Source organism: Lepus europaeus, chromosome 5, assembly GCF_033115175.1.
Source record: "Lepus europaeus isolate LE1 chromosome 5, mLepTim1.pri, whole genome shotgun sequence".
Lineage (NCBI taxonomy): Eukaryota > Metazoa > Chordata > Mammalia > Lagomorpha > Leporidae > Lepus > Lepus europaeus.
In genome coordinates this window covers 110388529-110530001 of record NC_084831.1, presented here as the reverse complement: position 1 = coordinate 110530001, position 141473 = coordinate 110388529, and the positions used below count along the sequence as shown (strand labels likewise).

Genomic DNA, 141473 nt, shown 5'->3' with positions numbered 1-141473 from the left:
GATATAATTAAAATGACAATACATCAGGACTGAATGGGGTGTCTTCCGGGTGTGGTTGTTTTAACATTTGAAAACTAATCAGTACAATTTAACAATTAATACACTAAAATGATTATTTGTTGAAATTTGACACCTAGTCACGAATTTTTTACTTTAGTTTTTTAAAGTATTTATTTATTTGAAAGTCAGAGTTGATGGGGGGACAGAGAGTGTGATCTTCCGTCTGCTGGTTCACTCCCCAAATGACTGCAATGGCCAGGGCTAGGTCAGGCTGAAGCCTAGAAGTGGCTGTCAGCAGTCAGCTGGGAGGGAAGGCAACGCACCTTGAAACACATGAAGCTGACGTCAGAGCTGGCGTCGGATGGGCCTCTGCCAAGTGTCTGGGCCCCCACATGGTTGCAGGGGCCCAACATTTGAGCCTTCTTCTGCTGCTTTTCCCAAGCCATTAGCAAGGAGCTGGAGCAGAAGTGGAGCGATCAGGACTTGAACCGGTGTTTATATGGGATGCTGGCATTGCAGGCAGCTTTACCCACTATGCTACAACATTAGCCCCAGTCATGAATTTTTTAACAACACAGTAAACTAGGAATTAAAAAATGCTATCTGTAACCTAACAAGATAATATATGAAAAACCTGGACAAGCACTTTATTCATGTATTTGTTTTAGTTTCATAGAGATGGTCAAAATTAGAATTTGTCGAATTTTCTATTTTGGGGGTCCAACTATAGCATTATTACAACAAGCGGGTATGTTTGTGTAAGGGATCACGTGATAAGAATCCCAGTATCAACAATACCAAAGGGGCCAGCGCTGTGGCTCAGTAGGTTAACCCTCTGCCTGCGGTGCCAGCATCCCGTATGGGTGCCGGTTTTAGTCCTGGCTGCTCCTCTTCCAGTCCAGCTCTCTGCTGTGGCCTGGGAAAGCAGTAGAAGATGGCCCAAATCCTTGGGCCCCTGCATCCACATGGGAGACCCAGAAGAAGCTCCTGGCTCCTGGCTTCAGAGTGTCCCATCTCTGCTGTGACAGCCATTTAGGGAGTGAATCAGAGAATGGAAGACCTTTCTCTCTGTTTCTCCCTCTTACTGTCCGTAACTCTCTTGAATAAAATAAAATAAAATTTAAAAAAAATAATAATTTTTTCAATACACCGGAGGAAAGATTGGATTATCTTTTTATGATTGCTTAGAAAATATTTTAAGAGCCAGAGTCGTGGCTCACTTGGCTAATCCTCTGCCTGTAGCCCCGACATCTCACATGGGTGCCAGGTTCTAGTCCCGGCTGCTCCTCTTCCAGCCCAGCTCTCTGCTGTGGCCCGGGAGGGCAGTGGAGGATGGCCCAAGTGCTTGGGCCCTGCACCCGCATGGGAGACTAGGAAGAAGCACCTGGCTCCTGGCTTCAGATGGGCACAGCATCGGCCATAATGGCCATTTGGGTGGTGAACCAACAGAAGGAAGACCTTTCTCTCTGTCTCTCACTCTACCTGTCAAATAAGTAAAAAAAAAAATAAATAAATAAATAAATAAAATTAAAATCATTGTTTTAGGAAGGAGCAACCAATGAGAAAGCAGTCAAAATATGAAAGTATTTTAGAGGAATGCTGATTAGATAAAACTTTTTTCTTTATTTTGTGATTTCAGACTTGTATTTTTGTGACCTTTTAGCAGGTTTATTTATTTGACAAGCAAAGTGGCAGAAAGAGAGAAAGAAAAAGAGACAAAGAGCCATCTTCCATCTATTGGTTCATTTCCCAAATGGCCACAACAGCTGAAGCTGGGCCAGGCTGAAGCCAGAAGCCCAGAACTCCATCACACATGGGTGACAGGAGCCCAAGCACTTGGGCCATCATCTGCTGCTTTCCCAGGTGCATTAGCAGGAAGCTGAACAGCCAGGACTCGAGCCAGTGCTCTGATATGGGATGTTGGTCTTGCAAGAGGCAGTTTAACCCACTGTGCCACACCTGCCCTCGTAATTTTTTTTAAGTGTAAATTTCTTTTTCTTAAGATTTTTTTTTTTTAATTTTATCTGAAAGACAGAGTTACAGTGAGCGAGAGAGACAAAGAAACAGAGAGATCTTTCATTCACTGGTTCACTTTCCAAATGGCCCCAACGGCCAGCTCCAGGCCTGGCCAAAGCCAGGCCTCCCAAATGGGTAGCAGGGGCCCAGGAACTTGGGCCGTCCTCCACTGCTTTTCCCAGGCCATCAGCAGGGAACTGGATTAGAGGTGGAGCAGCTGAGACTTGAACTGACGCCCACATGGGATACTGGTGTCACAGGCAGTGGCTTTACCCACTAAGCCACAAGGCCAGCTCCACCTCCATAATCTCTACTTGTAAATTAACACTCATACTACACTAATTTGTGCATTTGAAATATTGTGGCAAAATTGGCAAAACTCTGTAAGCTGCACACACCACAAAACCTAAATCTATACTGGGAACTGAAACAAAACAAGGAGCACGAGAGTAAACATGAAGTTATCAGAACATGTTTAATGAAAGAATAAATATTTTAGTCCCAACATTCAGAAAATCTAAACTTCTGATAATGCATAGCAAATAAATCATTTTATCTATTCATTTGATAAGAACAAATTTTTCTAAAAAAACAAATCTCTGTAGTTCAAGTTATATCTGCATTGTGAATATATTTGTAGTGGTGAACAATTTATGAAAAACTTTTCTACTGACAGTGAGATTAAGACAAAAATGTTTATCCTTATCCCAGCTATTCAACATTGTATTGATGTTCCTGCCAATGAAATAACATATGAAAAAATAAACAAATATGATGTGAAAAATTAAGACAAAAAAAGTAAATAAATAAAGCCTTCCAGATTGGGAAAACAGAAGCTAAACATTTTTTATTCATGATTCATGTAAAACAGAATTATATACCTAGAAAATGGTAACAAATCTACAAATGAAGCCTACTACATTAATAAGTAAATTTAATAAGGTTGCAGAGTACTCAATAATTAAATCAACTGTATTTCTGTATCCAGTAACAAAGAAGTGGTAAAAAAAATTCCAGAAGAGGGTCAAGATGGTGGATTAGGTTAAAGATAAAAGCCATGGGGGGAATTTAATCACAAATGCCTGAAATATATGCAGCAATTCAAGAAACAAGAATAAAGAAAACAACATGACATCACCAAAAGAATATAACACTTCACTACTAGACTGTGAAGATGATGAGATTCATGAAATGCCAGGAATGGAATTCAAAAAATTGATCATAAGATTACATAGAAGTAATTAGAAGCAATTGATTTAATTACTGAATATTCTGTAATGCTATTTTTTTAAAAGATTTATTTTATTTATTTGAAAGACAGTTACAGAGAGAGGCAAAGGTCTTCCATCTGCTGGATCACTCCCCAGATGGCTGCAACAGCTGGAGCTGCGCCAATCCGAAGCCAGGAGCCAGGTGCTTCTTCCAGGTCTCCCATGTGGGTGTAGGGGTCCAAGCACTTAGGTCATCTTCTACTGCTTTCCCAGGCCACAGCAGAGAGATGAACTGGAAGAAGAGCAGCCGGGACTAGAACCGGCGCCCATATGGGATGCCAGCACCACAGGCAGAGGATTAACTACTGTGCCACAGCGCCAGCCCCTCTGTAACCCTTTAAATTTACTTTTTGTTTGTTTGTTTTGTTTTGTTTTTGTTTTTTTGTTTTTTGACAGGCAGAGTGGACAGTGAGAGACAGAGAGAGGCAGAGAGAAAGGTCTTCCATGACCGTTGGTTCACCCTCCAATGGCCGCTACAGCCAGCACACTGCAGCCGGCGCATCATGCTGATCCGAAGACAGGAGCCAGGTGCTTCTCCTGGTCTCCTATGGGGTGCAGGGCCCAAGTGCCTGGGCCATCCTCCACTGCACTCCTAAATTTACTTATTAACATAGTAGCCTTCATTTGTAGATTTGTTACTATTTCCTAGGTACACAATTATGTCTTACATGAATACAAAGAACTAAAGAAATCTGTACATGACATGAATGAAAATTTTCCCACAAAATTGAGATTTTTAAAGAGAAATCAAAACAAAATATTGGAAATGAAGAATTCAATAGAACAAATTTAAAAAGCTATTGAAAGCCTTAAGAACAGATTCAGTGAGGCAGAAGAAAGAATATCTGAGTTAGAAGACAAATCTCTGGAAATTTTACTATCAGACCAGAAAAACAAAGACAAAGAAATAAGAAAACTGAAAAGCCATGTAGGAGGTTCATGGGATACTAACAAACAACCCAACATACGGGTCTTAGGAGTTCCTGAAAGTGTGGAAGGAGGAGAGAATGGATTATAAGGCCTTTTTAGTGAAATAATTTCAGAAAACTTCCCTAATTTGGAGAAAGAAAGAGACATACTACAGTGCAGCTATAATCAAAACAGCCTGGTACTGGTACAAAAACAAATAGACCAATGGAACAGAACAGAAATGCCAGAAATCAACCCACACTTCTACAACCAACTTATCTTTGCCAAAGGAGCTAAAAATCAACCTCTGGAGCAAGGACAGTCTATTCCACAAATGGTGCTGGATAAACTGGATCTCCACATGCAGAAATATGAAGCAAGACCCCTACGTTACACAAAAATCCACTCAACATGGATTAAAGACCTAAATCTATCATCTGATACCATTAAATTGTTAGAGAACATTGGGGAGATTGGCATAGGCAAAGATTTCTTGGAAAAGACCCCAGAGGCACAGGCAATCAAAGCCAAAATTGACAAATGAGATTACATCAAATTGAGACGTTTCTGTGCTGCCAAAGAAACATTCAGCAAAGTGAAGAGGGAACCGACAGAATGGGAGAAATTATTTGCAAACTATGCAACTGATAAAGAAGTAATAACTAGGATATACAAAGAGATCAAGAAACTCAACAACAACAAAACAAACAACCCAGTTAAGAAATGGGTAAAGGACTTAAACGGGCATTTTTCAAGAGAAAATCCAAATGGCCAACAGACACATGAAAAAATGCTCAGGATCACTAGCCTAGGGAAATGCAAATCAAAACCACAATGAAGGTTCATCTCACCCCAGTTAGAAAGGCTTTCATACAGAAATCAACAAACAACAAATGCTGGAGAGGATGTGGGGAAAAAGTTACCCTAATACATTGTTGGTGGGAATGTAAACTGGTACAGCCACTGTGGAAGACAGTATGGAGATACCTCAGAAATCTGAATATAGACCTACCATATAACCCAGCCATCCCACTCCAAGGGAAATGAAATCAGCATGTGAAAGAGTTATCTTTTCCCCCATGTTTATTGCAGTTCAATTCACAATAGCTAAAATATGGAATCAACCCAAATGCCTGTCAACTGAAGACTGGATAAAGAAATTATGGGATATGTACACCATGGAATACTACATAGCAGTAAAAAAAAAAATCCAGTCATTTGCAACAAAATGGATGAAACTGGAAAACATCATACTTAGTAAAATAAGCCAGTCCCAGAAGGACAAATACCATATGTTCTCCCTGACCTGTGATAATTAATAGAGAACCTAAAAGGCAATCTGTAGAAGTGAAATTACACTTTGAGAAGCAGTGACTTTGAACAGCCCTTGTCTCAAATGTTGAGGAACAGTTTTTTTTCCATACAATTTGTTGAACCCTTTACTTAGTATAGAGTTAATCGCGTGTGTATAAGTCAATTGAAAATAGATATTAGTAAAAAATAAGAATGGGAATAGGAGACAGAGGAGGAAAAGGGATGGGAGTGTGTGTGGGAGAGCTTGTATGGTGGGAACAATCACTATATTCCTAAAGCTGTATTTATGAAAAGCATAAAGTTTGTATACCTTAAATAAAAGGTTTCTGGGAAAAATTTTAAATCCCATTTATAATAGAATCAAAAATATAAAATACTGAAGAATGACTTAACTAAGCATGAGCAGTACAAGAAAAACTACAAAGGAACTGCTGAGAGAATCTAAAGAAGACCTAAAAAAATCGAACATGTTTGTGAATAGGAAAACTCAATTTTTAAAAAAAAAAAGTATTTATTTGAAATGCAGAGTGACAGAGGAGGAGGTCTGCGCCAGGGCTGTGCCAGCCCAAAGTCAGGAGCCAGGAACTTCTTCTGGGCCTCCTTGTGGGTGCGGGGCCCATCCTCTGCTGCTGACAGAGGTGCATGAGCAAGGAGCTGGGTCAGAGGTGGAGCAGAGGGCCAGCACTGGGGCGTAGCGGGTAAAGCTGCTGCCTGCAGTGCCGGCATCCCGTATGGGTGCTGATTTCAAGTCTAGGCTGGCTCCAATTCCTACCCAGCCCCCTGTTATGGCCTGGGAAAGCAAGTAGAAGATGGCCCATGTCCTTGGGCCTCTGCACCGTCTTGGGAGACCCAGAAGAAGTTCTTGGCTCCTGGCTTTGGATCGGTGTGGCTGTGGCCGTTGCTGCCATCTGAGGGGTGAACCAGCTGATGCAAGACCTCTCGCTTTGTCTCTCTCTCTCTCTCTGCCTCTGCCTCTGCCTCTCAAAAAAAAAATTAATTAATAAAAAAAAAAAAAAGGAAGAAGTCGAGCAACCAGGTCTGGGACAGGGGACCATATGGGATGCCAGCATCATAGGCAGAGGCTTAACCTGCTAGGCCACAATACTGACCATGAAAATTCAATAGTTAAAATATCAGTTCTCCCATTGATCTATCAATCAATGCAATCCCAATCAAAATCCCAGGAGAGAGTTTTAGAAGCAATTATTATGCTGAACCTATAATTTACAGGAAAGGCAAAGAACATATGCTAACCAAAACAATTTAGAAAAGAGATTCAAAATTGGAATGCTTAAACTAACCAATTTCAAGACTTCCTTTAAAGCTACAGTAATCAAGATGTATTATTTGTGGCTGTTTTCTCACTATAATGACTGAGCTGAGTATTTGTGTCTGGGACCATGCAGCCCACAAGGCCTAAAATATTTATTGTGTGTTCTTTTATGCTAAGAGTTTGTTGAACTCTGTGATAGGTAAGGCTCACATGTAAGACACACTCCGGTGTGCAAATCCTGGCCCAGTAGATTTTATTCTTCCACTTTCTCTGCTACTCATGAGAGCCAATTAGGATGTAGGTGAGTGAAAGTAAATTTAGAAATAATCTTTAATCTCTTCTAAATTATTTAAAAATATAAATTGCTCAAAAATTATGGTTCTTCCTAATTAATAATATTTTACTTTCCCTTATAACTGTTCACAAAACCATAGTTGAAAATTGGTCCTACTAGGATGAAGATAATTTACATATGAAACTTGCATAAATATGTAAATGAGGCTTTATAAATATTATGTGACCCATTTTGTAAATGAGGAGTCTGACTGGCAAATGCATCTGTTAGAACCTGCTCAAGGTAAGGACAGCAAGATTAGGAAAAGCAGACTGGAGGCCAATGAGATGAACAGGTCCAGGTTGGTGGTGGATTGGATGTAGGGAATGAATTCAAGAACATACTGAAAACAATCCATCTGAGGAGTGTGGAGTCTGGGTTCTTTGACATGGTTGCCTTGAGCTGGTACGAAAATGGTGAAGAAATATTAATTTAGGTGTTGAGAGCAAAAAAAGTTTCCAAGTTCAACTTGTGATTGTGTAAACAGTGTTGTTCAAGTTAGTGAGCACACAGATTGCCCAGTCATCTTGTTAGAATGACTGGTTCTGATTCAGTCGTTTGGGAGACAAGACTCAAGATCCTGTACTCCCAACAAATCCTCAGGTGATTCTTTTTTTTTTTTTTTTTTTTTTTTGACAGGCAGAGTGGATAGTGAGAGAGAGAGAGAGACAGAGAGAAAGGTCTTCCTTTTGCCGTTGGTTCACCCTCCAATGGCCACTGCGGCCGTGCATCGCGCCGATCCGAAGCCAGGAGCCAGGTGCTTCTCCTGGTCTCCCATGCGGGTGCAGGGCCCAAGCACTTGGGCCATCCTCCACTGCCTTCCCGGGCCATAGCAGAGAGCTGGCCTGGAAGAAGGGCAACCGGGACAGAATCCGGCACCCCAACCGGGACTAGAACCCGGTGTGCCGGCGCTGCAAGGCGGAGGATTAGCCTGTTAAGCCACGGCGCCCGGCTATCCTCAGGTGATTCTAACACGGCTGGTTCAGAGACCACACCTTGAATAGAAAAACATGCAGAATGACTAATGGAAACCCAAGTGTAGGCTTCTTCCAAAAGCAAGGGGAGGGACCTGATGGGGTGGGGCGCTTTTATGCGATTGGAAGGAAGTTGGCCATTGATCTTCTCCAGAGGTAAGTTAGCATGGGGCCCACAGCACCAGGTAAGGGAGGATCCAGGACAACCAAGGAGACAAAAGCAGAGCTGTCAGGGAAAAAAGGAGAAACAAGAATTTCGTGTGACCAAAGAACCCAATGGAATACTGAGTTTCACAACAGAGGTCAGTGGATTTCAGCGTGAAACTCATTCATCACACCATTTTCCCTGGCTCCCTTTCTTTGCTCTTGTTTTCCAGCTCCCTCTAAGCTGTAGTAGACGGTTACTCTATTTTCTGTCCAAAAAAACAGGCCCTCATCTTTTGGCTAGGAGGGACTCTCACCCCTGACCTGACTACCACAAGAACTACTTGTTATATGATCTGTTATATGATCCTATGTCCTCTCCCTACAGTTGATTGGCCCAGGCAGAAGTACCTGATTGTAGCTCAGCCAATCATGTATTTCTTCTCTAGGATTATTCAAAAATAGGACTCTATGGTGGCAAAAATCACCAGGCACAAAATCTGTGAGCTGTTGGCAGTCATGTTAGAGATTAGCGCAGAGAAAAATTCGAGACAGGTGATGGAACAGAGCCCTGGCAAGACTCGGTCTTTGTTCCAGCTGTTTCCAAGCCCAGCTCCATCCCTTCCTTTCCCATGATTTGGTTACTCAATGCCCCCATCTGTGACCCAAAAAATTCCCCTGGTTGCCCAACTGTATTTGAGTCACTTGCAACAGAATCCTGAGGAATAGCTGGCAAACCTTCACCCAGCACATTGTCTCTTTTACACCACCTTGAGGTTCTGCATCCTGCGGACTGTTGTCCCCTCCCCACATGCTTCTGTAGGATGACAATGGGCCAAAACCAGCTGCTGGGCCGGGACCATAAACCTCAGCGTTGGTCTTGGTGGATGGTAATGTGTCACTGAACACCAATGTACCAAATCAGTGTGTTCATGGCAACAGCCGAAAAGAGCCCACAACAGTCTAATCTTTGGCACGCTGGGGCCTCCGCTGGCAGATTGTTAAGACCCTGAGGGTAAGACTTAATTTGCATGACTATTTGCAATGCACAATTTCCTTTTTATTCACTTAGACTAAATTGAATTCATTTTGGAATTCTCAAACTTATTGATTGTTGACTTCTCCCCCTTGACTTCACCTTCTAGGTACATTTCCCCCAGACTGAAAGCCATTTGCATTGTTAGGTCCCTGGATACCTCAGATCCCAGGTGAGGTTTTATCTCTCCATAGTTCTTCAAGATTGGTAAAAATAAATTAACTCCTTAACTACTGGGAAATTAAAAAAAAAATACAAAATCTGCTGTCTGCAGAAATGCAAACACTGTTACAATTTCCCACTCCCTCCCCCTCCTCCAACACACACACACATGCACACACATGCACAAGCCCACCTCTCACCACCCCTTCTGCAGACAGAAATGCTGGCATTCGTAAGCTGTCACTCTGAGGAAGACAGCAGCTGTGTTATTCTATGATTTATAGAACAGATTTGCATTTCCTTGCCTTTGAAGCTTGCCTATAATCTGCCACATAAATATTTGAAAGACAGGATGGTAGAAGCAGCTTAATCGAACACTTGGCAGGTAGAGGACTTGGGCCGGTGTTCATTTCAAACTCCCCCATTGCCCCAGGCCTCTCGGTGTGTGTGTACAAAATTGAAATTCAATGTTTAAACTCAATCCTACAGTCAAAATCCCCCCTTGAAGGAGAAGTCAGAATGCCTGTCAGAAGACAGGTTTTGTTTCATGTCTGGTCTCCTGGGCCGAAAGCCTGGCCCGTTTCCTTCAGCTCTGCTCCAGGAAGCAGGAAGCAGGGAGCATAAGCTCTGCCATTCTAGAAGCTCCCATGTGCTGCCCTGCAGCAGCCTGTCCCAGGGACCAATCAGAGCCCTGGCTGCCCCAGAAGACTGGGAGGCCATGGTAGGGCAGCCGGGGGGACCCCGGTTTTCTAAGCATCCACGCTTCACCCAATGCAGCTCTTCCCAAGATGTGGGACAGCAGATGCTATACAAGGTGGGGGCTGGGTGGGTGAAGCAGAAGGAATCTTCTAGAAAGCCCAGAGAGGGCAAAGGTAGAAGGACAGTGAGCAGACACCCCGAGTGAGAGTCAGGAGACAGGGTTAGTCCAGCCCTGCCGTGCACGCTGAGGCCCATGTCCTTGGATCGACCACTTCACCTCCCTGGGCCTCTGTTTTCTCGTCTGCGAAATGGCACGATCTAGCTACTGCCTTCCAAACTCCCTTCCATGCTAATTCTCCATGGCAGTCTGTGGCTAGAATCAAGATTGCAATTTATCTGGCTGGCAGGGCAATATTTCCCATCTCTCTCCAGATGTCTCTACCTAGCTTTCTGGAATTCTAGGGGAAAAAACTCCGTTGTGTCCACAACTGGGATCCCAGGGGCCTGCACAACTTGGGACAAGGAGAAGGAGGGAGCCAGGAGGTTGATGACAAAAGCCAAACCGGGGGCCCCTAAGAGAGTCCAACCTCAGGGGAAAAGGCAGCTGTCAGAGCAGTGTAGTTACGCGTCAGGAGCCAGGGGCTCTCCCTCTAACGTGGTGGCCTCCCCTGTAACCAGCCACCCTGGGGGCCACCAGACCAACCACCCAGCCCCTCACATTCCAAATGTCTCTGCTCAGGGGCCCTGCAATATTGTCATACTGGGGAGGGGGAGCTGTTCTCCTTCCTAAGCCTGCTAAGCAGACTGCCAAGAGCAAGAGGTCCTGAAAAGCCAGACAGTGTGCAGATCTGAGGGTGCCGTCTCTGGAGACTTCCAGAGGAGCTAGGGTATGAGATACGGACTGAGCAACTTGGTGCTGTGCTGACCCAGGGAGAGGATATCACCCTTGATCCAGCCTCGTCTGGCTGCTCCATGGACCTACACCGGTTCTACAAAAGCTTCAGGGGAAAACAGGACTTCCCCTGTGGAGGGGAAGGAAAAGAGCCGTTTCTGGGGGAAGCCCAGTGAGGGTGCCTGATGCCGGAGGAGGAAGGGGGGAAGAGCTCAGAGCCCTGCAGCCTGGCCAGGCTGGGAGGGCAAGTTCATGGAGGTGGGGGAGCTCCCAGTGCCTAGAATGGAATGAGATCGGAGACCCAGGAGGCTCGGCGAGAGGTGGCAGCACAGGTAACGGAGGCACTTTCATTAGTACCTTAATGTCTTTTTATACCTCCAGGTAGATTCGACCCCAGAAATTGCTTCACAAATTAGCCAGTGCACCAAGAAGGCTTTGAACCTGTTCCCGGGTTCCTTGTCGAAACCCTGGGGCCTTCTCTCCTCCCAGGGCCGCACCCACGCCTCTGCGGTCTCTGCAGCTGTGTCTCTGACCTGGGTGGAGCAGCAAGTCTGGGCAGGAGAGGCTCCTGGGAGCCAGAGTTGTTGCTGGTGATGTGTTCGTAGCCTGGGGCAGGAGCTGGCCGGGGGCCAGGAGCAGCTTGTGATCAGTCACTGGGCACAGACTTTGTTCCGGCCACACAGCCACCTCAGTCCTGGCCCAGGGCCTTTGCACTCGCTGTTCGCTCTGCTGGAACACTCCTCCTCCTAAGGTTCACCTGGCTAGCCGCTCCGCACTCAGTCAAATGTTCCCTCCTCAGAGGCCTTCCCTGGCCACCTCTGTTTGCCACTGCTGGGCCACTCTGCGCATTTCCTGTAGATACTCTCAGCCGTCTGATCACCTGTCGATTTGTTTCCATGTTTACTGTCCCTTTCCCCTCGGGAATTCTAGCTCCTTACAGGGAGGGAGTCTTGTGTCCCTCGTTCACCACCATCCACAACTTCTTACACCAAGCCTGGGATGCGACATGTCTCTGTGGAATGAATGAATGAATGAATGCACGCGGTGGCTGCTCCCTGTCCCCAGGCTTCTCCCTCCCTACAGGATTCCAGTTTCCATCAGCAACATGTCCCGCTCATGACCACGCGCTGCCCCAAGTTGTTCAAGAAATGCCCTTCTCTATGCTGACGGCTGGTTTCAGACAGGACCTGTGACATAACTCAGCCAGGACCACAAGGAGTAGGACACCAGGAAAGGCAGGGGTTTCTGAAAGAGACTCCTCCCTTCATGGAAAGAGGTGCCTTGGAACTGCACACTCTGCCTGGGGCGCCTGTGCCCACCTTCCCGCCCAAGCAGTTACCAGGAAGTAAACTCGACCCGAGGAGAAACTGGTTCCTCCACGCCTCCCCTGCAAGAGCTGAGTTAATCATCGCTGGAGCGTCCACACCTCTGGCCTTCCTAAGACAGAGCCTCTGTGAGTCGCATCTTCTGTTCCACACAGCTACTGGCACCTGAGCCCTGGAGGCTCTGCCACACTTGGTGCTTAGTCCTGGCGCCACCACTGGCCTGTTGGCTGGAGCGCTGGCTCTTATTCCCCAGGTCCCCCAGGCACACGTGAACGAATGAACCAGTTCTTTCCTTACTTTACTCATGCATACTGCAAACTTCACTGGAAACTTGCATGTAGGTGGCACCGTGCTGGAAAGAGACATTATGAGGCCGGTGCCGTGGCTTAACAGGCTAATCCTCCGCCTTGCGGAGCCGGCACACCGGGTTCTAGTCCCGGTTGGGGCGCCGGATTCTATCCCGGTTGCCCCTCTTCCAGGCCAGCTCTCTGCTATGGCCCGGGAAGGCAGTGGAGGATGGCCCAAGTGCTTGGGCCCTGCACCCGCGTGGGAGACCAGGAGAAGCACCTGGCTCCTGGCTTCAGATCAGCGAGATGTGCCGGCCGCAGCGGCCATTTGAGGGTGAACCAGCGGCAAAAAGGAAGACCTTTCTTTCTGTCTCTCTCTCACTGTCCACTCTGCCTGTCAAATAAAAAAAAAAAAAGAGAGAGAGAGAGAGAGAGACAGAATGAGACTCGTGCCCTGCAGAGCCTGGAGCCCAGGAGGAGGAGGGCATGTAGGCAGAGATGGGAGGGCCAGAGTGGACACGCTACGCAGAGCGGCACTGAAGGTGTCCCGGCAGCCGCTGGCAGCAGGAGGAACAGGTGCTGAAGATGGGCAGGTGGCAGTGTGGTTGAGCCACTCACGAAGCAGGCTGTGTCTGAGAGAAAGCAAGATTCACCCATAGGGACAGGATGGCCAAGAGTCTCTCGGGCAGAGGGAATGACAACATCCTAAATCCCAGAGGAAGGAGGACTGTTTTTAAGGTCCTACACAGAGCCGGGTGCTGTGCTATGGGATTTCATGTACATTTCCCCCCTTCTAATCATTACAAGATAAATGCTATTATCCTGCTACATAATGTGGAGATGGGGACTCCAATGGGTAAGTAACTTAACCAAGGTCACAGAGCCAGTAAGTGGCAGAGCCAGGCTTTGACCTCAGACTACTGACTAGGGCCCATATTCTTCTCTAAAAATGTTTGAGAGAAACAGAGAGAGAGAAAGCGAGCTCCCATCTGCCGGTTCACTCCACAAATGCCCCGAACAGCAGGCAGGAGTTGGGAACGTAATCCAGGTCTCCCATGTGGGTGACAGGGTCCCAATTTCTTGAGCCGAGATCTACAGCTTCCCTCCATCCCCCACCCCCTATGCCCCGCCCACCAGAGTCTGTATTAGTAGGAAGCTGGAGGCAAGAGATGAAACCGAGCATGGAACCCAGGCACTCTGATGTTTGACGCAGGCAACTTAATCAGTGTCTTAACTGCTAGGCCAAATGCCTACCCTGGAACCCATATCTGTCACCCCAGCACTCTTCCCACACAAGTGGCCCCTTTAAGGGAAGCACCTGCCTGTAGATTGACCCCGTGGCATACACATAAGAGAGCACACCTTGTGATCAGGAGAGAGAGTGAGCAGACAGGTAGGCGAGCGTGCTCTGGAAAGAGCAGAGATGATGGGCAGAGGAGAGCAGCGACAGGAGCAGAACGCACTTGACCTAAAGGCACCAGGCTCCCTTTGGCCGCATGCATTTGCAATTGAATGCTGTACTCAGGGTTGCTGTAGCCTCACCACCTTTCCCTTTTAAGCCACCCACACAGTTAAATATCATCTTAAAAATAGACCGGCCCACAAATTTTCATTAACCTCCCTGACACAAATATTGTCCAGATGGCAAAATAAATAAAAATCGATCTGCAGTTATGATGAGCCTCCCCAAAACGGTAACTGGCCTCAGGCCCCTGGGGACTGGGGTTTGGGTAGCCTGCCTTTCGGATGAAGACGGGCGGTCCCTGCGTCCAGCACAGCAGAGGTCGGCCCTCCCAGACGCTGAGACACCTGGGTCTGTCAGCTCTTTTTTGTGAAACAAGGGGGTATGGCAGACGCTCGTCATCATAATAAAATAACAGCACCAGCTAATTTCCCGTGGCTTCACTCGCAGCAGGGAAGGGTATAATATTGCAAGCGGCAGAAGCCAAGCAAGTGGTGATACAGTAGTTCTGTTTTACATTACATTAAATGTTACTATTTCTGAAGGGAATATCTGTGGAGCACTGGTGTAACCCATGGCAACCAGCTAATAAATTGTAACTTACACTGCCTCAGCTTATTGTAGGGGTGGAGAATAGTGAGGGAAAAAAAGATCAAGAATTTTTTTTTTAAAAAAAAAAAGGCAAATGCTGGCAAAAATGTCACATTTTCCCCGCTCTGACTACCTCCCCTCATCCCCTCCCCCAACACACACACACACACACACACAAACACCGGCTGCATCGGCAGAAATATTTAAGATAAAGCGGGACAATTAGCGGTCAAGGTTTTGGAATTCTTGACCTATGCGTTCATCTATGCCTCTCCTATGCTTGCACACTTTAAATGTTCCCCTGTTTGGGCCTTGTCCTCTCCAACGCTGACCCTGGGCATCGTTTCACAGCCACCCTGGAGGGTGACAGCGCTCAGCATCCAGCCCGCACACCGTGCGGAGCCACTTAGCGCACCTTCTTCCCTTCTATCTGCAAATAGCTCCTGCCTAATTGCCCCTGTACTTCAAATCCACAGTAGGTCCATGAGCCTTGCTCTTTGCTACACTGAGCCAACTCTCTGGCCTCAACCCCAATAGATTCCTTCCATCCATTAACTCCTGTTCCCGGAGCCATTCAGTCTTTTACACATTCAATCAGTGCCTCAAAACGTGGGTGTGGGGTCTGTATGTACAGGGAATTATTCATAGGGCAGTGTGTGGCCTGCAGCCAGTGAGCTCATTTGTTTGGGTTGATTAACTCCGCACACCCACTATCTTCTGTTCATCTTGATGCTGGAGTGCCCTGCCCCTCCCTCAGCCACCTGGGGAGAAGTGACAGGCACTCACTGCACAGGGCTGGGTGGTGCTGGGTCTCTGCCTCCCGTCTGCCCATTTCTGCTCTGCAGATAGGAGAGGAGAGTCAGGGAGAGCCCCCCAGCGAGTCTCAGACTGTAAGGGCGCTCCTGTTCTCTTCCCCTAGGTAACCAGCATAGTGAGGACTTGAAACCAAACATCCAGGTTGGGATCAAAAACCAGTTCAGGCACCTCACAAGTGGAGCGTCATTTGGCAAAATCGGTTCCCTTCTGGGAACTTAATTTCCTCATCCACGATGTGATGCCATTGACAGCATCCATTAACAGCAAATCCAACTCACAGTGCTTTTAAAAGAGGTGGCAGGGGCCTGTGCTGTGGCGCAGCGGGTTAATGGCCTGGCCTGAAGCACAGGCATCCCATATGGGCACCGGTTCAAGACCCGGCTGCTCCACTTCCGATCCAGCTCTCTGCTAAGGCCTGAGAAAGCAGTAGAGGACAGCCCAAGTCCTTGGGCCCCTGGACCCGCATGGGAGACCTGGAAGAAGCTCCTTGCTCCTGGCTTTGGATCGGCACAACTCCGGCCAGTGCGGCCAATTGAGGAGTGAACCAGCAGATGAAAGACCTCTCTCTCTCTTTGCCTCTCCTTCTCTCACTGTGTAACTCTGACTTTCAAATAATAACTCTTAAAAAAAAAAAAAAAGAGGTGGTAGTGAATGGGGTGGTCTCACCCTCTACTCCTCTTGGTTGTCTTGTGGGTTGAAACCTTTCCTTACCAGCTCTCTACAGCACAGCCTGCTTCTCCCCAGCATTGCTTGTTACATGGTTTCAGAAGAGCTGGCTCACTGGGCTCCTCCTCTACATCCAGCTCCTATCCCACTCACCCAGGCCCTCCATGCTTCTAGCCTGGTGGCTGCCATGTATTCAGGATGAATGGGCTGGTGAGTGAGTCCGTGAGTGATCCTAAGCAGTCTCACTTCTCAGACAATGAAAAGGAAATTGAGGGGAAACCAAAAGCTGCTATATGTGTGAAAATGCTCCATAAACTGTAAATGCAAGGGAAGCATTAGTAAATGTTATGATTACTAATTATTGCAACCATGAATCTCCAAGCTATAGGAGCAGCGTCTTGGATGCTGCTGTGAGCTCCACAGACACCACACGGGGAGAGGGGCGAGACGATACAAGAAGGATGGTTTTCCTGGGAAAAGTAGATGACTTTTGCTTCCCACACCCACCAAAAGATTTGAAAACCCACAGTGTTGCAATGACTGGTGAAAGTCACAGGGCTCTTTACAACCCAGAGACCTGACGGATAATCCCCCAACCAAATAGTTTAACTCAGCCTCACCAGCTCAGGGAAAACCGAGGGTGCAGGCCTCCTTCCACAAGTGCGGTGGGGAGCACACTGTATCACTTGTGTGGTATATCTGCCTCAAATGTTCGGCTTGAATATAATACAGAGGAAGCAACCAGTAAACCCCAGGTCACAGGACATCCAACAAGACAACTAGTGATCTCTGTAAGAACGCCTGGTGAGGGGAGGGGAGAGGGGGAAAAAGGGGGGAGAGGAGTCAGAGAAGAAGGGAGAGAGGAAAGGAGGAAAGAAAGGTAGGGGTGAGCAGAGGGACTCTTCTAGGTTAAAAAAAGACTAAGAAATTTAATAGCCAATTGCATAAAGTGAAGTTGATTGGATTCTGGATTATAAAAATGCTACAAAATACATTTTTTAAGATAGTGGGCAATATGTTGAAGGACACTATTGCATTAGTGTTAAATTTCTTAGGTGGGATGACATTTTAGGAAGAGTGTCCTCATTCTAAGTAGATACATAGTAAAATGTCTTGACTCCATAACTTTCTTTGAAGTGGTTTAGCAAAATATAATACACATATATACAAATACATACATACACACACATATAAATGCATGTATACAGACACACATGTACACACAGAGAGAAAAAACAAACATTAAACTAAGGAGTCCCAGGACTGTACTGTATCTTCAGATTTTCTGTAGCTGTGAATTTTTCACTATGACAAGATTGCGGGGAAAGACTTCAGCAGAGAGACAAAAGCCCATACTCGCACATTTGGACACAGTCCTGGTTAGATGTCTGTGTTTGGTCCATTTTTATTTGTCCATTCACTTCTACCTAGGCTGATCTGGGCCACCTAGGGCAGCAGTCAGAGCATCCTTCTTTCAGAAAGATTAACTGGACTCCTGCTAAGAGTTCCTCCTGTGCCTCCCTCCTCCCCACTTCCCTCCCTCCTCCCCCTCCTCTCCCTCTCTCCTTCTCCAACTCCCCCCCCCCCTTTTGTCTTCCCATCACTGATCTCAAAGGCCGAAGCACTTAGATGACCATGGTCCCTGCCCTCCAGCCCTGCATATCCTACATAAGATATCTTTGGAGCAGAAGCAAGAAGAGAAGGCGCTGTCCCCATCACTTATACACCGTCCATACACTCCTGGAGCATGGACAGGAAACAACACTCAGATCAGCAGGCCCACCTTCGAAAGGCAGGATCTGGGGCAGGGTCCTGTCGGGGAGGGGCTCTGATTCATGGAAGGCTTGGTCTGGTGCTGGCTGACAAACTTCTGATCCAGCCAAGCCCAGGATGTTAGGCCATCTGGCCGTCTCAAGACAGGGCAGGCCCTCGCTGCGTCCAGTCCCTGAGTCCGGAAGTGGCCAGCACACCCCACCAGCCTTTGGCAAGTGGCCCGCTGCCCCCTGCGGCGTCTGGTCCTGGCTGAGCTCCTCTCCAGGTTCACGGCCCTCTCTGAGATTGGCTGTTCTAGTAATTCAATCCTCTGCTACACCCCCTGCTCCCACATGGAGCCAGACTGCTCCAAAGCAGAACGGGGGTGGGCAGAGGTCCGCAAAAATGCTTCAACTTCTTTTCATGTCAGAAGAAAAACAATGACCATTTGGAGTGGGAGATTATATTCTTTAAACTGACAGAGCCACAAAATAACAATTTTTCCTAACTCTTATGGGAGAAGGCTTGCCTAGTCCCCGTCCCTCCAGGACATCATGCTGAGGGCTGCAGAAGGTCAGAGGTTCTGTCCCCCCCAAGCCTGGTGTACCCCAGAGTCTTAGCCCAGAAGTGAATGAAATCCTGGTGGCCCCAGGACTCCTGTCCGAAGTCCTCTGCTCTGCTGTGGCACCTGCCCCAGCTTCTCTCTCCACAGAGGCCCTGGGGTTCATAGCCTCACGAGTCTGCAGCACGAGGAGACAAGCAAGGACAATGTGATTTCTGCACACAGCTACATTACCTATTTAATATCATTTTAAGTTACTTGAGAGGCAGAGAGAGACAGAGACGGACAGAGATCTTCCATTCTCTGATTCACTCCCCAGAACATACTGGGCTGGGCTAGGCCAAAGCGAGGAGACAGGAACCCAGCTCAGTTCTCCCACATGGGTGACAGGGACCCAACCACCGTACCATCACCTGCTGCCTCCCAGGGTATCTAATAGCAGGAAACTGGAGCTGGGAGTGGATCCAGGCCATGAATCCAGGCACTCGGAGAAGACATGGTCACGCCAACCAGGCTCTTAATCACGAGGCTCAACACCCACTCCCACAAAGCTAAATTCATGCCAATTAAAGGATGGTTCTTCTTTTTTTCCGAAATGAGGTCCTTCTTATTTCTTTCTCTTTTTCTTTTTTTGGTACTGCTGAATAAAATGTATAGGCAGCTACTGTTTTGGACTAAACTCCTGCACTGGGCCCCAGCAGACCAGGCTAAAAATAAAGATGGAGTCACTCATGCTAAAGTTCCACGTCACCAAAGCTAAGTTGCTGTCTGATCTTCCCAAAAGCAAGGAGAGAGAGAGAGAGAGAGGGAGGGAGAGAGAGGGAGAGAGAGAGAGAATAGAATAGCCAAATTCCTCGCACAGGCTGGTTTCTGTTGGCATGATAAGTTCCCTCCGGGCCTTACAGGGAAGTGATATTGCAAGGACCACTCTACCCTTGGTCCTTGAGGTCTCCTTTCTTCAACCCTTCTCTCTATAAAGCCAACCTCCTCTCTTCAGCACATCAGAGCACTTGTTCTATTTTTTGGAAGGAAGTGTTTCTGGACTCTAGGCTCAAAAATAAAACCAATTAAGATCTTTGGACTAAATCCGTGGTAGCTCTGTCTTCTGACAGTACCAGAATGTCCTTTCTTCTGTCACATTGTGATGACAACAGATGATCTTTATTGCAAAAATGTAAAGTTGATAACCTTGCGCTGGTCCTGGCCACCCCACCCCCAGTTCCATGAACAATTGGCTGGGCTATGAACCCCCACAGCACTTCCGCTCTAACACTTCCTGCTGACTTGGTGGCTTCCCCTCTGCCTCTCTTGGACACCTTGTGGCAGGCAGGACTGCACCTCACTTCTTCACCTCTTCCCCTCCGGCACAGTGGCTGGCACATGGTAACTGCTCAATCAGTCTTTGAATAAAGAAATCTACTAATTCCCAGAAAAATCAAGTCAATGGATAGAATTCCTTCAGCTTTTTGGTTTCTTTCTCGCTGTATTTTTACTAAATCTTTGGCACCTGCTATTGCTTGTCCACTGGCCAGTGCTAGCAAATGACAGAAAGAGTCAACAGGCAGCAAATGAATATTAATAGACCCAGGCATAGCCCACGGTGCTTAGTGTGACAGATTGGTTTTTTCCTATGGACAGGTGTTGGGGCTTATGGTTGTGATTTTCTATTGCATGTCAGTGTCTGTAAATTTAATTAAGTGTAACATTTTTAAGCAATTTAAACATAAAAGAGCTAAATATGTGATTCTGTGCTAATTCATAGGCTGGATTCTGGACTCACATCTACCAATACGTCATGGTGTTCCGAGACTGACAGCGGGAACTTCACTGGATAAAAACATTTGAGACTACAGGGTGGCAAAACACTGTCCCAGTGCGAATTTGAGCTCTGGGGCAGATTTTAGTTAGAATGAGAGCTCTCTGTGGTTACAAGAAGCAGAGCAAAGCGTAGGAGAGGTCTGGACAGAGCCAAGGCAAATTCTCTGTCCTGTGGCTCCCCGTTGCCTGGACTGAGAAGGCAATTCTTTCTTGTGTATTCTACTGAGGCTTCAGGTGTGTCTGTGCAGACTGAGGCCATGGTGAATGACCAGAACAGTCGGTTATTATTGGGTAAGAAAGAAATGCCTCAGGATCCTCGCTTCAGATAAGACTTCCTGGGCTTAGTTCTGATCATGCCACTTTCCTATTAAGAAAAAGAAAAAAAAAATTCCAGAGGCCACCATTTCCAGCCTACAATAAACCCTGGTTTCTTGGCCTAGTATCTGGGGCCTTTGCACTCCTGGCCCACTGGAACTCTGCAGCATTGTGTCCACTATTCCCTTGCCCAGGGTGCACAGCCAGTCGAGCACTGGTCCGGCTTCTCCAGACCAGTCCATCTTCTTGCCTCCACGACACTGCTCTTTCCTATCTTCTGCACCCTACTTCCCTGATTGAGACTCTCCCCATTTGCCCAAATGTTTGTTATTGCGATTTTTTTTGCCTCCTAGATCTCCTTGAAGGCACATAACACATTTTGCTTTCTAGAGTAGTAATTTCTATATTTTATTATCCCCAGTCCACAATACACACACACATACACACAAGTATTTGTTACAGGATATTCATGGCAAGAGAGCTGCATTTATCTGTGTCTAAACATTGTGCCTGGCATGTGGTTCTCATTTTAATCTATGTTGCACTGAATTGGATTTGTGTCCTCAATAACGCTAAGCTGAATTCAGCATCTATTTGGCTAATATTCTGTGTATTGTAATTCTTCCAATTGCAAATCACAGATGAACCAACACAAAAGGGCAGAATCAACAGGGAAAATATATAACAATATTTCAAGCACTAAGAAGCCTGGAGGAAGGAAGGTACCACCCTGGCTCAGTGAAACCATGAAAGGTCTTCCTTCTCCAGCCTGTGACCAACCTACGTCCTGGCCACACTGGGGCTGCTGCAGATCCGGCTTCTGCCTGCAGGTACAACAATGGGGAGCAAAGAAAGGCAACAATTCCATGATTCCCCTGTAATCATAAAGGAAAATCTTTTCTGAGAAAATATCTCTCTCACGTATTATTAGTCAGAATTGCAACACATGTTGTGTCTAAAACAATCACTGGCAAAGCAAAGTGAACTAACTTGACTGGCTCACACGAATCAAGATCAACAATCAAGATCTTGATCAGAGAAAAGACTCAGATGCCCCAAAGCACATGGCCACCGGACAACTGAACAAAACTGGGTTCTATGTTAAGAGGAAGTAAGACATGACTTGTTGAGCCATGACAGTGTCACCCCAAATCAATCCATATTCCAGGCTATCATCAAGCCACGCCCATCCCAACATAAGTCTTCAGCTCAGAGCTCGGTACACGTGAAGCCTTGCCTCCTGCAGGTAGATGAAAACAATGGATATTGTTCGTGTCTAGATAAGAATTTCTATCTCCTTTCTCCTCCACCTCCTGGCACACCTTCACCCACCCTCCAGGGCAGCCTGTGACCTTGCTGACAAAACATATTCTTTTAACCACACCTACCACTGACTTACCCGCAGATTCTGCCTTTTCTCCTTGCTCTCAGCTAAGGACCACGCCTCCATGTGAACCAGAGGTTCCATTCTCACTCACTTACTCAAGGACTTCGTCCAGCAAATCTCCTTTCAGCCTCTGAATCTCTTGATTTCCCTCCGTACCAGATCATTTGCATCCATAAACAACACCCTCCAACCCTTAAAAACTCTCAGCTGCACGTCCTTCCACTTCTATGGACCCGTTTCTCTGTTTTCCCCTACCTCAGAATTCCTCAAAAGGCTATGGCTCCAACTATTCTCCTCCCATTCTCTCTAATTCTTCATAAGTAGTTTCTACTCTTAGCATTTTTATTTATTCTTTATTTATTTGAGGGAAAAAGAGACAGTGAGAGAGACCAAAAGGGAGTCAGAGAGGGCACTCCCGTCTACTACTTCAGTCCCCAAATGCCTGTAATGGCTGGGGCTGGGCTAAGGTTGGAGCCCAGGAACCTGGAACTTATCCATGACTCTCAGGGATCCAAGCACTTGAGCTATCACCAGTGCCTCCCAGGGTATGCATTAGCAAGAAGCTGGGGTCAGGAGCCAGAGCCAGAAAGCAAAACTAAATACTCTGATGTGGGACACAAGCATTGGAACCTCCAAGGGAAATACCCACTCTTGGCTTTCATTCTCATCACTGCACTAAAACTGTTTCTCTCAAGGTAACTAAACGCATTGATTGGCTAAATCCAATAGTCAATTCTCAGTCCCTACTTGATTAGCCGGCAGTATTCAACACAATCGATTCCCCCTTTGTCCCAGAAACACATTCTGAATGTGGTTTCTAGATCATCACACATGTCTGACTCTTCTAAGGCACTGGCTGGTCCTTCTTCATCACATTTGTGAGTTCTTCTTCCTTTCTAAATTATGGGTTCCATGGCTCATTCCTTGGACTTCTCTACCTATACTCACTTCCTGGGTGATGTTTCAGTCTCATGGTTTTAACCATGCTGAATGGCTCCTAGTGTGTGTTTTCAGCCTGGACATCTTCCCTGGATTCTATACTCAGCCATCCAACCACCTACTTGACACCATCATTGGAATGTGCACATGGCATTTCAATGTTTATGCAATGGAACCACAATTGTGCATTGCTACATAACAACCTCTGAAGCTTAGTGGCAATTTGGGCTGGGCTCAGCTGGGTGGTTCTCCTAGTCCTACCTGGGTCACTTAGGCAACTGAGTCCTCTGAGATTTTGCTGGGCCTGGATGTTGAAGGTGTCCTCACTTACATAGCTGACCTTAAGCTGAGGCAGTTTACCAGGACACCTTGGTTGCCTTCTGTATGGCTCTCTAGGAGCATAACTTGGGTTTCTTCTAAGGTCAAGGCAGCATTGTAGGGGGGCAAGCCTCAGGGCATTCATATAAGCCCCAGTGTATGACTCATTGGAGGCCAATTAAAGTAATGATCTCTTAAAATTTCCAAATAGAACTTCTCATAACATCTACCACCACTCCACCCCACTCCCAGGCCCAACATCGCTCCACCTATGGTCTTTTTTTTTTTTTTTTTTTGACAGATAGAGTTATAGATAGTGAGAGAGAGAGAGAGAGAGAAAGGTCTTCCTTCCATTGGTTCACCCCCCAGATGGCCACCACGGCCAGAGCTGCTCCGATCCAAAGCCAGCAGCCAGGTGCTTCCTCCTGGTCTCCCATGTGGATGCAGGGGACCAAGCTCTTGGGCCATCCTCCACTGCCTTCCCGGGCCACAGCAGAGCTGGACTGGAAGAGGAGTAACCGGGACTAGAACCCGGCACCCATATGGGATGCCGGCGCCGCAGACTGCCTCCTCCACCTATGGTCTTGATATCTCTGTAAGCGATCATTCCAGCCTTTCAGTTGCTCAGGTCAAAAACCTCAGACATCCTTGAACTGCTCTCCTGTTTTTACACTTCCCATTAAATCCATCAGCTCTTCCTTAACAGACAAACTCTGCATCCCACCCTTCTCACCGCGGTCCTTTCTACCACCTTGTTAAGCCATCACCTTCTCTTGCCTGGACTGTTGCATTGACATTTAACTGGCTTCCCTACTCCCTTTTTTTTTTTTTTGACAGGCAGAGTGGATAGTGAGAGAGAGAGAGAGACAGAGAGAAAGGTCTTCCTTTTTGCCTTTGGTTCACCCTCCAATGGCCGCTGCGGCCAGCACATCTCGCTGATCCAAAGCCAGGAGCCAGGTGCTTCCTCCTGGTCTCCCATGCGGGTGCAGGGCCCAAGCACTTGGGCCATCCTCCACTGCCTTCCCGGGCCATAGCAGAGAGCTGGCCTGGAAGAGGGGCAACCGGGACAGAATCCGGCGCCCCAACCGGGACTAGAACCCGGTGTGCCAGCGCCGCAAGGCGGAGCCTACTCCCATTCTTGCCCTCACAGGCTATTCTCAACACAGCAGCCCGAGCAGTCCTGATGAAACAGCCATCAGCTCCTACCACTCCCCTCCTTAGAACTCCTCAAAGTTTTCCTGCAGGATTGCACTCCCTGCTGCCACCCTCCCCTCCAGCACACACGCACCATTCCCTCTCGGACCTCACTTCCCACTGTTCTGCTTACTGAGCTCCAGCCGCACCAGCCTCCTGAATGCTCCTCAGTTACACCTGGCACCCCCAGCTCAGGGCATTTGCAAATGCAGTCCCCTCTACTTAGAATACACTTCCTTCAGGACCCCCATGCTTCACTGCTTCACCTCCTTGAGATCGTCATTTAAACATCACACTTGCAAGGAGCCCACGACTGTTCTGTTTAAAATTGTAATCCGACTTCCCTCAGCACACGTTCATCTCGTTCCTGGCTTTATTTTTCTCGCAGCCCTTTTCATCGTCTGATCTGCTCTGCGTTTATTTATTTACTTGCCTATTGTGTGTCTCTCCTTCCTAGGATGTTAACTTCATGAAGATGGGATTTGCTCTTTGTCTCTTTTGTTCACTCAATCCCTGGAAGAGAGTGTGGCATGTAGTAGCTGTTTAATCAAATTTGTTAAATGACTGAATTCACCACGCACTTACTATGGGCTACATTTCACCCAGTGTATTATCTCTGTGTTCCCCAGGCTAACCCTATGGGGAAAAGCACTACAGACAAAGCGTATTCAGGTGAGGTTGGCTGATTAAAAATAAGTGATCTGGGAACAGCACTGTGGCGTAGGGGGTTAAGTCATGGTCTGCAGCACTGGCATCCCATATGGGTGCCAGTTCAAGTCCTGGCTGCTCCACTTCTGATTTGGCTCTTTGCTAATGCACCTGGGAAAGCAGCAGAGAATGAACCAAGTGCTTGGGCCCCTGCACCCACAAGGGAGACTGGAAGAAGCTCCTGGCTCCTGGCTTCAGATCTGCCCAGCCTCGGCTGTTGTGGCCATTTGGGGAATGAACTATTGAATGGAAGATCTCCCTCCTTCTCCCTCCCCCTCCCCCTCCCCCTTCAACTCCCCCTTCCCTCCCCCTCCCTCTCCCTCTCCCTCTGTGAGTTTGTGTGTGTGTAATTCTGCCTTCCATATAAATAAATACATTACAAAAATGATCTGAAGTCACACAACCCTTGAAAGAAGCACAGAACTGAAGCTCTTAGCTACCGAACTAAAGAGTCATTGGCTTTGCTGGTGTTCTCTTGTGCCCCAGAAGTGGTTCTGGGGGCTCTGTGGCCCTCTGGTCAGAAAGTTTGTTTGGTGTGACCTTTGACCACTTTGCTGTGTCTCCTTTGCTCATCTAATCACCAGGTATGAGAGGGGAAAAGGAGAAAGGGATGGAAAAGGAAGAGGAGAAGCAGTTGGAAGACAAAGAGATGGAGGAGGTGGTAGAAGCCATGGGGTCAGGACCCATCCAGGACCAGCTGCCTCCAGTCTACAGTAGAGGAGAGGACCACACAGGGAGCATGTGGGGGAGGAGCACCCGGTGTGCTCCCTGAGGGCTCCCAGCTCATGGTGCTCCTTTCAAACCCTAGTGCTCTGTCTGTCCTGTCCCCCCCCCCCCCGTAAAGACTGCACCCCCCAGGCTGAAGACGAGCCCCTCAATAGGCAGCTGCTGCTGAACTTTGGAACACTAACTCCACCCCAGCTCCACTCCCAGGTGGCTTTGCTCTTTCTCCTCCCCCACAGCTGGCCTCACTCAGATCTGGGGCTGACTCAGACACAGCTGTGAGCCACCCCACCACCCAGGCAGAAATGGCCCCGTGGGGCCTGAGGATGGAAGGGAGCCAAGGACCGCCTGACACCTGGTGGCCGGGACAGAGCTGGGAGAGTCTCTGCTGAGTTCCAGAAATCCGCCACCATGGCAGGGGAGGCCACTTCTGTCCTGGGACTGATAAACATGTATTTAAGGGAAACACGGTTTTTAAACAGTCCAGGGCCAAGACTGACGGCTGGGGTTGATTGTGGAGAAAAGTAGCCACTCATGCATTTGGGTTATCATGTGATTGGTCACAAAGAGGGCTTTGTTCTGGAATTGGTCTCCCTGGGATCTGCCATGAGGTCCCTAACGTTGAAGTAGGAAAGCTTCAGTTAACATTTCACAGACACACGTACTTGGTTTTAACTTTTCTCTTTATCCCTTTTCTTACCCTCTCCCCCCACCTCCTTTTTCTCTTTTTCCTTTTTCTCTCCTTCTCACCCTCCCACCCCACTTTCTCCTTTCTTTTCGCTCTTTTCTGTTCTCTCTAGCCCCCTTTTCCCTAAACAGAAAATCATAAGTGAGGGTCATGGAGTGCCATAGAAATTATAAGTGACCAAGAAGTCGCATTCAACACCCATCCATAGCAATTTGTGCTGTGAACTTAAGGCACCTGTGTGGGCTCCCAGCTGCTACCAGCACCCTCAAAGGCCTGCAGGAGCTGCTGCCCTGGGTAAGTCAGTCCATGCATTGGGCATGGGACCTGGGGGGTACCAGGCAGATGGCCTTGCCTGGGGACTTTGTGGATAGAACAAAGGAAGGGGATCAGGTAGAAGCAAAAACTTTGATCTCCTACTTTTGTGTTCAAATTATCCACCCAAAGCAGGTAGGGAGAGAGGCAGATATGGGGATAAATTCACCCCAAAGAAAGTTGATGAAATGCCTCCATCCCTGGCTGTTGCAGCCTCCCAGAGCCCACAGGAGGGAGGTCTGTTCATTCATAACCTCTCCTTCATTCATTCCACAAGGCTTTAGTTGACTGCCTACTCTGTGCCAGGCACAGTGTGGGCAACACAAGGCACAATTATATTAGGCAGCCTTGACCTCAAGAAACTCGCTAGGTGATACACACACACATTAGACGATAGCCTTGACTAGTGGGAGAGCAGCAAGCGAGAGGTCTACACTCAACACAGAGCTTTCACAGAGGACTCACTCAGTACTGGAGAGGGGTGGAAGGATGCTTCCTGGAGAGGCTTATGCCTGCTGTTCCTGCAAGGAGGCTGGGGCTGTGCCAAGGCAGAGGCAGGAGGAGGAAGTGCATCCAGCAGAATACCTAGCATACACATGCAAAGAATAGCCAGGACACTGTAACTGCCTAAGACCAGACCCCAGAGGAATGGGAAATCCGAACAGGGTTGGGGGTCAGGAGTGGATATGGAGGTTAGGATATCCTTGTAACTCATTCTAAGGAGTGTGCCTGTTCTGTAAGCCATTGGCAGCTCCAATTTAGAATGGTGTACACTTTAGAAGGACAAATGGACAGGGAGTGATTAGATCACCTGGGAGACCAGGTGGGAAACCACGATGAAAGTCTAGAGACAAGTGAAGAAGGCCCGAGCCAGGGCAGAATCCATGAAAACAGCGTGGAACAGACAGCTTGGAAAGAAGCAAAGGAGGCAGCCCCAGCAGTCCCCAGGCACGCACTGGATGTGGAAAGTGAGGAGTCCCGTGTTAATCCAAAGGCTCTGGCTCCTGTGGTTGTACAGAAAGGGGCTCCATTCCCAGGATAGGAAATTGAGGAGGGAAAATAGCTTAGAGGAAAGAACAAGCTGAGTTTGGGGCAGGTGCCGTGCAAGGCTTGGCGACTACCTGGTGGAACATTCAGAAGACAGGTGGCTCCACAGGCATGAAGCACGGGAAAAGGTCCTGGACTGAAAATGCCAACCAAGGAGCTGTCAGCTGACAGAGCGAAGCAGAGATTATGTTGGGTTAGGGGAGACTGGAGACACACAGCCAAGTACCCGGAGGTGGGGAGCTTTCCACCTTCTCTCACCCTTGTCTTCGACCCAGCTCACAGTTAGAGCTTCAGTTCATCCTTGTCACCTGCTTAGCCTAAGCCTTCATCAGCTCGCATCTAGACCGCGCACCTGTCCACTAATCAGTCTGTTTGGTTCCAGTCTTGCTTCCTTACAGTCTCTTTGCTACACAAAGGCTAGACTGACTTTTTTTTTTTTTTTTTTTTGACAGGCAGAGTGGACAGTGAGAGAGAGAGACAGAGAGAAAGGTCTTCCTTTTTGCCGTTGGTTCACCCTCCAATGGCTGCAGCGGTTGGCGCACTGCGGCCGGCGCACCGCGCTGATCCGATGGCAGGAGCCAGGTGCCTATCCTGGTCTCCCATGGGGTGCAGGGCCCAAGAACTTGGGCCATCCTCCACTGCACTCCCTGGCCACAGCAGAGAGCTGGCCTGGAAGAGGGGCAGCCGGGACAGAACCGGCGCCCCGACCGGGACTAGAACCCGGTGTGCCGGCGCCGCAAGGCGGAGGATTAGCCTAGTGAGCCGCGGCGCCGGCCAGACTGACTTTTTAAAAATAGAAAGTAAGTCATGCCACTTTACCTCCCCAAGGCATCCAAGGGTTTCTCTTGACACAGAGAATAAGACCTGAATTCCCATAAGACCCCCACGACCTGGCCTTTGCCACCCTTTCTAAACTCCCTTCCCCCTCTCCCTGGCACCCACTCTGCTCCAACAAGCCCACCTCATTCCTGCCTCAGGGCCTTGGCATTTGCTGTCCTCTTAGCCTGGGATGTTCTTCCCCCAAATACTGTTCTGGGTTTCTGCTAACATGTTGCAGTTTGAATTTTTATTTCTTTGAAGACAGTAAACCCAGTTGTTCTATTGGCTGTGTCAGATAATCCTAATATCTCAAAGTTTGGTGGGCCTGTTTCAGTTTTCTGGTGATCTCACTAACGGTGTCTAATTTCCGGGTCCAATTTAACTGTATGTTGGAAATCTTATTTTGGAATCATTTGAGGATCAGCGTGATAGAAGATCGTCCTCCTGAAAACACCGCTGTTTGCTTCTGCCTGGTGCGTGGTGCTGCTCCTAGGCGGGAACCACTGTGACCCAAGTTCCAGGCTCAAGGTCTGCTTTGCTATCCAGGTGACTTGAAGTCAAGCTGGCAAGTCTGAGTAGCGGCTGACTTATTTCTGCATCCCATTTATTTGAAGATGTAGCTCTCTGGGCATCCCAGCTTCGAGTTCAGAGCCCCGCAATTTTTCCTGGGCTTTTCTTGTGAGGCCACAAAGCTCAGCCCCATTTTGCAGTTATTTCTTCCACATCCACACATGGCCTAGGGGCAGCAGTAGCCTTGAGTGATGGTCTTCATCTTCTCTTGTTTTGCCCAGTACTTTCTGACCCCTTTAGTAACCATTCTTAGCATTATTTAAATGTTGTCCAAGTGTATAGGTTGACGTCACCGTGAACATTGGCTCAATGTCTTGGTCTGATTTACCCACAGCAGTCCTTCTTCCCCCAGATCTCCCGTGGCTCTGCTCTTCATTCAGATCTCTGTGCAAATGTCATTCCTTCCGACAAGACTTTCCCAAGCACCTCCCCCTAAACAGCCACCTCCCCCGTGGGCTCTCTGCGCTGTTTCTCCCCATAGCTTCGTCACCAGCTGACATTTGATTGCATGTTTATTTCCTTACTTGTTTATTGTCGCCTCCCCAACTAGAACCGATTTACTCATTCATCCCACAAATATCTATGGAGCGCATGCTTTGCACTCGGCATTATTCTACACATTGGACACCCTCTAGGGAAGCACACAGACCAGGCTGCAGCCCATGGGGAGCTTAGACACTCCTGCGGAAGAAGACAATAAACAGAGAAAAACACACAGAATGCGCTCCCTTGAGGACAGGGATCTTCCCTGCTTTCTTTACCACCGCACAGCATAAAATGGTACTTTATGTTCACTGGATATTTCTTCCCTTTCTTTTTAAGGGAGAAAATTCTTGTCCTACTGTGATTTTTCACTATTGTTGAATGGCTGGCATTTGGACTGTATGATTGGTTTACTGATTCTTAGCCTCTGACATATGTAGGATTTTGAGCATGTTAAGGGTTAAACACTCTTGCATGCCAGCCTGGAAATATAATCACCGTTTATTACATCACTGTTATGGGAAAATATGTTCTGAGTTCCAAATCATTAACTTCCAAGTGAACTTTTAGAAACTGCCAGCCAGACTCATATATACTTGGGTGAGAACTGCCAATGCCTGCGCTCTTTTATAAGGGAGGGGCAACAGGGCAGCCAGATCGGCGCGGCAGCTTTGGCCGTCGGTGGGGTAACAGATGTCTCCGAGAGAGCACCCCACCCAGAAGGCTCTGTTCTGCTAGAAGCTCACGGTTGTCTGCATCCTAGAATCTCAAGTCTATGGTGACACACTTTTCTCTGTGCAAGGACAGACGCTGTGTGACCAAAGTAACATTTTTTTCACCAGAGGGACCAAGCCAAGTTCTTAAGAGTCCTCCACTTGGGCTCCAGCATGGTTGAAAGTGGCAGTCAGCCCGGGCAGATGGCCCAGCTGCCCTGGGACATTGAGACAGAGAGAGAGAGAGAGGGAGAGAGAGAGAGAGAGAGAGAGAGAGAGAGAGAGAGACATTGGGGGGTCAGCCAATGTAACCCAGAGAAGTCACTCCAACTTGACATGTGCTGTGGCACTGAGCCCACCCACAGGCTTTGTTATTTCAATTCTTTAGCAAACAGAAGGATCCCATAGAGGGAAGAACACAGGCCATAAGCCAGAGCTGGCATAATAATTGGTCCAAAGTTGTTGGCTTTAAAAAAAATAGAATTTACTGAGATTTTGGAAAAGAGCAACAAAGAACAATGAAATAATCATGGTTTGGGGCTGGGAAGGACCATAGACAGGACGACGTTTGGAATGGAATATTGGTGGAAAAGATGAGCTCTTCTGGGGACAAGCTATGTGGCTGATTTGAGTTCTCGACTTCAGAAGTGGACTTGGAGCAAGGATAGGCTAGTGAATTTGTGAAGATCCTGTTTTAGCCCATGGTCTGTTTTCTGTTGCTATGACAGAAAACCTGAGGTTTATTTAGCTCACAGTTCTGGAGGTCTAACAGCATGGTGCCAACATCTGCTTGGATTCTGGTGAGGGCCTCACACAGTGCCAACCCCCCCGGCAGAAAAGTGGGAGAACAGCAGGTGTGTGTGGAAGAGCCTTCGTGCGAGAGACAGCAAGAGAATGAAGTGAGGATGCTAGACTGGCCTGATGACGGCCCACTGCTGGGAACAACGTTAATTCTCACGAGAGGCCAGGGCCCCCTCATCTAGTTACCTCTTAAATTTCTCATCACCTCTCAACACCATTACCATTGGCCACCAAATTGCAACACAGGGTTGGGAGGGACAAGGCACATCCAAACCCCAACAGGTCCACGATCAACTTTTTTTTTTATTAAACAATTTTATTTATTTATTTGAGAGGTAGAGTTACAGAGAGATGGAGAGAAAGGTCTTCCTTCCATTGTTTCATTCCCCAAATGGCTGCAATGGCTGGAGCTGTGCTAATGCAAAGCTAGGAGCCAGGTGCTTCTTCCTGGTCTCCCATGCGGGTGCAGGGGCTCAAGGACTTGGACCATCTTGTACTGTTTTCCCAGGCTGTAGCAGAGAGCTGGACTGGAAGAGGAGCAGCCAGGACTAGAATGGGCACCCACATGGGATGCCGGTGTTGCAGGTGGAAGATCAACCTACTGCGCCATGGTGCCAGCCCCCATGATAAACTCTTGACCTAAGCAGCCTTTTTTTTTTTTTTTTTCATGTATTTTATTTATTTGAAAGAGTTACAGAGAGAAGCAGAGACAGAGAGAGGGGTCTTCCACCCCTGGTTTACTCCCCAAATGGCCAAAACAGTAGGAGCTGCATCGATCCAAAGCCAGGAGCCAGGAGCTTCTTCCTGGTCTCCCATGCAGGTGCAGGGGCCCAAGGACTTGGGCCATCTTCTACTGCTTTCCCAGGCCATAGCAGAGAGCTGGATCAGAAGTGGAGCAGCCGGGTCTCAAACCAGCGCCCATATGAGATGCCAGCACTGCAGGTGCGGTTTTACCTGCTATATCACAGTGCTGGTTCCATAATTTATTTTTAAATGGTAATTCCCAATAAACAAAATGAGCAAGCATTTCAAGAAAAATCAGGATTTCCAGGTTCTGTGGAGAAGTGGGAAACAGGGCAATGTTGGACCTTGGCTGTGGGTGGCATTGCCTTCCTGAGGGTGTGGGCGGCCCAGCACTCTTGTTGCTGCGCGGCAGCCTGGCTTCTGGGAGCTCTGAGAAACCCCCGGTGAAGAAGAGTGAGGGGTCCCCCCAGAATGTCCCAGACATCCACCTGACTCCAGGCCTATCCGGGAGAGGCTTCCAATGCAAATGTGAGCCGTGTGGGAGCTGGCTGCCAACGTTCTGCCCGGGGCCCCAGGCAAGTTTGCTGGGAAGCAGGTGGCTGCCCTCTTCTCCTCCCATGCCTCTCCTTCTCTTTCCGGTTCAGTTCTCTGCCTGCCAAGGAGCTCCTGGAGGGGCCCCACGGAGCCACTGTGTCATGGCTACTTCACCTGGTGGCATCGTCTCTCTCCCCACCCAAGGGTTAGCACCGTTCTCGGCTATCACAGATGTTCCATACAAGTGGACATCTGCGCCAGAATCTGCTGAAACACCACTGGGTGGTGATGGAAGGCCAGGGATGGAAAATGTTCTCGAGGATGCCCGGGGCCTGGGGCGGGTAGAGGGGTAGGCTGAGAGAGAGAGCGAGCTGAGAAGCCAGAGCTGAGAGCAGGGGTTCAGGGACGGAGGCCCAGGCAGAGGCCACAAGAAGCGTGGTGGACTTGGAGGAGGGGTTGGGCATTGTGATGGGGTCAGAGAGCTCCCATGCTGGCTGAAGTGATCCTTCTGGAAGGCTCCTTTAATCTCCCATTCCACATTCAGTTCTTTGGAGAGCTTCACTGAGTCTACTTTGTTTCAAAAATTTTTAAATTAATATATTTGAGAGGCACACACACACACACACACTTGCATACAGAGCAAGCTCCTATCCACCAGTTCACTTCTCCAAGGCCCATACAACATCCAGGGTTGGGCCAGGACCCAAGCCAGGAAATCCAGGCCTCCAACCAGGCGGGGAGCCATTACTTGAGACATCCCCGCCATTGCCCGGAGTGTGCATGGGCAGGAAACTGGAGTCGGGAGCCGCAGCAGGGCATCAACACAGGCACGCTGAGGTTCAATCTTAACCACTAGACTAAATGCGTACGAGTCTAGCCTATGAAGACCCCACAGGACAGGACCCCCGCAGTGTCTCCCATTGCATTCCTCCCTCTTTCTCTTCTATAATGTTTCACACATGAACTTGTTTTTTTATCTTCAGAACACGGCTGGGAGCGGTACACATGCTGGCCTCTAATCGTGGAATGCTTTTCTTCTAGAACTCTCCAGGCCCCCTGTCTCCCTCTAATCAGGCTGAAATGCCACCCCTGATAAGACGCCTTCCGTGACTAAGCTTCAGGGAGCAGGATCTCCCCTCCACTGCCTCACACAGGCAAACATTTCCTCACCCCACACATCTCTACTTGTTTTATTGACTGTGTTTCCCACTGGAAAATAAGTGCTCAATATACAAATGCAGGAGTTTGGCAGGCAAGAGCTGAGAGAGAGGGCGGGTGCAGCGGGTTGTTGGTTATGCTTCTGCGAAGCTCCTGGCTCCTGGGTTCAGATCAGCCCAGCTCTGGCCATTGTGGCCATCTGGGGAGTGACCCAGAGGATGGAAGACCTGCTTCTCTGTCTCTACCTCTCTGTCTGTAACTCTGCCTCTCAAATAAATACATAAATCTTAAAAAAAAAAAAAAAAAAAAGCTGAGAGATGCCAGAGTGCTGGTTATCTTGGGAGAAAGAGGTAATACAACACACAGAGGAGTTTTCCAACACAATAAGCACGTGATAAATATTCAGCTCGATTCCCTTGATGTATTTATAGTACAATTACTGTATGCAGATCAAATGCCAAGCATAGTTTGAGATAAATGACAATTAAAGGGCAGACCCTGCCCCTTAGAAATTCATAGCCACAGGGAAAGGGAGAGGCCAAACCCAGAGCTACTTTGTGTGGGTCCTAGCATGATCTTCATTGCTCTGCACAAGGTGGGTTTTAAATATAAGCAATATGTATGCAAAATCAGTGAATTACAGGCATATTCCATACTAAATCCACTTGCCCGTCAGCCCAATAAGGTGAAAATCACACACACCCATGGCTCCCTGCGGAGTTCTGAGCCCCCCTGAGCCTCCCCCCCTCCATGGCTTCTTGGGCACTGCGGCCCATCCACGCGTCCAGTCTCTGCATCCGGCCCCGAGTCCGTGGGGCTGGAACATTCTGCAGGGCAGCCTCCTGACACGGAGACCACCCACTCATTCCTCTCCCTCCCTGTTGCCACCTTGGTGGTCCTGGTCACCGCCCTCTCCTGTCTGGCTTTTCGGCAGCGCCTTCCCCGCCCCCCCCCCCTTTACTCCCACTCCCCCCCCGCTGCCCATAGAGGTCTTTCTTCACATACCAGACAGACCACTCCAGGGCCCTGGGGTCGATTTATCTCCAGCTCACGGTTCCGCTTCTCTCTTGGGTTTGGGTCCCACAGAGATTTCCGGGTCGTCTAACTAACCGTCTCCCCACTCCGGGCCTGCCAGGGGGCTGTCTCCAGGGCCCGTGACCTCTCACCTCCCCCGCCCCGCTCTTCCACTGGTACCTCCCTCTGCGCCTTCAGGTCTACCTGCGTCTCCCTTTGAGCCCCCTCAGCAGAACCCGGCCCGACCAAGTCCGCCCCTCCCCCACGACACAAGGCTGGGGCCGGGACAGTCTGCAACTCTGCACTCTGCACGTCCCCTAGTCTCACGTGTCCACCCCCCCCCCCCCAGCCGCGTAGACTGCGGGCGCCTCGAGGGCAGGCCTGCCCTGTGGTGCCCTGGCCGCCTGGTGGCTGTGTTGGCCCTCTGTTCCACACGTTCAGTGAATACTGAATGAATGAAAAAGCACTTGCTTGCATAGGGCTGTCAGCTATTTCCTGAGTGCGGATGAGTAAGTGCCTTACGACGCTGTCACGCACGCCTCATACAACCCCATTAAGGAAGGCTGACTTTCCCCATATAACAGACGGGGAAACCGAGGCACGGGGCTGTTAAGGAGCTCGGCCCAGCGGCCACAGCCAAGAAACGCAGGAACCGGGGTTAGAACCCAGGCTGTTTCCGAACTCCAGACCCCATCCCAGAGCGCAGGGCCAAGCTGGGGCTCCACTCCGCGAGCAGACCCTAGTCTCCAGCAAAGGGCTTTGTTTTGGCTTCCCGGAGAGGGCACGCGCTCCCGCGCCGCCCGCCCGCCCTCTCCTCGGCTCGCGGCTCCAGGAAGGGCTCGGCAAGGGCCTGCGCATCGCGCCGGCAGCCAGGAGTCTGCGCGCGAGCCCCTGCTTAACTTCGCGCGCCGCCGCCGCCGCCGCCGCCGGGTCTCCCGAGCCGGCCCAGCCCGGGTCCTCGGCGCCCCAGGCCGCCCGCGCGCCCCCGCTCGGCCCCGGGCCCCGGCCGCGCGGCTCGGGGGGCGGGGAGCGGGGGCCGGGGCGGGCCCGGGGGCGGGGCCGCTCGCCGAGGCCGCCGCCCTCGGCCCGCGCTCCGTCGCCCGGTGCTGCGGGCCTGGCTGGAGCCAGAGGGGCGGGGACTCGGGAGGGGCTGGAGCGCGGCTGCTGGTGCGGTTGCGGGCGGAGAGGAGGAAGCGGCGCGTCTCCCGAGGCGTGCACCGCACCGGCAGACCGACGGGCGCGCGGACTGAGCGGGCCGGGGGCGAGGTCAGGCGTCGGCCGGGGGGCGCGGGCGGCGCTGGGGCGGGGGCGGCCGCGAGGGGGGCCCGGGGAGGGAGGCGTGGGGGGACCGGCCGCGGCTGCTCGGGGTCGGGCCCCAGACCCCCTTCCCAGGCCGGTCGGGCGCGAGGCGACCGCGCTCCGGCAGCGGAAAGCGGAGCCCTGGGCTCCCTTCTTCCCCGGCTCTTTTGCTTCCAATCAGCGTGAAATAAACACTCGGGAAGGTAAAACAATAGCGGGCCACCTGGGACGCGGCGCGCTCGGAGCTCCCACGGGCGGGGCGGGGGCCGGGGGTGGGACCGACAGCCGCGGCCGCCCCTCGGAGCGCCGTCCCGCGGTGCCCCCGCCGGGGGTGGGGCTGCTCGCGGCGCCGGGGCTCGGTAGGAGGCCACGGGTAATCCCTGGAGGGAAGCGTTTGGTGAAAGTATTTCAGGAACGCTCGGGTTCCCCACGATGGCTCTGCCCTGGATAGGCAAACTAAGGCGGAGGGCCAGGTAGCGATCTGCCCAAGGTCAGAACGCGGAGGCTACCTGTCCCGGCCCGGGAACGGGACCCAGGGGTCCGGCGCAGCTCGGTGGCGTCTGCCTTTGACAAATCTCTGCCGTGTTTGTTTCAGCAGTCTGCAGGCGTCGTGGGACCGCTGCCGGGCTGCCCCACGCCCGCCGGCCGGCTTCGTGCGTCCCGGGCAGGTGTCAGCTCCGTGGCCCACCACCATGGATGGAGACGGGCTGTTTGATGAAGAATCACCAGCAGTGGACGCCAGCCAGGGTGCGTCGGCTGCCAGAGGTTTTGATCAAGCCTGCCCTTCTCCTTCTGGGGAATCCGAATGAGGAAGATCGCAGGCACTGTCGCCCGCAAGCCAAGGACATTTCTGTATAATCAGCGGATGAAAGGATTTTCTCAGATTCTTTTATTTCCCCCTTTCCTTGAGGATTCATCCAGAGCAATCTACAATTCCAGTGGAAACCGCAAGGCACACGATGTGGCAGAAGCCTGGAGCACCCTCAGAATTGTTCCGGACCCTTCTCTTGGCATAGGGGAGTTTTCTCACGTGCCACCACTGCTGCTCCCCGCCCCCACCCCTCCTTCTGATCTGTTCCCTTTAATCCACTTGCGTGTTCCGAGTTAAGTTCAGTTTCTAAAAACTGCCCTCCGGAGCTGTGAGTGGAGTGCAAGAAATGAGAGATTAGGTGCCGGGGGAAGAGGAAACGCCTGGGTCTGGGCTCCTGGCGGCTGCCGACATGAAGTGCTTCATCCCAGTGCTGAGCTGTCTGGCTGTGCTGGGTAAGTGGCTCTGCTTATCTGGGCGATCGATGTGAAAGTTTAACCTGCTCTGGCTTCCTGTAATTCCTTGTGGTTCTTTCCCATCAGTGGGAGGCCTTGGGGACACCAGGAGGCGGCCGGTGGGTGTCACAGGTTGGAATACAGTGCCAGGAGGATGTGAGGGAATACTGCTGTCTTTAGAAGGGAACATTTGCCATCCTTGGAGTGCCTGCCCTGGGCCTTGGGGTGAGGTACCCCATCTGTGCTCACACGCATCCACGGTTTAGGGACTCGGTGTGGCTTGTGGGCTGCTCCTTCCGGTATTAGAAACTGGACACCAAATGTGTTTGCTCTTGCATTAATTCCGGTTTGGGAAGTGGCACCCTCGATCTCCCTCTGTCTTGAGTTGGTCCAATGATCCTGATGGCACTTTCACCGTGATGAGAAGTGGTAGTGGGTGGGGTGTGGCTGGAGGGATGCTTTGCCCTACCTTCTGTGGACTCTGGGCTGGTAATAGCATTTGAGGATGCCAGTCACATGTCTTCTCACCACGGAAGCGCCACTCATACTTCTGCAAGGAGGAATTGAAGCTGACTGGTAAGGCATGCATTAGGATTGGCTTTTGGGATCAGCTGAGTGTTTACAGAGGGGAGAAAAAGCTGTGGCCCTAGAGGAGCTATGGCATGATTCACCCCTCCCCCTTCCCAACATGGTCTGTTCCTCTCCAGCCCCTGAGCATGGCCTTAGGTGTGATTTCCTAAGAGGTGGCCAGCCTCTCTGATAAACTCTAGCCAGACCTCCCACAGGAGCACACGCCCCGCCCCCTGTGCTGCCCCTGCCTCAGGTCTTTGCATTTCCAAATCTTGGAGTCTTGCAGGTAGGGAGCTTATCTGTGATCTGTTGGCAGTGGAGAGGGCACCCAGGCATCGCCCGCACGCTGGAGGGAGGTCACAGGTGTGTGCAAAGAGAATAGTGGACTTTGGAGTTAGAGGACCTGCATTCCGATCGTCCGAATCACAATAAAACATCGAAGGGCTATTGTACCATTAGAGGATGAAAGGTATAAGGATATAAGTGACTGCCTTGAGTCACCGCTGGAACTCAAGCTGGTTCTCAAACTTGGGTGCCTGCTGGTATCGCTGGGGATGTGCAGAAATTCTGATGTTCAGGCCACAGCCCCAGACCCTTGACACCAGGCTCCCTGGGGAGGGGGTCTTTTAGCTCTCCCAGGTCATTGCACGTGTGAGTCTGAGGACTGGTGTGTGAGTTCCTGTGTGCCAGCCTCCACTGCCAACCCACGTGGAACCCCAGTCTACAGAGTGTCTCTGTGTCTCCTGGATGTTCAGGCAGTCAGGAAGGCAGGTAGCCCTCCATCTGCTAGTCCCTAGCACTGGATCTGTGTGCCTGTTGTACTGTGTGTGTGTCATTCGCTTGGTGTCTGGGTTTAAATCAGCAATTAGTGATTCATGTGGATTGAATGGGACACAAACAAGGAAAGCCCTCCGGGAGGTTTGGGTGTTGGGCGGGGGTGTGTAGCGAAGACTGGAAAGAGGCTTGAGTGCAAGGGTGGGGCCCAGAGGAGGCCCAGGAAGCACCAATGGGAAAGCAAGGCAATGTGACATTTGTGCCTTTTGTTTCTTTTGGCTGCTTAAGAAATGTAAGGCTGCCTGCTGGTCCCCCTGCTGTTTGCTCTCTCTGGGCTGCTCAGTGCCAGCACTGGACGGGCGCTGTCATCCTCATCTTCCCTCCCCACTCTGCTTCCCGTGTAAACAGATGCCAGGAGGAAAATGAGCAAGGTGGCCTTCAAGGGGGAATGGTGGTGGCAGGAGGCCAGGCGTGGGGCAGAGGGACATGGTTTAGAACTGTGGGGATGCATGCTTTGGAGTCCCTCCCTCTAGTGGAACCTCACTCCGATGGCTGTTAGCATGGCCGGGGAGGGGGCTTTGCTGCCGTGTTCTTGCCCCCAGAGAAGCAGAAGGTGTTTGTGGAAGGAAGAAAACTCGCGCTGGGGTCTTGTTTCCTGCTTGCCGGCTGTCTGGTGTGGTCCGATGCACGCGTCAGCATTCTTACTGGGGCATGAGTTACTGTGGTGTGCAAATGTAAAACAGCAAAGAATCCCAAGGTTGTAAGCCTGTGTGGGTCACACACCTGGAAAATAAATTGGCTTGCCAAAAGTTGGACAAGACTCTGCACAGGAGGCAGCCTCTGGAGGTGGCGATTTGAGGGAGAAGATCTGGGATGGGGTCCATGGGAGGAAGTTCTGGGATACTTGGGAACTCCTTGACATCATTAGACTTGGGTTTTTCTTGGCCAGTGTCTGGGATTTGGGTCAGGTCCCTCTCGTTCTGGCTGTTGGGATACTAATTTTGTGCTTGTCTTTATCCTACGGAAGCTACTGGGCTTGTCCTCTGGACCACTGTGTCTTGTTTCCTTCTGTAGCAGCCCTGGTGCCACACCCACTCAGCTGCCACCACAGCCCTTGTTCCAATGCCAGAGCCTCTGTAAGCCCGCGTCTGGTTGAGCCATGAGAATAGAGAAGTCTCTGCTACTGAGAATGGGTGGCACCAGAGGGTCGGAAGAGGAGACGGGCAGGAGGGACTGATGTGACTGTGGCATGAGTGTGCAACAGAGGGAATGGGGAGGGAGGGTGGGAAAGAGGTTGGGGCTGTGCCTGTGCCTAGGAGCAGCCTGGGTGAGTGGCAGTGACAGTGTGGGGGAGAGAATGGGGTTAAGTCTGCAAGAACAGGAAAGGAATCATTGGGAGAGCTGATTGGAAGTCTTAGACACAGAAAGCACATTTCCATTTTGCGTGGCCATGAAGAGTTTATACCCTCTGGACCAGTGCTGAAGTTGCACACAAGGTGGACTGGATTTTAAAAGTGAGCAGTGAGAAGTGTAGGTGATTGGGACCTCTCCGGGTGATCACAGCAGAGTCTGTAGAGGTCATGTTCATTGATGTTCTCCAAGTTCATTTGCGGAGTTTGGGGAGCCTCCGGTTCAAGGGGGACAGGGCTAGGGAAGGGATCACTTACTTCCCGGTTAGGTAGGGACAGCTTCTCAGGGGAGAGGCCAGAGGAAGCTTTTGAAAGAGATTGACAGGAACTTTGATGTAGTGATGGGCATGAGCTCAGAGGCGGGACTGGGGTGATCAAAGGCAGAAGAGCAGGAGGAGGTGGAGGAGAGGAGGGAGTGGTGTGGGGCAGGCGGGCAAAGGGATTTCGAGGGAAGGGATGAGGATGGTGGTTTATGAACGAGGCAACACTGCTGTTCTGACACTTGTCCCAGAGGTAATGCCCTCTCCTTTCCTAGGGACCCTGGCCAAGGGCTCTGAGGAAGCACTAGGCAGGCTAGGGAGCCAGGGAACTGTGAGGATCACTGAGCTAGCTGCCTGTAGGCACCGAGTGCTCCTGTTGTGGCACTACGGCAAGACTCTTGCTATTATCCTAACAGTCGTCATACCAGCTCTGCTGGCTGCGGCCCTCACTAAGCCTAAGCAAGCCCTAGCTCATCCAGTCCTCAAAGCAGCCCCGCCAAATAGACTTCTCATGTGGTCACTGTGGAATAGACGGGGATGTTAAGGTCCCAGGAGTTGCCCTGTGGTAAATTACTGCCTAGGATGATACAGTGCTCCACAGGGCCTGGGACCCAGGCTCCTCCTGTCTCATTCCATGTCCAGGCCCTCCATTCTCAAGGTCATCTCAGGGTCCGAGACTGCTACTCCAGTCCCAGCCATCGGGAGGAAGAAGATCTGCAAAAGGCAGGCCTCATAGCACTCACAGCCACTTCCTGGAAGTTTCACCCACACCTGTGCTTTCAGCTCCATTGGCTAGGACTAGGTCACATGACCCTATGTAGCTGTAAGAGAGGCGGGGAAATATTCGCCTTATTCTGAGGATCTGTGTGCCCTGCTGGAAACCTGGGGTTCTGTTACTGCGAGGAAAGGAGAGAGCAAGTTGGTGGGAGACAGCTGCTGGCTTGCCATAGTCCCAGAGCTAATAAGTGGCAGAGCAGGGTTTCAAAGCCAGAGCCGCTTGGTCCCTTCACTGCCCACTTTGGGAGTCTGAAGCCCAGGCCCTGGCCTCTGGGAAGCCTTGCTGGGGAGACCTGGGCTACGTGAGCCAAGAGTTGTTGCCTAGGAAGCGTAAGTGAGCCTATAATTAAACACTACATGGTGTGGTTTTAGCAGTGAGTACTATCGTGTTTATAGGGTGCTTGGGGCCTGTCACTGTATAAACACTTTCCCGAGCGTGCCCTTCTGAAGAAAGTGCGGAAGGACATCTCTGCTGTGGTCTGTGCTGCAGCCCCAGCACTCAGCCCTGTGCCAGGCGCGACGTAAGTAGCTGTTCAGTTAACTGCCGGATGAGTGAATGGTTTCATGAGGTAGCGGGTGCTGTGTCCTGGCCTCCTTGATCAGGGTGGGGAATTCAAGGCTCAGGGAGGTTGAATCATTTTGCTCAAGGAAAAGAACCGGAAGCTGGCAGAGCCTGAATTTGAATCTGAGTCTGTGTGATTGTAGAGCTGGCACCTTTACTTCACCAAACAGGGCTGCTTAACCTTTGTGTGTGTGTGTGCTATGGCTCCTTTTGCTGGCTGGAGAAGCCTTCTGGGCATAAGATTGAAAAATGCAGAGATAAAAATACATAGGCTAACAAAGAAAACCAATTCTATTGAAACATCGCCATCATCAAAATATTAAAACACAGATCTGTGATCGAGCAATTTGCCTCTTTAACAACCTGTTAAATCAAATCACAGCCTCTGACTGCGGGCCTAGCAATTGTGCTACTTTTGGGGTAGTGACGAGGGTAAATGATCTTTGGAGGTCCCTGCATCGACTGTGCTGTGATGGGAAGGTGTGTGTGATGTCCATCATGGACAGATCCTAGGCACTAGGGAGTTGCTGTGTGGTCGTCTGCTTTGATAAGCGAAGGAATGATTATACTTCACTTAGAGGCCAGTGGAAATTAAGATGTAATTTTTTTCTCTATTCCAGCTCACATACCTCCTGAATGCTGTGGAGTCCTGCAGAGTTCAAAGTAACGTTCGATGCAGGTGGTGGTTGTTGGGGAAAGACACTGTGGAGAGGACCTGGGCTCGGCTTTCAGAATGGGCAGGATTTGCACAGGGAAGGGCATTCTGATAAGGCAGAGGCAGAGGAGTTAGCGGTCTCAATGGTGAGGGAGAGGCCTTAGAGACTGGCGAGGTGACTGGCAGTTTTAAGGACCAGTTCAGGTGGGAGGATGCAGGTTCACAGAGAACTAGCCTCGATGACCAAGAGTTTAGGATGCGGGCTTAGCCTGGATCCCAAGGACCCAGACTGCTTCCACTGGGCCCAGGACCAGAACCTAGAAGAAGTGGCTCCAACCACCTCCTGGCCTCGGTGCCTTGTGCACCATGAATTATGACTGCTTGATGAACGTGTTCAGGTTCATGTGAGAGTCCCTCATTGCCATGAGCAGACACCTGTTTGCTCGCTGCTTCAAAGTGAGCGTGGCTCTTCCTTGTAAAGGGTGGGTTTGTTAAGTGAAGGAAATGTAAGACACCTGTGTGTGAATGCCCCCTGGTTTTCAAAGAAATGAGTAGTTGCATCAAAATCAAGCTTGTATTTGTGGAAGATCACATGGTGCCGAGTCCCCTCATCTAAGAACCCTTTATTACGTGGCTAAATCGTGGGCCACAGCGGCAGACACTTGGCAGAGACCCTGGCGATGGACCTCCCTTAACTGGAATCCTCACCTAAGTGGGATTTTGGTTTCAGTTTTTGAATGCCACCTTTGGAAGGGCAAAGAATGACAAACCATAGTACAAGGATTTGTTCTGGAAATCGGCTTCCAAGCAGTCGTCATCCTGGTCGCCGTGTCTTCCCCATCTGTAATTATAGCAGCAGAAAAGAATGATGATCCTGAATCAAAGATTAAATTATATGAACTCTACCCAGGCTGCAAAGTGGTCTCTAATAGGCTTTATGATAATGAGAGGTGAAGCAAAGCTTCTACCTAACCTTTGTTTAACCCTGTAGCAAAATGCACCGGGGTGCCCTGTTCCCCATCATCCAGGCCACGGTGGCTTTGCTGCGACACCGCCGTATCCTTCCCCTCCAGGTTGGAGAAGATGAGCAGTGGAACAAATGGCAAATCGATTTGCTGTGGCCCGGAAGACAGTGACCTAATGTTCTCTCTGAGGATGAATGTCTGTCGGAGGGGTGGAGGCAAGGCGCGTTCTTGTCATCAGCCTCACGGAGAGGGAGGAGGAGGCTGCAGGAGTTGGGAGAAGTCGATCTGGAAAGGTTTTCTGGAAGAGGTGGAATTCTAGGCTTTTTTTAAAAGTGGGAGCAGGGTGATGTTGTGCCAGAACTTTGGGGTGGAGGGGCCACTTTGAGAAGACCTCAGAAGGTGGAGAAGCCGGAAGTGGCTGTGGGTGGGGGTCCAATGGAGGTGGATGGGGAAGAGCACTTGGTTGGCATGAGGACTGGGGCCGGAGAGAGGTGAGAGGTTCCAGGAAGCTGTGGGTGGGCGTCCTGGAGGGTCCCCACGAGGAGTGGCAGGATTGGCTTGAGAGTGCCTGGAGGTGGGGGTTGGGAGGCAGAGCTGAAAGGTGGCCTCTTCCCGGCCCAGAGCAAAGGGCTTGGGGCACTCCTCTACTCTGTCAGAGCAGACGCTCTTACCACAATGTGATGGCAAGAAAGCAGTGTCTTCTCATAGGGGCTCTACCCCATCAACTTTCAGGGCCCCAGGCCTCCCCTTAATTAGCACAACAGGGGCCAGCACTGAGGTGCAACAGGTTAAGCCGGCATCTCATACAGCAGAGCTGGTTCAAGTCCTGGCTACTCTGCTTCTGGTCCAGCTCCCTGCTAATGTGCCTGGGAAGGTAGCCCAAGTGCTTGGGCCCCTGCAACCCACGTGGGTGACCCAGATGGAGTTCCTGGCTCCTGGCTTCAGCTTGGACCAGCCCCAGCCATTGCAACCACTTGGGGAGTGAACCAACAATGGAAGGTCTTGCTTTCTTTCTGTCTGTCTCTTGCTTTGCCTTTCAAGTAGATACATTTTAAAGAGAAAAAAGAAAAAAAACGATAATTACTTAAAAAAAAACCCCAGAACAAAAAAGAAAATAGGATGCTGGTTGTGTATTGCTTCCCACGATGATTCTTTGATGTAGTGGAGTTTGCTGTGGCTTGCCATAAGTTGGTGTTATTTTTGGGTGTTAATTCTCTTTTTGCCTGTGACACCCATTGTCCTCTGTCGCACTGCCTCTCTTTTTATGGGATGAGTACCATCTCCGCTCTGAGCTGGGCACTGGGCACCTGTGGCATCGCTGGTAATGGCTCTGCGGCATGAGGCAGGCTTCCGACTTCCACGTTTCAAGGACCCTTTTTATTAACTCCCTCTCCCCTAGGAGCCCCATATTTCGAAATCTGTTTTCCAGATAGACAGCATTTATTAAGGAGTAATTAATCTGCTTTCCCTAGATGATAGCCGGTGTGATTGTCACATTTCATATAGTCCAGCTGTAAAGCAAAGAGCAATGTGGTGCTGTGAGTGGCTGGTGACCAAAGCCTGCCTTTGCCTGGCTTGTTAGGTGCCCTCGCCCTGCGTCTCCACTGCTGGGTTTTTTTGAATTTCTCAGGTAGCCACGTTCCCGATCCCAGCTGCTGCTTTGGGCTTAGGGACCTTGGATAACCTAAGTGGTGTTTGCTCATTAATAGTTGTGTTGGTGACCTTGATTGACTTTGCTTGGAAGCACTTGGAGTAGCAAGAGGAAAAGAACATCTGGAGTTGAGCAGTCACCTTTCCCTGCAGGTCCAGCCACACCTACCCTACCCTGGCCAGGCACAGTCTGCTTTTTTTTTTTTAAACTTCCCAGGAATAGAATTTTGCAACATCTTAGGAAATATTAATTTACACTGAAGATTTGATAAGTCATAATTTTTTTAAGACTTATTTTTTTTTGTTTGTTTGAAAGGCAGAGGTACAGAGATAGGAGAGACAACAGAGAGAGACAGAGACAGAGAGATCTTTTCATCTCCTGATTCCTCCCCAAATGGCTGCAATGGCCTGGGCTAGGCCAGGCTGAAGCCAGGAGCCAGGAGCTTCTTCTGGGCCTCTCACATGGGTGCAGGGGTCCAGATATCTGGGCCATCTTCCTGTGCTTTCCCAGACACATTAGGAAGGAGCTGGATCAGAAGCGGAACAGCCAGGTCTCGAACCAGCACTCATAGGGGATGCCAGCGTCACAGGTGGAGGCTTAACCTGCTACGCTGCAGTGCCGGCCCCTAAGTCATAATTTAAAACAGCAAATAAAGTGCTTTGGGGCAGAGTGATACATAGAAGTAAGAGGGTAGGGTACTGGTTTCAACTTCAGATGCTAGCTTCTGTTTGTTTGCTTTGGTTTTTGAGTTTCACTTTTTTGACCCGGGTAACAGTGAATGTAATTTTGTTGTAAGAAGTGCAGAAAGTAAGTACGACCCTTTCTACCTCCCCTGCCTGTTACTGGATTTCATGCAGATTCTATACAGTTTGAGATACATCCTTTCACACTCTTCTCTATGCGCATACCCACGCAAATATAGATTTTTTTCCTGACATAAATGGAGTCATACAGAACATGTTGTTCAATGCCATGATTTTACAGGGGTGATTTACTTCACTATTTTTTCAGACTTAATTTCATGGCCATATCAGAACTGATTTGGGTATTTTGTAGCTAGTTGAAGCTGTAGTTTGTGAAGTTACCAGGGAGCAGTGAGCCTCATTCAATAGCTGTGTAACAGAATACTTTTGTCCTGCTGTATCAAGAGAGCAAGGGTCATAACAAACACACTACTCAAATTTTAGTCTATTTAATGAGAATAATTCACTGTTGTGAACGTTTTCTTTGAAAAACACATACATTGAACAAATTAGGCACATTCACGTTTGATTGACTGCCTATAATTTTGAAATTATGTTAAATTAAAATGAAGCCTTCATTAAAATGAAGACAGCCATAAATACTAGGGGAGGGGAGTTGTGTCTGATCACCCAAGTGTCCTTGTTTATTTATAGATTAGAACAAAATGAGATGTTTTCTTTCTTTCTTTCTTTCTTTCTTTTTTTTTTTTTTTTTAAGATTTATTTATCTATTTGAAAGGCAGAGTTACAGAGAGAAAGGGAGAGAGATCTTCCTTCTCCTGGTACACTCCCCAGATGGCTGCAAGGGCTGGGACTGGGCCAGGCCAAAGTCAGGGGCTAGGAGCTTCCTTCGGGTCTCCCATTTGGGTGGCAGGGGCCCAAGCACCTGGGTCATCCTCCACGGCTTTCCCAGGCACATTAGCAGGGAGCTGGATTGGAAGTGGAGCAGCCAGGACGCAACCAGCAGGTCCTGGTGTTTTCAGTTCCCTACTGATTCCTCCTTCTGGAATGATCTGGACTGCAGTGAGCTCTAAGGTTGCTGGCGACCAGCTCAACATTTCCGACTTTCACACAGAGGAAGAGAACTTTTTTTTCCCTTTTAGCCTTGCAGAAGCTGTAGAAAGGTTATCATTTCAGAGCGTCGGGTTTCTTCTCACATGCACTTGGGTGACTTTCTTTAAAACCCCAGAGCAAAAGCAGGTTTCTGGGATGGTTCCCTTTGGGCCTGATTTTAAAAGGGTTGCTCCTCTGGCAGGATGGGTGTTGGGTTCCCTTATCGCCTCTCCAGTCCAGTCCAGTAGGGGTCTGACCTGCTGCTACCCTTTCTGAGGCCGTCTGAGGCTGCCCAAGGCTGCCCAAGGCTGCCTCGGTTCTCCTGGACTCGACTTACAATACTTCCCTGCAACGGCTTTCCATCAGTTCCTTCGACAAATATTTGAGTGCCTGCTGCAAGCACTCATTGTTCTGTTATCTCAAATGCCACAGAATTAAAAGCTGAAATCCTACGTTCGGAGGAGTCACCTGATACGTATTTCCAATCTTTCATAAATAGCATGGTTAATTAAAAACACTCTGATATCAGGGAACTCTTTTTGATCCCTAAGGCAAGTGTTTTTTTTCTTCTCCCCCATTATTCTTTAACGTCTTTTCTTCCTGTTTTGTTCTCAGCTCTTCCTCAGGAGCCAGACCCTGCCTTGGGAGCACTGATACAGGCCCCTTTAGGAATAAGACGTTATTGTGGGTGGGGTGAGGGTGGGGGTGGGTGGAGGGCAATCTTTTCCTCTTGAAAATAAGCAAGTCCTGGATGGTGGAATGCGGAGGCTGTTGTCTGTCTGCGGGAATGGGGGATTTCATGCTTAGCTCTGACTTTCTAGGAAGCCAGAACAAAAGAGAAGTGGGGAAGTGACATGACTCTCATCAGACATGCACAGCTTTCTTTTGAGGTCCCTGCGGGAGCCATGGGAAGGGAGGCTGTGGGGACCTGGCCCCAGGCCCTCACCTGCGCTGGGCCCGTTCACCAGCAGCCGCTGTGTCAGCCAGCTCGTCCAGACTCGGGGTAACCCTAAGGAGGCACTCAGCTCTGCTTGTCTCAGAGGTCACTGTTGACTTCCTGCAGGGTAACCCGGGGCTTCTCTGGCCTGTGTGAGTCCCATAAGTCTGCAGGCCCTGGGGTGGAATTTGCCGTGGCACTGAGCAGGCTGCTCCTGGGAGTCTTTGCCAGCTGTGCTTCTGGGAGGCCTTTCTGGTTTTCCTCGTCCGTTTTGTTTGGCAGTGATGGTGTGTTGGCTTGAAGATGGCTGGTCTGTTGGGAATCCAGCCTCACACACGGACACGCCGGTTATTTTAGTAGAGGAGTGATCGTGCAGATAGATTGGTTCCGGGCTCACTGGAAAACTGGACGACCCTTGGTGCCACTGTTTAGAGTGGCGGATTCAGGATGCCTTCTGATGTCTCAGTACAAAAGGGAGCTTGCCGAGCAGTTTTGCAACTTGTCTTCTGCTATTTCACTACAGAAAAGGCAGCTCGGGCGGGGAGCACCTGCCTGGCTGGTTCCCCCCCTCTCCGTGGGGGGGGGGGAGCGCCTCCACCAGGGAGTCCTCCGGACAGGGAACTTGCAGAGGGGAGAAAGTAGATCAGGGGGTAATGCACCTCTGGATGTGACTTTGTTCTGGAAGAATCTTCACAGATCCCAGGCCCAGCCCTGTGATTTTAAAGGTTAATCATTCTGCCAGGAGGAAAAGACTGTGGTGGCCTGGGCCCCAGGGGGAGGATTGGAGGGGGAGGGGGACTGGAAATTGCCCCTGATGAGAAAGAGACTCCAGGACACGTGGTCGTCTTTGTTTTAATTAAAACATTACACAACACAAACATTTGCCTTCCCACTCTTACCCTCATCGCGCGGAGGAGCTGTGATTTCCCATATTTGGAGTCTGGGGAGAGCCAGGCCTCATTGGAGGATCAGGCCAGATGCATTCTCAGCCTTGGTGGAGAAGGGAGTATGCGCGCCTTGAGGGCTGTGGCGGGGTATTTATGGTGAGTATGTGCTCACTGCACCGGGACGAGCCTCCTCGGAGCCTCCTCGCCATCAGTTATCAGCAGCCTCTGCCATCCTGGGGCTGGTGCTGCACCCATCAGTAGTCTGACTCTTGTTTCCTTCTGCATATTTTGCCTTTTGCAACTGCATAGGCTTTTCAGCTTTAATCAAGGCGGCTTTTACTCTGTGATCTGTACCAGGGATGACTGAAGTCATGTGGAGGATTTTAAGTAACTAATCTCTTAAGACATTCAGAGCATAATCTCCCCAGCCCCATGACCAGGCTGCCTGCATCTAAGAGATTTGTGAGCTTCTGCAGAGGAGGCTGGACAGGGACCTTGGCATCCTTTGGAGAGACCTGGTGGCCTCCTTGCCGGCGACAGATTTTTGTTGGCTTTTGGCGTGGGGACTGGGCCTGCTGTTCATTTGGCGTGTCAAGAGAGTTCAAGATGCTCCGTGAATGTGTCCACTGTGTTACTAAATCTCCATGCTGCTGTGCGGAGCACTGATGGGCCAGACACACAGGCAGAGTCTGTGCAAGCTCATTGATGTCTCTGCAGCGGCTGCCCAGGGCTGGCAGGCAGATGCTATAGAGCACAAGGGCATTTCAAAAAGTTCATAGCAAAGGGAATTAAAAGATAAGTTGATTCTGGTGCAAAAAATGTCAAAATCCATGCGTTCAAGGGGACTTTACAAAGTTCATGAAAAATACATATTATGAAAGAAATTATACATGGATTTCCATTTTTGACACCCAAATAAGCCTATCCTTTGATTCCATTTTTCCATGAACTTTGTGAAGCATCCTCATGGATAATAGGCCTGCTGCTCAATGGTATTCACTGACAGCTTTTATTAAATCAGGTTAATCAAAAGATCAGGGGTTCTCGTGTGCTTTGCCCTGACTTTGGATTTGACTCCATCTGCGTGTTGTCTGTTGGGTTACAGTTGAGCGGTAGAGTTATAGACAGTGAGAGGGAGAGGCAGAGAGAAAGGTCTTCCATCTGCTCATTCACTCCCCAGATGGCCACAATGCCTGGAGCTGAGCCTATCCGAAGCCAGGAGCCAGGAGCTTCTTCCAGGTCTCCCACATGGGTGCAGGGGCCCAAGCACTTGTGCCATCCTCCGCTCTTTTTTTTTTTTTTCTTAAATATTTATTTTGTTTATTTGAAAGACAGAGTTACAGAGAGAGGTCTTCCATCCACTGGTTCACTTCCCAGATGGCTGCAATGGCCAGAGCTGCACCGATCTGAAGCCGGGAGCCAGGAACTTCTTCCAGGTCTCCCACACTGGTGCAGGGGCCCAAGCACTTGGGCCATCTTCTATTGCTAGCCCAGGCCATAGCAGAGAGCTGGATCAGAAGAGGAACAGCTGGGACTAGAACCGGTGCCCATGTGGGATGCTGGCGGTGCTTCAGCCCAGGGCTTTAACATGCACCAGCCCCTACAGTTGCTCTTAAAATTGCCATTTGGTTTCTATTTCCACCCTCCTCTGGACTTAGATTCCTGCTACCACAGTGTTCTGTGAAAGAATGTGGCCATTATTACTGCAAGTACAGTCCTTGATACTGTCTCTTAATAGAATGATAAAATTCTCAACAATGCAGACTAATGAGGAGGATTAGTTTAAATTAGTAAATTGTCTGAATTACCAAATATTTTTCCAGAACATCACCGTTATTACTTCTGAGTAAATACTGTAACTCAAATGAGGCTAAGAGAGTGCCTGGTGAAGATCCTTGGGGATCCTGCTTTCGGAGAGAAATAAGAATGATTTGCAATTAGCGTCCCAATTGTTTATGTAAATGCAGTTTCCGAAATACTAGATTGTGCTTGAGGAGCATTTGTTCTCTTAAGTATTCTAAATGGTCCCCTGAAACCCTCTCCCCACCGGATGCCATAGTTTATATGCTATATAAAGACCTGTTCTTGCTGAAGACCCAACGCACCTTGTCAAAAATCAGAAAGTCCGAATTAGTGAAGTCCTGATCCTTCCTTTTTAAGACTCTCAGATCTGTCTGCCCAATGCTTCTGCTGCACCTGCCTTTGAATGTTGTTAACACGGGCCGGTCAATTCAACAGGTCTCTAATGTGTTTTTTCCTACGTGCTTGGCCATGTATGATAAGGAAGAGACACAGTCATCTTTGCTGGGCTGTGACCCGCGTGCTGGTGTAGTAGGACGCCCACAAAGAAGTCGTGTACAGGCTAGCAAAGCAGTCAACGAGTAAACACGCAGATGTTTACAGGGTATATGGTTAATTACAGCTGTGAGGCTGGGCTCACGTGGCTTTCGCAATGAGTGGTTTACTACAGTAGACTGTAAGCTCCACCGGGACAGGGGTTGTGCCTCTGTGTTTGTCCAGCCCCTCCTTAGCTGTTGCCTGGCATCGAGTAAATATTAGGTAAACTGTATGGCAGTGCCATTTATGTTGATCAAAAACAAATACCAGCAGTGCCCTATGGTTCATTCCTTTTTTTTTTTTTTTAATTTGACTTATTTGAAAGAGTTACAAAGAGAGGTAGAGACAGACAGGTCTGCCATCCGTTGGTTCACTCCCTAGATGGCCTCAATGGCCAGAGCTGTGCCAATCCGAAGCCAGGAGCCAGGAGCTTCTTCTGGGTCTCCCATGCGGGTGCAGGGGCCCAAGGATTTGGGCCATCTTCTACTGCTTTCCCAGGCCATAGCAGAGAGCTGGATCAGAAGAGGAGTAGCCAGGACTCGAACTGGTGTCCATGTGGGATGCTGGTGCTTCAGGCCAGGCCTTTAACCCGCTGCACCACAGCGCCGGTCCCTGGTTCATTCTTCTAGTCATTCAGTCAATGTCGAGCGTTGGATGCATGTCATACTCAATGAGGTCTTGTGGTAGCCTGCATTTAACACACTTTTCTCTAGCGAAGGAAATGCCAGCTACGGTGGCATTGGATGCAAAACTCCACATGGCTAGAACTTGGGGACCTGTGAGAGCGTCCCAGGGGCTGTGGCACTGGAGATGCTGTGTCCAGTAGATTTTCTATGTTGTTCTTGGTACATTTCCCAGCCTTGGGTGGAGACAAGTGTCTTTGGGTGAGGAGTGCTGTCCAGGAGCCCAGAGAGCCTGGGAGAGTGGCCTGGGACGCTGAGATGGAAGGCAGGGACAGGAGCTGGTTGGCCTGCAGGGGAAGGCAGAGGAGCTGTAGGCACCGCTGTCTCAGCCCCAGAGAGGGGAGCACGCACTTTCTGAGAGTCCCCCCCATGTTCGGTTCTGTGATAGGCACTGATATCCCTCACCACGAGCTTCCTGTGTGCTTGGGACTTCTGCCCGGCCCGGCTGCATCTCAGTGGAGCACATGCCCCAGAGGCGACAAGGGTTGCCTGAGGAGAAGGCCCAGGTGGCCCCTGCTGGGAGAAGCCCAGGACTCTGGTCTGCAAATCTGCTTCCTGTCTGTGCAACTGGGAGCGGGGCCCAGGCTAGGGCTTGGACCAGAGCTTCCCAAACCTTCTCTATGGAGAACTTGCTTTGCATCCGGTTTCTATGCACAAATGTGCAATTGTGCCACCCTATTGTGATGCATGCTATTTCCTCTCCCCCACGGGATAATTTCTAGTTGAGCTCAATTTCACAGCTATTTGCTGGGCGTCCTTCTGTTCCAGCACAGGGTGGGGGTGGCGTGCGAGGGGAAAGGACGGGACCCTGCCCCTGCTGTGGCAGACACAGTTGGTGGCCTCCACTACAGCCGCTCTTTTCTCTTCCTGCTGGCAGAGCTCAGTTTGATTTGGATGCTACACTGCCCCTCGCTGCGGACTCAAGGAAAAGTGGTCCTGCATCCAGCCCTGGGGTAAATGCTGATTGATCTAAGTCAGTCCAGGAGGCCCGTAGTGAGACGTGGGCAGGAGACACATTTTTGGTCAATGCGATATTACAAGTCAGCTGGGGGATTCTGGGAGAGAGATCTTTCTTAAAACACAAGCGCTTGGGGCTGGCGCTGTGGCTTAGTGGGTAAAGCCTGCAGTGCAGGCATCCCATATAGGTGCCAGTTCGAGTCCCAGCTGCTCCACTTTTGATCTAGCTCTCTGCTGTGGCCTGGAAAAGCAGCAGAAGATGGCCCAAGTCCTTGGGCTCCTGTACCCCCGCGGGAGACCTGGAAGAAGCTCCTGGCTCCTGGCTTTGGATAGGCCTAGCTCCTGCATTTGCAGCCATTTTGGGAGTGAAGCAGAAGGAAGACTCTCTCTCTCTCTCTCTTTCTCTGCCTTCTCTCCATAACTCTGCCTTTCAAATAGTCAAAAAAAAAAAAAAAAAAAAAAAAACCAACAAAAACCAAAAAAATACATGCATTCATGTACACACACACACAGACCAGCATTGTGGCACAGTGGGTTAAGCCATCGGCTGTGACACTGGCATCCCCTATGAGTGCTGGTTCAAGACTCAGTGGCTCAGCTTCTGAGCCAGTTCCCTGCTAATGCACTTGGGAAATCAGTGGAGGATGACCCAAGTGCTTGGGCTCCTGCAACCATATGGGAGAATCAGATGGAGTTCCTGGCTCCTGACTTTGGCCTGGTCTAGCCCCGGCCATTGGAGAGTGAACCAGCAGATGGAAGATCTCGATCTCTCTCGCTCCTCTGTCATTCTGTCTTTCAAATCAATCAATCAATCAATCTTAAGCACACAGAGAGAAGGAAAGCTCCTGCTACTAGACTTGGAAATGGGCGGCTGTCTCATCACCACGAGGAAAGTGAGTGTGTTGAGGTGAACAGGTGGGAAGGGACAGGCTCCTTGATGACTGAGCCCCTGAAGGCTGAGCCTTCTAGTCATCCTACTTTTTTTGCCTTTCTGGTTGAAGGCAATTGAAATGACGTTTTCTGCTTGTCATTGAAGGCAGCCTGTACCAGACACTTGGCACAGTGTGAAATAGGGTTTTTTTTCCCCCCTATAAAAAACAGTACAATTCAGATCATCATAAAAAGCATACTGTTCAGAGCCAGTGCTCAGCGCTGTGCTAGGTATGCTGGTGCTCGGAGTGGATTTTGACGCAGGGTGAGGATGTGGGTAAGAAGAGCGGAAAGGCATTGCAAGGAGGGGAGCGGCCTGTGTAGACCTGTGGAGTCGGAGAGCAGCCACATTCTGTACCCCCCTGCCCCCGTGAGATTCTGTCCCCTCCCCTCACGAGATTCCGTCCCCCTTCTCTGTGAGATTCTGTCCCTCCTCTCTGTGAGATCCTGTCTCCCCCCCCCCACCATGAGAGTCTGTCCCCCCCCACAAGATTCTGTCCCCACTGTAAGATTTTGTCCCCCCCTCCCTGTGAGATTCTGTCCTCACTGATTCCACAGTCAGATCCCAAAGAACCTCTGATCGCAGAGTTAGAAACCAACCGGATTTACGCCCCGGAGCGGGGGAAGCAAGGGTAGGATATGAACAAGAAGCTTCGTACAAGGGTGGTTGGAAAGGGAGGACAGTGGCAGCCCAGGGAGCAGTGTAAGCCACTGGCGTGATCCCGTGGTAGGAGGTGAGGTTTGAGTCGAGTGCTGGTAGTGAAGATGGCAGAGCAGGACTGTCAAGGAGTTAAATGACCCAAGGAAGAGGGAGGGTGATGTCGAGGAAGGGACAAGACTGGATGACTGCTCTTAGGGTTTGAATGCCACTTGGAAAATGATGTAAATTGGAGATTGTTAGGAAGCTACTGTTTGTTTTTGCCACTGGGGTTTTGAGATAATGATGGAAGAACTAAGTGTGAGGCCTTGAATTTGAGGACGTGTACTGACTTTGGGAATGAGAGGTCAGGGCTCAGGGCCAGTCCCCAGCGGTGACAGACGCTGGTGACTGCTGCTCGTGTGGGGTCCTGGTGGTGAGTGGCGTTCAGGTCAGTCTCCTTTTTCTCCTGACTTGGCTTGCCCAAGGCTGTGCAGGGATCGGAGGACTTTTCATTTCGCTTGTAGGACTCACGGTATGTTTAGGGAGTGGGTTTCCCTCCCGGCTGCCTGGGGCCCTTCAGCTTCCCGAGGGTGGGGACCCCTTGGCGAGCCATGGTGGTGAGGTGGCCACCTGGCTGCCGTCTCCGTGGCCTTCCAGGCTGCCATGTGGCTTGCCGTGTGGAATGTCTTGGTGGCTGGTATCCTCTGTGAGCGTCTGTAAGCAGGCAGCTTCAGGAAACCGCCCCAGGCCTCCAGATGGGACTGAGAACGAGGGCAGTGCCCATCTTTTTAGTCTTTCCCACTCTCCAAAGGTTCAGAATGTGCCTTTCGTAGAGGCTCAGGAGTGTGGAGCCAGCCGGCCGAGTGTGTGCTCTTTGTTAGAGGCTGGTACTCGTTCCGCCTGGCTGACTCATGATTTCCTTGAGGGCAAAGGGCCCCAGTGAGTGCTGGGAGGCATTGGCATCTGGTTTTCGTCAGGCCACGAGTGAAAGTGCAGAGCTGAGTGTGATCTTGCTTGGAACAAAGCAAGCCAGACTGCAAGGGAGAGGTGTTTGGGATGTGCCTCTGGCCTCTGCCGCTGGGAGTGGGATCCACCTGTCCCGCCTGTGCCACCTGGTGTGGGACCCACCTGTCCTGATTCTCTTCCAGCTGAACACCCTGACAACACTCTTCAGGCTGGAGGGAGCTGGCACTGCCCGCCCGGGCTTTTCCTGTTGAAGTTTGAAAATGTAGACAGGGATGGCACTCTTGCTCTGTCTAATGTCTTATCTTCCCTCCACTTGCAACAAAACCAGGGTGTCCCAAGTGTTGGTCAATGCCGGTCCATTCATAGGCAGCTGCTCTTACTTCTCCCACTGGTCTCTAAGTTAAATCCCAGCTCAAGAGGATGACACTGGAGCCCCCAGTGAGCCCAGCCTTTCATTGTCCATCTGTCTCTCCAGTTGCCCATCCATCCGTCTGTCCAGCCAGCTCGGAGTCTATGAAGGTGTGTTAATTGAGCCTGAAGTACAATTTTGGGCAACTTACTTTTCTAGACTCCTGGTTCCTTATCTAGAAAATAATGGGAGATGCTCACTGGGATGATGGAGGAATTAAATGGTATCATCCAAGGAAAGCACCTAATACTCAATAACCAGTGTTGGTTGTCCTTATTGCTGCTCAGAGCCAGGTCAGCTGACTGGCCCCAGGTTGCTTTGGACATGGTGTGGCTGCATGGAGATTAGATTCAGGCCACAATACATGGGTGATATCCATAAAGGCATGACCTTTGGACCATGTTGTCACCTCCCTTGGGATATCTTGCTGTTCTTGTTTCAGTCTTGGTAAGGCCATTGTGACTGGGCTCCAGAAGTCTCCGAGTCACTAGCCGCATACTCTGGCCACTGAATGTCATGCCTTAGATCTTGAGAGCGTGGGCAGCTTCCAGCTGACTCTCAACTCCCCTTGTGTGGGCTTTACTGCCTGTGTTTCACCTACCCATCAGTTGCACCCCTCCCCTCTTTTTCTTTTTTGAGATTTATTTAGGGGCTGGTGCTGTGGCAAGGCCATACCTCTGCTTGCAGTGCCATCATTTCATATGGGTGTCAGTTCATGTCTCAGTTGCTCCGTTTTAGATCTAGCTCCCTGCTAATGCACCTGGGAAAGCAGCAGAAGATGACCCAAGTGCTTGGGCCCCTGCACTCTATTGGGAGACCTGGAAGAAGCTTCTGGCTCCTGGTTTTGGATGGGCCCAGTTCTGGCCATTGTGGCCATTTGGGGAGTGAACCAGTGGAAGGAAGACCCCTCTCTCTCTCATTCTCTCTGTAACTCTACCTCTCAGATATTAAATAAAAAATAAAAACTTTAAAAAAAGATTTACTTAGTTGAAAGAGTTACAGAGAGAGAGAGAGAGATCTTTTGTTTGCTGCATCACCCCCCTAGATGACCACAATGCTGAAGCCAGGAGTGAGTTTCATCCCAGTCTCCCATGTGGGTGGCAGGGTCTCCAACACTTGGGCCATATTCCACTCAGTTTCAAGGCAGGGAACTGGATTGGAAGTGGAGCAGCCGGGACACAAACTGGTGGCCATGTGGGATGCTGGTGCTGCAGGCTGCAGCTTAACCTGCTGTGCTGCAGCGCCGACCCCTAAGCTGCACCTGTTTTTGCCACCTGCCACCCTGAACTCTGAAGGCCCCTGCAACACATAGATGTTTTCATTTTACCCCTTTCCCAGCCCATCTACCTCCTGTGTCTGTCGGTCCTGCCATTCTCTGGTCCGTTCTCTTTGTTTGGCTTTGTCCCCTGTACTTTCAGAGAGCAGTGCCCGTGCAGTGTCAAGAGAGATCCTGATTAGCCATTTGAGTGTAAGGTAGTGGTAGCATATCTAATTAGAGGGCTCCTGGGGCCAGTGAGTGATTTATCACTGGGTGGCCGGCCAGGGAGAGGGTCTGAGGAGGTGGCTGTGCAGCCTGACTTCTGTCACTGCAGACACAGGCTTTAACAAGCAGGAGCCCACTGGTCAGCTACCAAGCTGTCCTGGCGGTGGCAGTGGCTCAGGACCCCAGGGACCCAGCTGCCTTTGTTCGCGCAGCTCAGCCCGCTGTCTTCTTCTGTATTTCACCCCTGACAACTCACTTGATTCTGCCTCTGGCAGTCTTGGTTTCCCATGAATACCCTTCAATGCCACCTGCTGCCCTGTTCCAGTTCTGCTCGAGAAAATTCTCTCTTGGTTGTGAGCTACAACTAACACTGCCTTTGTTGTAAGTGTAATTTTTAAAGCAAAATTAGACACTCCAGGACTGGCACCGTGCACTTTCAGACCTTGTAAATTTCCTAGAAGCCTTGGCCCCATCCCTTGGAAGTCACTGTCTTCCTCCTAAAAATAACCATAGCAGCGTTTCGCCAGGATCTGAGCACAGGCGCTCTCTGTCTGTCCCAGTGCCTGTGGGAAGAGACAGAGCTGCTGTAACCTGCGATCCATGCCCCAGGGCCCCAGGGGTCAAGCCGTGCTGGGAACACATCACAGTGTATCATAAAGGGGACTTTTGTCCCACCCCGGGTCAGCTCCGTGTCTGAGCCCACGTGTGCCGGATGCTGCTGCTGCCGCTGGGGAAGGCGCTTATGAGACGCCTTCATTAAGGTGGAGGCAGTGAGAGGCCTGGGGCCACAGCGGCTGGCCCTGAGCAGAATGGCCACGTCAGTGGCGGCCCCTCCCCCCCCCAGCTTTGTGCTGTCCCAGCCTCCTGCCACCTCCCATCCCCTCCCCCCAGACAGCCTTGGCTGGGCTGGGTTCTCTAGCCTCTTGTCTGAGTCCTCCAGCTAGTCCCTGGCCCTGCTGGTTGGAAGGTTTCCCACTCTGGAGGGGAAGCAGCAGGGGACATCTGTAGACGCCCACGTGCACTCTGGCTCTGGGGGTTCACTCACAACCTCAGGTTTCATCCATCACCAGCCAGGCAAGTGTTAGGAGCTGAGGTCCAGCGAGATCATGGGATTTCTCCCAGTCACAGTGAGCACTGGCCATTTCTTTGAACTCTAGATAAGGAGATGGAACCTGGTATTTGAAAATCCACTTTCTTGTGGTATGACTTGCATATAAAGACATTCACCGACTTTAAGTGTGCAACTCTTTGAGTGTTGACCATTGTGAACAGTTATGCAGCCAACATGCATCAAATCTGGAACACTTTTGTTACCCCCAGATTTCCCTGTACCTCCTGCTGCCTGCTCTTTCTGCCACCCCTGGGTCCCTGGCACTGGGGTAACCTAATGCCATCACAACAGTTTTGCACTGTCCAAGCATGTGATGCGTTGAGATCCTGTGGGGGTGGGATATGAGTGGAAGACTTTTTGAGTCTGGCTTTTCTCACACAGCTCTGGACTTCTGAGATTGAAACAAGTGCTGTGTATGTGTGTCCAGTCACTGCCTTTTTCGTGGGACTAACTTCCCATGGCGTGGCAACACCACACTCTGTCTTCCATCATTCCCCGGGGGGCGTTGGGGTTGCTTCCAGTTTGAGGTTATCAAGACTAAAGCGGCTGTGAGTGCCCAGGTCTCTGTGCGGGTGTGGATTGTCGTTTCTGTTGGGTAAATGCCTGGGAGTGGGACTGCTGGGTTGTCTGGCTACTGTGTGTGATTTTGTTAAGAAGCTGCCAGACTGTTGTCTAAAGTGGCTGCTCTATCTCATGCCCCTCCCCCCAACCACGTAGAAAGGGGACCTGGCACTTGGACCTCAGTTGAGAGATTTCTGAATACCACAGAGCCACTGGCTGCTCAGGTGTGGCTGAGCCTGTCCTTTGAGGATGGGACATCCAGGAGTGTTTGGCTCTTGGGAGCCAGTGGGTGTTGGGGTGGCTTCCCCTTTGTCACTGGGGCTGCCTGCTCTGGTGGTTGCCCGCCACACGTCCTCCTCTGTCCGCTTTGCTCTTGGCCATCCCCATGGTTCCCACTGAGACTCTCCGGTGGAGTTCCCGCTGCTGGCAGCCCATGCCACTGGCGCTCCTGTGTAGCCTGCTCACGGCTGCGGCTCTCCTAGGCTCTTCTCATGCTGGCTGCTGATCGGAGCTGGAGATAGAGACACCCTCTCCCAGCTGAACCCAAATGCCGAAGCCCCGGCTCCTGTGAGGGATGCCGTTTCAGCATCTGTGTGGTTGCCAGGCTGTGTGCGGGCGCGAGGGCCACTCGGGGCCATTGCGGTTTGAGGGTCCTGCATGGGTTTGGATCTTGCTGCTCATAGCTGGCCCCTGCACTTTGCTGCCTTGCTTTCAAGATAGGCCCCTGATGGTTTGTTCTTTTTTGTTTGTTTGTTTTTTGTTTTTTTTTTTTGACAGGCAGAGTGGACAGTGAGAGAGAGAGACAGAGAGGAAGCTCTTCCTTTTTGCTGTTGGTTCACCCTCCAATGGCCGCTGCGGATGGCGCATCTCGCTGATCCGAAGCCAGGAGCCAGGTGCTTCTCCTGGTCTCCCATGCGGGTGCAGGGCCCAAGCACTTGGGCCATCCTCCACTGCCTTCCCGGGCCATAGCAGAGAGCTGGCCTGGAAGAGGGGCAACCGGGATAGAATCCTGTGCCCCAACCGGGACTAGAACCCGGTGTGCCGGCGCCGCAAGGCGGAGGATTAGCCTGTTAAGCCATGGTGCCGGCCGGCCCCTGATGTTTTGAAAGAGCCCGTGGCAGAGGGTGCTACCAGGTTTCAGTTCTGCAGTGGTCTGTGAAGTGCAGAGAAGGAATTGAGGGCCCAGTGAGTGCTTGGGTGCACTTTTGCCTTCACCTGTGGCAGCACTGCCTGAGCGGGGACCACTGGTAATTAGGGCCCAGACGAAGGGGCGTGTGGGCCCCCTTTCCAAGGGTTGTTGTCATGGGGTGACTGAGCCCACAGTTTGTGCTGCTGCGTGCACTGGGCTGCAGTCTCACCGGATGGGTGTGCGTGTTTGGGCAGGGTTAGATACGTGCTTTGTGAACCGGCAGAGGAGCGCCTGGCCTTGGCGTCTGGAGCTCTGGTTTCCTGTCCTTTCCCTGACTCCTGCTGGCTTGATGACCTTGGACGAATTGCCTGACTTTTCTGGACTTGCGCTTCCTCACTGCAGAATAGAAACAGTGATCCCTGTCTCCCAGGGGTTGGTGAATCGGCCTCATGCCAAAGCGCATTTTGCACATGTGACAGTGTGACACCTGGCCGGGGCCACCTCCCTGGACGTGTGCTATGGCTGGGGAGGCACGACTGACAGCCAGAAAGCCACCTGCTGTTCCCCTGCTTGTCCTGGCCATGGCTGTGTGGCATCCCCTGGAGGACCCCCTGTGGCTGGGAGCCACTGGTGCAGACCGGCATCTGGGCTCAGTGTCTCACTGTCCTGCTGACGCTCTCAGGCTATCAATGCACAAAGGATTCAGGCCAGGAGGAGCTGTTGGGGGAGTGAGCTGGGCCTCTGAAGGTCTTGCCATCAGAGTCCCGAGTGGGATTACTCAGAGACCCAGAGGCCTGAATGATGAAGCTGGGATTCTGACACAGATCTGGGCATTCGAAGAACTGCGCTCACCAAGTTACTATCAGGCAGTGTGACCTGGGGCAGGTTGACCTCGGTTTCCTGTTCTGTAAAGTGAGGGGGCAGGGACAGATCATCAACCCAGAGCAGCAGGCAGCTTTCCCATTGCATTTTGTGATGGAGCTCACCAGCCACCACTCCCCGCCACCTTCCACCCCTCCACCCCAGCGCCTGCCCTGTTCACACGGCACTTTTGGGAAGATCCAGCTCTGCAGCCTCTTTTGTTCCTCATGTTAAATCCCTGTGCGTGGTGAGTAATTGCTCTAGGGGCAGAAGTGGGAGTGAGGACCACAAGGGAAGACGGGTGAGACCGATGGGTTCCCCACGGGGAGTGCCACGTGGAGGAACTTGAGAACGACTTTGCTGAGCAGTTTCCTGAGGGCTCACAGGCAGGTGGCCCTGCTGACCCCTGCCTCCAGAGTCCCAGGGCCCAGCATGGCGTGGTGACTGATGGCCCTGGAGCGGAACTGCTCCTGGGGCTGCCACGCCCGTGGGTCCGGGACACCAGCCGACTCCCAGGCTCCTGTTGCAAGCCATTTACTTACAGTGTTGCATTTCCCCCTTTTCTGCCTTCTTGTCCTATCCAGCATTGCAAAGGGTTATCAGAAACATGAGTTGGTTAAATTTGTTCCCAACTCCTCTCATTTCAATCACAGCAGTAAGGAAGGAAGCTCTTTGCCTAGCCTCTTTTTCCTTTTCTTTTGTCTCTCTTCTGCCAGCTCTACTGCTCTCCATGTTCTTTTTTCTCTTTTTTAAAGATTTATTTATTTATTTGAAAGTTTGAGCTACAAAGAGAGGAACACACACACACACACACAGATCTTTCATCTGCTGGTTCACTCCCCAAATGGCCACAATGGCTAGGGCTGGGCCAGGCTGAAGGCAGGACCCAAGAGCTTCTTTTAGGTCTCCCATGTGAGTAGTAGGGGCCCAAGAACTTGGGCCATCTTCCACTGCCTTTCCCTGGCCATTAGCAGGGAGCTGGATCAGAAGTGGAGCAGCTGGAACATGAACTGGCATCCATAGGGATGCTGGCATCGTAGGCAGCAGCTTTACCCACTATGCCACAGTGCCCCCCACACCCCTGAAAAAAAATTTTTTTTTTTTTTTGAGAAGTAGAGAGAAGGAGAGATATCTCTATCATCCATTCCCTGGGTTGCTCCCCAAGTGCCCGCAATGGCCAAGGCTGGGCTGAGTTGAAGGTCTCCCACGTGGGTGGCAGGAACCCAGTTAACCTGAGTCATCACTGCTGCATCTTAGGATCTCCATTAGCAGGAAGTGGGAGCTCCAGCCAGAAATCAAACCCTGGCACTGCAGTGTGGGACGTGAGTGTCTCAACGACCAGACCAGATGCCTGCCCTGCTCTGCCTCTCTGACTGGCTGCCTTCCACACTTCAGAGTGCTCTTCTTCATGGGTCATTTTTTTGCTCTGCACATTTTGCTACTATTCCTTCTTTGAATTTCCTGTTAGAAAAATTGTTCAATATATACTACAGTGGGGAAAATAGTATGATGACGCCTCCCCCACACCCACATTACGCAATCCAACAGTGATGATTTTATCTTTGGCCCACTCGCTTTCCTCCTGTATTATTTCCAAGACAATCCCAGGAACACGTAGTGTATTCCTATGTGTTCCCGAGAACACATGCCTGTTAAGCTGCTTTGATTATTAATTCATTTTCCTGTTGAAAGTTAGTTTTCGGAATAACGAGGTGGTACCATTTCTTCCCTGTCAAGTTGGTGAAGTTGTCATAGACAGGCATTACCAAGAGTTGATGAAGACAGGACGCAACAGAAATGCTTCAACACGGATCTTGGGAATATAAGTTGGCTCCTGATGTCGCAGAGTGATTGAGTATCGCCTACTGTGATGGAAGATACCCTGGGTGAACATTTACAGGAATGGTTACCATAGCAAAAAGTTGGAAACCACTTACAGGTTTATCAAGAGAAAAGTTGCGGTAAATTGTGCTGCAGATGCCAAATACTCACAGTGGAATGTGATGTACAGAACTGAAATGAGTGCACCAGAGTGACACACATCAACCTGGATGACTCTTGTCGAGGAGTAAAAGAGAGTTACAGAGAGTGCACATAGCGTGCTCTCATTTTAAACAGTTTAAAAACACACAGATACTCTCTGTATTACTAATGGCTATGCACATATGCAGGAAAAATGTAGAAGTAGGTGTGAGTGATCAGTGCTCCATTTGGTCATTTCTGGTGGGGGTGAGAGCATGGGGACTGGGTGAGACAGGGACTTGAGCAAAGCCTACAGCTTGCTTGCTTTCTTGAGAAAAAAGCAAGTGTGACAAAATGTTAAGATTTGACAAATCTTGAATGTGCATAGGTATTTTTTTATTTATTTATTTATTTGACAGAGTTATAGACAGAGAGAGAGACAGAGAGAAAGGTCTTCAATCTGTTGGTTCACTTCCCAAATGGCTGCTACGGCCGGCGCTGTACTGATCCGAAGCCAGGAGCCAGGTGCTTCCTCTTGGTCTCCCATGCGGGTGCAGGGCCCAAGCACTTAGGCCATTTTCCACTGCCTTCCCGGGCCACAGCAGAGAGCTGTACTGGAAGAGGAGCAACCGGGACTAGAACCTGGTGCCCATATGGGATGCTGGCACTGCAGGCTGAGGATTAACCAAGTGAGCCACAGTGCACCCCCCCCCCCTTTTTTTTTAAAGATTTATTTATGTATTTGAAAGTGAGAGTTTCAGAGAAAAGGGGAGAGACAGAGATCTTCCATCTGCTGGTTCACTACCCAGATGACCACAACAGCCAGCGCTGAGCCAGGGCTGGACCAGCCAAAGCTGGGGGCCAGGAGCTTCATTGGGACTCCCACATGGGTGCAGGGGCCCAAGCACTTGGGCTATCTTCTGCTGTTTTCCCAGGCACATTAGCAGGGTGCTGGATGGGAAGTGGAGCAGCCGGGACTTGAACTAGCACCCATATGGGATGCCAGCACTGCAGGCGGCGGCTTTACCCGCTACGCCACAGCGCCAGCCTCATGTAGGTATTTCTTATGTATACTTTTCTGTATGTTTTAAGTGTTTCCTTATTCAAAAATCAGACTAAGAAATGGGTAATCATTCTTTATCTTCTGAAGAGCTTGAGATGGCCACTGTTAACCAAGGCCAAGAAATCTGGCATTGTTTTTTATCCATTCCTAAGAAAATGCCTATTTTTCTTATCGCCAAATGACAATGGGTCATGGATCAGCCTACTCTTAATGGATTCCTAGAGGCCCGGGACTCTAAGTGGCGTCTTGACACTTACATTAATAGCTGGAGAAAGCCAGGTAATGAAGCCCTAATGATTTGACGCAGCAAGCTTGGGCAAGACGTGGTGGCCCTGCGCTTTCTATTTTTCCTTTTGGGGAAGGTAAGGTCGGTGCACAGCGTGCAGGGAGAAAGGCAGAGAGGGGTGTGTTCCTGCCTGCCGCTGTGTGGGTGCAGGGTCCCTGCTGTCAACTGTGGTTGGTTAACACCTGTCTCCACACCTGTGGTTTGCACGCGAGTGAAAGGGGTGGTCTGGGGAGGAGACAAAGCTTGTGCTGAGCCAGGCGGGGAGCAGTAGAATTTAGACAATGACAAGGGGTGGCTGCAGAATTGAGAGCCCACCTTCAGCAAGACACAAACCCTTTCAGGCCTGGCTCCTGCCCTCCTGCTTTCACTTCTGCTACTCCCCACCGCTGTTCACTCTCCCCTTCTGGCCAGAACCCACACTAGCCTTCTTGGTGAGTTCACCTTGGTCCTCGGACCTCGGCTCTGCCCGTGCCCTGACCTCTCATGTGGGCTGGAGTGGGTTCCTCTTCCTGGCCTGCCTGCCATCCTTCTGCTTACCTTGCAGACTCTGGGCAAGGTGTCTGGTGTGTGACACCTGCCCTGGCTCCCCAGGCCGATCCCTCCCTCCCATCCTTGTCTTAACACCGTATCTGCCTGTGTCCCTCATTGTATTCCTGTCTCTCTACCGGTGACTTTTCCTGTGGGACAAAGCAGGTGGCAGTGTTCAGGGTGCCGACCCTGAGCAGGTACCTCAGGCTCTCAGCGGCACACTCACCTGCAAGTGGATAAGAGCATGGTGCCCACTTGGTACCGCTGCTGTGGGCTCAGATGTTGCCATGTGTATCAGGCATGCATGTCTGTGGAGGGGGTGTTGGTGAGACTTGGCTGGTGCTGGTGTTGTGGTTCTCCCTGTTTCTTCCCTTCACCCCCTCCTCTCTTTCATGTCCCCTCTTCCTCTTCTTCTTTCCTTCCTCTTGTTTTCAGCTCACCAACTCAGAGCAGGTGGCATGCAGTGTAAGCAAAAAATGTACAGGTGTGAGTGACCACTGGTGGACGTGGGGGACATGGCAGCAATTGCGCGGGCCACATGGGGGCTTTGGAGGACCTGGTGGCAGTCACATTGATAAGCACCATGGGGCTAGAGTTGAGAAGCCTTGACTCCCAAGAGGATGCGTGATATGACTGGCAGAGGAGCCTCCAACCATTGGTCACTGGTGACAAACTGCTGTGAGGCACCTGCTGCCGCTGGCTTACTGAATGGATTAGCAGAGAGCTGGAAGACAAGTTTTAAAATATGCCAGAGACCTGTGGTGTTGAAGAGCAGAGGGATTAGGCCGGTAGCAGTGGCAGTGAAACAGGAGAGAGTGGCGAGAGAGCAGCAGGCTCACCAGAGAAGGGACAGAGGAGGGAGTTGTCCCCGGGCGTGTTAGTCTGCTGGGGACCTCAGAAGTGAGGGTAGCAAGGGTCATCTTTAATATACATGGGGTGGCTTAGGGTTTGGCATCAAAATTGGCCTGTGGAATCCACCTGCCGTGGATGCCAGCAAGGACTGGGAGCTGACGCACTCCCGGCAAGACAGGAGCAGTGCATCTGTATAGGCCAGGAAACACTGTGCCCAGGCATTGTCTTCACAGTTCTCTGGCTGCTCTGGGATGTTGCGGGATTCTGTCCTTGGCCTTTCTCTGCCTTTTTTATTTTATTTTTTTTAAAGTTGAATGTAATGAAGGCAGAGATCATTCTTATCTGTCATTGAAAGTCATCTTTATGACTTTACAGCAAGAAGGGACAGCAAGTGGATAGGTTGCAAGTAAGATCCAAACTGATCTTGATGAGATTGGCTGATGGCCTGGGTCCTGTTAGGACAGGGCAGGGATAAATACAAGGTTTGGAATCCAGCGGCACCAGCGCAGGAGGGGGAGGCTATGAGAAGTGTGGCGGCTTTTAGCTGGCAGGCATCAGCTGTGTGATGTGGCCACCAGGCAAAGCTGTCTTGTCTAGAATAGCCATGGAGATAGTGGGCTGCTTGCTATGTCCTGGTCGGACCAGTTTTGGGCAACACTCCCTGGGGCACAGAAACAAACGGCAGCCTGTGTGAAGACACAAGGGAAGGAACTGAACCCAGGGCACAGGCTTCTCGAGAGTCTTGTTCCTGCACAGCTCTCTCATTTCTGTGCCTGCTTCAGCGACCTGCGCTGTGTGTGGCGTAAATAAGATCAATACAAAATTGGGCTTGTCCTGGGTCCAGGACCCCTGAGTCCAATTTCAGTTCAGAGTAAAGAAGCGCTTTCTAATAGAGCCACCCGCCTGGGCTGCCGTCAGCTCGTCCACAGGGAGGTGTCTGCAGGTGCAGGAGAGACAAGCTTAGTGGCCCCAAGAATCCATCGTTTTCCGGATGGCCAGGACTTCTTGGTGGGGCACGGTAAAGGAGACAGGGTGAAAATCTGTGGTCAGTGAGCATGGCCAGGAGCTAGTGGGTTTGTAAATGGACCTGCTGGCAACCTTACTCACCAGTGCGCCCCCATCCCAAACAGTGCTTTCTATAATTTCTAGATAACATGCCCTAATTTGAAACAGCATCGACTAGGATTTAAGTTAATGGTGTGAATTGCAGTCCCATCTGCTCAGCTCCACGGCCCAGCCATTTGTCACAATTCGTTGTGAAGCCAGGAAGAAACATACTCCTGGCTGCTGTCCAGCACTTTTCGTGGAGGTGCCATCTCTGGAACGTGGAAGGCGCGGGCGGTGACGCAGCCCGGGTTGGACAGAAGGAGCGCCCTGTGCTGCGAGACAAGAGATGGGGCTTCCAGTCCCCCCTCCCTGGCTTGCTGGTGACCTTGGGTGAGGCTTAGGACCTTCAGGCCTCAGTGCCTGGTGTAGAGGGAGCTTGGCAAAACTCAGCTCCTCCCAGTCAGGGGCTGGGCCAGTGACCATTCGCCTTCTCACCATTCATTCAGCGAATATTTTGAGCTTCTTATTAGGTATCACACAGCATTCTAGGAGCTGGGGCTCCAGCAGAGCCAAGATTCTTTTTTAAGACCTATGGTACAAGAATATAATTTTCTATTTCATAATGTTATGGGCAAGCAACACTTTTTTTTTTTTTAAAGATTTATTTATTTATTTGAAAGAGTTACACGGGGAGAAGAAGAGACAGAGAGAGATCTTCCATCCTCTGGTTCACTCACCAAATGGCCGCAACAACCGGGACTGGAACTCCATTGGGATCTCCCACATGGTTATGGGGGCATAAGCACTTGGGCCGTCCTCCACTGCTTTCCCAGGCACATTAGCAGGGAGTTGGGTCAGAAGTGGAGCAGCCGGGACTTGAACCGGTGCTGACGTCACAGGTGGTAACTCTACCAGCTGTGCCACAGCGCCAGCCCGAGAGCAGCAGTTCTTTCAGGCGTAAGGACCACACTCATGAAGGCTGGGCTGCGTGGGCAGAGTCATCACCAGTCCTCTTCTTGATGTGTTGAGTCCTAGAAGGGGAAAGAGAGAGGATTCAGCGGGACTGGAACCCAAGCCATGGGGACTTGGGTAGCAGACAGGTGCTCATAGACACAGCTCGGCTCACTGAAGGGAAGGCAGACGTGGTGAGTCGGCGTGGTGGTGGGGCAAGGCACCTGTGAGCAGGAGCGTTGTTATCCTGGGAGAGGGGAGTCGGGGGAGGAGCTGGTTGAGTCATCACACAAACATTTATTGGGCTCCTACTGTTTGAACTGCAGAGGGCCACACAAAGGCATGTGTGTGTTGGGGTCGGGGGAGTGGAGACAGGGCAGGCACACACACAGGAGAGAATGACTGCCCGCCTGGGGTGCTGAGGAGGACTTCCCAGGCAATATGACAAAGGACAGGCCGCCGTTGAAGTCTGGTGAGGGCTTTGCTTGTCCCAGGGGTTGGCCTACCTGTTGCAGGTGCAGGCCAGAGACCCTGGACCCAGCTGCTTATCTGACTCTTGGGATGCTGGGGGCTGGAGACCCAAAAAAGACGACGACCCGAAAAAGACACCATAGGGTTTGGGGATGAGACTTCTTTGTGCTTAAGCTGCCTCAAGTCTTTTCTGGAACATCGTGGGTGGGAAACAAAAAATAGTCCTTTCTGCTCTGTCGTGTGGGGAGTTGGCAGGGACGAGGCGCTGGGAAGCAGCTGAGGCGGCCCCAGGTGCAAAGGCCTGGAGAAGTGGACGAAGCGAGGCTGCAGGAGGGAGGCAGGGGACAGGGCCACGAGATGCTGTGAGAACCCAGGGACGGCTCCATGAGCGAGGGTGAGATGAAGAAGTGGAGGAAGGAGAGACCGGGGTTTGCTTTGGAGGAGTAGGCCGGGCGGCCTGACAGTGCCTTTATTTAAGCAAATATCTGAGATTGGAGATTGGAGGGCTTGGTCAGGCTCAGTACGTTCACAAAGCAGTGAGAAACAAGAATGTGGGGTGAGTTGGAGAGATGGGGCGCAGGCAACCGGCAGCACGCTGTTGAGAGACTAGCGTTGCGGTCAACGAAGCTGCCTTACAAGTCAGCCCCGATCTGTGCGGCTGAAAACCGAAGTCGTCTCGTTCTCGCTCGTGAATTCTGTAGGTGCAGAGATTCGGGGGTGGCTTGGTGGTCGTTCTGGCTCATGCAATCGCAGAGAGTGTAGAGAGACACAAGGGGGCTGGGACCCCAGGGAGCACCAGTGCTGTGGACCTACACATCGCCTCATGTGGTCACGTGGACCGGCTCGGGCTACTTCATGGTGCGGTGGCCTCTGAGCAATCGGCTGGCTCACCTGAGAGCTGAGGGCTCCAAGCCAGTGTCCCAGCAAGCCGGCAGCAGCCCCCTTACCCTTTATGGCCTTACAGTCACAGAGTGTCACTTCTGCCAGAGCCACAGCACGTCCAGCACAAGAGGAGTGCCAGAGTCCTGGTAGGCACAGCGGGAGTGGGCTGGACGGGTGGCTGTGGGTGGAGGAGAGTGGAGGGCACTGCCTCAGCCTGGGTGGGTCCCCTCTCCCCGAGAAATGGGCCGGAGGTGGGCGTGGAGGCTGCAGATGAGGGAGGAGAGGCGTGCAGGGGGGGAGGAGGGAAGCCGGGAGGTGTTCCGGGCGTGATGCCAGGCCTGCTGTGGGTGCTCCGAGGCAGATGTGAACGGGTGAGCTCAGGGCAGGGGCGGCTCGGGCCAGGGGCACCTGACTCTTGTTCTGCTCTTGTTTTTTCCACTCCCCAGCATTTCATTAGAAGAAACGTACAATGGCCTGCTTTCATTGTCTTCCTGTTTAGTTTGGGTGCAGCACGTATTTTCATTTGGATAGCGATTGCGTGTCCGTGTGTTTAATTGAAAAGGCCACCCAGGGACGTAGACAGTGAAGTGACAGCGGCCGACCGTAGGTGCAGGTGCATCCGCAGACACTGCTCTCGCCCACCCCTGCCTCGTCGGTGCTGATGGTGTGCTCCGGCAGGATGGATTTGCTCCTGCTCTTTGACCCGTGGCTTCAGCCTTGGTGGCGTAGAACCCTTTCCATGTCCTGGTCAGTCCTCCCACCTTCCCGAGAAGGCACAGCCTGCAGCTCCAGGGCTAACCTTGGCCCTGGATCCCGAGCAAGCCTTTCCTGAATCTGTAATTTTACACCCTGTTTCTAATTCAAGCCAGATTCATTCCACAGCGGTTCTTGGTTCTTGCATTGTGTTATATTGTGCAATCTAAGTGTTCTCTTAACCCAAAGATCATGCTTCTGAACTTTTTATCACTAGCATGTACCTTTCCCTGGCATAGATTTTTAAGATTTATTTGCTTGAAAGGCAGAGTTGCAGAGAGAGGAGAGACAGATCTTCCATCTGCTGGTTCGCTCTCCAAATGGCTGCAGTGGCTGGGGCTGAGCCAGGCTGAAGCCAGGAACCAGGAGCTTCTTCCATGTCTCCCACATGGGTGCAGGGGCCCAAGGACTTGGGCCATCCTCGGCTGCTTTCCCAGGCACATTAGCAGGGAGCTGGATCAGAAGTGGAGCAGCTGGGACTTGAACCGGTTCCCATTAGGGATGCTGGCACCGCAGGCAGCGGCGTTACCTGCTACACCACAGCGGCGGCTCCTGTTTTCCCTTTTTTTTAAAAAAAAATTTTGTGTGGAGGAAATGCAAAGATTATTCAAAGTCTCACCCAGCACCTCCCAAATCACCCCCAAACCAGAACCAACTCTGCTGTACTTTCTGGGGTGGATGGTGACCTGCCGAGACCCTGTCTCCTTGAAGCCGGAGGTGGGGAGCAGGAATGCTAAACCCAGGCTACTCCCAGTGGGTAGAACGCGAGGCGGCCAGTGCCATGCCCAGGCCCAGGGCTGATGCCTTCCTAGCTGGTGTTCAAAGGAACAGATTGCAGCTGAACTCCGTGTGGTACTCAGACACGGCTTGTACATCCCGAAGGCTGTGTCTCTGCAGCGCGCAGCATCGATCGGAGGCGTTTGAAGCCATTTTTTTCGCTGTGAGTGTCCACAAAATTCATTACTTTGCAATGAGCCTGGCAGGGATGGCTGCAGCAAGGAGACTAGCCACTCGGGTGCTAGTGCCTCTTACTTCTGAAGTTCTGTCTTTGCAAGTAAATCGGATGCTCGGTGAGCACACTCATGTCGCCGTCCCTCGCCGCCGGCACCGAGCACGCTTTCAAAGCTCCTTTCTGTCTGTCGCCTGCTTGCTCCTCACTGCAGCTTTTTCTCTTTCTGGAGTTGGCGGTACGCAGTGGCTGTACAGGTATGGCGAGTTAATCCTGCCGGACAAGGTCAGCTGCGAGTGAATGAGTACTGCAATCTCTCTTTTCCTCCCTGGAGCAGGGGTTTCCTTTAGTGCTCTTCCCGAGTTTGGGGAGACAGAAATACACAGGCCTGCAGAAGGATGCCTGAGAAGAATTCCAAGCTACTCCCGCGGCGTGCACCGGCCGTTTCTTGCTTTTCTCCTTTCGCCTTTGAGGGCCGCTCATTGCGTATGCTGTGCCCTGAGTTATTCCGCAGTTATCTTGAAAGCGGTTTCTGAGATGCCGCTGAAATCCCGGAGAGTGTGTCATCCTGGTGAGAGGCAGGCACACCCCCCGCCAGATGCGTATCTCATCTGTGGTACACAAAAGGCAGCTGATAACGGGATAGGGTGGGAGGCCTTTGGGGCTGCCCAAGCCTTTTCGAGCTTTGCTTGCCTTCTAAGCGTGTTCAGTGCGCAGCCCAAGCAGGGTGGTAACCTTCCCACCTGGCGTCAGGACCTGCAAGCTTGTTTTCTGATTCCGACCTCGTGTTCGTCCCGGCCCTTCCTCAGTAAACCCTGCGCCCTCTTCCCTTTGCTGGTGGCGCTGGGTAAGCTGAGTCTGTTACTTTCCAGGAATGGGCCCTGCCCTTGGTGACTTGTGCTGCATCTTGGCCTTTGTGGTGAGTGAGGCTCATTGGGCATTACTGGGTCTGCAGCTGGTAGAGATGGAGGATTGAATGCCAGGTATTTTTAAGTGGCCTTGAATAAACCTCCTGGCATCTTTCTCAGATCGATCGCTGGGTGACCCGGGCCAGTGCAGGCACCTCCCATCTGAATGCTTGCTGTGTGGCTCTCAGTCTCTGTCCATGCCTCCCCACCCCGCTAAGATCCTCCCACCCCCCATTCCCAGGGGAGCTGTCTAGGGAAATGCTTTTTTTAGGATAGATTATCTGTCCAGTTAGGACCTGATCAGCTTCTACCTGACGGTCGCCCAAGACCTGGGAATCATCCTGGACAGCTCTCTGACTTTGCCATGTGCTCGTGCCTCTTGATTGCATGTCTGTAACATCTGTCTTGCCAGAGAGCCGCCTCCATCCCCAGGGACCTGTTCCAATGGCAGCCCTCACCACCTGGATCACTGCAGGTTTTCTGCCAGGGCCCCTTTCTTGACACTCCTGCCAGAATTGTCTTTCCAAGACACACTCACACCCCATCAGTGGCTCTGCACTGCCCAAGGGCTGAGCCCCTACTCTTTAGCATGGCACTGAGCACCCCCGCATCTGGCCCCTTTCTACAGCCTCACCTTGGTCTTCTTTACCCCCGCGTGCACCTGCTACCCATCAGTGTCTACACTGAACACGGCGACACTCCTGCGGCGCTCCAGCCACCCCTGAGGCTCTGCATGTCCTCACCCTGCTTCCTGCTGAGATCTTGTGCCCTGCCAACGGCAAGCAGAAGGGCTCACTCGTCCGAACCAGAACCTGGCACCAGAGACCTCTCTTCCGGGAAGCCTCACTCCCTGGCGGGAAGGGACCCCTTGCTCTGTGTCCTCTGTGTGGCACCACCATTGCACATCTGCCTCCCCACCCCTGGGCTGTGAGAACAGGGGACTTGCAGCTCACCAGCCTAGCACAGTGTCCAGCCAAGAACAAGCAGTGGATGTGTTTGTGGGATGAATGGAAAAGGAGCTTGGGGGTCAGAGACTGTGGACTGTGCGTCCCACTGTGCCCGTGTCTAAGCCTCAGGTTGCTCATCTCATCCAGGCCTGTGCACTTCTCTCGTTAGATGGTTGTGACATTAGAGGAGACGCTGGTGGCAAAGCGAGTAGTATCGTGTAGGTTTGGATGGTTCCTGGCATCTAGCAGGTGTTCAGCCCTTATTTCCCTGTTCCGATGCTAGCCAGGGAAAGCTACTACTTGAGGAGAGCGCATCTCCTGGTGTCTTTTGTTTCCTTCCTAAAAGGGCTTCCGAGTCTTGCCCCCTAATTAGGAGGGTGTGCCTGGGGAGCCTCTTAGAGCGCCTGGGCTGGGTTTGCCCCAGGAGGCAGGAGCTTTGAACCCAGCTGTTTTGTCAGACTAGGCAGCAGACTTTCAAAGCCAGATCCTGCAATCCCTGTTCCTGCAGGGCCCTCGCTCTTGACGGGGATTTAGAAACGGCCCTGTGCTGCCTGTCACGTCCGTGGCCCTGCCTGAGTCAGCGGCAGCCTGCATGCTAATGCCTCAGCCTTTGCTTTCCGCGGATTCCTCAAACCGCCTGCCGCTCGGGTGCCTTCCGTGTGTCTTTCCGAAGGGTGGCATTGGTCCAGGGGCGTGGTATGTGTCACTGCCCACCGAGGCATCCGCTTCGCAAGCGAGGTGCGTCAGGGGGCTTGGAATGGATCCAACGTGGAACTTTCAAAGCTTAATAACAGCGGAAATAAGAAGTGTTTAGGAGAGCAACTAAACAGTTTAGAAAACCGAGTAGACGAGGTCAAGCCTGTTCAGCCAGGCCCCTGAGCAGCAAAGGAGCCCAAAGGGAGGGCGAGGAAGGTGGTCGTCCCATGGGGCCATCATTTGCTCCTCCCTATTTCACGTGAGCTTCCCCACCCACTCCGCCTCAGGTCCATCAGCCACCTCTTCTTGTCCTTGTTCGCAACCTCAGAGTCACAGCATGGAAATAGTCACCCCCTTTGGACCCGTTTTGTAGGTTCTCTGAGGCAGGCTGTCTGGACAAAGCTTTTCTGACCACTTGTCCTGAGAGTGCAGGCACTCCAGTGAGCGCACCACGGGCAGCGCAACTACCGTCCTCATCACCTAGCGCCCTTTAGGATTTTCGGACACATTAGCTGGTATTGTTCCCACGCACGCAGAGAGCTCTGTGTGAGTCTAGGGGTGTTTTTCTTTACAAAGATACTTCCAAACCCTTTTGTAGCCCTCCCCCCTTTTCCTATGTGCTTTCAGAATTTTAGGTGTTCACAAGTATTTTTCTCTGTGATTTTTTTTTTTAAGTCATTTTACTTGAAAGGCAGAGAGATAGATCTTCCAGCTGATGGTTCACTCTCCAAATGCCTGCAACTGCCAGGGCTGGGTCAGGCTGAAGCCAGGAGCACAAAACTCCATCTGGGTCTCCCACATTGGTGATGGAGCCAAGTACATGGACCATCTTCTGCTGCTCCCAGGGTACCCATTAGGAGGAAACAGGATCAGAAGCTGGGACTCAAACCAGGTGCTCTGATTTGAGGTGCTGGCATCCCAAGCAACAACTTAGCTGCTGCACCAAATTCCTGTGCCGCCTTTGTGATTTTTAATGGCTACATCAAATGTCACTGCAGTTGGCTCCATGTAGATCTCTTACTGGTTTTGTGACCGCCCCACGATCTTCTCTGTCCTTTGGGAAATCCCCAAACATGGACCTACACGATCGGGTAGTGCTCCCCAGTTCTCTGGGTGCTGTGAATGGATCTCCACCTGCAGGGCTTTGCTTTGTGGATCTGTGATGCTGACTTCTGGGTCAGTGCTCACTTCCTGTTCGCAGTCGTCATGCTGAAAGCATGCTCCTTGAATTCAGTTGGGAAATGTGTAACCACAGACAAGGGCGAAGCACAAAGAGGGAACCACCAACGACCAACAACGAAAGTCAAGCTGAGGGGGAAGGAATGGCCACGCGTTAGCAGACATGACAGGTGCGTGGGAAGATTCCCAGGAGCAGTGTCCATGCTTTCAGCTCTTTGTTCTCAGCTGAGTGCAGGATGCATGCTGCATGAGGCTGCTAGACATATTGCAGGGCGTCTGGCCACCCACAGTGGCTCCTGCAAGTCCCTGTTTCCCCCAGAGTCGCTGTGTATTAGGTAATGCAATACAGATGCCCATCTGGCCCATTGCAGCTGGACCTGGCTGGGGTGAAATGCCTATTACAAGCGCCCTCCCCTCCCAAGTCTTCAGCCTCGTTGATGTGGGTGAAAAAAAGAAAAAAACAAGTTGCTCAGCCAATGGGATTGCTGTCTGGATCCTTTGCACTGGGAGCTGCAGGGGTGAGAGTAGCAACAATAGGCGTTTGTGAGCTGTGTGTTTGGAAGGCAGAAACTATGGCCACGTGAAGGAAGCGTGTCCCTGGGCAGCTGCGGGAGCTGTGCGGAGGAGGCTGACGTCACCAGTTCTGGTCTTCAGAGACCTCGCTGTGTTGTGATGCGTTCCCCTGGCCGCCCTTCTACACCCTCCCATCGCCGCCTCTCATGCTGGTTGATGGGCTCTGCTTCCTGTGCTTATCCAGCCAGCACCTAACAGCACCTCCTACTGGCTCAGCTCTGCAAGGGCATCACAGCAGCGCCCCCGGGAGGCAGGGAAGGCTCTGCCCTGGGGCGCCTCAGTGGCACTAGGAGAAGAAAGCTTTCTGGGGATGGTGGGAGCTGGAGGGGCCACCCTGTGAGTCGGAACCTGCCCTGAGGCTCCCCTGCAGACCCTGGGTCACAGCCCGTGTTCCTGGCAGCCCTTGCTTTCTCGCTTTGCTGTCCACGGCCTGGGTGTTGGGAGATAAGACTGCAGGGCCACTGTGTTGAAAGACACAGCAGACTCCTTGTGAGCTTCCTGAAGCTGTGGCCACCCCGTCATATCCAGGATAGTCCCAATGCCACGTGGGACACCCCTCGGGGCCCCCGCCTCCCTCTGCTCCCTGGGTGAGCTGCCTGCGGGGGCCGCTCTGGTGTGTTTTCAGGAAGTCCCGGGGAGGACGTGGGAGCATTGAGGGGTGCACAGATGGAGCCTGCCAGCTTCCAGGAGGACCAGAGCTGAGCAGGAGTTATTCTGGGCTGTGGTGCAGTCCAGCATATGGCGAATCTGGGGTAGCCCAGCTCCAGAAGCGAAGCCTAAAGTAGTGGCAGCAGTGGCCGTTAGGAACCGGGTGGCGTGAGGAGGAACTGGAGGGCGGTGGCGGCTGTGTCTGAGGTGCCGACCTTTTACTGGAACTCCTGGCTTGTGGCTCACGAAGTCACGGGACCGAGCCCGGGCCATGGTGCCACGAGGCTGCCCTCCTAAAAGGCGGCTCGCCACTCAGCCCATTTCCGCTGTCTTTGAAGCCGGATGGAAAGGAAGAGTGGTGAGGGTAATTACAGGGGCAGCATTTACAGCAACTCAGTAATCTGAGCCCGTCTTTCCATTTTTTTTTCCCCTCTAGAAAACAGAAGACAAATATAGGACTCATAGCGTTTTGATTGGGTGTGGCCTTGTGGGCGTGGCTGGCGTGGGGCCTTGCCACCTTTCCTGCCACATGCTGCTGCCATCCTCAGCATGGCAGTGAGGGAGCGTGTACAGGGGAGGAGGAACATTGGGATGGGGAGGACGCGGGTGCACTGTCCCAGGAGAGGAGGGGCAGAGAATGGCACGAGCTGGGGTGTTTTGGGCCATCCTGGGGCCAGACAGGCCGTGGGGTGAAATCTGGGGACATCCCGGAAGTGATGGTGCGAGAGAGACCTCAGCATCTGCCAGCTCTGAGCGATGCTTGTCTTACTGGGACTCATTCTCACCTCCTGGTGCACTGAGATATTTTTGTGTCTCTTCCCTGCGATGTAAATAGTCACGGAGAGAGATGCTGGAGAATTGTGTACATTTAGATGAGCAGAGGGCAAGAGGTAGGAGGGATGTACAAAGACATGGGCTTGCTATGGAAAACAGGTGGACGTAGCTTAAATATCCATCAAGAGAGTGGAACGCCCTGGTGGAATACTCTACAGCTGTCTAAAAGGAAAGGCCTCCATTATATTCAGTTTCGAAAACACTGAGAGAGAAAATCAAGGCATGTGAGTATAAGGGATGATCAAGTTTATGTAAAACGTGATGAGCAGTATGGTAAGTAAAGATAGTTATATGTATCTGTATGTAAAAGTCGTTAAAAAATGCCTGGAGAAATTCATCCCTGAGTCATAGCAGTGCCACTGGGCGCTGAGGTTCAAACGTGATTTAAGTATAATTGCCAACGCCTTACATTAATGGTGTTAGGAGGGTACCTTCGTGTATAGAGGCAGGGCCCTTGGATCAGGTTAGATCATGATGGGGGTGGTGAGGGTTGGCTCCTGGTGGCATCCTATGGGGGGAGAGACACACAGACGCTGGCAGACAGGCGGGCTCCTGCTATGATGTGTGGGAGTAAGGGGGTCCTTGCAAGAGCAGGTACCGTACTGTTTGGACTTGGGACCTCCAGAGCTGTGGGCCACGATACACTTCTTTTCCTTCTGAAGTTGGCCTGTCTTCATGATCTTGTTAGAGTTCTCAAAAGCTGACAGGTAACATGGGGTGAATGAGGTGGGGGTTGGGGTTAGTGGTACTGGCAGTCAGAGGAGCTGGAAGGATGGTAGTATTTGACTTTTTACAAAATTTTAAGTAGGGTTGGGCATCGGCACAGTGGTTAAGATGCCATTTGGGAAGCTTGCATTCCGTATCAGAGTACCTGGGTTCAAGTCCCGGCTCTGCTCCTGATTCTAGCTTCCTGCTTATGTGTACCCTGGGAGGCAGCAGGTGATGGCTTAAGTGTTTGGGTCCCTGCCACCCACGTGGGAGGCCAGGATGGAGTTCCAGGCTTCCTGACTAAGCTTGATATTCTTAACCTAAGTAAGCATTCTGTGGTTTAAAATGTTTTGAAGTCATGGTTCAGTGGTGCAGAAGGGAGGCAGCTCCAGCATTGAGGAGTGAGGACACTGGGCAACAGCTCAGAGGCAGGGCCCTAGCCCCGGGGCACCGCAGCGACAGGCTTGGATCTTGGACAGCCTGGCTGGCTGGTGGCTCGGCCGCGCAGATGTCAGAGAGAACAGATCCGAGTGAAGTTGGTCGTGGGGGTGCATTCCTCTTGCCGGGTTCCCTTGCTGGCAGCCGCACCTTGGAAATGGCATCAATCATTGACTGTATTAATCCTCTTTAGACTGGCTCTATTTTAGGTACCGTGGGGGTTCCAGATAAAAGAGAATGAAAGAAGGATTTGATGATGTTTCTGCCCTTGCACATAAAGCCAGGCCCAACCCTCCCCTTGTCTCACCGGACTGTTAATTGGGTCCCCAGTCTCCCTCTGCTCTGTCCTCCACCTGCCACCAGGGTCGTGACTCGAAAAAGAATCCTCTGTGTCTATTTTTTTATTTTTGACAGGCAGAGTGGATAGTGAGAGAGAGAGACAGAGAGAAAGGTCTTCCTTTTTGCCGTTGGTTCACCCTCCAATGGCCGCTGCGGCCGGCGCATTGTGCTGATCCGAAGCCAGGAGCCAGGTGCTTCTCCTGGTCTCCCATGGGGTGCAGGGCCCAAGCACTTGGGCCATCCTTCACTGCCTTCCTGGGCCATAGCAGAGAGCTGGCCTGGAAGAGGGGCAACCGGGATAGAATCCGGCACCCCAACCGGGACTAGAACCCGGTGTGCCAGCGCCGCAAGGCAGAGGATTAGCCTGTTGAGCCACGGCGCCGGCCTCCTCCGTGTCTTCTCATTCACGTCCTTCAGCCTCTGTCACTTTTCCCTGTCCCGGGGGAGGGGTCTGACTCTGTTCGTGTGGCCTTTCCCACCAGGCCTCTGTGTGCCTTCTAGAACACGGCAGAAGACACCCCAGCAGCCTCTTTGCTGACCCTAGCGCACGCTGCTGTGTTTTCGTGTGCAAAGGTCTTCCCCCGCGTCCCTGAAAACTCAGTGCAGATGTCACTGCTCTTGTGAAAGATCCACTTTCTCCTCCTGAGAGGGCTGCACCTTGCACCATGCGCCACACCACCGTTGGATCCCGTGGGATCCCGTTGCATAATAGCAGTTACTTAAGTGTGTTTCTTCTGAGGGTTAGGGTTAGGGGGCAAGGGGTGTGGGGGAGGTGCCGCTGCTGCTGACGGAGCTGTGGGCAAGGTCTCCGTCCTTGGGCGTTACCCGCAGAGAGTGACAAGGCTTGGCAAGACCGTGGGATAGGGCTGTGTTGTAGTCTCCCCTCCTCCACAGTCTCTGTTGTCTAACAAGCAGGCCCTGAGAAAATGCCACTGCATTTTCTGTATGTACCAGCTAGCTTTGCTGTGTAACGAATTTCCCAGAGCTCAGTGACTTAGGACAGCCGGTTTGCTGTGCCCACGTGATCTGTGAGTCAGGAATTTGGGTGGGGCACAGCAGGCATGGCTGGGGCCTCTGCTGGGAGGCTCCCAAGGTGGGGAGGTGACTCCCTGTGGAGGCTTGTTCATGCAGGAGCAGCTCCCTGGGAGCTGCGGGAGGGTGCTGCCTGCTGTCACCAGCGAGCTCTGCTGTGGACAGGGACACCTGCCCTGGTCTTGCCATCTTACTGTGGGTGCCCTCCCAGCAGGGCAGCCCCTGCCCTGTTGCACTTCTCACATGGGGCCTCAGCACCCTCCCCACCCCCCAGCGAAACAGAGGCCACATTGCTTTTCACAACCTATGACCTCGCCTTGGACACATTTTAAGCTTCCCAGACCCAAAAAGCAGTGCATTAACTCTAGCTCCTGAAGGGCGGGTGGGTTGGTCACATTGCAGAAAAGATTGGGGGTTGGGAGATAAGGTTACTGCCACGTTTGGAAAATATAGCCTGGCACAGTATGTGGGAGAAGCTAGATCCACAGCTGGAGCTAGCTTCACTTACTACCATGCTACTAATGCAGCTAATGGCTTACCGTTTATTGAGCACTTATTATGTGCCAGGAGGTCATTTTTTTTTTAAAGATTTATTTATTTATTTGAAAGAGTTACAGAGAGAGGTAGAGACAGAGAGAGAGAGAAGTCTTTCATCTGATAGTTCACTCCTCAGATGGCTGCAATGGCCGGAGCTGTGCCAGTCCAAAACCAGGAGCCAGGAGCTTCCTCCGGGTCTCCCACATGGGTGCAGGGGCCCAAGGACTTGGGCCATCTTCTGCTTTCCCAGGCCATGGCAGAGAGCTGGGTCAGAAGTGGAGCAGCTGGGACTTGAACCAGCACCCATATGGGATGCCAGCGCTTCAGGCCAGGGCTTTAACCCATTGTGCCACACTGCTGGCCCCATGGAAGTAAGTAGCAATGTAAGTAGTAATGTAGCAAATAGAGGTCAGCATTGTGGCATAGCAGGTAAAACCGTCACCTTTGATGCTGGCATCCTATACTGGTGCCAGTGCTTCCTTAAAGAATGGGAAAATATAGAACAGTGGATACTGTAGCAGGAGAAGGGGAGCTGCCCAGGTTCCTACCACTTAGCACTTCACCCCAATGTCATTAATGCTTTGGACACTTTTCGAGGTACAGGATTTAACTTTTTTCTAAAGGTCTATTTATTTATTTGAAAGGCAGAGATACAGAGAGAGAAGGAGAGAGAGAAAAAGCAAGCGAGCGAGAGAGAATCTTCCATCCGCTGGTTCACTCTCTAGATGGTTGCAACAGTTGGGGGTGGGCCAGGCCAAATCTGGGAGCCAGGAGCTTCATCAGGGTCTCCCAAGTGGGTGCAGGGGCCCAGGCACTTGGATCATCTTCTACTGCTTTCCCAGGTACATTAGCAGGGTGCCGGATAGGAAGTGGAGCAGTCAGGACTCGAACCGGCGCCCATATAGGATGCTGGCACTGCAGGCAGAGGCTTAACCTACTACATATGACTGTGGCACTACAGTGCCAGCCCCAGGTACAGGATTTAAAAACTTGATTTTATTAAAAATGATTTTTTAAAAAGCTATTTATTTATATGAGAGACATATAGGGAGACAAAGATCTCCCATTAGCTGGTTCCCTTCCCAGATGCCTGTAAGATCCATATAGACAGGCATGAGCTGGGAGCTGGAACTCAATCCAGGTTTGCCACGTGGGTGGCAGGGACCCAGCTGCTTGAGCGGTCACTTCCCCTCCCAGAATCTGCATTAACAAGAGGCTGGGATTCATTATTTTTGTTTTTGGGTAAAATATTTTTTTTCCTAAAGATTTATTTATTTATCTGAGAGGTAGAGTTACAGACAGAGAGAGGGAGAGACAAAGAGATCTTCCATTCACTGGTTCACACCCCAAATGGCTGCAACAGCTGGAGATGGGTCAATCTGAAGCCAGAAGCCAGGAGCTTCTTCCAGGTCTCCCATGTGGGTGCAGGGGCCCAAGCTCTTGGGCCATCTTCTACTGCTTTCCCAAGCAGTAGGCAGAGATCTGGATCTGAAGAGGAGCAGCCAGGACACCAACCGGCACCAAATGGGATGGCAGCGCCACAGGCGGAGACTTAGCCTACTCTGCCACAGCACTGGCCATTGGTGAAATATTTTTCAAGTTATAAAACTAGAACCTGCTCACTGGGAGACAGTAAAATACAAAGAATCACTCGCCATCCCATCAGTGTTTTCTTCCTGGTCCTTTGTACACAGTCATATGTAACACTTGGACCTTTCTTTTCTCATGACAGAAGTGACATGTGCTTATTGCAAAGTAGTCCAAAGAGATCAGAATGCATGAAGTTATTTTTGATGTGTTCATTGCGTGGGGGGAGCCTTCTGTTGTGGGCCAAGTGGGAGATGCCTGGGCCAGGGAGGTCGGAGGCTGCGGACCTGGGTTTGTGTGAAGGCAGTGGAGCTTGCACAGCAAGGGCAGAAGGAGACCGGGAGGGGACGGCGTGGAAGGGGAGTCAGCTGCTGGGAAGAGAAGGTCATTCCTCCTCCTCTGTTAGATCCTCTTCCTGGGAGCAGCCTTATTTCCAGGAGTCAAAGGCCTTTTGTGAAGGGGCTGGAGGGAAACTCAGGTGCTATTTAATAAGCAGGTGCAACTGATTGTGTGTGGTTAAAGTACAATCCTGCATTTATTTTTTTGTCAGTGCTGTTTATAACCTGCTTCCGGCCTGGACAAGTTGTTTTGACCCTGCCGCCCTGGCTCATTGAGGCCACTTAACATTGTTTACCTTTTGTGGGGAGGGGAGACTCAGGATCTGCTGATCAAGTGCTTTTGTCAGCTCTGCAAATAGAATGCGCTCCAGTGAAACCTATGCCTGCACACAGAGGCCAGCCAGCCCTGTCGATGGGTCTCAGCTGCTGTCTCTGGCAGAGACCCGAAAAGAGCAAAACTGCGGGAGGGAGGAGCTTACAGCTGTGAGGCCCCCTTCTTCTGGGCACCACGGACATGGCGACACCTCCAAGCAGCAGCTCCTGGCCCTGGCTCACCTGGCTGGACTGCGGAGATGCTGCCTACCACCCACATGGCAGACCCGAGTGAAGCTCCTGGCCCCTGGCTTTGGCCTGGCCCAGACCTAGCTATTGTGCACATTTAGGGAGTGAACCTGCGGATGGAAGAGCTCTCTCTCTCTTTGCCTCTCTCTATTGCTCTGCCTTGCAAATAAATAAATGTTTGTTTGTTTTTAAAGAAAAAGAGTTATCTGGGAATATTCTAAAAAATTTTTTTCTTAAAGATTTATTTATTTGCAAGGCAGAGTTACAGAGAGAGGCAGAGAGAGATTTTTGATCTGTTGGTTCACTCCCCAAATGGCCACAGGACTGGGGCTGGAACAGGCTGAAGCTAGAAGCCAGGAGCTTCATTTGGGTCTCCCAAGTGGGTGCAGGGGTACAAGTACTTGGGCCATTTTCCACTGCTTCCCCAGGCTTTTAGCAGGGAGCTGGATAGGAAGTGGAGAGGCCAGCACTTGAACTGGTGCTCATATGGGACACCAGCATCCGCAGGCGGTGGCTTAACCCACTATGCCATAGCACTGGCCCTAGGGGCAGATTAAAAAAAAAAAAATCTAATGCCAGACTGCAACCCAGACCAGTTACGCTGGGTGGGGTCTGACACTGTTAGTTTTTAAAGCTCCCAGGAGACCCCACGTGGGCTGAAGATTGAGAGGTCATTCTTAAAGGGAGATGCTGGCACGCTCTGAGCCACCCACCTGCAGCCTTGTGTGCCACTGGGGAGTAGCTGTCACTCTTCTGTGGCAGAACTGCAAGATGCAAGGAGTCCTAAATGCGGTGAGCGTACCTCAGCTGTTCTGAGTCCTGTGTTCTAGTGCTGTATGCACTTGACCATGTGTCACCGTGTGTGTATGTGTGGGGGGGGTTGTGCACTGCAGGTTGTGTATTATGGTCTGCTGTATGCCAGAATGTAATGTCCTGGAAATAACTAACGAGGCTCATCTCGGAGACTTTAAACCTAGGAGCGAAGGTCACCAACCAGAGTGTATCGGGGTCCCAGACCACTTTATCCTGTGGATTTATCTCCTCCCCGGCCCATGTGTAATTTTTCCAGCGTCCACTGAAGCCACCATGGGATTCTGCATAAGGTTTGGTTTGGGAGAAGAAGTTGTGTATGGTGCACCTGCGTGTGCGTAGCCTTTCTCAGGTCTGTTCTCCCGTGGGTTGCGTTAGTGGTCTTTGAGGCACACCTCCTCCGGGGGTGGGCTGCGAGCTGCGTACCCCCTGTACTTGAGCCGTTCAGGCTGTTCCCCAGCGGGGTCCACTGGACATGTGTGCACGTGGGTGCAGCTGCCATTGCCATTTTGGGGTGGGGAAGCGGTCATGGGGGTGGGCGGCCTGGATGTGGTGTCATTGTTGAGAGGCCATTGAAGTGTCCTTGAGCCCTCAGCAGTCATGACCGGCTCTCCATGGGACCAGAGCGGCAGAATGTTCCGGTTGAAGGAGTCTCGGCAGTGGCACTGTGGGGTGGGCCCTTTGACTGTGGCTTCAGCCCTTAGACAGCCTCTTCAGCAACTCTGTGAGCACACGCTTTTGTGCCCATCTTACAGATAAGGAAACTGAGGCTTGGAGAGGTGACAGCCCATCAGTAACCAAGCCAGCATGGTACACTTGCTACAGAGGACAAGCAGCGTGTCCCAGATGATGACCTGGCCTCCAACGCAGACACAGCCGTGGCAGGAACTTGCGTGTTCTTTCTGCTGCACTGTCTGCCATGCCTGGCTGCCGTGGAGGCGGGCACGGAGGGACGCGCCCCCTGCCACCTGCCATGTGGTTCAGGCACCCTCAGTGTTGCGTTGGCACGGAAGGAGGAACCAAGCTCTTTACAATTTTTTTAAAGGATTTATTTATTTATCTGAAAGTCAGAGTTACAGAGAGAGAGGGAAAGACGGAGCCAGAGATCTTCGATCTGCTGGTTTATTACTCAAATGGCCTCCATGGCCAGATCTGGGCCGGTCTGAAGCCCGGAGCCAGGAGTTTCTTCTGTGTCTCCCTTGTGGGTATAGGGGCCCAAGCACTTGGGTCATCTTTCACTGCTTTCCTAGGAGCATCAGCAGGGAGCTGGATGGGAAGTAGAACAGCCGGGACTCGAACCGGCGCCCAGACAGCAGCTTTACCCGCTCCACCACAGCGCCGGCCCCTAGTTCTTTACTCTTGGCCTCTCCCGCCAGGTGGTGCCACTTTAAGAAGAACATGGCAGCAGAAGAGGTGACTTGGAGAGCCACATCTCCGGCAGAAGGCAGGGGTCCATGGGTGCATCAGAGCTGAGAATGCTTGGGCAGCCCCACTGTTCCTCCCATGTTGGTTGGAGGGAATCTGACCACACTTCCCGTACACTCCCGCTTGGGTCTGCTCAGGCTACCCGGCAGCCGCCTGCCGCTCAGCTCTGCCTCCATTTATGGAGGGAAAGGGCCTCAGGAATGTGCCTTGGGATGTGTCAGGGAGTCCGCTACACTTGAAACTGAAGAGCACAGCCCCCAAAGAGGGCCCCAGTCCGCTCCCCGCCAGCCCTCTCCTCTCCAGCCCTCTCCTCAAGGAGGGAACATTTAATTTGAGCCGGATTGCGCTTTTATTTGTTTTTGTCTGAGTCGGTGCCAAGGATTCAACTTCTCCCGCTCATTTTATTAAAAACTTTATAAACAACATTAATAAATAGATGTAAACCCGCCACATAGATGGCAAACAGAGGGGCTCTCTGAAATTCACAAGGGCCAGCCGTTGGGCAGATACCAAAAAAAGCCATGTCCTTGCAGGATCCAATTGCCATATATGCAAATTAGGGACAGCGCTTTACCGCAGAGTGTTTTAATTAATATTTATAAATCACAGAGCGCCCCTGGAAGGGTCGGTATGCTATGTCTATTTTTATCATGTCACACGATAAGAAACCCTTTGGAGATTGCTGCCTGTTTTGCATTTTGGTCTGAGAAGTAAGCGGACGTGTTGTGTGTGTCTCTGTCCTCTGTAGGTGTGGTGGCTGCACAGCGCCAGGTCACCGTCCAGGAGGGGCCCCTGTACCGCACGGAGGGCTCCCACATCACCATCTGGTGCAACGTGAGTGGCTACCAGGGACCTGCTGAACAGAATTTCCAGTGGTCCATTTACCTGCCCTCTGCCCCAGAGCGAGAGGTGCAGATCGTCAGCACCGTGGACTCCTCCTTCCCTTACGCCATCTACACCCAGCGCGTCCGGGGCGGGAAGATCTACGTGGAGCGAGTCCAGGGCAACGCGGCTTTGTTGCACATCACGGATCTCCAGGCCCGGGATGCTGGGGAGTACGAGTGCCACACGCCCAACACGGATGAGCGGTACTTTGGGAGTTACAGCGCGAAGATGAACCTTGTGGGTAAGCGGACGCTGTCTTCACGTGGCTGCTGGCTGGCCCGTGCTGCTGCTCTGACAGCGCAGCTTGGTTTTATATCATGCATTTGACTTATTAAAAAAAAAATCACCAAACGCCCTGAACATTTTAGGGATGAGCAGCAGAAACAAGTAAAATGTCTGTGCGCTCGTGCACAATAGAAGTTGGAGGCTGAAACGTTACCAAGATCTAGTGCAAATGTCTGATTTCAGAGGGCTAAGTCGCCCCCTCACTGGGGGAGAGGGATGTGAAGGTACAAGGCCAGGAGGACTGGCGGTGGACCAGAAGTGATGACAGGGAGGACAAAGTGTATGACATCATCCCCGAAAGAGGGGTTTCTCAGTCTGTGCCCTGGGAAGATTTGCTGGAACAAAGGGACAGGTGACAGAGTAGTAGGGGAAAAGATAACACATGGTTATCAGCAGCAGGCACAGTCCCAGGGGACCCAGTGAGTCCGGGTGCTCATGGACTCTGTTCGCAGGGGTCGGGGACAGGAGGAGTGAGGCAGTTTTGAAGGAGTTGTAAGTGAATGTATAGGCCCAGCCCTAAGACAATAGTGAGTGAATGATTCTCTTCGGGAGTGGAGTGGGGTGTGGCAGCCGGACAATAGCTTGTGGCAGTCTGGCAAGGTGTGGCCTTTCTACAGATAGGAGTCTGGTAAATGCAAACTCCGGGGAGGGCCAAAGGGCACTGTTTTCTTCCCTGGCCTCTGGTCTTGGGGCAGGTCAGGGAGCATCAAGCATTTGCTGCCGTCCATGGACATTTGACTTGAAATAGCACGCCACGGCTCCGTGTTTCCCTCCCTCGCCCTGAGAACTGATGAGCTTTGCATCAGGCTTTGAGACACGTGGGTGCTGCTGAGTCGGCGAGTGAATGTGGCCGTGGGTCCTTGCTCAGAGCTTGAGTTGGGTGCCCTGCAGGTCCTCTAGCTCCAAGAGAAGGAGCGGCACACTGGCCGTCTCGGTGCCCCTCGAACGATGGAGGGGTGGGCAGGTCTCGGTGTGGATAACACTGGCCGTAGGGCTGACAATTCTTTTATTAACCCTCCCAAGCTGTCTTCTGTTTTGCTTTCCTAAGTTGTGTCCCAATGGGAGGCCTTTAAGACCCAATCCTGGGATGGCCACAGGAGAAGACACATACTTGTTGGGGTTGGGGGTGCCCTCACCAGAAAGGGAGCTGGGGGTGTGCAGTCCTCAGCAGGATGTGAAGGTCAAGGTCAGAGTCTCATCCAGGAGGCACAGGGGAAAGCGATCGATTTGCCCAAGTCATGCCCATGCCATGGTCCCCTTCCGTGTGGACCACTTGGATCCATTCATGATGCGAACATCGAACTTCCCGAAAGGAGAGGGTGACGATGGATTTCTCCACCAATTCTGTTTTTTAAGGAGCCTTGCGAGGGCTATGCCTTGCTGCAGTAAGGATGAGGAATGGTTGGGGTGGGGGAGTGCAGGGAGAAAGTGAGCAGCAAGTCATGGGGAGCTGTAAAACGCAGACTCCAGGAGCCTTTTCTGTCCAACGTGAGTCGGACGTGCACGGAAGTCTCTCAGAGCAGTACCTGGTTTGACAGCTCATCGCTGTATTTTCAGGGGGTTCATTTCATATGCAAAATGAAATACTCTTACAACCCAGGTTTTATGTCAAATGGGTGAATAGCAGTGCCCCCAAAATGCATTCTATTTCCAAGCCAAAGCCGCGCCAGGGAGGGGGAGCTCGGCCCCACTCCCGTCCCCCCTCCCTGTGGGGTCTGAGAGTCTGTGGCTCTGTGGTCTGACGCTCCGGTTCCTTTCTGTGTGTTGCAGTGATCCCCGACTCCCTGCAGGCCACCGCCGTGCCCCAGACCCTGCACAAGGTGGAGCAGGACCCGCTGGAGCTCAGCTGTGAGGTGGCCACGGACACGTTCCAGCACAGCCACTTGTCTGTGGCCTGGCTCCGGCAGCGAGGCGGCGAGAAGCCCGTGGAGGTCATCGCGCTGAGCCGGGACTTCGTGCTGCACTCCAGCAGCGAGTACGCCCAGCGACAGAGCCTGGGCGAGGTGCGGCTGGACAAGCTGGGCCCGACCACCTTCCGCCTCACCATCTTCCACCTGCAGCCTTCCGACCAGGGCGAGTTCTACTGCGAGGCTGCCGAGTGGATCCAGGATCCCGACGGGTCGTGGTATGCCATGACCCGGAAGCGCTCCGAGGGCGCCGTGGTCAACGTCCAGCCCACTGGTCAGTCTCCCTGAGCCGCTTGTCCCTGTTCTTGGCGTGGTGGGTTGTCAGACACGGGGACACCTTCTTTGGTGACATCTTCTCCTGCTTCCCGGGCCACAACAGAGAGCTGGATTGGAAGTGGAGCAGCTAAGTTTCGAACCGGCGCCCATATGGCTTTATAGCGCCGACCCCATTTTATAGGTGAAGGTGCTGAGTACAAAAAGAGCTCTGTGTTGGGGCCCCAGGAAGGGTCACGGAACGTGTTGATGAGGATGGTGTAGGGGCCGCTGTGTTCCACCATGGCTGTTTTCTCGGGAAGAGCTGGAAGGGGTCCCGGAGAAGGCTGAGCGTTCAGCGCTGGGGCAGCTAGTGGTGGCAGGATGAGCTGAAATCCTCCCTGGCACTCCCAGTGTAGCCCTCCGTCACAGACCCCACCCTCCAGGCTGCCGAGCCCACCAGACACTGGGTCAGAACCCAGACTCCAGCTGGGAGCTGACAACTGTGTGGGCTGCTCTGGCAGGCGAGGGCAGGTTCCCAGCTAGCCTCCGTGCCCCCGGCTCTGCCTGGGGCTGCCGTCACTGGGTTGTGGTGGGTGGGCTTCGGTCTTCCCTCGTGTTGATGTTCACGTCAGGTGAGGGCTGTGGGGGTCCTGGTGGGGGAGTGGAAGTGAGTTTGTAGTGGTGCAGGTGGAGTCCCCTGTGGATCCCTATGCACTGTTGCCTACAGTCAGCTGTTGTGGGCTTAGTTCTGTCACGCTAGACCAGTGAGTGCTTCGGCCTCACCTAACAGTACCCAGAGGTCACAAAGCCCAAGTCCCGGAGTGGACCAGGGAAGCTGTGTTCCCAGTGCAGTGCCCAGGCAACCCTTCCGCTGTCCCTACTTCATCTCCACAGTTACAGAGGGACTGGGGCAGAGTGGTTCTCTGGTGGATGGGAGGGCTGTAGCCAGAGGGTGCCCCTGATCTGCCCTGTAGGACCCAGAGCGTTCCACGGCCTCCGGATCTGCCAACGTTAAGGATTCTGTCAAAGGGCCTGTCTTATTTATCCTCTCCCTTCCCTAAAATCAGCTTCAAACGTCTGGACCAAGTTTTGAGTCTCCTCACTTTTAGATTAGGCTGCGTCAGTTAATCTTCTTTATTTTAATCTTACCAATTTGGAATTAGGACTTTTGGAATTTGCCCGGCAAATGTATGCAGACTAAGCCAATCAGGGGAAAACTAAAGGAAAAACAAAATGTCGATGACGTCACTCTGTGAAGCTCTGTGAGTTCTTCAGGCTCAGTGACTACAGCTCCAACTCTGCCCTTCTCCCAGTCCACGCCAATAAACGCTCCACCGTCTCCCCTAGCATCATGGCCATAGGCATTAGGGGCTTTGCAGGTGAACGCTGGTCCTTGCCTTTGGGGTACTTACAGACCTGAGAACCAGGGCCCAGCAGAATGTGCCGCGTGCTGTGACAGTGTCTGTGGAGAGCCTTCTGGAAACACAGGAAGTGTGACGTGTTCTTGCAGCTAGTGTTCAGTGTCCACTAGATGACACTGTGAAGGCACACCCAGGAAAAGCAGGGCATTTGGTGACGTGGGCTGGGTCTTGACGCTTAAGGGGACCGCAGGGGGAAAAGCATAAAGGACAGAGTGGTGAGTAGAGAGAAGTCGTGTGGCACGATGATGGGTCTGATAGGAAGTGAGGCGAGGAGGAAGGAAAGGTAGCCCGAAGCCTCAAATGCTCTGGCACGGAGCTTGAACTTGACTCTGGACTCACAGCTTTCAAGTTCTTCTGGTTGGAACCTTAGGAATTTCTTGGAGGGGCCCAGGAGGTGCACACAGGTGTGTGTGTGTGTGCGTGTGTTCATACACATACTTGCGTGATAAGGGTGTGTGGGAAGGCCTGTGGGGGCCTGAGTGTTCCCCTCTTACTTACTTCAGCCAAATGTTTCCTACGTGAGACAGCTGAGGATTTTGTAAGAAGAGGGGATGACCTCCTCCTCCTCCTCCACTTCCCAGTGAATTTTGAAAACCCTTGCTGCAGACAAGGTGGGGATGGGAGAAGTGGGCTGGGGACTGTCAGGGGGTGACACAATCAGATCAGCGTTTTAAAAGGAAAAAGCCAGGGAGGCCACCTGGAGATTGAGTCAGCAGGTTGTGTGTGAAGTCAAGAGACAAGGTTGGCAGGAGCAGGGCTGGGGCAGTGCCCTGGGAAGAGGCAGTGAAGGGATGGATGGAGGGAGGCACATTGGCTGGAAGCCCTGGGCCCAGGGCTCCTGTGGCTCCTTGAACGGTCCTAAGGACGTGCCGAGCCCTGCTTGGAAGTCTACCTCTCCACTGGAACCCATGCCTACCATCTTTTCTTTGGTTTTTGTGATTGTGAGTCAAGGCTGCATCCTGCAAGCCAGCTTACAGAGATGCTCAGGTGGGAAACACCCAGTGGGCAGTCGGACTTCTGGAAACGGAGCTGGGCTAGAGACTGATCGTGGAGTGATGAAGGCCCAGCAAAGCCCCTGGGGTGGAAATAGGAATGGTCCCAGGGCAGCACAGCAGTAAGATGTGGTCAGGGGAGTGGAGGGAGGGGCAGCACAGCCAGGCAAGCACGAGGAGGGAACACACGGTTGGGCGACGGAGGGGTCCAGAGGCTGAAGCCTGCTTGAGAGGAGCCCTCGGCTGTGGGGGAGGCAGCGTGGACCACTGGTGGCATTGCTTGGTTCAGTGGGGGGTGTTTGGGAAGGGCAGGAAGCCACATTTCAGGGAGCTAGCGAGTGAAGCGTATTGGAAAAAGCCTAAATCAATTTCTAGAGAATTAATTGACTGGGCATATCCAAAAGCAGATTGCTCTGCAGGAAGGGGAGTGGTGGGCTGTAAATCTGGTGCCTTCAGCCTGGGAGTGCCGAGCCTTCACCAAAGCCCCTGGGGAGATGCCAGATGGGATAAGAAGAGCCTCACACTGCCAAAAGAAGCAACCTGCCCGCAGGTGCGCAGCCTCACCCGGAGCCCGTGGAAAGCTCCAAGGTCCCTCGTCCACCTTGCACAGCCTCGGTGGCATTCAGGCACAAGGAGTATTTTTCTGGCATTGAGGTCTGCTCGTAATTACTTTGCTTGACCACACGGCCAGTGTCAAGCAAATACCACGAGGTACGGTCACCTATATGGAGGGCGTTAGGCTGAAACCTGCATCTTCCAATCCCATCTCCTGGGACTGGGGTCTTGGAGGGGGGAAGCTGCTGCAGCTGGTGACACCTGGGAGGTGATCCCTGGAGGGGTCGAATGTGGTTTGCAGGATGGGGAAGGAGCCGGGATGCTGGAGAACCAGGGGTCGCACAGCCCAGCTGGCGGGGAGGAGGAGTGCGAGGGCAGCCTCTCGTGGTCCCCGTGTTTTCTCAGGGCAGCAGTGTTGGCTCTCATCTGCGAGATGGGAAGGCAGTGCCACACAGGGAAGGCAGCCGAGGCTGGAGCTAATGCGTCTCCAAGGCCCTCCTTGTACTGTGAATTTCCTCTCAGTGTTCTCTGGAGGGGACTGGAGGGAGAGCAGGGGTTTGGGCAGCGGCCACAGCCACAGCCTCCACTAGCCGGGGTGCTGTGATTCTGCTTCCTGGGACCTAAAGTTTCTTCCAACGCTGACTCCTTTTTCTCAGCCCCTACTTCTTCCGTGGGTGCCTGGGAGATCTGAGAACTGTCTCAGGGGATTGATGGCCACTGGTGCTGTACACAGCGTGCTGTGATGCTGTCCGTGGCGACAAGCCCTTCTCTGATCACCCATGGTACCTGATTAAACAGCCAGCGCTTTGAAAGGTGCTCCGGCACTTGACGATGTCAGTGGTGGTCTGGCCTTCAGTGGAAGTGGGTACCTTCCCACTCCTTCTGCCTAAAGATTTGATGTGACAAAGCTAGGGAACAGACGTTAGTTTTCCTGTCTCCTGTGTGGTTGCTAGGGTTTGTCTCATCCTGACTTATTTCCAGGATTCACATGAGGGCAAGTAGAGCATTTCCACGTGTTCATCTTTCTATTTAGCAGAATTAGCATCAGTATATGGACCGCCCTGTAATTTTGTCTCACAGACCTCAGTGGGCTTAAGTGGGGTCCTGGGTGTGTATTTGAAGGCTACACCTGCCCCCTGGGCACCCAACCTGGGGCAGAGTAAGCTTCAGCAGAGCCCTGTTGGTCTCCACTGGAATTGAAAGTTGCCCAGACTTGGGGGCTGGTGAGATGCTCTTGGGTACCCCCAAGGTGTCTCTGGGGCTGGGTTGGGTGAAGCTGTGTGCACTTAGCCGTGGGAGGGTGGGTGGGGGGGCAGCCGCGATTGGCTGGCACGGTCTGGCTCGCCTGGGTCCTCCTTCACCCAGAACGCATGTGCCACGGTGTTTGTTTCCTCAGACAAAGATTTCACCGTCCGCCTGGAAACGGACAAGCGGCTGCACACGGTGGGCGAGCCCGTGGAGTTCAGGTGCATCCTGGAGGCCCAGAACATCCCAGACCGGTACTTTGCGGTCTCCTGGGCCTTCAACAGCTCGCTCATCGCCAGCATGGGGCCCAACGCCGTGCCGGTCCTCAACAGCGAGTTCGCCCACCGGGAAGCCAGGGGACAGCTGAAGGTGGCCAAAGAGAGCGACAGCGTCTTTGTGCTGAAGATCTACCACCTGCGGCAGGAGGACAGCGGGAAGTACAACTGCCGGGTGACCGAGCGGGAGAAGACTGTCACTGGGGAGTTCATCGACAAGGAGAGCAAGCGCCCCAAGAACATACCCATCATCGTCCTCCCCCTCAGTAAGTAGGCCGACGTGCCCCTCACGCTTCCTCCTGCGGGCCCTGGTCAGTAGCCAGCCGAGAATGGCTGCGGTGGGTGATGAGCAGAGCCTGGCTGCCTCCTGCACCTCCCACCCTCACCCCAGGTAGGCAGACTCCACCCCTTCCCCACCCTGGGGCTAGCTGCTCCCAGCTCCAGGAGCTCTGTCAGGGCCCGCAGAGCCAGCTCAGCATGGAGGGAAACCAGGCATCCAGCAAGGCTGTTTGCTCCTGTGTGGGGACTGAGCCCCGGGAGAGGTGGGTACATGCCAGTCGTGAAATCCCACTTGAGCAGAGCGGCTCTCTTTCGGGAGGGTTGTCTTCAAGAAGAAGGATTCGCCGTCAGTTTTCCCGGGTGCGAAGGTGGGCCGGTCCCCAGTTGTCTCTTCCCTGCCGCAATTTGGGTTTTCGAAACTCGGTGGTGGGGTCCCTCGCGTCTTCCCGCAGGAGGCGTGGCCGGTGGCCCAGGCTGCATCGGTGGGCTCCCCGCCACCACAGAAGGAGCGCTGGCAGGGTGGGTTGTGTCCATGGCTGGGGGTTCCCTCGTGTTGTGGTTAGCATCCGTAGAAATCAGGGTGTTCCTACTAATCTCCTTTCTCTCCTGGTTCTGTTCTTAGTGAAGACAATAGCAACTTACAATGCTCTGATTTTAAGCAAGATGATGAAATTTTGAAAACTAACCATTCACTTCCTCTCAGCTGCTCTCACTGTTCTTCCTTTTAGCCTTGGAATGACTTCCTTCACTTTACTCACACTTGGACGTATTTGCAAAAATTTTTCTCCCAGTGTGAAATCAAAAGTAGACACAGAGATCTTGCCCGCTCTTTTCCTCTTCATCAACAGGATTATTTTCTGTCCCGCTTATTATTAATTTTGAAAACCACAGACACTCGCACACCTAATCACCTCGAAGTTCTTTTGTTCCCTAGACCTTTTTTATTCTCCTGCACTGCCTAGCATGGTGCCTTGCATAGAGTAGGTGCTCGCTGAGTATTTGTGCGATCGATAGCGTTGAATGGAATGCCACTCTGTACTGTCTCCCTGTTGGCCTGCGCTTGCCTCCATCACGGACTGTCTCCTTTCAAATCTGCCACTAATTCCTCCGTGTTGTGTCAGGATGCCGCGAAGGGCAGCCACACTGTGACTCTCTGTGTCGTGTGTACTAAGAGATAGCATCCCCAGCCCCTGCCAAGAATGTGTTTGATGATTTGTGGCCTGCTGTATTGCTTTTCCAGCAGATAACTGGGTAGTTAAAGTCCCCCAGCACCACCAGATCCTGCCCCAAGGCCACGTGGGTAAGTCTGCCAGAGAACACCGACAATGACAATGACATTGGGAATGGTGATGATGCCTTGAATTGGAGTGGCGCTTTTCCTCCCGAGAGCCCAAGGTGCTTCTGCAAATGTCACCTCCTTTTCTGCTCCCGCCTCCCCAGTCCCTGCAGAGGAAACTCTATGCCCAGCCTGGGGATGAGGAAGGCAGAGCCTCACCCAGGGAGGGGGCCCGGCTGGCTGTTCAGTTAGTGGCACAGCTTGCACTGCATCAGAAACATTCGCTTCTAACTCCAGACCCCACCGCTCTGCGCTTAGCCTGTGCTACGCCATCCACCTCCTGATGGGAAATTCCATTTCTGAACATGCGTTCAGATTCTCATTAGTTCTGTCCTGGTTTTCACTTAATCCAGAGAGTTTTTTTCAATGGCGGGCAGCCTTTTCTCAGGCCCGGAAACCCTTGTCACGTAGTCTCAGTGGGCGCTGCAGCAGGTCTGTGTTTGTCTTTGCCTTGGCTGCCACGTTGGGTTTTCTTCTCGTAGCTCCACATTCTAACTGTGGGGTTTTTCCAGACTTGCTCAAGCAACAGGGCCCCAAACAGCAGCCCTTATAGCCAGCAAGCCAGGGCTTGTGTTAGAGCCCGTTGGGGTGCCAGTAAGGACTAGCAGGGACTTACTGTAAGTCATTTTTCTGCCTAAGATAAGCAAAAGGGTTTTCTCCCTTGATGTCCGAGTGGCCCTTTTAATCTCTTACCTTGAGTTGGTTACAGTGGGGATGAATCTTTACCAAACTAAAGAGGAGTATTGCTGACATTCATGTGGATGAAAAATAACTGCCTCATTTAATCCTTGTAGTGTCCTGACTCTTGAGCAGGAGACGCTGCTTGTGTCTTCCCCTGTGCCCTGGAGAAAGTGGAGGTTGGGTGGGTTAGGGCACAAGCACAGGTCGCAGAGCTAGGGACGGGCAGGCGGGGACCCGGAGCCCAGGTCTGCGCCTCTCCAGATCCTGGCCTCTGAGCAGTAGTGCTGTAAGAGATGGCTGCTCAGGACACAGGTAGCGCTTCTCGGGGAGCAGCTTCTGGACCAGTGCTGTCTTCCCCCTCGCCCAGTCCAGGCCTTTTTAAATTAAATTTTATTTACTGTGAAGTAAAGCAGCTCCAGAATGGGCAGCTGGCGTCCTCACTGTGACAAGAGCTTAAAGCTGAGGCCCCCGTGCTCAACTTCCTCTGTGTCGCCTGTGGGGGAAATAAAGGGGAGGCAAGCTGATTGGAACGCCTTGTCGTGCATATGGGGGTTCCCCTCGGTAATCAGGTGTGCCTCTTAATCTGGGGTTTGATTTAATTGATTGGCTTGAGATTATTGGACGTGTTTCATGTGGATGGTGCCCAGAGAATTGGGGTCAAATTTTGTTATGGTGCTTTGTGTTCTTCAATGTTTACAGGCCTTTTGAACTCAACACAGGTAATTCTGCAGAATAGTATATGCATAATGAAGGTAGATCGGGCTGTGTAGGGAGTTTATAAAAACGCAGACTGGGAATAGGAAAATGCATCGTGATCCTGCTGCTCGGTTCTTGAAAACCTACTTAGTGTCAGGCGGTCTATGTTGCCTTGTTTATTTCTCAGGTTTTTTTTTTTTTTTTTCTTTTTTAAAAAAAGATTTATTTATTTATTTGAAAGTCAGAGTTAACAGAGAAAGAGAGAGGTCTTCCATCTGCTGGTTCTCTCCCCAAATGGCCACAATGCCAGAGCTGAGCCTATCTGAAGCCAGAAGCCAGGAGCTTCTCCTGGGTCTCCCTCATGAGTGCAGGGGCCCAAGCATTTGGGCCATCTTCCACTGCTTTCCCAGACCATTAGCAGGGATCAGAAGAGGAGCAGCCGGGACACGAACCAGTGCCCATATGGGAGGCCAGCACTGCAGGCAGAGGCTGAACCTTCTACGCCACAGTGCCAGCCTATACTCTTCAGTCTTTAAAATACATGTAAAGAAGGTAGCACTCTACCTATCTTATAGAAGAAACTGAGGCAGGTAGAGTTTAAATAATTGGATCGAGTGAGTTCAGCTAGCTGAGTAGCAGAGACTGGACTGAGGCAGGAACGGGAGCAAAAGCCTTACCCCAGCTTTGATTGGCAGAAAGTCTCAAGGTAGAGGGCAAAGGAACCCCAGGGCTGAGTGTGGACGGGCCGGAGACTGGTGAGTGCAAACCACTAGCTTTGGTTTATTGCTCTGCTACTGAAGGTAGGAATGTTCCTCCCCCAAGCACTTTGACACTACACCACTGTGCTCCGTTGTCACCCACATTCCAGCACCTGTGATCTTCCAAATTCTCCCTGGCTGTTTGTCCTCCCTCCTGCTGTTGTCCTGGAGGACAAGGATGGCATGCTGCGGCTGTGCAGCTTTGCTGGACGGCTGCAGCCTTGGACGGTGGGAGGACGGAGGTGAAGCAGGATTTTGGAGTTCAATGTCTTGCTGAACATCCAAGCTGAAAAGCCCTGAGCAGGTTAACCTAATCAGTTGCTTCATGCCCTAAGTGTCATGTCCTTGTGTTATGTTTCCTTGGTTCTGATTTGGTCCCAGGTCTTAGAACCTCTGCACGCAGGAAAGAGCATCCTAGGTCAGCAGATCTAAAATCCCAGGTGGCAATGTCCAGAACCAGCCAGGGCTTGCAGCGGCAAGCGTCAGGGTGTTCTTGATCCTCTGAGGCTCGCTGTACCTGGACACACTCCATTTACACCCATCCTCCTGTGTACCTGTGAGGCAGGCGCCATGGAGACCAGAAAGCCCCCAATGTGGCCCTCTCTCCCTCCCCCCCCCAGAGAGCAGCATCTCCGTGGAGGTGGCCAGCAACGCCAGTGTCATCCTCGAGGGCGAGGACCTGCGCTTCCTCTGCAGCATCCGCACAGCGGGCAGGCCGCAGGGCCGCTTCTCCGTCATCTGGCAGCTCGTGGACCGGCAGAACCGGCGCAGCAACATCATGTGGCTAGACCGGGACGGCACCGTGCAGCCGGGCGCGTCCTACTGGGAGCGCAGCAGCTTTGGGGGCGTCCAGATGGAGCAGGTGCAGCCCAACTCGTTCAGCTTGGGCATCTTCGACAGCAGGAAGGAGGACGAGGGCCAGTACGAGTGCCACGTGACTGAGTGGGTGCGGGCAGTGGACGGCGAGTGGCAGATCGTAGGGGAGCGCCGGGCCAGCACCCTGGTCTCCATCACGGCACTTGGTAAGTGACAGGTGGAACCTTCGTGGGCTCTGCTCCTGTGTCGGGCACCTTGCCCTGACTTTCAGCAGTCAGCCAGAGGTCTGGCCAGAAACGGGTGGACTTTCTGATGGGTGGAAGGGACTAGCAGTTGTTTGGGGGATGGAAGGTGAGGTGAAACCCGGGCCAACGACTGCTGGAGCTGTTACTGCATCCACCCGGCAGGGACATGTTGACTGCCAAGACTGGCCTTGAAGACAAGCTATGGCTTGTCTCTTGCCCAGGGCCCCAGCCCTCCTCAAATGGGCAGAACAGGCCAGAGAGGGTAGGAACCCCCTCCCCCCCCCACACACACATTTTTTTTTTTTAAAAAGATTTTCTTATTTATTTATTTGAAAGACAAAGTTACAGAAGAAGGAGAGACAGAAGAGAGAGATCTTCCATCTACTGTCTCACTCCCCAAATGGCCACAGTAGTCAGGGCTGAGCCAGGCCAAAGGCAGGAGCCTGGAACTCCATCCAAGTCTTCCCTGTGGGTGAAGGGGTCCAAGGTTTTGGGCCGTCTTCCGCTGCTGTCTTAGGCACACTAGCAGGAAGCTGGACCCAAAGAGGAGCAGCCGAGACTCAAACCCAGTGCTCATGTGGCATTGTTGGCATCTCAGGCAAGGGCCCAGGAAACCCCCTTTGCCATTTGCATAGCATGTACTATGTTCCTGGCTCAATCTAACCATTTAAACTGAATTGTCCCATTGCATCCTCACCTGCTGGGGGTGACAGAGTGAAACAGGCTAAATAATTTGCCCAAGGCTTCAGGTTTTCAGCGACCAAGCCGCAGTCTGAACCCAGGAATCTGGCACTCTATCTTAGTTTTTTTTCTCCTCCTCTCTAAGGCCCCTACTTAAGAAAGCCACTTCCTCATTAGCATGAAATTGAGATTTGCTAAGACTAAAGAATATTCGATTTGCTTCTCATGAGGTAGTTCAACAGGCTTCTGTCGACTTTTATCTGCCTAATAGAATCAGTCTGCTCCATTTAAAAGGCCAGGCTGCTACTTGGCTGAGAAGGGAGCTCACCCAGTCGGCTCTCCCTGCTTATCAGCAGACATGGCCTCCAGGGAGCTGCATTTCCTGGTGATGGTCCTTAGCAGCTTCACATCCTGCTCCCCAGAACATGCCCCCCCTTCCTCACAGGTGTGAGTGGGTGGGTGGGCAGGGGGACTTCCTGCAGGGATGGGGTTTCTCCTGGAGCTGTGCCCCAGTGTAGCCCCGGGTAGCCCCAGGGAGAAGGAATGGGTGGAGAGCTGTGGGCAGCCAGTGTGAGTAGCTAGAGCTAGGCAGGGGTGTTTCTCCACAAGCAGTTTGGCAGGTGATCGGTGACGCTCTGTGTCTGGCAGTTCCCACAGCCAGGGAGCGCTGCTCTGGGATCTTGTGCCTCCTCCCAGCCTGGAGCACAGGCTAAAGCTGCAATCAGAGAGTGGACCAGGGAAGAGTTGGGGTGGGGCTGGGATGGCATCCTGTACTAAGCCTGGCTTTTCAGTTTAAATGCATTTTCATGTTGGTGCAGTTAAGTGCAGATCCCATCTCAGGGAGGTGACAGTGACAAGGTGTGTGGGTGAGACACTGAGCAGGAACGTTGAGGCAGGGCAGCTCATGTGCCCCTGCCAGGCCCGGGCAGGGTAGTCTCTGTGGAGCAGCCCCCTCTCCGTCAGCGGTGAGGCAGAGATGCCTGGCACAAATCCTGTCCCCCGAGGTCTCCTGGCGACACGCACTGCACACAAGCGCCCAGTGCCCGTCACGGCCACCTCATGTTTATGCATGGGCCTCTGTGTCTTAGAAGACTTCAAAACAGTCTTTTTGACTTAAGGCATCCTTTCTGAAGGCTGCATAAAGATAGCTTAAGAAATCCAAGTCAAAGAGCCAGAGGTTTCAGCACACCGTGCCTACCTGTTCACCGTCTGCCTCCCCATAGATTGATTCTGGACCCTGCCTTTTTCCTTTCGAGTCTAAAGTGCTTTCCTTTGTGTCTGCTCTGTTTCATGTGCCAGGGATGCTTGCAAGTGTGCTACAAATGCTAATTCATTTAATCTTCAGGAGCACCCATTCTGTAGATGGAGAAGCAGAGAGAGAAGTTGGATAACTTGCTTCTCTCACAGCTAGGAAGTGGCCGAGCTGGGCAGCCGTCTCGAGTCTTTGCCGTCCTCACTGCCGCGCTGGTGAAATGCCAGCCGCTGGCATCGGGTCCCTGGAGGTTTGCAGCCTGACTGCCATTCCCTAGCAGCTTGGCACCGAGTCCTTCATTTAACCTCTCTGGCCTCCGTTTACCCATCTGCGAAGTGGGCTGAGCACACGATTGTTTTTCCATGCATGCTTGCTGAGAACAAAGCAGTTGGCAGCACGCCTGGCAGCTTCAATCGTGGTCAATCCCACAGGCTGCCGCTTTGTGATTGTAATCGACGTGTTGGTGTGGAGTGGTCTCTGCCGGCTGGCGCAGCTCCCAGGTGTTCCTCCTGAGTGCTTAGGGTTAGCACTGCCAGTCAGTGGCAAGGCTCAGTGCACTAGGACTGCAGAACCCTGGGCTCAGAGCCATTGCCCCCACCTGCTGGAGAGCGGTCCCTCCCGCTGTGGCCCGTGGCTGCCTCTGTACCCTGGATTTCCTGAAGGAAGTGAAGGACTTGGAGGCTCCTCCCCCTGCTGCCCCCTGGAGCTAGCGGCCGAAGCTGGGGCTGCATCCACCTGTGTGCAGTCAAGGACGTTGGCTTCAGGGCTTGCTTCTCCAGTTTTTGGAATTGACTTTTAAAAAAAACACTTATTTACTTGAAAGGCACAGTGTCAGAGAGAAAGACACAGATCTTCCATCTGCTGGTCCACTTCCCAAATGGCTGCAACAGCCAGGGTGAAGCCAGGAGCCTAGAACTCCATCAGGGTCTCCCACATGGGCGGCAGGGGCCCAGGGCAGGGGCCATCTTAGGTTGCTTTCGCAGGCGCATCAGCAGGGAGCTGGATAGGAAGGCGAGCAGCCGGGACTGGAACTGGCGCTTCGATGTGGGATGTGGTTGTCGCCAGTGGTGGCTTAACTGGCTGTACCACAGCGGCGGTCCCTGTGTGAAATTCCGAGTTCTAGGCATGGCCTTAGCTCCTGAGTGGGCAGTGATGTCTAATTCCAGGGGAGGATCGAACACAAAGGTCCACACGAGCGTCTCATTGGAAAGGAATAGGGCTCGTGCTGCCCGGCAGGATGGCCATGGGCTGTTGGGACTGTGCCCGGACGTGGTACCTAAAGAAACTTGAGCCTGGGTGTGAGGAGTGAGGGCTCACGAGAGAGGCCCGCAGGCCACCGCTGTGTGCCACTGCCCTTACCAGTAGCGCCCTTGCTGGTGTCGAGCTGCCCCGAGCCATGTGCCCCTTTAATTGAATCTCTCTGTTCTCTCTCCAGAGATGGGCTTTGCGGTCACAGCCATCTCCCGCACCCCGGGGGTGACCTACAGCGACTCCTTTGACTTGCAATGCATCATCAAACCCCACTACCCAGCCCGGGTGCCCGTGTCGGTGACTTGGCGCTTCCAGCCCGTGGGCACCGTTGAGTTCCACGACCTGGTGACCTTCACGCGGGACGGAGGGGTCCAGTGGGGGGACAGGTCCTCCAGCTTCCGCACTCGGACTGCCATCGAGAAAGCCGAATCCAGCAACAACGTCCGGCTGAGCATCAGCAGGGCCAGTGACACGGAGGCGGGCAAGTACCAGTGTGTGGCAGAGCTGTGGCGGAGGAACTACAACAACACGTGGACGCGGCTGGCGGAGAGGACCTCCAACCTGCTGGAGATCCGGGTGCTGCAGCCAGGTGAGTGCTGCCGGCTTCAGGGCCCCGTGTTGTACCATCGCGGCGCGGTGTGCAATGCTGTGCGTTCACAGGAGGAGGAGGAGGAGGAGGGAAGGAGATGTGTCTCAGTGCTGTGGCATGGCTTCTTCATTTCCCAGACCCTCGAGTTGGAGACGGTTCCAATGATACAGAGATGCGTGCCAGGTTCCCTTTCCTTGATGGGACTTGTTGCTTTTGAATCATCTGAGAGTGAGTTTTGAGCATCAGGGTGTTTCTCCCTAAATATTTGAGGATGCTGTCCTAAGCTACCAGGGTACCATCATCATAGTCTGGACATTTAACGTCTGTGTGGTTCTGTTACCAGCATCTCTCCAATTGTCCTCGTAATGCCTTTTATATATATGTATGTGTATGTGTATATATATACACACACACACACACACATATAAATACACATATCTAAAATATACATGTGTGTATATATACATATATAAATATACATATATAATATATATGTGTGTGTATGTGTGTGTGTGTGTGTATATATATATATATATATATATATTTTTTTTTTTTTTTTTCCTCCATACAAGCCAGTGTCTGGTCAGGGACCTCCTATCACACTTAGTGGTCCAGTCTCGCTAGACTCCTGTAGGCTGCAGAAGCGCCCCGGGCTGTGTGTGTGTGTGTGTGAAGACGCTGACATTTACAAAGTGTGCAGAGAGCTCTGTCTTTTCACGGAACCTCCTCGCTCTAGTCCTCGCGGCGGCTACGTGGGAGAGGGATCACTGTGCGCTGCGTGCAGACCAGGAAGCTCGGACAGCGTGGGGGCGGAGGGCAGAGGGAGACAAGGTCGCCTGCCGAACGCCTGCTCTGGGAGCTCCTGAGACTGCGCCGCCAGGACCTGACGCCCTGTCATCTGCTCCCACACAGTTTCCTCCACCCGGGGCCTGTCCCGCAGTGCCGAGCAGGAGTGCCTCTCTTGTAGAGGCCAGGGCTCTCTAAGTACTGATCAGGGTGCGTGCATCTGGGGAGTGGTAGTCGGTGGGGCTCCCTGCAGACCGTACCCTTCAGGCTTCGCTCTGCATCTGTCCCTGGGAGCGGCTCCCGAGGTTGGAAGCTGGTAGAGGCGGGAGCTTGTTCTGTAGGCCCCTGCACCTCCTGGGGACGGGACAGGTCAGTCACCCACATGCTGCGTGGTGAGGGTGGGGCCTGGCCAACGCATCTCTGTTTGACCCAGCTGCTTGGTGAAGCCAGTTTGAACACCCAGAACAAAGGGGGCTGTCTGCTCGCTGCTGTGATTAGCGCCCAACCTGGGCCACAGTGCTGTCAGTGACGTGAGGTTGAGTAATGGTAATGGCTGAGTTTATCCTTCGCCTCTGCTGACCCCACAACCGAGTCCCGGGCTGTGCCCGATTTGGAACAAACAAGTCGTATGAAGGAAGAGACCGTTCCATGGCCAATTAGAGCCTCAGCACAGCCTGACACGGTGCTCGGGCAGAAGGCTGTTCTGCTTAAGTGGATTTTCAGGTTAATGGCGGGTTAAGCAGAGAGCCCATTTTACGTGAACCCTTGTGGTGGAAAATGCTGGGGTACCCACTTGGCTGCCTTACTGAGTAGGACATTAGGATCCTAATTGGCCCTTTTGTCAGCTCCTGTGGCCCTCAGGGTCAGTGTTCTGAGTGACAGCGCCCATCCCGTGGTTCTTTCTGCAAGCCGTAGAGAGTGGAGGGGCTGCTGACCCGAGGCCTTCCCTGGCCTTGCTTCTGTGAGTCCATCCCTAATCTCTGCTTCTGCTACAACTTGGAATCCCAGACTGGAGTGCCCCGGGGAAGCATCTGGAGTTAGTTCATTGAAGGGTCTGACTATTTGGATTCTGATTCATTCGTGGTGGGATGAAGACCTGAGCAGGACCTCTTCTGTGCCAGGCTTTGTAGCTTATTTGTTTTCTTTAAAAAAAGTCATTCGACAACCTAATGATGGAGTTGCTCGGGTCCCAGTTTTGCTCATGAGAAAACCAAGGCTCACCGTTGTTGGAGGCCTCGCTGTAGGCAGACCATCTAGTTTCATGACAAAACAGAGATTTGAATGGCACGTGGAGCCCGCACCTCTCTGTGCTCCATATGTGTGCATTTCTGTTGCAGGTATTATTGTTTTCTGGGTAGAAGAAGTCACTGGAGAGTGACAAGACCCTGCACCTGCTCTGGGGGTCAGCTTAGGTCTTGTGTCATGCGCACTTTGAGTTGGTTTTGGTTGATGTTTTCACCATAAAGCGTGAGTGCGTGGTGGCCGGCCTGGGAGACTTAGAAGCATCGTTGTACTTGGGCTGGGAGGAGGGCTCTATTTAAAGACGCACGGTGATGTGCTTTTATGGCCCCCGGGAGGCTGCAAAGAGCAGAGGTGGGTGCCTGAGGCCATGGGTGACTCCCAGAAGCTGGCCGAGGCCTCAGACAAAGTGCATCCCCTTAAGTGTTACTGCCTGCCTGCCATTAAATATTTATGCCTTTGGCACTTAATACTTTCCAGAGAGCCTCATGTTTGCCCTCGTCTTACCCCTCCCGCACACTCCGGTTGGGGAAACAGAAGCGGGACCATCCAAGAGGACTGGTCACGTGCTAGCGGCGGTATTGGACTTGGCTGTGTGTGTGTTAGGTCACTGCATCGCCGCTGCAGCCCTGGGAGGAAGCTATTGCTTTGCCATTTTCTAAATGAAGTCACAGAGGCCCGGAGAGGTTCTCGCTGGTCCGAGTCAGACAGCGCGTGGGGAGCCCAGGTGTGCCTGATTAAAAAGCAGTTGGAAGGGAAGAGGTTGACTTTTATTTATTTATTTATTTTTATGGTGCTATAATCAGCAGTTATCCTTTCTGGATTCGGTCAGTGTGTCGCTTGAGGAAGAGGCTTCCGGCAGGTCACGGATATAGAGCAAGCTCTAGAGTAGCCGCTGATGTTCACCGAGCACCATCCGAGTGCTTGGCATGTGCTTACTTAGTTCTTTCTCACATCACCCACGAAGTGGCGCAAGGGGTACTGTCTCTCCCATTTCACAGATGAGGCTCCTGACACACGGCTTGGATGGATTGCCGATGGGTCCAGAATCAGTGCAGAGCCAGCGTTCAGATCCAGGCAGGCCATCTTACTCCGGAGCACAAGCTCTCGGATTTGTGATGTTGCAGTATTTGGCAGCCCCTGGTTGGTTTTTCCCGGGAGTCCTTTGGTACCGTGCACTTTTATCGGCTGTGCCCTGTCTCTGTGGTTTACCTTCCCTGATTTCCTGATCCCTTTTACCGAATCCTTAGATTTGTTTTCTAGAAGTCAGGATCACTAGACACAGTTTGCTAATGGTGTTGAAGTTTAATTTCTGCCACATTAAACTTCCCCGTTTCTTCCGACTTCTGCCACAAGGTGGCGACACCAGCATCTGGCTCCTTTCCTTCTGTTCTCCCTGCCTCCCTTGTCCCTCAAAACATGGATTCCTCCCCTGCTCTTTCCTAGGAGTGTCCCCTGCCACCCCCTTTGAGAGACTGTTTTGTCATAGTCTAGCAGAATCAAGTAGAAAGCTGGGGACTGCCACTGACTCACACTGGTGCATTTAGCACCAGCCGTCTACTGCAGTGACGTCATCTCCCCCAGCAAGGCTGTGTGTGGTCTGTGCCACGGGCTCTCCCTGCCAGGGCCATTGGCAGATCCTGACCACGCCATGGGCATTGCACTCATCGGCATCACTGGTTGGACGGCACGGTCTCCTCCTTGGGGCTCTGTGGTTGGCCCTCCCCCACATATGCTTCCGCTCCCATCCACAGTCCCCGAGGAGATCTTCTGGGAATGCCAGCACTCCCATTTGCTCATAGATTTCGCTGCATCTTACTCCTCATTGATCACACAGGGCGACCCCCAGCAGAGGTGGACAGACGAGACTTGTAGCCGGTGCAAGGACCTGTAGCCCGTTCTTCGTTCCTCACCGTTCTTGTAGTCGCGAGGCATCCCCTTGCCTCCTCCTGCTTTTCTTAAGCTCCAAGAACACCCACTGATTACACATTCCTAAATACAGAAGCAATAAGGGAAATGTCAGCACTCGTTTTCCAAATGTTTACGGCCGTATCTTGGGCAGGCTATTAAATATTGCACATTAACATCGACAGGGCAATAAACAAGCTTCCAAGAGGACAGCCCACAGTGGTGGAAAACCGGCTCGTCGCCGACCCGCTCTGCGGGGACTGCTGATGGGCAGTCGGGATGAATATTTAATACCCTCGATGTTGCCAAATCCGTTTTCTTCTATTTCTTGCTGCTGACCTGGCAGACTGGGATAGCTGAGCGCTTCTTCTTGGACTTTATGAGTCCGGGGCACGTGCACACTGGCTGTACTTGTCACAGTCTGGCAGGGGCCTGGCTGTCCCATCCTGCAGAGGAGTGGCCTCGGCTTCCTTTCTGGGGAGCCTGGGGTTCTCCTTCTTCCATCCCACGTGGCTTCTGCCTATTATCTGTGCCGAGATGGTGTGAGGATGAGTACCGGAGCCCTAAGGGGAGTCGTCCCCAGCTCTCCCTCTGTGCCCCACACCTCAGTGTCCTGGTGACACCACGGGCACCTGTTTCTGGAGTCAGTGAGCAAGGTCCCTGCTCCTTCTGCAGACAGGTGAGGCAGGAGAGGGCGTGCCTGGCTTACGCCTGATCAGCAGTTTGCACCTCCAGTCTCTTGCTGCCTTCCCCTCGGAACCCCCCACCCCCAATATCCCTCTGCAAGCACATTTGAACACCTACTGTGTGCCAGTGACCCTGCCTACCTGCCGAGGCTGAGGGGATGGACACGTCACAGCCCCTGCCTAGGGGAGGCGGCAGGGAACAGAGAAGTGGGATAGAACGGTACAGGTGTGGAGGCAGAGCCAGCACAGGGAATGCGGTGAGGGTGGGAGGGGGCAGAAGGAGCGCGGCATGTCAGGCCCAGACAAGAGAGAGAATGGGGAGGGCCGCTGGGGAGAAGCAGCCAGCTCGTTTGTGACTGAACATGGGCTCTGGGAGGGTTTCAGCCCAGGCCAGGGTGGCAGGAAGCAGGGGACCCTCTTCTACACTGCGGAGTGGAGCGTCCCAACTTGTGCTTTAAAGCATAGCCTGGGTCTGCGTTCCAGCGCTGTCACTGAACCGCCTGTGTGACCTTGAGCAGGTGTCTGCGTGAACTAGGGGATAGACTATCTCAGGACGGCTGAGGGCCACATAGCTGATGTTTTAGAGTGCCTGGGTTCGTACAGAGCCCAGAGAAAGGACCGCAGGAAAGTTTGTTAAATAAATAAGGGCATCCTAAAGTGACGTGTTAGCACTAACGATCCTACTCATACAGCCTTCCCCTTACTGCCCTGAAGTTCACGAACAGCCCTGATCTTTCTGCATCGTTAGAGTGTCCCCACCGTGGGGTAGAGGAGGAGCTGTTTTAGCTGACAGTAAAATAACGTGTCTCATCACGTCACTGCTGCTGGACAGTGATAGCAGGAGGCACAGAAGCCGGCAGCTCCACGGCCCCTGCCAGGGGCTCCCACCCCAAGCAGCCCCGCCCTCCGGGACCTGGTTTCTGAGGTCCCAAGCAACTCTCTGGCTACAATCTGAACGGAACAAAGGAGAACCCTGTTTTGATTAAGCTGGTCCCAAAGCCTGCCCCACAAAAGGTCTTGTAGCAAAGTGACAGTGGGTTCTAGGTTCAGAGATGCAAAGTTCATGCCTGTGAAAGTCATTGAAGGTCTCATAGGACCCAAGGCAGAGGCTGCGTGAACTTGTCCCAGATGTGGTTTTATATCTATTATTGGCTTTAGCCCATTGAATAGACCCCCCCCCCCCACACACACACTCCCCAACGTCAGTGAGGCAAGCAAACACCTGCCTCACTTTTCCGCGGCTGCCCGGTTGAGAACTGTGTCATGGGCTGTGTGGCAGGGAGTGGAGGGCAGAACTGGGGAGCGACATGTTCCCACCTGCCATTTAGGAAGATCTGCCTGGCTGTGTCCAGGGCTGGAGGTGGGGAGACTCACACACAGGCCCCCTACAACCATCTGAGAAAGAGATTACCAGGGGCATGGCTGTGGGGAGAGAGAAGAGCAGGGAGCCAAGGGGTGTTGGGGACATAGGCAAGTCCACAGTGGCCACTGTGACTGGCAGGTGCCTTCGCTGCCTGCTCTCCCAACAATGGGGCCAGCATCCCCAGCAGCTCCCTCTTATTCTCCTCCAGCCTAGAGTCTTAAGTGCTTCTTTCCATTAAAAAAAAAAAAAAAAAAAAATCTCTCCTTTGGCAGCCCCTGGCTAAATCTGGCATCACTGGCAGGTGTAGGAAGAACAGCCAGCCATCTCTCCTTACCTGCCACCCTCTGGCTTCTGCTCATTCACGGCCATCCCCAGGCTCACCTGTGGCTTCTCAAGCTGGAGTGTGCCCCAGTCACCTGGAGGCTCAGGAAACCGTAGGTTGCTCCCCCCGCCTATAGCGTTTCTAAATCACTAGCTTCTGATGAGTTCCCAGGTGGGGCTGCAGGGCCATGGAGAGCACAGGTGGTCAGGGTCAAGTACAAGCTCCTGGCCCCTGGTGGTCTGTGCACAGAGAGGTCATCATCTTTGCTCTCGGTCCCCTCTTTCCAGGGTGCCCTTTCGCCTGCCCCTCTGCATTCATCTCTCAGGGCCTAGCTCAGAAGACGGGTGCTTTGTTTGAAAGGTGTCCTTCCCCTGTCACAATCAATGAGTGGCCCTTCCTTTAAAAGATTAATCACCTGTTTATTCAAGTAGCCCTTTGTGGATTTGTTTTGCAATGACTGAGTCAGATGTATAGAAATTTGTAGCCAAGAAAAAAGCTTTAAAAGTTAACCTCTTTTTTTTTTCTTCTTTGATTAAAAAAAAAAAAAAAAAAGAATCTGAGAGGCAGAACGACGCCGTCAATGCCAGGCAGCCTGTGGCAGAGCAGTATTGGAGTTCCAGGGAATCCCTTCGGGATGAACTCAGTGGGGGTTGCCGAACCTGCAGGGTGGGCGGGTTGGCTGCTGGGGCAGCTGCTGCCGCTCTGGCTGCCAAGTCCCTCTTCTTGCTGAAGTCTGTCCCGTGCTGCCACAGCCTCTTCTATAACAGACTCTCCAAGGTTCGATCTGGGGCCTGGGAAGGAAGCGGTTGGGATTGCAGACTGGGAGCTGGCGTGGAGGTGCGGAGTGCCCTGGACCCTGCTCTCATGGGTGGGGCTCTCACCTCCTTCCTGCCTCCTCCTGGATCCTTCGATTGCTCCTGCTGATTCACCATGGGGGATTAATCAGAACTCAGTCTTCTGCATTCTACCTTTCTCCTCTGCATTTATTGCCTCTAAGTTTCATTCACCTGCAAGCCACACCCAGGGCTTCCTGGGCTCTGGGGCACCTCTGAGTCACCTGGGGATCTTGGGAAAATGCAGATTCTGGTTCGTTGAGTCCGGGTGGGGCCTGAGAGTCTGCATTCCTCACAAGCTCCCAGGTGATGCCCATGCTGCTGGTCCACGCCAGGGTGATTGCCACTCGTGTTACAGTTTCTAACCTATGGAGCTCTAGACTCGGGCCCAGCCAGGCCCACCGGCCCAGTCGGAATGGGAATAGCAAACATTCACTGAGTGTTTAGTACCTACCAGGCTCTGTGCTAAGCTCTTTCTGTAGACTATTGCTTTTTTTTTTTTTTTTTTTTTTGACAGGCAGAGTGGATAGTGAGAGAGAGAGACAGAGAGAAAGGTCTTCCTTTTTGCTGTTGGTTCACCCTCCAATGGCAGCTGCAGCCGGTGCATCTCGCTGATCCGAAGCCAGGAGCCAGGTGCTTCTCCTGGTCTCCCATGCGGGTGCAGGGCCGAAGGACTTGGGCCGTCCTCCACTGCCTTCCCGGGCCATAGCAGAGAGCTGGCCTGGAAGAGGAGCAGCCGGGACAGAATCCAGCGCCCCAACCGGGACTAGAACCCAGTGTGCTGGCGCCGCAAGGCGGAGGATTAGCCTGTTAAGCCACGGCGCCGGCCAGACTATTGCTTTTAATCTGCACCGTGCTCCTATTTCTCGCTTTGCAGGCAGAAGCATTATTGTTCCTAAAGGGGGCTAGGCTGTCCTAACTGGAGGAAGGGGGGCTGTGCAGACGACACCAGCCTCCCACCCCAGGGCAGTGCTGAGGCAGGACAAGGGGGTGCTTGCTAATTAGATGTGGAGCCTCCGGTCTCTCCTGGGCTTCAGCAGAGTCCTCTGTGCCCTTGAGAAGTGGCAGAAAATCCACAGCTGACCCCTTGTGCACCTGTCAGGCAAGCACCGAATCTCAAAATGCTGCTCTTTCAAGCTTCTCAACACTTCACAATATTTTGACATGGGGAAGGAGAAAAAAAAATCGAAATGCTTTGAAACCCTTCTCTTCCTTGGGTGCTCGTCCTCAGGCCATGTGACCAGATTGAAGTTTAGTCATAGGACTCCAGTTTAACATATGCAGTTACTATAGCAATTGAGGTTTCCTTAGTAACAGTTGCAAAAATAATCCGGCCCCAATTAATAATACATTTTAAAGCTCTTTCTACTCTACATTGAACAACCCGGTTTTTTTGGCCAAGAACCAGATAATTCAGGTGGTGTCATTTGTACTGATAGAGATATCATTTGCATGTGGTGAATTGGGTTGGAAAGGAATACAAAGTGAGCCGGTTGTTTCCGGTATGGTAGGGATCCATTCTGAAAAGTGCAGCGGCCGGCAAGCTAATAGGAATCCAGTCTCCTCCACCCAGGAGCTTAATGGTAAACCCTGCCCTGAGTTCCTCGGGCGCCCTGGAGGACTGTCCGTGTTTGAAGAAGGGAGAAGGCAGAAGACAGAGCTTGTTAGCAGAAAAGAAGCCGGAGTGGGGGCAGGGGAGATGGGGTTTCTCTCACGCTGGTGCTTGCTGTGTTCTGGCTGGCCTGAGAAGTCTGGAGGTGTGCAAGGTGTAGGCTCAGCAGCCCCTGGGGCACATGCTGGCGTACTGCCGGGAGCTGTGGCTTCGGGGTTGCTTTGGCAGTAATGGTGTTGGGTGTGGGCTGCTGCCACCCCTCAGCTTGCTGAATCCAGGGGCTCCCAGTGCAGGCTGTGGTTTCCGAAAGTTGCCATTCCTTGATGTGTGGGACTCCTCCTTGGTGCTGTCTTGCATGCCAAGCTCTGAGTGAGCTGTCCGGCCAAGGCCGGCAGCAACGCCAGGGTCGTGACCGCCTGCCCTGCAGGGCGCTGGACACCAGCAGGGGCAAAGCTGCCTCACTGCCACCCAATTATAGGAAGCCCTGCTGGCTCTCCCTGTCAGGTGTGTGTGTGTGTGTGCGCGCGTGCGCGCTGTGCCAGGTCTCTTGCTCAGCTGGCAGGTGAAATGTAAGTGCAGAGAGAGGAGTGGGAGTGCAATGGTATTTTTACTATGCACAGTTCCTAAGAGGACTTAAGAATCAAAATCGTTGCTCTCTCCTGTGCTGCTTTGTAGTAGCAGGGAGGAGGGAAAGCAGGAGAAGGCAGAGCCAGCTGAATTGACAGGGGGGTGGGGAAGAACTCAAGTTACCGCCACGAGATAGGTGACATTAGACCTTGGCTTTCTGCCATGGAGGTGAACATCGGCGATCGTCGCAGCCAGGGCCGCACTCTGGGGCCTGCCCTCCCTTGCTGTTTTGGGAGTAGGAGAGTGGGGGAAGGGTATCTTGAGTGGCTCCCTTTGTCCCATTACTCAACGTCTTCTCAGCCCTCCGCCTTTTTCCCTGCCTGGGAGGAGCCACCCCAGCACCCTCTCCTCCCCTGCTGCCTATTTCTCCATCGCACTCCTTCTCTCTCCCACTCATGCACGCATTTCAGCAAACTCTGACGGGTGCTTGGTGATGCCCAGGCCCTGGGCTGAGTGCAGTCAGCTCCAGGGCAGCGTGTAGGGGACAGAGTGGGCACTTGTGAATACTGGCTGATTGAACGGAAAGAGCTCGAGCCCCACCCCTGGGAGCCATGGGCTAGGTGGGAGACAGATGCAAGGGAAAGAGCCTGGAGGTAAACAGGGTGCTGAGGACGGGCACCGGGCCCGAGGATGAGAGGGGACTAGAGTGGGTGGAGAGAAGGGTGGGGACGGGAGGAGGCGAGGAGACAGGCAGAAGGCACAGCAGGGCAAAGAGCAGAGTCAGGGAGACACTGCCTGGCGGGGATGGGGGTCCTGGGGGTGCGTAATGGGAGACAAGGCAGCACCGATCCTGGAGGGACCCTGTGCTGGATAAAGGAAGTTTTATCGTCCTATGGGCTGTTGGGAACCACTACACTTTTAAATAGGGATGTGTTGGGGCAGGTTTTAGTTTTCTAAAAGGCTTTATTTATTTATTTGAAAGAATAAGAGACGGAGATCTACCATCTGGGGGTTTGCTCCCCAAATGCCTGCAGCAGCCAGAGCTGGGTCTGGCTGAAGCCAGGAGTCTAGAGCGCAGGCTGGATCTCCCATGTGGGTGAGAGGGCTCCAACGACTGGCGCCATCACCTGCTGCCTCCTGGGAGTGCATTGGGAGTAGGGCCAGGGCTTGAACCCAGCGTTCCAGGGTGGAGTGCGGGCATCTCAAGCGGGGTCTTAACTGCTGTGCCAGAGGCCTGCCTTGTGCTTTGTGTCTTAGCTGGATCAGGGTCACCCTGGATGGCAGGGACCATGGGTAGGGCACGCGGAGCGAGTCGGTGAGGGCCCCAGCCCAGGGGCGTGGCAGGCAGGGAGCACACGGAGGGGTGTCTGGGGGTAACACCTGCCCCATGCTGCTTTGTCACGCCGAGCTGTCTTGGAGGAAGCAGGTCAGTGTTGGGGCCTCCAGGCCGGTGTGAGCTTGGTCATCGTTCTGAACTGTGCCCCTTCCCTCCGCAGTGACGAAGCTGCAGGTGAGCAAATCCAAGAGGACCCTCACCCTGGTGGAGAACAGGCCCATTCAGCTGAACTGCTCGGTGAAGTCTCAGACAAGCCAGAACTCCCACTTCGCCGTGCTGTGGTACGTGCACAAGCCCTCGGACGCCGACGGCAAGCTCATCCTCAAAACCACCCACAGCTCCGCCTTTGAGTACGGCACCTACGCCGAGGAGGAGGGCCTGCGGCCCAGGCTGCAGTTCGAGAGGCATGCATCGGGCGGCCTGTTCAGCCTCACCGTCCAGAGGGCCGAGGTCAGCGACAGCGGCAGCTACTACTGCCACGTGGAGGAGTGGCTGCTGAGCCCCAACTATGCGTGGTACAAGCTGGCGGAGGAGGTTTCAGGGCGCACTGAAGTCACCGTGAAGCAGCCAGGTAAGGGCGCAATGGGGTGGGCGGGGCTCTATGGGGCCCAGGTGCTGAGGCTGCCGGCAGGTGCACACCAGTGCACTTGACCTGCAGCTGGGCCAGATGCCAATGCCAACCAGTGGAGAGGTCCTGGACGCTCCACCTTCACCCAGGCGCTGCTGAGAAGGCAGCTGTGCTGGCCAGTTAGTTGCCAGCGGAGTCTGTGTCAGCTCTGGGAGCTGTTTTGGGTTTGGGGTTCACAGCCGGGTCCCACGGCCGGGATTCCTCCCTAGAAGGTGTTTTCCAGGTTTCCTCTGCTTCGCCTTCTTCCTTACCCCCCAACCCAGCCACACAAGCCCTTCAAACTGAACTGCCCCTTCCTCAGCCCCCGCCCAGCCCCCTCCGAGGGGGTGGCCCTCGGTCTGCTCTGGGACAGCTGGTGTCCAGCCTCTGCTGACCACCTCTGCCAGCCTCGGCTCTGCTCTGGGGGCAGCACAAATCGCTGACCAGTCTACCTTGCCACCTTCCTCCTGGGGTTTTAGGTCTGCCTCTGGGACAGCCCTCAGCAAGTCTGGGTGATTTCAAATCTTCCCTGTGTGCAGGCCCTGCCTTGCAGACTCCCTTTCTCTTCGTTGAACCTCTCTGGTATAAGGCACGGCCTTAAATGCTGTCCCTGTCTCCCCATCCACTTGCCTGTCCTTCCTGGGGGTCGTGCAGGTGTTGCCACCTGAGTCCCACTTCCATGCCTTTGCTTCTGCCACCCTCTCTGACTGCAATGTGCTTCTCCTGCTGCTTCGTCCGTCTTCACCTCCATACCTAAGACTTCACTCAGCACCACCATCAGGAAGCCTACCCTGATTTCTCCTGTGTCACGAGGCTCCCATGGAAAATACATAATGTCATGATCATGGAATTTCTTCTGCATTTCCCTGTGAGCACTGTGAGGGTAAGGCAGTGTCTTTGTATTTTCAGCCACTGCCATGGTATCCCTAGGAAATAATGGCTGCATTGAGCAGTTGTTGTCCTTGAGCACCGCAGGGCTTTTGCACTGGCTGTTCTCTCAGCCTACACTATGTTGGCCATAGGTATGTGTGGTTGACAGCTCTGCCTCTGAGAGACGTCCCTGGCTCCTTCTTGCCTTAGGCAGCACCCAGGCCCCCATCCCCACACAGCACATCCCAGCACCCAGCGTTCTGCCCAGTTACCTGGTCCTGTAGAAGTTGAAATGGAGCACTTATCCATGCTGAAATCTAAAACCCTCTTGCCAGCCACTGTGTATTCCCTGTAGACATACTCCGTTGTTCAGGCACGTCTGTGCCTACGCATGTATTGGCTGTCCGCCTCTCCCACGAGAACAGGAGCTCCCGTAGTGAGCGGGCACTGGGTTTTCTCCCCATTGCCCGTCTCCCGGGAGAGCTCAGTGAATGTTTCCGGTGACCCAGACACAGAGCTGTTCTCAGTGGCAGAAGCTGGGCCCGCCGCTGAGCTGCTTCTCCAGGCAGCACCGTCCGTTCCCTTTCCTCGTTTGGTTCTGGGGGAGCCTCAGTGTACCGGGGGATGTCCCCTCTGAGCCCTCGCAGCTGTGCTGGCCAACACAGTGCTAGGACCTGCTGAAACGTGTGTGGACATCGCTGGGACGGTGGGACCTGGGACAGTGGGACTTCACACGACCCACACAAGACTCATGGGCCACGTGTGACTGCTGGCCCCCTGCGGTGCTGAGTCTGGACTTCTGTCTTTCGCTGTCCTCTCCGTCCTGTCTCTAGTTCCTTCCTTTCTTCTCATTTCTTCCTAATGAGAATGCATGTACTTAGAGAGCCTTAGCAAAATATGAAAACAAAAGCCCACAACAAAGAAGCTCATCTTTCCATGTTGAGACAATCGAGTTCACGTGTTCTGTGCGTTTTCTGGGGAGCTGGGCCGTTTACATCATGTGTCCTGCAATCGCTGGCCCTGTGACCCTCTGATTCCAGAAGCCACATGAGCACCATAGGACCTGTAGACAGTGCTGAAGGGCAGAGGTCCCCAACCCCCTGCCCCACCCCAGGGGTCACGCAAGAGCTGCGGTGCATTGGCGTCTCCATAGCTCTCGGTTCTCCCTGGTGCAGAGGGCGTGGGGGCTCTCGCTGAGGTTCCGGGCCCGCCATCTGGGCTCACCAGTGAGCATATTTTCCCTGCAGGAAGATCTCGCTGGCTGAATTGCAGACCGCCTGGGTATGTCAGTGGCTCCTTTGTGTCTGCTGAGGTCAGAGCAGTTGTCAGGGCCAACGCGGAAACACGTTATGCTGAGTTTCCTCTCCGTTCTTTTGTGGTTGACAGCCCAGCACATTCTAGCTGTCAGGGGTGAGTGTTCGAGGTTGACTGTTGATCAGCATTTGGTGCAGTGGTTAAGACACCCGCACCCCTTATCAGAGTGCCTGAGTTCGAGTCCTGTCTCTGCTCCCAGTTTTATACTGATGCACACGCCAGGAGGAAGCAGGTGACGGCTAAGTGCTTGGGTCCTTGCCCCCCCCCCCCCCCCCCCACGGGAGGTCTGCGTTGAGTCCTGGGCTCCCGGCTTTGGCCTTGCCCAGCCCCAGCTGTTGCAGACATTTAGAGAATGAAGCATCAGATGAAAGATACATCAGTTGGTCTTTGTCTTGCAAATAAAATTTAAAAAAAAAAAAAAAAACAGTTGCTGGTTGCTTTGCCCCTCCCTGTCCTTTCACTGCCACTCCATCAGTCGTCCCCAGGCTCTGCAATCCTCTGTCCTTGCGTGCATAGCCTTCTACAGCTGCGTCATCCCTCCCCCAGGCACCTGACTCCGTGCGGGTTGTGTGCAGAGGGTTGCTGTTCCTGCAACACTGAACTCCCTGGCACCCAGGACACACGATCAGGGAACTCGTGCTGTCTGGGCCGCCATGTCTGACATGTGTTTGCTGGGTTGGTGCTGCTGTCCTGCGTCTGGAAGGTGCCTTCTCACCTGCTGTTGGGAAGGGTGCCTGTGGATTGCTTCTGCTGTCTTGGCGCTGACTTCCTTGTCTTCTTTGTTCCAGACAGCCGCCTGAAGCTCAGCCAAGCCCAGGGGAACCTGTCCATTCTGGAGACCCGGCAGGTGCAGCTGGAGTGTGTGGTCTTGAACCGCACCAGCGCAGCCTCCCAACTCGTGGTGGAGTGGTTTGTGTGGAAGCCCAACCACCCAGAGCGGGAGACCGTGGCCCGCCTGAGCCGCGAGGCCACCTTCCACTACGGCGAGCAGGCGGCCAAGAACCAGCTGCAGGGCCGGCTGCATCTGGAGAGTCCATCCTCCGGCGTGTACCGGCTCTTCATCCAGAACGTGGCCGTGCAGGACAGCGGGACGTACAGTTGCCGCGTGGAGGAGTGGCTGCCCAGCCCCAGCGGCATGTGGTATAAACGGGCCGAGGATACTGCTGGACAGACAACGGTCACAGTCATGCGACCAGGTGAGGGCTCATCTCCCCAGCCTCCACGCGCCGAGGCTCCCCTCGTATTTTATGCCCTGGATACAAGTTGCTTATTCGCCACATATATACTGGCGGTTAACTCTATGCGTGTTTACATTATGCATTTGCAAAGTTGTCTTAATTTTTTTTCTTTGGAATGGAAAATTGCACATCTGGCTGTGGCCTGAGGTGATTTGATTTCTTAATTAGAATAAAAGCTGGCAATTAGTTATTCCTGCTAATAGAATGCTTTCATAGAATGCACTCAGATTTGGACAAGTGTGGATATGACAGAAATCTTGAAATAAGGGCTGTGGTTGAAAAAAATGAGGCTTCTGGGTTTTCAGTGGAAAAGAATTGATTCATGTGCTCTAAATAGCAAGCCACGTACGGCCTGCAGCCTGTGCTCTCGCTGCCTAGTAACTTTCTTGGTAGGCATGTCTGTTCTGGTGGCCTTTGGCTTTTCTTGGCTTTATTGCTATTTCTGAAGTACCTGAGGGCATGTAATTGCAAGGTATAATTGTTGCTACACATTTCAACACATGTGATGAGTGCTAGGATGTGCAGGATCACCTGCGTTCTTTGCCACGTCACGTCCTCATCCCAGATGACAGTAAGAAGTCCACAGTCCTTGTAGGGACATAGGCAGAGACGAGCTTGTGACTTCGTCAGCCTGCACATGCTGTCTTGCTGCTGTTCTCAGCACGTGGACCTCCACGTCTATGGTCTTTGGCGCCACTGGTAGTTCGTGTCGTGTTTTCACATGTGCCTGGAGCATCTTGTTTTGTCCATGGGACACAGGAACTTCAGGGTTGTGCTGGGCCCCATACGTCACGGAGCACATGTTGGGGAGCCGAATGCACCCATTGTACAGGAAAAGGACATTGTCTCACGCCCTCCTGTGTCTTGCCCGAGCTGGGGGGGAAAACACCTCCACTTTGAGTTACTCATATTTTCCCGTGAGCTTTGACTTATTTATGTATTTTCTGCTTTCCACTCTGCCTAGAAACTGCTGCTTATCTTTTCTTGAAGGTGAAACTGCAGCGAGGGGCAGCTGAATGCCCTCCTCTTACAACTCCCACCCATTTGCTGCAGATCAGCACGGTGAGGTCCCCCGGGGGAGTGGGAAGAGACAGACACTGACAGAGTACCAGCTGCCCCCTGCCACCGTTAGATTTGCCTTCTGGCTTCCCAGCCACCCTGCGTGGTAGATTGTATGAACAAGGCTAACTGAATGCCACAGAGGATTGTGAGGCCGTGAGGACGAGCAGGTGGAGGAGTCACTCCAGTGTCCCTCCTGCCACTCTGTGTGCTCCCAACATGGCCCCAGGAACCTGTGTCTGTCTCCCGTTCCACTGGGAGAGCTGGCGCGACCTTTCGTGCTCCTCTCCATCTGTTTGTCCCTGATTAAGTTGTGCTGATTACAAAGCGTTGGGAAGAAAAGTATGACTCTGAAAAGAAAGGTTATGCATAACCCCGCTGCCCACATTGCTACTGTTGTGTGGCATAGGCTCTTTGGTCTTTCCTTGTGTCTTCATATTCCGTTTTTGTTTTTTGTTTTTTTTTTAAAGATTTTATTTATTCGAGCGGTAGAGTTACAGACAGTGAGAGGGAGAGACAGAGAGAAAGGTCTTCCTTCCATTGGTTCACTCCCCAGATGGTCGCAACGGCCAGAGCTGTGCTGATGCAGCCAGGAGCCAGGTGCTTCCTCCTGGTCTCCCAAGCACTTGGACCATCCTCTACTGCTTTCCCAGGCCATAGCAGAGAGCTGGATTGGAAGAGGAGCAGCCAGGACTAGAACTGGTGCCCATATGGATGCTGGCACCTCAGGCAGAGGATTAATCTACTGCGCCATGGTGTCGGCCCCATCTTTTTTTTTTTTTTTTTTCTTTAAAGATTTATTTATTTATTTGAAAGTCAGAGTTACACAAAAAGAGAAGGAGAGGAAGAGAGAAAGAGAGAGGTCTTCCATCCACTGGTTCACTCCCCAAATGGCTGCAACAGCCGGAGCTGTGCTGATCCAAAGCCAGGAGCCAGGAGGTTCTTCCAGGTCTCCCACATGGGTGCAGGAGCCAAGGACTTGGGCCATCTTCTACTGCTTTTCCAGGCCATATCAGGGAGCTGAATTGAAGGTGGAGCAGCGGGGACTCGAACCGATGCCCACATGGGATGTCGGCACTGCAGGCCGCGGCTTTACCTGCTACGCCACAGTGCCGGCCCCTTCATATTGTCTTGCCTCTCTCTGTAAACACAGTCAGCATCTTACTGTCTTAGTTGTATTCCCCCAGTCACCTTTATATGTGATTATTTCTGTGTGTCATCGAGAGCATTTCAGCATCACTGTCTTTACTGGTTGTGTAACATTTGTTGTGAGGATGTATTTAAAAAACTTACTTCTGAGATATAATTGAACATAATATGAGTAGAAAACTCAAAATAATATACATTTTTAAAAATGATTTATTTGTTTGAAAGAGTTAGAGAGAGAGGGAGAGACAGAGAGAGAGAAATATCCTCCATGTGCTGGTCCACTCCCGATGGCCGCAATAGCTGGGACCAGGCCAGGCCTAAGCCAGGAGCTGGGTCTCTCACATGAGTAGCAGGGGCCCAAGCACAGTGGAACCCATCTTCCACTGCTTTTCCCAAGCCATTAGCAGGGAGCTGGATCAGAAGTGGAGCAGCTGGGACATGAGCCAGTGCCCATATGGGATGCCAGCACTGCAGGTGGAGGCTTGATCCACTATGCCACACACCGGCCCCATAGCATAACTCTTTAAGAGTCGTGTGAGATAATAATCATTGGTGTGGGTGTTGTGGTACACTGCTTGGGACACCTGTACCCAGTGTCGGAGTGTGAGTTCTAGTCCCAGATCCTCTGCTTCCTACTCAGCATCCTGCTCGTGCACCTAGGAAGGCAGCGGATAATGGCCCAAGCACTTGGGTTCCTGTCACCCATGCAAGAGGCTCAGATGGAGCTGCAGATTCCCGGCTTTGGTCTGGCCCAGCATCAGCTGTTGCAGCCATCTGGACAGGGAACCAGTGGATGGAGATCTTGCTGTCTCTTCCTCTCTGTCACTCTGCCTTTCAAATAAATAAAAACCTTAAAAAAAAAAAAAAAAAAAAGAATCAGCTTCCAGTGCTTAGAGTTGGCCATTCACTACAGCATAAAGCACGCAATGAAGGGCTTGTACCCTCAGTCAGGTTGTGCTGAAGCAAATGAATATTGTGTGTGGCTCACAAAACAGGGAGAGAGGACCAAGTTCATCAGAGAGTGACCAGGAAGCAGCCATCAGACTAACAGCCACAGGCCACTAACCTGCACCGGAGGGCGGCATCCACTTTCTTGGCCTGTTCTAGAAGGCGATGCACACCGGGAACCAACCTGGCGGTAGAGAAACATGTTAAGGCCAGGGAGGTTGTAGGGAGGTGGAAATGAATTCCATTCACAAAACTTGAGTCCTGGATTCAGACAAGGCACTGGAAGTGGCCAAGAAACACAGCAGGCAGTTAGAGGAGAAGGAAGCAAAGGGAGAGCAGACAGAGGGGCAGCTTCTGGAGGAATTGAATGCCTAATGCTCTCTGTGTGGCCATGTGTCACACGTGATGGATTCCACTGGGTATCACCCAGCACCACCTGACACACCAGCACCACCTGACACACCTGACATCCAGCACCACCTTGATATGCTAGCCAGTCACTAGGGACTTTGGGATGGAAAAAAAGCACCATAGCCCCCCGTTGGTCTGGGGGCAGGGGTGGGGAACTTTTTTTCTGCCAAGGGCCATGTGGTTATTTATATAACATCATTTGTGGGCCATACAATTGTCAACTTAAAAATCAGCCTGCTATAGACTGCCTGAATTTTGAGTCCTGCCTGCAGTTGTCTTGGAAGGGCCAGACCAGACGACGTCAGAGGCTGGTGTGGGGTACAGCTCTCCCATGACTTTGGGGTAGCATACCAGTGTGTTCTCTGGCAGGGTCAGCAGAGGGGTCTGGGAGCTGACTGAACATTCTCCATCCTGCCATTCTATGCCCTCGGGCATCTCCTGCCTGTGAGAGCTGAGCTCAGGCACTGTGCCCACCTCCTGTGACCAGTTACCAAGCCTTCACGAGCCAGCAGTGTGAGCTGGGAGTGATGTGGCCAGAGGGAAGGGGCTGCCAGACCCACAGAAGCAGTAGGAACCCCTTTGTTTTCACCTGCGAGCAACATTAAGCCAATTCATTCAAACCCAGGGCAATACCTGGGAAATAGCTTCTGCTTGATCTTCCTCCACCTAGAATCTGATTTGGTCTCTTTACTTTTATTGATGTTAACCTGGTATCTTTCATGAACATTTCATAAACAGAGCTTAAGGGAGGACTTTTAGGAGCTAGGGAGTGAATGAATAGTTCAGAACCAACTACAATGAGCCAGAAAAAGAAAAGAAGGGCAACAAAAGAAACAGCTTGGAGCCTGTCTGGCTGTGTCTGTGCTGTGACTCACCTGCCTCGGTACCTCTCTCTGGCTTGTCTGGGCCTCCCTAGTCTGTGTGCACTCTCCCAAAAGGCTGTTGTGCAGAGGGAGTGGCCCCCTCAGCTCTGCCAGCTGTCTGAGGCATCAATGCTTGGAGAGAATATTTACCGTGTTGGGCTCACTATGGCTTCAGCAGTCAGCTACCTACACAGAGTTGAAACCCAAAAATTACTGAATAGATGTGCTGGCTTCCTAAGGCTGCCAACTCAACAGCTCTTACTCTCTCACAGTTCTGGAGGCCAAAAGTTCTAATGCCAGGTGTCCCTGCAGCCATGCTCCCTGTGACGGACAGGTCCAGGGAGGAACCCTTCCTGCCTCGTCCAGCTGCTGGGAGCTCCCAGTGCCCTTGGCTGGCGGCTGCATCAGTGCAGCCCACGCTGTGTGTCCTGTGGCTTTCTCCTCCCCCACATACTCCCTCTCGTTCCAACAAGGACGCCCGTTGTCCTGGTCAGCTTGGCTGCCAGACACAGTGCTACAGGGTGGTGGCTTACGCAGCAGAAGTTTTTTTTCTCACTGTTCTGGACTCTGCGGTTGGTTGCTGGCTCAGGCTGGTTCTGGTAAGGGAGCTCTGTTTGGCTTGCAAATGGCTGCTTTTTTACCGTGTCCTCAGGTAGGCTTTCCTTGATGTGTACACACCTAAAGAGAGACAGAAAGATTATTTCTCTTCTTCTTCTTCTAAAATAACCAGTCCGATTGGATCGAGGGCCCACCCTTATAACCTCCTAAAGGCTCGGTCTCTAAATAGTCACACTGGGGTCAGGATATCACCATATGAAGTTTGAGGGGATTTCAATCCATAGCACTAGTTATTTGCTTAACGGTCCACCCTAATTCAGTATGATCTCATCTTAGCCAGCTACATCTGCAAAGGACCTGTTTCCAAAGGACCTGTTTCTAAATAAGGTCACATTCCTTTTGTCTTGTTTTGTTTTCATATTTGTATACTTATTTGCAAGGCAGAACGGAGGGCAGGGGCTGGCATTGTGGTGGAGCAGGTAAAGTTGCCACCTGCAATGCCGGCATTCCGTATCGGTGCTGGTTCGGTTCCTGGCTGCTCTTCTTGATGTCCAGATCCCTGCTGATGCACCTGGGAAAAGCAGCAGAAGATGGCCCAGATGTCCGGAGCCCTGCTACCCAAGTGGGAAACCCAGAAGAAGCTCCTAGCTCCTGGCTTCAGTCTGGCCCATGCTGGCTGTTGCAGCTATCTGGAAGTGAACCAGTGAATGGAAGATCTCCCCACTCTCTGTTTCTGTCTCTTCCTCTGTAACTCCAGCTTTCTAAATAAATAAATCTTAAAAAAAAAAAAAAATGGCAGAGAGAGAATGCTTCCATCCACTGTTTCACTCCCTCAAAGTACCTAACAATAGCTGGGGCTTGGGCCAGGCCAAAGCTAAGAGCCAGGAACTTCATCCATGACTCCCACGTGGGTGGCAGGAACCCAAGTACTTGGGTCATCTTCTGTTGCCTCCTAGGCACATTAGCATATTAGCTGGATCGGAAGCACTCCAGTATGGGCTGTGGGCACCCTGAGCTGTGACACAACACCTGCTGCCCCTAAGGTCACACTGTGAGATTCCAGGTAGACATGGATTCTGGGAGGACACTGTTCAACCACTGTAAGGGGTTACAGTGGCAATAAGTGTCCCTCCCTGCCTGGAGTCCACAGCAGCCACATCGCCAGCCTGTTGTGAATTCTTCCACAGATACTTTATACAAATATAAACAATATGTCAAAAAAGTCTTTTTTTTTTCTGCACAACTTGATATACAGAGTGCATGGTGCTATGTAGCAGTTTGTCTTGGGTCTGCTTCCACAGTCCTGACTGTAGCACCACCTGGATGTCTTTTCAATAGGTGCAAAGCATTCTATGGCATGGATATTATTACAGTAGTCATGGACATTGAGTTTGTTTTAAACAAATAAATTAAAGCAGCCTGTTGTCCCTTCCTTGTCCCTTGTGTGTTCCCAGATGCCGCCCTGCAGGTGGACACGGTGGTGCCCAACGCCACGGTGTCTGAGAAGGCCGCCTTCCAGCTGGACTGTAGCATCGTGTCCCGCTCCAGCCAGGACTCCCGCTTTGCTGTGGCCTGGTATTCCCTAAGGACTAAAGCTGCCGGGAAAAAGGGAAGCCCAGGTCTGGAAGAACAGGAGGAGGAAAGAGAAGAGGAGGAGGACGACGACGAGGAGCACGGCGAGGACAACGAGGAGAGCCCGACAGAACGCGTGGTCCTGCTGAGTGTGGGCCCAGATGCCGTCTTTGGCCCAGAGGGCAGCCCCTGGGAGGGCAGGCTTCGCTTCCAGAGGCTCTCTCCGCTGCTCTACCGGCTCACGGTGCTGCAGGCCAGCCCCCACGACACAGGCAACTACTCCTGCCACGTGGAGGAGTGGCTGCCCAGCCCCCAGAAGGAATGGTATCGGCTGACAGAGGAGGAGTCTGCCCCCATCGGCATCCGTGTTCTGGATACAGGTAAGTTCCCCCGAGACTGAGGAAGGATACCCCTGTTGGCTCCAACTCTGCCGGGAAGATAAATCTGGAGTTTGTTCATGGGTCAATAAGCAGTTTTTCTTTCTTTCTTATGTGTGTCTGTTTTTTAAAAGATTTATTTATTTTATTTGAGAAGCAGAATTACAAGGAGAGTGAGAGACAGAGAGAAAGATTTTCCATCCACTTGTTCACTCCCCAAATGGCCACAATGGCTGGGGCCAGGCAAGAGCTTCATCTGGGTCTCCCACATGAGTGCAAAGACCAATTTCTGCTGCTTCTGCAGGCACACTGCAGGGAGCTAGATCGAAAATAGAGCAGCCAGGACTCAAACTGGTGCCCATATGGGATGCTGGCATCACAGGAGGCCATTCAACTTGCTGTGCCACAACACTGGCCCCAATAAGTATTCTCAACTGCTGTGGGCATTTATTAGTAAGGTTTGAGATATGGTAGGATTTGATGTATGAGGTACTTCAAAAAGTTTGTAGGGAAAATAGATTTTTTTTTTTTTTTTTTGACAGGCAGAGTGGATAGTGAGAGAGAGAGAGACAGAGAGAAAGGTCTTCCTTTTTGCCGTTGGTTCACCCTCCAATGGCAGCTGCGGCCGGCACATCTCGCTGATCCGAAGCCAGGAGCCAGGTGCTTCTCCTGGTCTCCCAAGCGGGTGCAGGGCCGAAGGACTTGGGCCATCCTCCACTGCCTTCCCGGGCCATAGCAGAGAGCTGGCCTGGAAGAGGGGCAACCGGGATAGATCCAGCGCCCCAACCGGGACTAGAACCCGGTGTGCCGGCGCCGCAAGGCAGAGGATTAGCCTGTTAAGCCATGGCGCTGGCCAGAAAATAGAATTAAAAGAGAATTTGTTATGATGCAAAGAAATTTGTACAAAAAATTTGAGATCCATGCATGCAAGAGGTCTTTAAAAAGTTCATGGACATTGTGTATTATGAAGGAAACCACGCATGATTTCAAAACCTTTTTGCATCAAAATAAACTTATCTTCTAAGTCCATATTCCATGAACTTTTTAAAGTACTCTCATACCTGTGGCCTGAATTATATGTCTCAACAAGGCACTGTTTTGATTGGCCTTCTGCCAAAACGTGGATTGTTTCAGACTGAAAATGATATTTGTTACAGTAGCTTTAGCCTAGTTTGCTAGAATTTTCAACTTCTTTTCAGTCAAAATTTTGACCACATCATCTTAAATTTGTTTTTGAGTTTTGTCAGCTATTTCTTTTCCTTGACCCCCCTCCTGTTAACCAGGCATTAGATAGGGTCGCATGCAAGTGATCTTTTGTGGGTCAACACAACTATCAGCCATTCTGTATGTCTTGGACATTAGGAAGTGTAAGTATATGTTATGTGTTCCTAACACTGCTGAGCAATGACTGCAGTGGAAGGAAAAGCAGAAAAAGCCCTACCTTGTACCTAGACCACCTGACAATCTGCAGACTATGCCTGTCTGGACATAAGAGGAGTCCGCTCAGGCCGCAGTTTGCCGGCCTGTGTGCACATCCGTAGTTAGCAAGCGTCAAGGGGCAGAGGCCATCAGGCAGCCTTACGTTACAGGAAAGCAGGGGCTTCCAGAGGCCAGGCTCCCGCCGAGGCCGGTCAAGTGGCAGAGCAGCCCTGGACCTGGGTCGCAGGCTGCCTGGCTTCATCCTCTTCCGTAGCCAGCAATTGCTAACGCTGTGTTCTGAGCAGTCCTGGACACACTGTGGCTAGCTGTACATGGCCCACGGTGACATTCTAATCAATGGTATTAATCAAGCAGGCATCATTTCTGCTCTCGGAAGCTCGAAGGAAGAGAGTGTGTTAGGTTCCCAAAGGAAGGGGTTGGGGGTGGGGTAGGTTTGCAGCAGAACTACATGCCAGGGGACACAAGAACTAGAACCGCATAGGGGGTTCAGACGGACCTGGAGACGGCGTCCGTAGTGTCCTAGATGCAGCCGAGTTTACGATCAACAAGCTATGTGATAGTCTATGGCCTTCCAAGCAGAAATAAGGGATCTCCACGGACAATGGGAGCATTGCTTTGACGGTGCAGCCAAGAACTGGAAGAGGCATTGCTGCGGGAAAGCAAACACAAGGGTGGTCTCCCCGTCTGTGGTGGGGGCTGGTTGGTGGGGGCAGGGTGGGCACGGCGCCGGCAGTCCAGGCTCGCTGCCCTCACTGTCTCGTCTCCCTCGCCATCCTCTTCAGGTTCCAGCCTCCAGTCTCTGATCTGCTCCAACGACGCACTCTTTTACTTCGTCTTCTTCTACCCCTTCCCCATCTTCGGAATCCTCGTCATCACCATCCTGCTGGTGCGCTTCAAAAGCCGCCACTCGAGCAAGAACTCCGAGGGCAAGAACGGGGTGCCCCTGCTGTGGATCAAAGAGCCGCACCTCAACTACTCCCCTACGTGCCTGGAGCCCCCCGTGCTCAGCATCCACCCGGGAGCCATAGACTAAAGGGGGCCGGCCCAGCGGACGTCAGCTGTGGAGGAGCCGAGCTCTGCCTCACCGCCTCTCGCTCTGTGATGGTTCAGTCGACAGCACCCACACTCCGGTGCTGGGGCAGAAGATCCTCAGACTTGACAAGTGTTCACAGGGACAGACCGCCTCCAGGGGGCAGTCTTGGTTGGTTAGCTACTTGCACCTACATGTTGTGACCCTGCCATCGTCTTGGGTTTCTTGTTTCTGTCTTCGGTAATGTAGTGAGTAGCTCCAGGTGCCACATCTACTCACTGATTTATCTCGTATTCTCAGATAGAGATGGGGGTTGTTCTGTTTTGTCATGGACTCTTTTTAAAACCCTTCCCTTCACCCCTTTTGGACTCATAAGGGTTTGAACAAATTTCTCACTGATGGCAAAAGAAGGCCGACGTGACGGTGGCAAGGAGTATCTTCCAAGACTTCCTGTGTTTATGCATTTAAAAATGCCACCCATGAACCAAAATATACTCCAACAGTTTTTTTCCCTTTCTTACCAAGACTTGAACATTGTGTGTAGCGTGGGCCCAATCTGTAGCTTATCTTTCCCCTCAGCTGGGGTGGTTGAACCACTTTGCAATGAAGATGAAAGCATTACATTTTGCTTCCAAGAACTGTGGACGTACAGGAGGAGTCCCGCAGAAGTCCGTTAGGAGTAGACGGTGCCCAGCCAGCCTGGCTGTTACGCAGCACAACGGCTTCACCCCATCACTGCCAGAGAGTCAGAACGCCATCCTGGAGGGAGCATGGGTCAAAGCCCCCTGCAGTGCAGACTTTTTGAGCTAAAGAGGGCAGAGGGCTGCTGCCAGCAGTGACTGACTTTGAGCTTGACCAAAGCCAATGCTTAGAGAAGGAAGAGAAGACAAGGCTGGTTGCTGGCTTGACCGGTTCTGTGCAAGCGCAGTCTCTGACTGACAGCTGGGAGCTGGTGGCTTTTGTCTGCAGGTGCTTTACCAGACTCTGAAGGGGACGTGTTGGGTAAGGCTGGAAGGGGGACAGCCCTGAGCCGAGCACAGGGGCCAACGCAGCCACCGTAGGAACATGTGGTGGGCGCCAGGCCAGGGACACAAGAGCAAGACATGGGGATGAGAGCGGGCATGCCGGGACCTGGCGCTGGAGGACACAGAAGAATGCAGAGATGTGCAGATGAGACCATTCCTCTGCCTCAGAGACACTGATGTCTTCCTCCTGTGCCATTTGCCGCTTGCTCCTTCTCATCGCCATTAGAGCATCAGCCCCAGGGGACACCAGCCTGGCCCCGTGCAGCTCTTCCAGTGCACCTGTCTCAGCAGAGAGGAATGCCAGGCGCTGTCTATGGGAGTTTCTCTCTTCCCTTGGTTCTTTCTGTGTGGCTTTGGGTTACTTGGTTGTTCATTGTTACAATCGTTTTTAATTTAACACCCGGGATTCTGGGCCAGTGTCCCACTGTTGTTTACACTACTGGGCCAGGTGCTGGGCTTCCTCCTCCCAGTTGTTCACTCTGTGAAGATGTCTTGTGCTCACGCTTCCCCGTATTCAGCTCTCTTTCCTCTAGGACCTTGCGTCTTGAATCCCAAGAGGGAAAAGCTACCAGGGATTCTAGGACTAAAAGGCAACAAGAGGTTCCTGTGGAGCCCAAATGTTCCAAACATGAACAGACGCCAGGGCAGGTGACCATGAGGGTGCGAGTCCTCAGCAGGAGTCTGCGGGGGGTGTGGGCTGGCCCATGGATGCTGTGTCAAGCTGCAGCTGAGGGGAAGCGGGTGACGGACAGGCTGGTGCTGGCCTGCCTGTCCCGCAGATAGACCTTCCTAGGAGACCGCAGGTAGGCAGTGCCACCTGCATCCCATGTTTGCTAGCCAAACTGATGCTCGTTTACAATGCTGCATCCACGCCTTGGAGGTACAGCATGGGCCCCAACATGAACAAAGAAGGTCTCCGGGCCCATTTCTTCATTCGCAAGGGTGTGGGCTTTCAGTGGGAAACTGCTGACTCCTACTTTACAGGCTGAGTCACGAGGGAAGAGGACTGACTTTCCCTCTGAGTGGAAGGGTGCCAGAGGGCCGGCTGGGACCGACCCGCTTTCAGTTGGAATTGCTTCACAGCAGTGGAAAAGTAGGTGCTGCACATAGTTAAGTAGGTGAAGCAGTTGCAGGAAATGTGAAAGGAAGAGAGAAACCGAAGCCAGTATTCTAAGAATTGCTTTTTCTATTTTCTAACGGGCCGGGGATACCATCAAGGCTTGAACTTTGGGAGCTTTCTATGAAAAACCCCGGGACCTTCTTTCTTTGACCATTTCTATGGAAATGTGATGTCGTCGGATGAATGGTGATGGTGCCCTCCAGTGGCTGCAAGACCTCATTGCACATTGTCTACCGAAGCTTTAGTCTTGTCAGGAGAGGAACGCTTGGGCATCCCTCTTGCCTCACCTGCGTCTACAATGTTGCATTTATGGAAAACTACACTGTGCTAGGCGCATTCCAAGACATGGATATGACCACACCCCCTTTGACCCAGGGTGTTTCTGTAGCAAGTTTTCATATTCTTTTCAAACAATAGTTTCTCTGCGTTAATTGTTGAAGGAAAAAAAAAAAAAAAAAGATGGGGTAAGAAAACTACCCTTGCATGATGTAGAGAGCTGTTGAATTGTTTTGTTTTGTTTTTTTTTAAGGAAAAAACTCTTTGTAAGATGTTGCACTAAAACGTTTTATATACACTTCAGAGACCTGTAGTAAATTATGTTGAAAATACGGCTGTTTACATTTCTTGGAGTCTGCTGTTCCTTTCCTGTCCCGTCATCAGCTCTTTCTGGAGTGGAACTGTGCTGGAGGTGCCTGGAGTTCTGTCCTTGGCGTTGGCCTCCAGGTTCACGAGTTGCAGCCTTTGTGAACATGTCCCGCCCACAGCCCAAATGGTGGTGACTTTGTACACGTGATGCATGTCCATCTCATGACACTCTACTGCCATGCGTACTGGGCAGGCTCAGACAGTAGATCTTCTGACCTGTGTCCATCCAGGTTTCTTTGATGGGGAGAGGCACAGGACGAGATGAGAGAATGATGAGAAGGGGAGTGGGGGAGGGTAGAAACTTCTCCCTGGCCACAAGGGCCTCTGCAGCAAGACCACACCTTCCTTCTCAGACCACATAGTGCTGCCCTGAGTGCGAAGTGTCCAATAAGCCTTGTCCGGGATGGAGGCAAGAGTGGGAGCTGGACCAGCTTGTTCAGTGAGGTGACACAGCACACCAGTCTCCATTGCCTGCACTCCTCAAATGCGTAGGGCTTTTCTCCACCTGCGCACTGAGAACAACCTTAGAATGATTAAACCCATGGCAATGATGTGCATTTAGTCCAAACCCATCTGTAATTCTTTAAAATTCATAGAAGAACCTGCAAAAAGAACCAGATGGAGAGTAAAAAGCAGAGGGCAGTCCATCCTTTTCTTTTTCTTCCTTGTTCAAGTCCAAGACTTTCAGAGGCTTTCATGTGTGCTCCCCTCTGCTCCCCAGCCCCGTCTGCTGTGTCCTTATCAACTTCTTGCAGCTGTTGGCTTGGCCAGGAGCTGAAAATGCGACTGTTTATCCCTTGGGCACCCACAATGGTTCCATGGGAAGTCTTACATATTATTTTTGCCCAGTTTTTCCAAATGCTCTTTCTCTGCCAGGAAACATTTTCAACAGGGAAACAGAATATTATGGAACAAGATTACCCCCTCTACCCCCTTTGTGCAAGTATGCTCATTGTTTATGTAAATGAAGTATGCTTCCCCATGAGGTATACAATGAAAATGACTTTCTGCATTTATGCAAGATTAGGGACAGTGCTTTGCTTGCTACATTCTGGGTTGCCTAAACGTCACGGGAGTGTGGTATAGGGTTTGGCATAAAGTGCAGCGAGAGCACTGGAGAGAGACACTCGGGAAGAGCAGCCCAGCCTGCTGCACAGACTCATGGGTGCCCTCCTCTCAGCTTCTCGCCCGTGGTTATCTACACAGACAAGAAGGTAAGTTGGGCCTTGCCACACCGGTCAGAGGATACAGAATACATCCAGCCCTCCTTTTGGAGGTGCGTTGTCAGGAGTTAAGGGAGCCTCTCTGAACCACTGATTGTGAAGTCTGCTAGACCAGGCGTGGAAGCCCTTCTCCAAATGCTCAAAGGAAGCAGGGCGTCTTTCGTGATCAAAGAGTGGACACTGCTGATGGATCATAGCGAAGTCCAAGAAAGGGCTCATGAATCATTCCTTGCCCAGTGCGTAGAGACCATGACCTGGGGCTACTCACCCAGCTCTGCTCCTGGGAAGGCACTAGCCAGTCCCAAAGTCCCTTTATTGTATTCTGTTCCCTCTATGAAAGGGGAAGAGTAGAAGCTTTGGACTTGGCCAGGATCAGACTGTGGTTCTGCTCATTGCTCTGTGTCCTTAGACAGGCTTACCTTCTCTGAGCCTCAGTTTCCTCATTTGCAAAAACAGGGATGGCAGCTGTAGCAGCCATTTGGGGAGTGAACCAATGGAAGGAAGACCTTTCTCTCTGTCTCTCCCTCTCACTGTCTATATCTCTTATCTGTCAAATAAATTAAAAAAAATTGACTCAGGCAATGCCCCTAGTACAGGGTGTGGCTCATAGTGAGTGCACTCCATGGGTCTGCTGTTCATCACAGCTCAAAACTTGCATTTGGCTGCTCACAGTCTGAACACCTGACCCCATCTTACCCTTCCAAGTTGGCCCAAGCTCCTACCAGCCTAGGGCAGAGAAGAAACTTGATTGGCTCCCATTTTGTGCTACGCTCTGCACCTGCCTGTGTTCCCAATAGCTCAGGGCAGTAGCGGATGTCTTTTAAGATAGTAGGCTTCTGGGCCGGCGCTGTGGCACTGTGGCATGGCACCGGCATCCCATATGGATACCGGTTTGTGTCCTGGCTGCTCCACCTTCCATCCAGCTCTCTGCTGTGGCCTGGGAAGGCATTGGAGGATGGCCCGAGTGCTTGGGCCCCTGCACCCACGTGGGAGACCCGGAGGAAGCTGCTGGCTCCTGGCTTCGGATTGGTGCAGCTCCAGCCATTGCAGCCATTTGGGGAGTGAACCAGCGGATGGAAGACTTCTCTGTCTCCCTCTGCCTCTCCTCTCTCTGTAACTCTTTCAAATAAATAAGTCTTTAAAAAGCAAAAAAGATAGCAGGCTTCATAGTACAGGACATTGGCCCCAGAAATTTCATTGACAGACTTTTAAAGATTGTGTGGCTAACTCAAGGGAGAATTCCTGAATGCTGGCAGTCTGTCTTGAGTGACTTTGGGGTCCCCAGCCAAGGATGACGGAGATGAAGGCACATCTCGCATCGGTGTTGAGCAGGGGACTGGGCTCCTCTCCTGCCCGTGGGAACAGGTCCTGCTTGCACAACAGTGTGAGTTCTCAGTGCCTCAGCAGGGCGGCGACTCCGGGGCTCCTCTGCCAAGAGAAGACAGCCAGGGAGGCCGACGCCAGCCGCTGCAGATGGGAGCAGAGCAGTCTGAGCTGGGATCTGACGGACCCGCCGCCAGTCGGGGTCCCACAGCTTCGGGGAGGCCAAGTCCTGAAGGAGGTCATGGATCCGATCCCCGGGCCGCCCGAGCGAGAGCCCCCAGCGGGTACGGAGGTTGGAGGAAGCAAAGGCAGGAAATCGCTCCCGCGCTATGGAAGGGCGCGGTCCCTTCATGGACGAGGCAGAAAGGGGCTGGGGGCCGGCCTCCGGGGACGCACACCCGCCAACACGTGTCCAAAGTGGCCTCTTGCATTCTGATGTTGGAGGAAAGCGAGGTTCCGAGGCTTGTCCGTCGTGCCCGGCTCAGTCACGGCCGGGAAGGCAGGCCTCGCGCTGCCTCCAGGACGGCGACCTGTCCCCAGGCCACCTCTGTGGGGCCGGCTCCGTCGCGTCCACAGCGCTAAGGGAACGGGCGGCAGCCCTCAGCCGCTCGCCAGCAGAGAGCGAGCTACACTATGGGTGTGTGGGAACGCGGGAAGGAGGAGCCGAGCGCGTGGGGGCGGGGCGGGCGCGCAGGTGGGCGGGGCTTCTCCGGGACGGGGCGGGGCCGCGGAGGCTGCGGCCTGGAGTGGACGCCGCACCTGATGGGCGAAGGCGGCAGGTAGCGGCTTGGGACGGTTCCTCGGCGTCCTCAGCGCCGCCTGCCTGAGGCTTGGGTTCGGTGAGTGGAGGCCGCGCCTGGGCTGTCCGGCGCCCCTGGGCTCAGGGGCCTTGTGGACGCGCCGGGGCTGAGGCGGCTGCGGGTCGGGGAGCGGACAGTGAAGGAGTGGGGGGCGGGAACGTGAGCCCGCGAGAGCCTTTCCAGGGGTGTCCTCGTCTAGCAGTTGGATTGCAGCGCCTGAGGCCTGCTCGGCTAGGAGAGACTGACCTCACGAGTGCTCCCTGGGATCCTTCGGTGGCCGCCCCTCCCTTCTCCACTGACCACGCCCCTCCTCCGAGAACTTCAGGGGGCGACCGAGAACTTCAGAGGGTCCATTACGCCTCCCTGGCCTGGGTCCTCACCCCAACAGGGTCTGGGCATTCGGTTCCACCTCTCAGCTCGTACCATCTGCTGCACTGGAGGGAGACCTGGCCAGTTCTCCCCAAGGCGCCTCTCAGAATTGGGGTGCAGCGCAAGGGGAGACACTCCAGAGGTGTGTCTGTGCAGGCCAGGGCCTCCCTTAGGGGCTGCTCCTTTTCCTTTCTTCAAAACATGAAAGAAGAACGAGTGTCCACAACTGGGTCCATCAGTTGTTCATTGTTCCACACTGATTGCACAGGCACGGGGTGCAGCTACTCCCGGAGGACAGCCTGTAGGAGAGGGACTGAGGGCTGCTATCAAGTGCCTGCATTGTGAAGAGGGCAGGGCTGCGTGAGAGGCTAAAAATGAAGAGCGTGGGAGGACAGGGGAGGAAGCCTTACCTTCTGTGAGGTCAGGTCATTCCACCTGGCCTTCGAGGAGAGCGGGTCGTGTGGGAGGAGATTCCAAGAGCAGGAGACCAGGTAAGAACGGGGAGCCGGAGTGTGCAGGAGCAACCTGTGTGACTGACAGGTACTTGAGGCCCCTTGGGGCGCCCTGCAGGTCCCCCTTGGAGCTTGAATTCGCTTCTGCAAGCAACGCAGGGCCGTTTGTGGCCTGAGAGGTGCAGAGGAGGGCTTGCGGTCAGGAGGCACCGGGGGGAGGGGTGCAGGGCAGAGTGCCATCCCAGACCTGGTGAGCTGTGGTTTTGTGTGCAACGACTGTGGGAAGGGAGGCAGAGAGAGGGGCACACAGAGGTGGAGTGCGTGCGGCTGGTCACCTTGCCGGGGCCTGTGTTCTCTCTCCCACTGCAAACCTGGTTTGCCCACTGAGCCCGGCCTCCTTTAGAAGATTGTTCCAGGCTGGTGCTGCGGCTCACTTGGCTAATCCTCCGCCTGTGGCGCCGGTACCCCAGGTTCTAGTCCCGGTTGGGGCACCAGATTCTGTCCCGGTTGCCCCTCTTCCAGTCCAGCTCTCTGCTGTGGCCCAGGAGTGCAGTGGAGGATGGCCCAAGTGCTTGGGCCCTGCATCCGCATGGGAGACCAGGAGGAAGCACCTGGCTCCTGGCTTCAGATCGGTGCAGCGCGCCGGCCGTGGCAGCCATTTGGGGGTGAAACAACAGAAGGTTGACCTTTCTCTCTGTCTCTCTCTCTCTCACTAACCCTGCCCGTCAAAAAAAAAAAAAAAAAAAAAAAAAGAAGATTGTTCCAGCAGTCCTTGGGGTGGAGGTGGGGGTGGGGGTGGGGGTTCATGCAGAAATCATGTCACTGGGCAAGCATGCATTTTTAACCTGCTTGGAATCGGCCTTAAACAGAGGACAAGAGTGAGTGGCATCACCCTGTGTAAGGTGGGCCCTTTGAAGGTCAAGGCTGCCTCCCTCGGGAGGCCTCAGCTCAAGAATCAGGTGGCTGGGTTTGGATCCTGGCTATTGTCTCACCTGAGTTTGGAACCTGGACAAGTTGCCTCAGTAGCTTCATCATTGAAGAGAGCACCGCCCACCGGAGACAAAGAATAAGAGGACCTGTGTAGCTGCTTCATAGAAGAACCGTCAGCAGCGGTCATGGCATGAATATTCATTGTCAGCTTTGCGTCAGGCACTGTTTGCGGGACTGGGGATACAAAAGCCACAGACAGCTCCCTGCCCTTGCGAGGCTTACATTATTTGGGGGAGGCAGACAGTGTGCGTAGGTGTTAGATGGTGGTGAACATGTACGAGTAGGAAGATTAATAGAGCAAAGAAAAGAGAAGTTAAGCTGGAGAATTATTTTCTGTTCATTTTGGGACATTTAAAATCTTTAGAACAGTTACCAAAAAATGAACACGAGCATCCTTTTCTCCTTGAATCACCAGTTAAGATGTCATTTGTTCTCTCTCTCTCTCTCCACGTGCACATTATTTTTTGCTGAACCGTTTGAGAGTTGTAAACTCCATGACTCCTCACCCCTAAATACTTCAACATGTGTCTCCTGAAAAAATGAGCATCCTCCAGCAGGCCACAGAATCGTACTCAGTCAGAAAGCTGTAACAGGGAGGCCAGCACTGTGTTGCCGGGTTAAACTGTTGACGTCTGCATTGCCGGCATCCCACGTGGGCCAGACTGCAGTGAGGAGCCTGGCACTCCATCCAGGTTTCCCACGTGGGTGGCAGAGGCCCAAGCACTCAGACCATCTTCTGCTTTCCCAAGCCCATTAGCAGGGAGCTGGATCAGAAAGAGAGCAGCCTGGACTTAAACAGTGCTCCAGTATGGGATACTGGCATCGTCACAGGCAGTGACTTAACCTGCTGGACCAAGGAGGCTCTTTGCAATAAGGGGGATAGTTGATCATAGACTTAAGAAAGAGCAGGCCACATGGTTACCCAGGGGAGTACCGCTGGAGGTAGAGGGGATGGCTGGAACAAAGACTCTGAGGTGGGCTTCAAGCATTTAAGGAACTTTTGGGAGATCATTGTGATGGAGAGTAGTAGGAAACCAAAGTTGTTAGGGTTGAATCCTATCGCTGAGGCTTCGTTGGCCACTTGCAGTCAATTGGGAAGATCTGGGGGTTTTGAATAAGAATGAGATTATGACAACTTGAGTATTTAAAGCAATTATTCTGGCTGCTGAGTGGACAGCAGCCTGTGGAGGGGAGCAAAGCAGAAGCAGGGAGCCCAGTGAGGAGGCTGCAGGAGCGACACAGGTAGGAAATGACTGGGGGTGGAGAGAAGTGGGAGATACCTGGATGTGTTTGGGAGGTGGAGCACGACTTGGCACGGGCTTGTGTAAGTGGAGCGGTGTGGCAGGGCTTGGGTAGTGCTGACCAAGTAGCCAGAGCTCAAAACTAGGAGCCGTTTATTACTTAGATCTTTCAGTATAAGAGTCTGCTTTGTTCTGTCATTACTAAACTTTAGTTTCTTTATTAGACCTATGCATTTCAAATTTCTATCGTTGATTTGTTTTAGTGATTTTAACAGTACAAACTGTTAGGTCTAGACTTTAGGTTATAATAATATTTGTCAAGCATTTCTTCATTTGAAGTAATCTCACATTGTTTGAGACTTGTTCATACACTTTGCTGCAATCAAGAGTCTGAAAATATGTGTTCTTGTTAGACGTAATTCAAGTCTAAACAGGGTTGCATTTTTAAAAATATTGTTTATTTATTTTTCACAGAGAGGAGAGGCAGAGAGAGCGAGAGAGAGGTCTACCGTCCATTGGTTCACTCCCCAGATGGCCACAGTGACCGGAGCTGTGCTGATGCAAAGCCAGGAGCCAGGAGCTTCTTCTAGGTCTCCCATGCGGGTGCAGGAGCCTAAGGACTTGGGCCTCCTCCACTGCTTTCCCAGGCCACAGCAGAGAGCTGGGACTCCAATGGCGCCCATATGGGAAGCCGGCACTGCAGGCGGTGGCTTTACCTGCTACGCCACAATGCCAACCCCAGAACTACTTTTTTTTTTTTTTTAATTAACACTCCTTTTTTTTAGGTTTATTTATTTATTTGAAGGTCAGAGTTAACAGAGAAAGAGAGGCAGAGAGAAAGAGAGAAGTCTTCCATCTGCTGGTTCACTTTCCAATTGGCCGCAATGGCTGGAGCTGCACCGATCTGAAGCCAGGAGCCAGGAGCTTCTTCTGGGTCTCCCACATGGGTGCAGGGGCTCAATGACTTGGGCCATCTTCTACTGCTTTCCCAGGCCATAGCAGAGAGCTGGATCAGAAGTGGGGCAGCTGGGACTTGAACTGGCACCGATATGGGATGCCAGCACTGCAGGCGGCGGGTTTACCCTCCCACCCTCACCCCCAGATCTACTTTTTAAAACTACTTTTTAAAAACTAAGTCTTGGAAATTGTTGTATTGGCCTTCTTGTCACGTTAGGATTTCTTTAGTAAACACAGGCTTTGATGGTAGCTGTTGGCTTCTCTGACTAAAAGCAGAGAGTTTGCATAAATCAGCCCTTCTTTGCAGAGTTTTCTGCCTCTCGATTTCATCTCAGGTTGTTTTTAAGTACAGAGGCTTTTTGAAGTCTTTACTTAAGGGGGACCAGAAGCTTCTACTTGAAGTTGTAACCCCTTAGATTCTGCAGTCGCAAATCAAAGCTTCCATCCCAGAGCTCTAAGTGAAATTTTCCTTCCTCAGACAAGGTTAGGTGTGACTAGTAGTGTGACTGTAAGATAACAAGACATCACTAGAAAAGCACAGCAAAATGTTTTAGCAGTTTGCTGTTGGAGGTAGCCTTAAGTGCTGCCCGCCAGCCTCGGAAGAGCATGCCTTTTCATTACTTTAGGGCCACAGGATCCTCTTCTTTGGCCTCTCCTTTTTTTTTTTTTTATCCTTTCCTTTGTGCCCCATTTTCTCTCTTTAAACATTTTATTTATTGTTATTTATTTTACTTTAAATGCAGCATGACAGAGAAAGACACAGAGAGATCTTCCATCTGCTGGTTCACTCCCCAAATGCTCACAACAGCCAGAGCTGCGCCAGACCGAAGCCAGGAGCTTGGAACTCTATCCAAGTCTCCCACCTGGGTGGCAGGAGACCGAACACTTGCGCTGTCAGCGCTGCCTTCCAGGCTGCACCTTAGTGGGAAGCTGAAGTAGGAGCAGAGCCAGGACTAAAACCCAGGCACTCTGCTATTGATGGGGGTATCCCAAGTTGCATGCTCACAGCTATGCCAAATGGCTGTCCCACTTTTGTGCCTTTTGACCTTTCTCTTTTCAGCTGCTGCTGCTTCCTGGGCTAGTGATTTCTTTACTTAGTGGTGCTGGTGCTCAAACCAACCCAGGACACGTCAGGGAGCCTCTTGCCTAGAATCACCAAAATAAGTTCGTGTCCATTCCTGGCCCCATGTGGGGGCCATTTGTTTGAAAGTCTATCTTTTGTGACCTTGATCTGTTCCATCAACCAGATACCCCTGGAGGGTTCTGAATTATTTTGGTAGTCTTAGTCTCAGAACCTTCTCTTTCATGTCATAATGTTCCCCACAATGTTGAGATTAGTGCCTGAGTTTTCACTCTCACTGGCCTACAGTTTCTTGAACATTTTCCTTGTATAACAGTTAAAAGCTAGAAGAAAAATTTAGTGTACACATTCAGAAATTAATAAGTCCAGATTAACAAGAAACTAATGAAGCTGTCTTCTGATAAATTAGTCACAATAGACTTTCCCAATTGAGTTTCTAAGCTATGAACTGAATACCTAGAAAATAACAGAGATTTAAAAGGAAGTTTAATGGAATGATCAATAATCTATTGAAATACCTTGAATTAGACTTTGGAGAATAGATTTAAAAAGTCTCAGAGAGCTGTGAATAGCTCTAGTAAGAACCTCATTCCATTACGCATGCGGTAGACCTTGGCTGTGTCTGGTCAAAGATGGGAAGAGCACAGCAGCATGTGGATGTCTTGAAAGGACAAGCTGGAATGGTGCTGTCAAATAGAAATGTAGTATGGGACAGGAGACATGACATTTAATAATGTACTTTACTTAACCTACTGTGCCCACAATATTTTCATTTCAACATGTAGTTAATATAAAAGACATTAACAAGACTTTATATTCCACCTTTCCATTCTAAGTCTTCAAAGTCAGGTGTGTGTTTTACACTTAGAACACATCTCAGTTCACACGAATCACACTTCTTGTGCTCACTACCCACGTGTGGCCAGTGGCTCCTGCATCAGACTGCACAGATCCAGCAGGAACTATCTTGGGAAAATGGGAGGAGTTTAAGAACAAGAAATAAAAAGGGATTTGTTTGAATGAGGTAGAAGACAGGAAAATACAAAAGGAAGTTGATGTAGAGAACAGCAGTTGAATTCCAGATGGGCATTCAAGGAGGCCCGTTCACCACTGAGAGTGCATGGAGGGCGCATTCTGGGGAGTTCTGGGCCTTGGAGAACAGGGCCTCATGGCCTGTTAGGAGACAGCTGGATGGAGTTTCAGTGAAATAGATGGAGACAGGGAAGCTACCATGGTGTGACTGAAACCAGTAGATTTGTGCCTTCAGCAGTTGTGGGAACAGAGGAGGTGCCAACTGGGGCTGGCTAAGGGTGGACTTGACGTGAGAAGGTGAGGGATGGCCCCAGCCAAAACGTCTGGTGCTGTAGTCAGCAGTATAGGCTCTGGATGTCAGCTCTGTCCTTGGCTAGCTGGGTGGTGGCAGTCAGCTTCTGAGCCTCTCCAAACCCCAGTTTCCTTGTCTGTAACTTTGTGGTTTTCACCAGAGATTCCCAGGCTCACTCTCTGACTTGTTCTGGGCTCTGCTCAGATGCTAACTTATGACTGATACAATCGCAGTCCCCTCCTCATAAGTACTCACCACCCCCCCATGCTCTTGCTTTATTCTTCTCAATAGTATGCTCTACACACCATGGACGATACTTCTTGTAGATTGTGTTCCTCTCCCGCCATAACATAGACTCTGAGAGGGCAAGAATTTTGTTTATTTAGTTCACTGTTGTATCCTGTATGTTACAGTACCTGACACATGGGAAGGGCGCCATAGTGTTTGGTGAATGAATAAGTGAATAATAAGAACTACATCACAGAGTTGAGATGAGGATTATATATATATATGTGTGTGTGTGTGTGTATATCCATATATCCATATATATCCATATATATATATATATATATATATATATATATATATATATCTCCATCCCTGGGAACAAGTGCTTGGCACATAGTAAACCGTCAGTAAATGCTTATTTTGTCATGCTGCTCAATATTATGAGGCTGAGCTGGCCTAAGACACTTTGGATTGGGCTTATTAAGAGCTAGAGTAAGAAAAACAAGCAGCATTAAATGTGCTTGAGTAAAAAGGCTGTGTTCCTTTTCATTATTGATAGATACTGGCCAGCATATTCCTACCCCCCGACATGGGACTGATGAATATGAGGACATGTATGGATTTAATATGATATATGATTTCATATGGTAGTAGCCTAGACATGACATGTCAGGAGCCTGGCCACTCGTCTGTCCTGCAGCTGTGTCTGTGTGCAGATGGAGACTTTGTATCCCGATTGCCTCACATTCTGGTACTCCAGGTGGACATCAATTGCAAGGGTGCTGTGATGCAAATATGGCAAGGGAGGACTGGGAGGAGCAACGATGTGGTCACAAACCCATATCCTGGGGGGAAGAAACCCATTTGCTTACTTGGGAACAAAAATGTCCCAAGACCATGCTGTCACAGGGCTTGAATGACACCTTAACTGTAAATCACTGTGATGACATGCACTCAGAGGGAAATACCCAGACTTAGAAATTTGGGCACTGAAACTTTTAGGGGACATTTTTTCCTCTTCACCAAAAGATAGATTACCTGCCAAAAATAAGCAGGCAATGTGGAATCTGAAAATACATATTAGAGTGTTTTTTAAATATTGTTCTTTCCTAAGAAAAAACTCAAGATAAACCTTTCCTCCAGTCTCAGAAGAGTGATTAGCTTGCCTCTATGAAGCAGCATCCATGAACAAGTTGTATCTCCACCTTAGGTCATTTACTTTGGTTAGTGGGTGCAAGCGGATCTGGTATGATGCCCTGCATGCTTCAATTCTTGGCAGGTGGAACTGTTGTGGGAGAGGTGGGATCTATTTCAGGTCTTTGCCTTCTACCTAGAGAAGCTTCTAAGTATTGGCACATATATGGTGCATGAAATATGGGCAGAGTTCAAGAATAGAAGTGACCAGGAAGGGAAAGGATAAGGAGGGAAGTAGAGAGATGTCTTAGCCCCTGTCTCATCCTCCTCTGCAGAGAGAGAGAGAGAGAGAGAGAGAGAGGCAAGCAAGTGCCAGCCAGGAGGGCAAGAGCTCCTCCCAGTTGCTGGCCTCTCTTGTGAGGTTGGAAGGGGAGTGGTTACATGGTACCTCCGTCAGGTCCCAGGTGAAGGGAGATACATCCCCAGGAAGGGGTTATTTGACGGACAGGTGGATAGGATAACTACTGGTCTTATCCCATATCAGAACCACAGGTTATTCGCTGGTATATTTCCTTGCAGGCTCTTTGGAAACATAATAAAAAATAAATTGTGTGTCCATATATTTTTTTTAAAGATTTATTTATTTACTTGAAATTCAGAGTTACACGCACAGAGAGAGAGAGAGGCAGAGAGAGAGAGAGAGGTCTTCCATCTGCTGGTTCACTCTCCAGTTGACTGCAACAGCTGGAGCTGCACTGATCCCAAGCCAGGAGCCAGGCGCTTCTTCTAGGTCTCCCATGCAGGTGCAGGAGCCCAAGGACTTGGGCCATCTTCTACTGCTTTCCCAGGCCATAGCAGAGAGCTGGATTGGAAGTGGTGCAGCTGGGTCTCGAATCCCCTTGTGTGTGTGTGTGTGTGTATTTAATCTTGCTTACATTTGGATTTCGATTTCTCCTTACTTTTTCCTGTTATCTGAGTAATGTTGCTGCTTCAGTCAAATCTCCACGTGGTGTTTCTTTTCTTGGAGTCATGTCATGTCATCCCCTCCTAGTGTTCTTACTTCCTACATTCTCCCTAGGTGATCATGGTCCTCATGGCCTCATTAGAATAACTGCAAATGAAATGATTCTCAGATCAGCCCCCTCCCATGAGCCCAGCCTGTGTACCCAGCAGCCAGTGGATATGGCCAATTGGATGTCCCACACTGAAAGCACGGTCTTCCAGCTCAGACCTGGACACTCCCACTGCGCTCCCTCTCTTAGGGGATGACACTCCCACCACCTGGAGGAAGCAGTGCTTAAAGAGCCACTCCTTACATGCTGTCACTCGTCTTGTCCTGCTAGTTCCACCTCCCAGATGTCTCTGGAACTGCTTTCTTTGGCAGCAAGCCACCACATCTTGTCCAGGCCACCATCTGGGCCACTGAGTGGCCTCCTGACTGCTCTCTGTGGTCCGATCTTACCCCTCCCATCAGTCTTCTACACCACAGCCAGGAAAAATAGATATTTTTTTTTCTTTCTTTTTGACAGGCAGAGTGGATAGTGAGAGAGAGAGACAGAGAGAAAGGTCTTCCTTTGCCGTTGGTTCACCCTCCAATGGCTGCCGTGGCTGGCGCACTGCGGCCAGCGCACCGCGCTGATCCGAAGGCAGGAGCCAGGTGCTTATCCTGGTCTCCCATGCGGATGCAGGGCCCAAGCACTTGGGCCATCCTCCACTGCACTCCTGGGCCATAGCAGAGAGCTGGCCTGGAAGAGGGGCAACCGGGACAGAATCTGGTGCCCCAACCGGGACTAGAACCTGGTGTTCCGGCCCCGCAAGGCGGAGGATTAGCCTGTTGAGCCAAGGCGCCGGCAATAGATATTTTGATTCTGCAAAAATTTAGAGCCTTGGTATGGAAGAGACCCATTTAATAAAGTAAATAGGCAAGGGTTGGAGCTGGCACTGTGGCATAGCAAGTTAAGCTGCTGTCTGCAGTGCCAGCCTCCTATATGGGTGCTGGTTCAAGTCCCAGCTGCTCTGCTTCTGGTCCAGCTCCCTGCTAATACATCTGGGAAAGCACCAGAAAATGTCCCAGGTCCTTGGCTCCCTGCACCCACATGAGAGACCTGGAAGGAACTACTAGCTCCCAGCTTTGGCCTGGTTCAGCTCTGGCCATTGTGACCATTTGGTAGTGAATCACTAGATGTAAGATCTATCTCTCTCTGTCCTCTCCCTCACTCTCTCTGTAACTCTGCTTTTCAAATAAAAAAAAATAAATCTTTTTTTAAAAATAGGCAAGTGTTAGATTTGAAAAAAATTATAATACTGTTAAAAATGTGTCTGTTATGTATATGTATCTTAAACTTTGACAAGAAAAAGACAAGAAACCTAATAGAAAAAGTGGCAAAGGATATGAAAAGATTGTTTTCAGGAAAGGAAATCCAAATCAACAAACAGAATAGGTACTTAAGTTTCTAAAGGTCAGGAAAATACAAACTTAAATAACAATGCAATGTCACTTTATGTCCAGTAGTTAAATTCAGAAAAATCACCTCATGCTAGTAGGAGTACAAGAAAAAGGCCACTCAGATATTTCCAGTGGAAATGTAAATTACAAAAGCCTTTTTTATAAGCAATGTGGCAGCTTCTATTAAAATAAAAAATCATTTACCCTTTGATTTAGCAACCCCCAGCCTGGGACATTCTCCCATAAATAGAGAAGCATAAATACACAGGATGGTTATTGTAATAGAAGAGTTAGGAACAAACGAGGTGTTCACCAGTGGGGGATAGTGGATTAATTATGGTTTGTTCATACCATGAAATGTTATGTAGCCATTAAAAAGAATAAAGTATAGCTGTTAGAGTTGAGTTGGTGGAATTTTTATGAGATACTATTGATGAGAAAGCCAGAATGCAGAAAAGTAGGTATCAGATCATTTTTATTCAACAATGGCAAACCCCTTATATACTTGCATTATATGTGAGATCCATGTATCTATTTGACTATGTGATCAGGGATAAAAGCATAGAAGATGTATTCTGAGTTCAGCATAGACTGCAGAACTGAAGGTTGTTATGAGGGTTGGGGAAAATTGTAAGGCATCCAAGCCAAAACAAGCTCAGATAAGAAGGCTATGCAAA

General features: G+C 51.8%; 1 protein-coding gene across 3 annotated transcripts; it reads left to right on the top strand.

The window, feature by feature from the left end:
* Positions 1 to 36009: 36009 nt before the first annotated feature.
* IGSF3 (immunoglobulin superfamily member 3) lies at positions 36010 to 127189 on the top strand. 3 transcript variants are annotated; one of them, XM_062192043.1, is made up of 12 exons: positions 36010 to 36036; positions 36665 to 37332; positions 84695 to 85072; positions 86887 to 87297; positions 91643 to 92032; positions 93289 to 93345; positions 96137 to 96538; positions 99946 to 100350; positions 111163 to 111573; positions 114582 to 114989; positions 121474 to 121971; positions 124191 to 127189. In XM_062192043.1, exons 2-12 carry the CDS (start codon positions 37290 to 37292, stop codon positions 124439 to 124441), a joined length of 3654 nt encoding a protein of 1217 aa, XP_062048027.1. In that variant the 5' UTR covers positions 36010 to 36036; positions 36665 to 37289; the 3' UTR covers positions 124442 to 127189. The 3 variants fall into 3 exon arrangements, with proteins under 3 accessions (XP_062048027.1, XP_062048026.1, XP_062048028.1); XM_062192042.1 differs by having other exon boundaries at positions 93286 to 93345; XM_062192044.1 differs by lacking the exon at positions 93289 to 93345.
* The last annotated feature ends 14284 nt before the right edge of the window (positions 127190 to 141473 follow it).

Bases quoted from the DNA above. Each gene is read 5' to 3' on its own strand.
- IGSF3 (XM_062192042.1), top strand. From the start codon at position 37,290: ATGAAGTGCTTCATCCCAGTGCTGAGCTGTCTGGCTGTGCTGG. The intron at 93,346-96,136 runs GTAAGTCTGCCA...TCCCCCCCCCAG, and splicing joins CCTGCCCCAAGGCCACGTGG to AGAGCAGCATCTCCGTGGAG. The intron at 111,574-114,581 runs GTAAGGGCGCAA...TCTTTGTTCCAG, and splicing joins AGTCACCGTGAAGCAGCCAG to ACAGCCGCCTGAAGCTCAGC.